Genomic DNA, 144,179 nt, shown 5'->3' with positions numbered 1-144,179 from the left:
TAGGCACAGATGAATAGAAGGTTACAGCTTTTGCCACGTAACCACTGTGACTACAGAGGAGCTGACTGCTGCAACAACAGCCAAGAAGGCTACTGCATCTTGCTTCTGAACAGAAAACCTGCTCTGCCCTTGATGGCAAAGAGGATTAAAAGGATGGCCTGAGATAAATGGTATGTCAGTCAGAACATTGTAATCAGAATCTTTTTTCCTGATTAAGTGGTATACACACCCAGCTGACATGTTATATATATTATGTATGTATGTTATGTATGTTACATATCTATATATACACCCATGGCATGTTTTTAATATTTGCCTTTCATTTAGGAAAGAAATGCAATGATATAGAAAAGCCCAGTTGCAACGGTTTTGAAAAGCTATTTTAAAGTAAAAATTATTATAATCACACTTTTTTGAAAAGGTCAAATTGGAAATGAAATGTTTTGTCTCCCTGAATCAAAGCCAAAAAATCCAGTTGATTTATTAGTTTTTGAAAAGGCTGTTGATCTTCTGTTACTTCAGAGCAAGGGAAAAATCAGAAAACTAGAATTTTGAAAGTAAAATACATTCCCAACTCAGTTATTCATCCTACAATGCAAATCTGACAGCCACTTGAGCTCATGCATACATTAGCATAGGTTTTCATATATTCTGCACATACATCTGGAAATATTTTGATATTGCTAGAGCTGTTTCACCTTCTCATAGACTATTGTAATCTTTCATCATGGAATATCTAGGAAAAGGAAATACTGTCATCTGAAGTTTAGCTATCTCTCCCATGTATTACATACCATATGTGGAATTTTACTATATTTTTCAAAGAAACATTGTACACTTGGACTCTTTATTTTTCCCTAGAAAAGGCACATGAAGTTAATTTATAAAAATAAAGGATAAATGTTCCCTTGGTGGGTTAGCCTTGGCTAACACCCAAGCACCCACCAGATGCTTGCTCACTCCATCCCCTTGGTGATGTGGGGGAGAAAATAAGAAGAAAAGGAGTAAAAAAGCTCATCAGTTAAAAGACAGGGAGTTCACTTTCCTGTTACTGTAAAAACAGACTCGACTTTGGGAAAAGTAACTGAAATGTTCACCAAAAAAAAGCCAAAAAAACCAACACCATCCCCAAAACATAATTACTAATTCTAGTAATGGAGAACAAAAATGCAAATATTTAAAAACACTTTTCCTTTCCCTTTTCTCAGACTTAGGTTCTCTTCACCCTCCTCTCCATTCCTGCAAGCATCACAGGGCTGGGTTATTTTGGTCAGTACACAGCAGTTGCTTTCTCTGTTCCCTCCTTCTCATATTTTTCTTTTGCTGCAGTATGAATCCTCCACGGGCTGCAAGGGATATCTGCTCTGGCACCTGGAGCATCTCCTCCTCCTCCTCCTGCTCATATGATGTTTTGTGTTCTCTCTGCCTTTTCTCAAAATTTTTGTTCCTTCCTCCTCTCCCTGTGGCATTCTGCCCTTTCTTAGAGATGTTTTTTCCAGAGGAACCAACAGCTTGGCCATGTTTTGCCAGAAGGTCGGTTGGAGTCTGCTGGGATGGGCTGTGTAGCCCCTGATCTCAGAGGCCACCTCTCCAGTTCAACCCCCACTTTGACACTTACACCCAATACAGTGACTCATTTCAATCTGAGACATCATATTAATGAGATTCAGCTCACTTAACTTTCACCATTTAGAAGTTTTGCTACAAAAGATGTTTTTCTTTTTGATGAGGATAACTTCTTCACAAAGCTTTGAATTATTTTTAGCAATCAAAAGGCCAGACACATAGTGAAAGCTAGTCATCTGATCTCCTCTACAGCTGATGGAGAGTCAGTACCTTGAAAGGTACTTAAACCCCCATCTTTAGATGGAAGGCATGACCCTTCTCAAGTATGAACTCTTTCCCTTGTCTATAGAGGGTATCTTGGTGACTGAGATGACTAAACACCTCTTCATGATATATGTCATCCTTAAATTTCAAGAAAATTATGCTGAAATTAACATGCAGTTCTCATTCTATATCAGCCTTTGTAGTTTATCTGAATGTTGTTATTAAAAGAAGAGTCTTACAGGTGAGGAAGAAAAGCATTTAGTAGAAACAAAATTTGAAAAGGAAAGTCAGCTAAAGAGCTGGTATTCTTCAAGATGTGGCTCAGAGAAAGCCATCATGTCATCCTGCAAATCTCTGCCATCAGGCCAGAAATATAGGTGAGAGCAGCCCCTCTTCAAACCACAGAGCATAAAAAGCTCATCCTGGAGAAACCCCACCCAGAATATTTTACAAATTGTAGCTCTGTCTTTCCTTAATCACCAGTCTTTACATGTAACAGCTAAATTGATTTGGTACTCTAGAATTTAGATATTCTATCATTCTCTTTTAATCAGTTGAATATGCCTGACTAATGCTAGAATCTCAAAATAGAATTACTAGTGAGTCTTTATGACAAGAGCACCTGGAACACCTTTGCAAGGGATGCACTACTAAAAAAGATACCAAATCTGTGGCTGAGGCTCTTTCTCCCTCTACATAGATATTCTATGATTATATTTAATAACCTACATAGAGTTTTGATGATCAAGTGTGTTAAATACTCCAAAGTTTTCTCATCAGTGAACATTCAGGCCCTCTGTTGTGTTAGCCCAATACCTGATGACACAGCTTTCACACCTTCAGAATAAAGTGTTGAGTTGCCCCAATTTCAATTATAGTTGATAATGATAGCAAAGTACTTGTTTCCAAATGTTCTTTCTGAAGAGACAAATCCACAAAGCCTACCATCCCAATGTTGATGCTCCATTGATTTTCACTCTTTCCTGGATGTCAAGGCAAGTTTCCATGAACTGGTTTTCAACATGTTAACTTACTCTGTATCTTAAACAATATATTACCTTTTAGTAAAGTTTCTGTCATTCTCCCCAGGATTTAATACCACACTTCATGAATTCTCTTATAATTAGCAAGAGCTACAATTTTCACAACTCAAATTTTATTGCATTTCTCTATGCACAAATTCTCTCCTACCTGTAAGATACCAGCAGTGTTTTTTCCCCATTGTTCTATAAATATCTGTCTCACTATACTTGAGGTAATCTAACATGTTTAAACTCTAAGATCATACAGCCCCTCCAGTTAATGAAATTTTGATGTTTCTCCTGTGCTGTTGTACTAATCAAAGGTGAAGAAGAATACTGATCTATTTTAAAAAATAAAAACAAAATGAAACTTCTTCAGCTGGTGTGAATTTTCTAATGGTTTGTGTGATTTATCTCCTTCAATTTATTCTTTAGACTCTCCTGTGGTTATTTCTGGGTATACCCAGTGGTGAAATTAGTGTGCATTCTATCAAAGGTATCTGCTTCTGAAAAAAACATACAGGCTCCACTCCATTTAAAAATACTTTCTATTCCACAGCCATAGAATGTGTCACTTCTCAAAATCTTGGCTTATGCATTTGTTTTTTCAGGTTATGTAAAATACTGCTCCCTACACAGTGCCCAGGATGGTTCCTGTGCCTTAGTGCACTGGGCCTGCCAGTGACCAGCAGGGCTGTACAAATCATGGGCGAAAACACAGTAAATTCTTTTTTCCCCCATCTAATTCTCTATCTACCAGTGATCTGCAGGACTGTACAAACAAGCATTGGAAGACTAGTGACTGCTTTTTTCTTCTTTTCTTAGGATGGTGCTCCTTCTTGACTCACTCCATGGTTTCAGTTAGATGCACAATCTCGTTTTACTTCTTATTACACAGCATTTCTGCAGGCTGATAAACAGCTGTTGGATATTTTCTATGCCAAAGAAGTTCACAGCAGTGATGGGAAGAGTGTAATTCTTAAAAATAAATGAGACATTATGTAAATAAAACATTTTTAAAGCCTCCAGGCTGCAAGGTGCTATCCAAATAAGTATCACCCACACCCTCATGTGCTGCTAAAAAAAATCAGGGTTAAGTGTCAGTTTAGATGTGCATTTCAATGAGGGTTAATAGTTCCACAATAAATGACTCACGCAAAAGCATTTGTTTGGGGGCAAGGCAAGAAACACATGAATTTCGCCTCCAAGAGAGACATGTTTGGGGGGATTATTTTGCACATAAGCCTGATGCTTGAGCAAAAGGACTTAGAAATTCTCTGCATGTTTGAAAAACATATCCAAGCAGCTTAAAGCAATTTTTTCAAATACCTTTTCCAAAATACAATTTAAATAAGATGGCAAAAATTGTAGCTTTTCTTAGAAGATGAGGCATAGGACCCAGTATTTTTCCTTTGAACCCACATGCAGTTATGTGCTCTTCCCTAAATCTTTCAACTTTCCTGTTTTTCTTTCTGGTTCTCACTGAATGGCTTTCTCATTTTTATGTAAGGATTTTACTTCTTTGATGTGTGTAAACAGGATATATTTCAATAAGTGATCAGGCAGGCAGAACAGCGTATCACTGTTGCACAAGGATGGGCAGCAATGATTGCCCCCACTTTGAAAAGAATTTTGTAGTATAGATGCTGTGTAAGAACTTAGAGGCATATCCTTACACAGGCCAAGCTGTAAAATATATTTAAATATGTGGGTGTTGGTCCTGTTTGTTAGATGCCAAGAACACGAACAGGTTTAGACACTGAATGCATAATGAAAAAAACCTGTACTCTGAAGGACTGGTGAGAGGAGATACAGTCAGGAGAAGATTCCAAGTGCTGGGTGTCAGTTGAATAATAACTGCAAAAAGAGGCCCGTGTTTCCTTTCCTTTTGTGACTAATACTAGCAGGTTATCATGATGGTGGAAAGCTTAAATACACCTAATAATTTACAAAAATATGTCCATGGTACCATTAAAGGGCTTTGATAATTACACCATCTTCAAAGGAATCTAAAGCAAAATAGAGCTCATGTCTATGAGTTACACACAGAAGATAACCATGAGGTATAGCAAAAGTGAGATTATGCCAGCTGGTGAGAAAGCATAGGAGTTGTAATAAGGAAGCAGATTATACTTGAAGCCATCATGAGCTAAAAGGAAAAGCAAACCTGTGTTCAGCCTGATGTAAGGGCTCCTACTGAGCAAAGAACAGGCCAGGAGAAACCCTCACTTCAGTAGTAAAAAGTTGTAATAGTTAATCAGCAAGAAAAGTTTATGTTATTGCTATTTTCGTGGGAATGTATTGCACTGAGACCTGAAATAGCTCTTCATGGCACTCTGCCCTGCTGTCACAGACGTCTGCAAGGTTTTCCTTCCAGCAGGGCACTGCCGTTGAGAACAGACAATAGTGGGCTGTTAGCATTTTCCCCTGAAATAATATAAGCCAGCCACATCTTTCTGCTAAGGAAGCATTTAAGTTTCTGCAAAATGTGCTTCTTATCACCCAGGTGGAAAGCAGCTTTGCAGTAAAGGACCTGGGGGTCACAGTGGGCACCAAGTTGAACACAAGCCAGCAACATGCTGTTTCTGAAAAGGTGATTAAGAGTGTCTTGGGCTTCAGTAGCAGCAGTGCTGCTAGCAGGCTGTGGGAGGTGATTGCTCCCTCCTACAAAACACTGGTGAGGCCAAACCTAGAGTGTTTGGTCCTGTTCCTGGCTCCTCAGTACACAAGGAACATGGACCTACTGGAGAGAGCCCAGTAATGAGCTACAAAGACAAGACAACCCTGGAATGACAAACAACTGGCAACTAAGTAGCTTTGCCCAAATCCCATCATATTTCATGACAGCAAGAGAGTTATTTTTTGGAATTAAAAATAACTTTTTCCTTAACATTTTATTAAAAAAAAAAAATAAAAAAAATAAAAAAAAAAAAAAGAGAATTGTCTGACTGAAAAGCCTCTAGACTTCCAGGGAAGAGATGTAGGGGAGGCAGGTATGACTATCTGAAGGAGTAATGATTTTTACAGGGCTATTAAATATTATGGCACAGGTTTGAAATAGAAAGGAGAAATGGGGTCATGGTTTGTAGTATGACTGCAGTTCTAGCTTACTAGTCTGAGCTCTTGTCCTCCAGCTCCCTGGTGCTGTTGCCTCAGCTTGAGGTCTCAAAGAAAAACACCACAGTTTTCCAGGTTGCTTGCAGAAGAACAGGCACATCAAGACAAACTTTTAATCTGTTCTGATATTTGCTACTCCTGGGAGAAGAAAGCACTTAATTCAGAGTTAGAAAGTACAACTGGAACCAAACAGCTTCCCTCTGAAGTTCTTCAGAACAGTTACTATTGCAGCTTGTTAGATGGTGACTTTAATTTCTAGGAGCAGGAGCAACAGTATACAAGTTACATGTAGTGTTGCATTAATCTGCCTTGCAAATCTGAATTTTCCTTCTCATCCTCATTTCTATGGCCCATGTCTGCTGGTGTCATGAGTCCTGATTTAGGATCCTGCTGACTATGACAAATTGTATTGAGTGAGTGATATAGTCACTTAAAGGACCACTTTCAAAGAGACTAGAAAAAGTGGTTTTAAGATCATGTTGCAAAAGCATGATTAGACAAATTCTGATGGCAAGTTGATGGCAAGATGGATGCTTCCATTAGCTGCTACATGGAAGAAACATACAGATGAAAATCAAATTATAATCAAGCTAGAATGATTTACACACAGACCAGAGATGCAAAAGCTTCAATGCTCACTGTGTTACTCCACTTCTTTCTGGGTTTCCTAGAGAGGTTCTTGGTCCAGCTACAGAACATGGCTTTACCTCCTTTGGAGCTTGTACCAAACTACTGCTGGTTTGGTTAAGGGGTTAAGTGCTTCCATCACAGCTGGTGCTTCATTAATACTCAGACACAGTCCTGTCCATCTTTAAGGAAAGATGATACTACAAACTGGATTTAATTCACTCACCAAAGACAGAAAAAAACCGATAAATCCTTCATAACAACCTTCTTCTTACACTTTTAGCTCTGTTCTAATACTGTAAATACTTACTGCATGCACCAGCTAAGGGATTTTTTTTGTATTGGATCATAGTGAGAAACTTGCAAATCAAATAGATTCATGAACATTTAGAAGTGTAGACGTATCACATACACAAATTTAAGTACTTCCTTGGCAATGCAGCTTGGGTTTGTAAACTGGTCCCAACAACCTGCTTCAAACAGTTCAGCAGTACTTGATTGCCTCCTTCCTTTCAATAAAAGTACTAAACCCAAAGTTTTTAATGACATTATCTTCAATGAGACATCACAATTTTTCCCATTGCATTTTATCTATTTAAAAACACTTAAAATTAACCAACCAAAGATTTTTGGCAGTAGAATTGTAATGAGCAATACCAACGACTTCCATGTCGATTATTGTTTAATTTATGGGTTATTTTATATAGTTTTAAAAGGTTGGTTAGCTGGCAAGTTCAATTAAGAGTATTTCAAATCAAAGCATTTTATTTCAGTTAGAATTAATTACATTCAGGGCAACAGATCTAACATGATAGAGGGGAAAAAGCCTAGATCAAGAAATTAAATGACCTTTCTTCATTAAATCAAAATAATTTCATTCCAGTCTCTGTCAAAAGGAAATGTTTTCCCAATTTACTCTAGGATCATGTAGTTTAGTTTAAAAAAAGTGAGTTGCTATCTTGCTAAAGAAATGGAATGCTTAATATGGTCCGCCTGTATAGAAATGATATAATTTTGTTCACTCTTCTCTTTTTGAAAAAGAAAAATATTTATGAACATATTTCAAAATATCAACAGATGCATGCCAAATCTAATTTAATGATATGATTTTTTATTGCCAATGGCCAGGTTGTTGAAGACTAAAGTGAGTTGTCAATGTTGTGCTGAATTGCCTTATTTTACCATGAGGAATGTTTTCTATTTTGGAGTATTTGCTCTCAGCATAGTTAGAATCTGACAACACTGCTGGTGATAGCAAGTACAACTTTCCATCAGTTAGAGCACCTGCAATGTCTGAATCAATGGTTTGGAATTTGTGAGGCTTTACTTTGGTTAAAACATTTTTACTAAGACAGCCATGTAGACTATTTTGGAGGTTCTCCAACCAACACCAGATCCAAGCACCAAACCAGATATGCATTTGAGGACTGGCTGAACACTGATATCCCCTGTTACAAAAGTATTCTTGCTTTGAACGGGGAAAACGGCAAAGATTAAAAAAAAAAAAAAAAAAAAAGAAATTACTCAATCACTTCTATTGCTTATTTAAAAGTTCAGGCACACTTCAGGTCTGTTTTCCTGACCTGTGGATGGTTTGGGAAGGTTCAAGAATTACGGTTGAAAGCTTCAATTCTCAGAGCAAGGGCAAAAGTCTGTCATAACATAGCCCAAGATGAATCCAAATGAAGAGCTCTCTCTGATCTCCTTTCTAAGGACTATACCCCCCTTAAACAGTTTAGGGTTCAATATTCAGAAAAGGATCAGAAAATACAGTTTTCACAACAGAAAAAAAGTTGGGTGATCTGATTAAGTTGCTTCTTCCTCAGTTCTGCTCATCACCTAGGATCCAAAACAAGAATTTGCATTTAGAAGACCTACAGCCTGTGGCTTTACTTTAAGGGCTGCTTTTGCCATTTGTTTCAACACTAGAGAGTATTTTATTCTCTAAAAATGAAGGAGTGTTCATATGTGCTATTTTGCAAGGGTGGCCCGCAGTCAATTTCCATCCATTAAGACAAGTTCTGTCACTCACTGTGGAATGCACATTTCCAGCTTGTCATACAAGTGAGCCAAAGGTGAAAGGAAAATAGGGGAAAAATACAGCACCACAACAGAAAATGATGACTCGTGACCCAATGAGATCAAAATATGTAGACTAAAATTGAAAAATCCTTTCAGAATAGTTGCAATTAACTGAATGATTGCTCTATGTAAACACCAGACATCAGCCTTGTGTTAAGAGTCTTGGCTTTCAGCCACATCAGGAAGGACATGTTAGTTTCTTATTTTCCTCAAATGGATGGATTATACAGACTAACCCTTTAAGTTTGTTTTAGGATATTAAGATTAATATTACAATAATATCTTCAGCCTATTACATGCCTTTGCATTGGGTTTGCATGGCCAAGTTTTGGTCGCATGTGGGCTACAGGGGCAGCTTCTCACAGAAACCACCAGAAGCTCCTTCTGTGTCCAGCAGAGCAAATCCCTGGCAGCTCCAGAGACAGATGTGCCACTGGTCATGGCTGATCCTATTAGAAATGGTGATAACACCTCTGTGATAACAGATTTAAGAAAGAGAAAAGTTATTGTTCAGATGTAACTGTGGCCAGAGAAGAGCAGGGTGAGAACACGTGAGAGGAGCAACCCTGCAGACACCAAGGTCAGTGGAGAAGGAGGGGCAGGAGGTGCTCCAAGCACTGGAGCTGAGATTCCTCTGCAGACTGTGGTGAAGACCACGGTGAGGCAGCTGTGCCCCTGAAGCCCATGGAGATCCACAGGGATGCAGAGATCCACCTGCAGCCCATTGAGAAGGTGGATGCCTGAGAGGAGGTTGTGATCCTGTGGCAGGTCCATGGAGAGAGGATCCTCAGCTGGAGAAGCCTTTTCTTGAAGGACTGCACCCTGTGGAAGAACACCACACTGCTACAGTCTGGGGAGGACTGCTGCCCATGGGAATGACTCATGTTGCAGCCATACATGGAGAAGTGCCCTCTGGGAGGTACCCCACAGTGGAAGAGGGGAACAACTCTCCCTGAGCAGCAGGAAAAACAGGTCATAACCCACATTCCCTTCTCCCTGTGCTGCTGGGGAATGAGGTAGAGCTGGGAAGGAGGGAGGGGTGGGGGGAAGGTGTTTTGAAAGGTTTATTTTACTTCTCATTATCTCATTATTTCATTAGCAATAAATTCAGCTTGTATCTCTAATTCAAGCCTGTTTTGCCTGTGACTGTATTGATGAGTGATCTCTCCTTACTTATCTCAACCCATGTACTCTTCATTATATCTTCTCTTCCTTGTCCAGCTGCAGAGGGGAATGAGAGAGTTGTTTTGGTGGGTGCTTGGCATCCAACCAGGGTCAACCCACTACAGCCATCTATTCCTCTGCTTGAATACTGATAAACCTAAAACACTGTAGGAATTCACTGTACCTCACATTGAGGAAAATCTCATTGGTTCTCAGTTTCATTAGTCCATATGTCATTTGGAAAAAAAAATAAAAATATATAATTTGTGTTAAGCCTGCCCTGCATTTAAAAATTCTGTGCCTACAGCTTGGTCTTTTACACCACTGCCAAGACCTGCCCTATGAAGATGCCTTTGTACCTCTCAGTGAAAATCTTCTCTCATGTTGTGGTACAGCCAGTACAGAAATGTTTTGAGTCAAAGGAGTCAGAAAGGAATTTGTATTTATAAAGAAAGAATATTCAGTTGTTAACATAGAAGAAACATTAACTTAAATATCATGACTCAATACTTTATAAATATATGTGTGAGTTTAAAACAGATTCAGTGATGGATTTTGGAGTAATTCCTCTAGTGACTACTGCTGTGGTTGTCACTCATCTTGTTTCTGACAGATGAGACATATGAGAAACCCCTGATGTTGTTACAAATAATTTTGATGTTGGCTGTGAAGACAGTTCACTTGTTTGAGAGCACTCTGGTTGGATACATGCATTCCAGGAGAGAGAAAAAAGATGGAAGCTGTGCCCTGGGGCACTGACACTCTTGCACTTTGAACAAATACACAGTGTGAGACAAGCTGTTAAATCTCTTTTTGAGAAAGATGGACTTACCAAGAAATCTTCTTCCACAATCTGAAGATTTCAGATCTCCTTGAAGAAAAGACAAATTTCACCAAAGTATCTTTCAGATGCATTTTCGATAAAACACAAGGCAACCAACAAATAAATATTTGCAGATAATGCTGGAACTTAACGAACTTCAGGAAAAATGCCTACATCTCTGCTGAGTTTTCATAACTGAAACATAAAAGCTCTGAGAAATGCTTTATTTCAGGCATCCAAACTCATCTTGTAAGAAAACACACATCAGTTCAGTCTAAAAAAATCTGTTACAATATTAAAAAATATCGTTACATCAGTAACTACTTACTAACTGAAACATATGGATAAATATACAGACCTTCTCTCTTTGTGGCAGTGTAGTACAATGTCTTAATATTTTGGATGTTTTCTGGTAACTTTCTCTTCTGAAATCATAGAACAAACAGATGTCGATTTAATACCTACCCTTCCTAGCTGCATAGAATATCTGGAAAATCCCAGCTGCTTAATAGGGGAAAAATAGCACATTTATTACTTTTAAGTCCTCATTTTTAAGACATTCAAATGGTTTGGATTCTGATCAATGAATTCTGAATATTTAGCTAAGTTAACCCAAGGGCTTAGACATTGTTTCAAGTAGCAATGGGCAACAATGACTTCAGATGACATTATTTGTCTCTACCATGCGTTTTAGTCCAACAGGAGAGTAAGCAGTAGAAAAGATATGTGATGACAATTTTAGCAAAGTCAGACATCTCAGAGGCCAGGTCAGGCCATCAGACTTCACAGAAATGATTGACAAGTGCTCGCATGGCCACAGATGGCACTGCAGGCACAATGAGTGCCATCAGGGGAACTGGAACAAGCAGCTCCAGTGTGCCAGGCTCAGAAAGCACCTCTTCCCCTTGCTGTGTTGATGCAGCTGTAAGCCCAAAGAGAAGCATGAAAGCATGCAAAGAAATAAAAGCAGGATACCAGAATTTGCATAAGGTTTGTTGATCCTGATCCTGACCTCACCGTCATTAGGCTGAGGAAGGATGCAGAAAACAATATTCAGATGGCAGCTCGTTTCAGAAAATAATGTGGTTACATATGATCCTCCAGTTAATGAGATCCCAATTCAATACTCTGTAGTGTACCATCATAACTACATAGTAGTAAACAAGTCCACATTTCTGAGTGCTGATAAGGAAGACAGTGGAAATTTAAGCATCTGAATCTGTGCTGAGCAATGTTCTGTTCCAAGATGCACTTCAGTGCTGGACAGGAAAGCTGACTTTGCTATCACAAAAACATCATTCTCTTCTAGTTCCAAACAGTCATTGACTGAATGATTCAAAAAAACAGTTTATTACAAAACATTTTATATGTCTTTAGGTGTTTCTATTATTTTCAGTCAGCTAAGTAATCAGTAAGACTGATTTCCCAGTACATCAGGGCAAGTGACATTTTATTCTAGTAATACGCTATGTAAAGGTTGAAAATGAGACACTGAAAGGCATGCAGAGCTCACATAGAGACAGATTGACATCCAAACAGTTGCACATAGTGGGCATGAGAAACTCTTCGCCATTACCTGCATGTCTTCAGCACTGCTGCCATAAGCAGTGTCTGACTGTTGTGAGGTGTTTTCCATGAATGTAATTAACTGTAATGATGGTTGATAAGGCTGGATGCCTAGCTGTCACCATCTTAAAGTCAGACATCTGGTCTAAGGTACATATTTCTGTTTTTTAAATTCAGTAACATGACATCTGAAAGCAAGTCATCCCATTTAGCTTCAATTCTTTCCTTAGGGATGGCATGAATTGCCACAGGAGATGCCAATGTCTCTCCATTGAGTCTAAAGAGCATCTTTGTAAGTGGCCATTCTCATTCTAGTATTATTTAATTCATGAGTAAGGAATGTTTTACTTGCTTAGTTTTGAATGTTTAAGCTTGATGACTTGTTTTGGGTTTGATTTTGCTTTGTTCACTTGTTTCTTTTTGGGGTTGTTTTTTTGGTTTTTTTTCCTGAAAGGAACATAAATGATTGCCATTGAAAATTCACATTTAAATTTTGCTAAAATATGCTAAAATATTAATATTTTCCTTCAGCAATGGGAAGCACTTTTGCTAATAGATAACAGTAAAATGTGACTATCGAGGCTGATGAAAGCACATGGACTGAAAAATGGCTGTAGCTATTTGAACATCATTACTGTGAGAACGCTAATATTATCTATGTATTACCAGTATTTTGATTTTAGATCCAGCCTAAATAAAACTTACTAATGGAATGGAGACATGTAAAATGAATTGTTTGCTATAACAACTAGTTTAAGAGTAAGATGAAAAGTAATACAAAAATTAGTGTTATAAATTCAAAATAAGAATTGCAAACTCTCTTATGTCCTGTTCTACAGGAGAACAGGTCTGCAACACTGCCATATTTCAAGAACTTAATCAGGAGAAACTGCCCAAGTTTCTGCCCGGTGTTAAAATACAGAGTCATCATTTTACATCATGACTTGAAATTTGGTAAATCACAGAAATAATCTGTCATATTCCATCTTGTCAGAAATGTTTGTGCTGTGACCTCATATGAATGAGGAATGTTTGAAGAGTAATGAAGGGGAAAATTTACTTTGTAGCCACTCCAATTTAGGCTTAGTACATTCCCCAAACTCATGTATTTCAGGTGGTTGCAAGTATAGGCTCTACAAGAAACACCCCCACCTCCCAACTCCCTTCTCACCTTCTCTTTAGCCCTTGTAAATGCTTCTTTTCACCCTAGCAAACTTGGGATTTCCTCTTCCAGATAAATCGATGCAGCTTATGTATGTGTTCAGCAAACATGGCAAACGGGTGGGCAGCTGGATGAGAAGACTGTCATTAATACATGCTGTGCAAAAGGGGGTGTGAGTACAGAAGTGAAGATCTCTGTCCATGCCACATCTACAGGATGAAGAGGGGTGTGAGAAGGCCCTGCAGATGCCAGGTGGAGACCAGCCCCTCTGGCCAGGGCAGTTGTCCAGCGCAGTCCAGACCACCACAGCGACTGTGGCTGTGGCTCTCCTTGCCTTGAGGCTCTCATGGGTGCTCCATCCTACAAACCTCAGCCCAGACAGGTGGTAGCTTGGCTTCTCTCCATGCTGAAAGAGCTCATGATAATGGTACCTAGCTGAAAACTGGGCACACAGTTGGAGTTTGATGCAAGAGAACAGATTCTCTCAACTGGAATTTCACAGTTTCACTGGACAGATAAGCTTGATAGATAAACAACCTCCTGAAATATTGTTTGCGACCTCTCCAACAGCACCCTCTGTGATGTGTGCTTGCAAACCAATAATTGCTTTTGGCTATAGAATAAAATTTGCTGAATTTTTCAGTTAAGTTAGAAGCTATGCATTTTACTAAGTCTAATTATGCCTACTTTGTTTCTTACTTATGATTCTTTCTTGAAAGGTATAAGATTTGAAAAGTTCAGCTAATTTGTTTACAACCAGATACCACAACTTTTCTTTCAAAACATGCTGGCTTGTTGTGACTTATCAAAGAAATAATGTGTGACACTCCTTCTTCATAACAAAATTTTAGCATGGACTGTTCACCATTACAGTCCATTTTCTGCCTAAAAACACCCAGATGAGTGAGAGATCATTATTTAGACATGAAAAAATTAGGCTTCTCTGTGGCTTTGACTCTTTAAGTGGCCTGAATACTCTCCCTGTAAAATTAGAAACAGTAGATCAAGTAAGAGGCTCAATTTTAAGTCCAACTTTATCCACTTGTAAAGAAATTCAAACAACATTAGTTTGCAGATTCCTAAATCAACTGGCTACAGAAGTTGTTGTCTAAGGTGTCTCCATACTGACATCTGGAAAACAGTGAAGCTGAGGACCCAGTGGTTTCACAAAAGAGTATATGACCAATTTTTTTCTGATTTTCTGTAAGTTTGCATTTGATCTAGACTAACTGCTGTTAGAGCTTTTCTCTCTGAAATTTACATAAAAGTTTTGCTCATGAAACCCTAAAGCAATCTACTAAGAAGATCTGAACCAGTATCTCTGTTTTCACAGATACAGAAAATTAAGGCATAAGTTACTTGGGCTGTGTTATTGAACAGCTCAAGGCAGATACAAGCTTCCTGAGCATTTGAGATCTGGTTAGCCAAACCTGAAAAACAGAGTTAGCAATGTTACAAGTTATGACCCATTGTCTGGAAACCAGGCCTCTCATCTAAGGCACAGCACCTGCCTGTAATCTGCACACAGCCCATTGCCATGCTCAATAAAACAAATTAAGTGGCTGGCACTGAGGATGGCTGGCGCTGGAAGGGTCAATAACACCAGCTTAAGAGGCAGAAGCTCAATTAAAGGCAATAACTTAATGACTTGTGGCTTCTTGGTCTTTCTGTGCTCCAGATGCGCTGTGGGTTCAGCACCTGTCCCCCATGCTCTGCTCCCACCTCTGCCCTGGCATGGATAGCACAGTGCACCTCCAGGTCCCTTTCTTTTTATTAACACTGCGAATTCTGGTGCATATTTTAGGTTGTTGTCAGCCTCCTGGGTAAGGACAAATATCCTCCCTTTCCTAGCCAGGCTTTTCTGGCAAAATTCAGCTCTAGACACATAAATTCAGGTTATTTACAGGGTGCCAATTTATCTTATTTCCCAGTATAGCCAGTGAAGAAAAGACAAACAGTGGTGCCTAGGCTGCAGGATACAATTTCAAATGGATTTAACTGCTTCAACTTAGCCTTCTGGTGCCATCTGAGATGGCCTTGGGTATCTTCTTTGCCTCCAGCAGTCACTACAAGTGACCTGAGGTCCCCTGTAGATCCTGTGACATATCTGACAGCCCAATGGAGATGTCTAGATTTCTCAAAGGCATTGTAAATGACATCTGAATCATGCCTTGTGTTTTCTTTGGAGATAACTGAATCATTCTCTAGGCTCCACTAACTGCTGACTAGTTCTAAATCAACCAGCGTGGGAGCTCCAGCACCCCACTCATATGCAAATGTCACATGAAACCCAGGTTTCTGCTGCCTTGTCTAACTCTCACTGCTCTGTTATCTTTACTGAGACACATACTTGGACTTTGCTTAATTTATTCTGCTGTTCTGCCAATTAACAGTCAAGTATGGCTGCTTTATTTTTAAATAAATTTCAGGGTTCTTACAAACATTTCTTCAAAAAAAATAATAAGGCCATTAGAAGCTATCAGAAGCTGTGCCAATAGCTTGCTAGGACTGCACCTACAAAGTCTCCATATTTTCGTCTCAGAAAAAGGCTCTCTCTAGTTCAAGAGGTCTGTGTGCTCTGCTGAGCTATAAAAGTCTGCTTTTCAACCCCAATACTCTTACCTCCCACCTTTTCTTTTTCAAATTAAAAGATGAAAATCTTGGTAGTGTCTGTAGGAGGCTGGATTTTTTTTTTTCTGTTTCACAACCACTTAAGTTTGTGTGGCTCCTTTCCATCCTCTGCTCCTGGGCCAGGATGCTGCTACCTACACCAGTGCCTAAGTCTTTGAAATACTGAAGGAAATGCAGCCTGGGACTCACATCACCATTTCTGCCCATCCCAGCTCAGACATGAACTGGGACTGTGTCACTGCAGTTGGACATCCAGGGCTGAGGCAGAGCTGAGTTGTTTTATGTTGATGTCTCTCCCACCTCTGTGTGGAGGTTTTTTCCTGAAAAACTCTGCAAAGATTATAATTTCTTCTGCTTTGTCTTTTCATCTAAGTCATTTACTTCCCTTAATTTGGAAGCAGTGTTTTCTTCCCTGGCTGCTCTTACAGTCTGTTAGCAGTAGAAGGCCTGGAAAGGGACGACCATGAAAAGCAGAATATGTTATTGGCATGGGTGTTATTTCTCCATGTACTCAATGCAGAAATCCAAGTGACGGCAAGGTCAGATCAAACTTCCAGCTAAAGAGAGCACCAAAAGGAGAGGGGGAGGCACACCCTGCCTCTTCTCCTGCATCCAGGTCCTGCATAAAGATAGCATCTCTGAAAACAAAAATGGACCCTTATAACTGGGAAAACATTCTCCCTGCCCAACCATTTCTGATCCAAAGTGAAAGCCGAGTGAAAATAGCCAGAAGCTCTAAGGCAGGGAAGAAATGTCCAGAAAGGGGGAATATAATTCTTTTCCTAGCAACAGCAACTGAGGGAGGAAAATATTTAGTTGAACATGGGTGTCTTTTTGAGGCTGGTGATGCTCTCCATGCTCAGTAGATCACAGCAGTCTCTGAGTGATACGGAAGCTGCCATTTTCTTAGCCTTTGTCACTCTCTGACCTAAATTTAGGGAAACAGAAAGGCACTGAATGGTGGGCAGGCATTCCAATCATTTCTAAGGGCCCAAAGCCACCAACATGGCTCAGGCAGGAAGCAGGAAAGGAGTGTCCTGCCAGCATGAAGCATTCACACTTGGCAGAAGGGAGGTTACAAGATCAAACAAAATTCTTGATGGCCCTCAAGCACTGTCTCAACAGAAAGGTCTGTATGTGGAAGGACAGGGACCAGAGTTTGTGCTCAGAACTACAAAGCTGCTCTAGTCTCTCTGCAGGGAGAGGATCTCTACTACACCTCTCCTGGGGGAAGTAGGCACCTTTATCACTCTAAGGGGCAACTCTGTTACCCAGAGCCCCCAGGCACGCTCCTGAGCTGAATTTTGGGGTCTGGGGAGCAGAAAAGATATTTTATACTCAGGAGGAGATTTTTAAAGTTAACTAAGAATTTAGCAGTACTTGACCTCCAGCATAAGCAAATCTCTTTTCCCTCATGAGTACCAGATGTTGCCTGCTACCATCTCTTCTATTTCCAGGGCGCAGGTAGAGCTCATTAAAACCATCTCTATGCTCTGTACAGGTTTGGTGGGTTGATGTGAGCTAAATGTCTGGTGCCCACCAAAGCTGCTCTATCACTGCCCTCCTCAGTTGGACAAGGGAGAGAAAATATAATGAAAGATTCATGAGCTGAGATAAGGACAGGGAAAAATCACTCACTGAATACTGTAATGGGAAAAGCAGACTTGACTTAGGGAAATTAGCTGAATTTATTACTAATTAAAATCAAAGCAGGATAATGAGAAGTAAAACAAATCCTAGAAACACCTTTCCCCTACCTCTCTCCTACCTCCTGGGCTTAAGTTTGTTCTTGATTCTCAATGTCCTCCTCTGCAGCAGCACAGGGACACGGTGAGAATGGGTCAGTTCATCACACATTGTTTCTGCCACTGCTTCTTCCTCGGGGAGGAGAGTCATTCACTGACCTTGGTGTCTGCACAATTGTTTCTCTCATGTATTCTCACTCTGCTCTTCTCTGGCCACTATTACTTCTGAGCAACAGCTTCTGTTGTCTTCCCTTTTTTCCCCCCATAAATATGTAATCACAGAGATATTACAAACACCTCTGATTGGCTTAGCCTTATTCTATGGCAGGTTCAGCTTGGAGCTGGCTGGCGCTGGCTCTGTCAGAGTCAGGGGAAGCTTCTGGCAGCTTTTCACAGAAGCCACTTCTGTAGCCCCACAACTACCAGTACCTTGCCAAACAAGCCTGATACCACAAGAAAAGGGTTATATGGAAGGTTTGGGACAAAGGGAGATATGCAGGCTCTGAGGGAATTGGAGCATGTGCTGTTGTGACTACATCCCTTGTCTACTTTTCCCAGCCTTCTAATGGAGGAGGAAAGATTTGAAGAAATCCCTCTGAATACCACTTGCAACCCATCATCCTTAAGGTTAAGCTCAAAAGTGAGTATCCAGAAAGCTTCCACTACTTCATGTATTTTTAATAAGATGAGTGGACTGGATTCCTGGGGACAATGTTACTTCGGTTAGAGGTCTTTAATTCCAGCATCAACAGTTTTTCCTTTAAAATCATTGGACATATTCCTGGTGATTTTTGGACCTATAAGCCACAGCATATTTTTTTATTCTTCCGTCACCAAAGAGATGATTCTGAGGCTGGAGGTGGAAGTGCAGAGCTTAGCAGTAGGTTGAGTTCCCTATGATATGCCCTGTGTAAGCAGCCCTGTCATTGTTCATAATTTTTTCTCAACACAATTTGCAAGAGAAATGACAGTAATCTAAATTTCTTCTAAAATTATTATCATTCTGCTATGGCACTAAAATTCATCTGCCCTCAAGAAATGTTTCAATAGGAACCTCCATGTATAATACATGTTTTCAATTTATTATTAATGCACTTCAATCTGAATCGCAAATTCAACATGATGTCTGACTTTTTTCAAACCCGTTCTGTTCCATGTCAGCTCTTATAACATGTTCCTCATCATAGCATCTGAACAACAGACCCACAGTGCATTAAGTGATGGACTTAAAAGTCAGTCACACACTGTTTAGCTTTTCAGCTCTGCCCCAGAGGTAGAAGTCTGGACCATGTGGAACATTCAGTTTTGAGGGGATTTTTAGTTTGGTCCGATGCATGTTTTCTTTTAAAATATTTGTATGTGAGCCAATCAAAGCAGTGGCTTTAAACATCAGAGTGATGGTGATGGTGATGGTCAGGTTAGTGACCACAATTATCTTCACAGGCTTAGCCAGGCCTGCGCCCAGGACTGACAACCCTCCCCACTGTGATAAAGCACCAGTCATCCCTTGGCACTTACCAGCTCTGATCTTGACCCCAGCATGTCAGGACATTTTGTAGATGGGCACAAGCTCAAAATTAAGATGAAAGTCTAGCAATTAGCTGCAAATCCTAAGACCTGAGCCTGTCTGCAGGCTGAGCTGTGGCAGTGTAGTGCAGGGCTGGTGCAGCTCTGAGCGTGCAGCTCACAGGTCCGTGTTTATCCTGAGCTTACGCTGCGGCCAGAGATACTGGAGCAAAGCCCCAGGTGAGGGATCCTGCAGTGACAACACAGACCACTCCACACACAACCCCTGGAGAGAGGCAGGGCTTTCTTAGGACATTGCCAGCATCCCTCTTAGGGACAGCAGTGCACACAAAGCCACTGCCAGGCCACAGCAGGCTGTGCCACTAGGCAAAACTGTCCCTAAAGCTTCTTGGGTCCCTTCCCAGCACCGCCCATCTGCTCCCATGGAGAGGAGTTTTAATAGCCCAGTTACCACCTGGAGAGGACAACAACTGTGCCACGGGACATGCAGAGCCAGAGAGACTGTTAAGGGATTTCAACAAACCCCTTTGGGAAGCTGAGAAACAAGGGAAAATGAAGCCAGAAGGAAGCAAAATGCCACATGCTGACATTTCCCTTTGCAGAAATCTAAGGAGGTATAGAGAGCTTTAGATTTTAGGAATGGCTCTTTTCAGAAGCACAGGATATTTTGCTGCTGATGTAAATATTCCACTTATGACTGTAATCTTGATATCCAGCTCCTGTGTGTTGTTCAAAAGGCACCCCTCAGACTACTTCCTCAGGCAGTCAGTAAAATAGTAAAAATCCCACAAGTCATAATTTGCTACAGAAGTACAGACACTATGAGCTATACAGCAGCTGGAAGGAGTCCATAAAATACATCAAAGCATCCCTTTTGAAGTTCTTTGAGAACATGAATGGCAAGCTAGTGCTGAACAACTTGCATCCAACCATGGCAAATGTGAGATTGCTTTACTTGAAAGGAACAATCTAGCCAAATTTTCTTTCAATCCTCTGAAAAGAAAAAAAAATTCATGTGAGTAAGCATTTCAGAAGAATGAGTCTGAGCCAAATAATCATCATTCTGGCATTCATAAAACCCACTTTATTAAAGACATCAGCACATATTACTATACTAATGCAGCTATAATAACTGGAGGATAGACTGAGCCCAACATCTCCCAGCAAGTCAGAAGCAAACCTGGGAAGACCATTCAAGCACTCTAATTTGCAGGCTTCTTGTGTATCAGGCTACATCTCCCCTTTAAAAGAGCCGTGTTGTCATCTTTGCACTATATCCCTGGGTGTCACAAAGCACACTGCAAGCTCCAGAAACCAAGGAGAGGAGAGAAAAGCAGTTTGCACCCTAAGAGTTTGATTGCGTTCTGTAGAGGTGAGCCTGTTGAAGGGCAACCAGGTTATATCTACCTGCAGGACACACACCTTCCAGGACCCAGTCCTCATCAGGTCTGTGCAAACTAAGCCAAGATCTCATCTGAGGCAAGGCATCATGAACAGATAGAAAGTCAAACTAAGAAGGAAAGAAAGAAGGGAAAAAATACTACCAGTAAGGTAACAATACATTTATCACAGTGGACTGTGAAGGGGTATGCGTAAAAGCAGATCTTAGGTAAGAGATATTTGATAAGTGCTAGATAAAAAGTAAATTTTAAGACGCTGTATTCTACTAATAGGGTTAAATTGCACTCTGAACAAGCTAGAGAAAGCACAGCAGCAGCTCTTAGCTGTTGTAAAAATGCTTATAAGGGAAGAGATAGATCAGTGATCACAGCAGCAAGTCTGATACCCTGTGAGTTTCCCTTATGACTGAGGGTTACATGCTTTCCATGCCTGTGAATCCCTCCTGCCCAGCCAGCCAGTCATTCCCCAAAACAGGCCAGCCTGCTGATCACCTCTTTTCTCCAAGCTAAATTTCTGTTCATGAAAGCCAGCTGTCACTCAGATGTTCCTATTAAATTTGCAGTTCAAAATGGTGTGAGTGTTTAAAAAATTTACCAATGTTCTATTTGTGGGAAATAGCTCTGTGATATTCTAAGGAATTGTATTTTAGTTAATAAATATTTGATTAATGCAGCCTCTGAAATATTACCTTATCAGCTTTTTCTCTATAATACACACCCTTAACAAGATTTTAAGATCAAAATATGTAGACAGTGCAATGTCTTTCTTTAGAGAGCATAATGTGGGGTCAAGGAAGCTCAGGGAAGGCTGAAAGGATGGATACTCGAGGACATGGGTAATGCACTCCCATGTGCATAGAGGCAACTATGGTCCTCAAGATCTGACAACCATACCTCCATCCACAAATCTGAGCACATGAAGCCCTCATTGCAAAACTGGGGAAGCTTTGCAGCCTCCCAGCTGCTGCTCTGCCAAAGACAAAGGAAACATCTGGCACACCCAAGGCAGCTGTGCAGGAAGAGGTACAGATTTACTTTAGCTAGCACTGGAAAACTAGACCCCTTTAGGGATTAGGCAATACTAAGTGATGTCTTTGAGATTCTGGGTGTTGGGCGTAAGTGCTGATGGTAGAGGGGGCAATTCAGGTGAGTACCCAAGAAGTCCTTTCATGCCTCTGAGCTACAGGTGAGACCAGAAAAGGTTATGGAACAACACCCTGAGATGGTGGGTTTCATTAACTGTGGATAAAGTTATGAGATTTCCCAAAGAAAAATTTTGTTGGACAAAACCTTACATATAATTATGCTAATGAATAACCCAAAGATGTGCAGTCTCCAGAGCCACTCAATATTTAATGCTGCTATTTCCAGGTTAATTTTTGCTGGTTGTTTGGGACTTTGCTCCTTCTCTCTATCACTAAGAAGAGGTGACAGTCACCCTTGAAAGACAGATTCAGTTTGAAGCTGCCAGAATTTTCCTGAACTGGTTAAAGATTTCCAGCAGATATTTGTGAATGATCAGAAGGAGCTGAGTCACCTTACTGAAGAATTAGGAAAGAAAATAATTTTTTAAACAGTTTCTCACAGAAATACCTTACAAGATCTTAATCTGCTCAAAGGGTGTTACCTTGAAATCTAGATTTTGATCATAAAGGTGATTCACTAAGACACTCAAAGACATGGTTTAACCACATCTGAAGTCAATGGATCTTGCATAAGTGCATGCATTCAAATGTACCTACTTACTCTGCTAGGAAGGGATCATTTCTCAGAATGAAGGTTTAGATATTAGCCCTGACATTCATCTCAGGGGTCTGCAATAATTTTTCTGGCAGAAACATGCACAGTGAAAAGCACTTACACATTCAATCTCAGAAGCAGGTTGCCTTACATTGGAGGGAGTTAAATGATGGACATGCCAAAACTTTACAAAAAGAATGAAGCAGACAACTTCCAGATTCGCTGCAAAAAACTGATAAACAGCATGGGGTCAGGACTGATATGAAGGAAAAAATCCATAGTGGAGGTTAAAAGATCCATGCAGAGGTTAAAAGATTAAAATTCTGGTGCTCTCACTAGAGTGTTTCACCCAAGAGAGGAAGGATGCCAAAGACTCTAAATATTAGAGAAGTGAGGGCTTTGGGGCTGATTTTCCTGCTCATATTGCCAGCATTAAAAGCAATTACAAGGCAGAGGCTTTAAGTGGACTTGAGATGAAAATCTAAGCAAGAGTTCAAGAAGCTGAAGGAGTTCTGAAGTTTTATGACAGCAGAAGACAATGACACAATAAGTGATAGTGAGAGGCTGTTGAAATTCTATCAAGTGCCAGAGAAAATGTAATTGCATTGTGCCAGTCCCTTGACCAGGCTAATCAACCCATGTTGACTTATTTTATTAGATATTGCGAACGCCAGATAGAGCGTTTATCACCAAGATGTGCTTTGTAGATAAACTCTCAGTTTTCCATGGAGAACTGGACAACTTTTACAACACTGTGAGGAAAATTTGAGAGCAGAATGTTTCTGGATACTTAAACATACAGATAATGAAGACCTTTGCAAATAATATTAAAAATACTGGGCTACCTCCTAGGAGTGGAATTATTAGCAGGAAATGAACAAAGCATTCCCATTTCCAAAGGGCAGTACTGATTCCTGCACTTCCAGACAGGTGAGAGTTGAAAGAGCAAGAGGGGCTCAGATGTCACAGATCCTTGTACTTCAAGTCCAGCAAACAAGGACCAGTACAAGATTCTGTACTCTCTGATGAAAACTAAGCCAGAACTCAGATAAAAAGGGTGAGGCTTGGCAGAAGGAAATTGAAGAAATTAGCATCTCCATTAAATGGATTAAAACCATCCAATTAGCATCTCCATTAAAGGATTAAACACCTTGGCTGTGTTCTCAGCCCCTTGCGCCAGTGAGAGACAGAGTTCTCAGTAGTGAAATTTCTAGACACAGAATGGTGCAGCATTCCTAAATGTTTACAGAAAAAAAACAAAAAACAACACATTTAAAAGGCTCTGTGAGGGTCATTCGGGGACTGAAAAATTTTAGAGGGGAACCAGACATATTTTAGATTGACCTCAGATGAACTGTGGCATTATGGAATGTCTAAAGGTTTGTCACATATGGTAAAATATGAGACAAGTGAAATAACCCATATTGGTGGCACAGAGAAGGCAAAAATTTTGCTACCTGAAGCAAGAGAGTAAGAATTAATTTGTTTAATCTGGTGGACAAAAAAAAATATTCTTGCTAATAAATATTTTTCTAAACTTGCAGACACTCCTTTCTAGTCTAAACACATGCTTTCAAATTATTTGCATGAGTCATAACAAAAATTTTAATGCATCTATTAGAGCATTTTTGAATTGACAAACACTTTTTCCATTGAATATTACTGGAACCTCCATTTAATTTGAGTGAAACCCATTCTGCACAGACTATTATGTGAATTCAATTCACTATTTTAATTATCCCAAAAGAACAAGGAAGGTTTAGGATTGTGAATATTTACTGCACTGGCCTTTGACAGAAAAAGTTGTGGATGTACATGACTCTAGAAAAGCAAACGTTTAATTCCCATATAGTAATTTTTATTACAGAAATGCAAGTCCAGTAAGGGATGTGATTGTTATAATCAATGAGAGATGATCATGGAGAGATGAAACATGAATCACTCACAGACCCCATGGACTCTACACTCACAATAAGCCATATTCAGTTGTGACTTCAAATGTTAGATAGTATTCCCAAATGCTATCAATATGAACATTTTTGGAGGAGGAGCAATCTTACAAGAAGAGAAGAAAAATAATTAGGTCCAATAATTAATGCCTAAATTTTCATTCATAGAGTTTAAATACACTAAAAAAATAGATTTTTTTTTTTTCCCTCAGATCCGTTCCCAGAAATCATTTTCTGTGTCTATTTATATCCTCAAAAGCAGTAAAAGACAAAACTTTAGAGTTTAGTCCTGAATTATTACATTGCCATTTATTTTTTTACCATTTTTCGCTTTCAGAGTTGGGCAGATAATCTGGATTTTCTTTCACAGTTAGATTTCTAGGACATTAATATTTTCAGGGGCAGACGTTGGATGAGTGGATTGCAGTAAAACCTTGAGGCTCAGCATGTTATTTTTCTCTTGCATCTTTGCTGTTTTTTCCTGGTCTGCACAAAGGCACCCTCATACTTCAAAAATGCCTGCTCTTGGCACACTGCATATTTACCAGTGGCTTCTGATGTCTTTACATTATGGCATTCACTAAGGCCTTTTTCTATCAATTCTATTATTCTTAATCTTAAGGTTCAATCTTCTGTTATAACTAACAGATAGTTATTTCCTCTTGCATTAGTACTCTTCATATTTGTGCAATTTCAAAAGACAATTTCACAGGGTCACTCTGGTTTGAAAATCTGAAGGCAGATGCCATTTTGATGCTTTTTTGAGAAAAAGAACAAAAATGTGCTTGAGGCCAACCTGCAAGCCAGTGTGCACTTTCATGTGAGTTTTCTGGAAAAGTTGTATTTCTAAACTTATCTTGCTGCTGGTGAGGAATACATGAGATGTGGGAAGAAGCTCAAAGGCTGCCTGTAAAGCAATATGGAGCATTCTCAGCCCATCAGTCTGACTGATTCTATCAAATACCATTTATATCCTTCCTCTGGTGGCCAAGAGAGCTTCATTTGTAAGCATCTTCCATGTTGAGGCAGAGTGAGACATAAAACCACAGAAACCAAAGAAATATTACTGTCCTTTTTTATTTCTTAGTTGCTCCTCCTGCAATTCAACTTTGCTGTGACCATGAGCATGAAGCAACAGTCTGGGTCTTCTCACACCTGCAGTTTGAGGCCAAAGAAAGACCATGGGCATCCCATGTCAAAGGCAGGGATGGACCTTAATCTGATGCATGTTACAACTGGTCTCCAAGTTTTGTAATCAGTGGGATGGTGCCAACTCTCTCCACAGGCCAGGAATCACCAGGTTCCTCACTCATCAAACCGCAAATTTACATGACATAATCTTCATAAAGTTCTGAGAACAAGCTGCACTGAGATTTGGGTAAGGTCAACAGAAAGGCAAATCTTTCTAAACTTTTTCACAGGTCCCCAGGTGGAGGGCTGGGCTTTACCTTTTTTTTTCCCTTTTGACCCCAGACTACATAGATGGGTTTGTTGACGTTGTTCCATGGGAACAACCCCACCTGTGGTTGATTTGGGGATTTTGTTCTGCCCTATCAAGTGCTCCCCTCATCTTTAATCCCTTGGGTCACTGAGCAGTGGGCAAGCACTGTATGCTCTCACGGTTCTCATATGACTTTCATCAACAAATTTCAATTCCTTAGTTTGAAACTGTGCTCCCAATCCTACCTGGCAGGAGGAAATATCTTCCCTAAAATGAGGTTGGCTATGATATGAATAGAAGAACACAGAAGAAAATCTGTATTTATGTTAATTAGGAGTGTTTGAATAGTCTTTGTATCATTCGGGTTAGGTTGAACATTTCAATGACTACTGAGGTATTCTTGTGAACATGTTTGTGTATGTGTCACACATTTGCAGCAGAATAACTCCTCTCTCTGCAGCACTCACTGTCTCTCAGATCCATCCTGCATGGAGGGTCAGTGTGACAAGAGATGTTTTACCTCTGCATGCTGAAACAGGACTTATGTGCTGTTCCTCTTCAGAATGGTGAACATGCTTGCAAAGGCTGCCATGTCAGAAGCAGCTTACCCAGAAACTAAAACAGTTGCAGCAAATGTGTTAAGGACAGGTGAACATGGTCTCAATGAAAAGGACTAATAGATATGAAAGCTGAAAGTAACTTTGTTGAAACAGAAATTGGACAAAGACTTTTTACACAAGGTACTTCTTTCAGCTTTCCATCATAAAAATTTGTTCATGATAATACCACCTCACAATTGCTTTCAGTAAGTTTGATACAAAAGGGGGATAAAGCCAAAAGGTTAGGAACACTTAACTCTGAACAGGACCCACACAACACAACTGCTGCCATAATCTTTTTATTATTGTCCAGTAAAAAGTTATGTTATCACTTCTCCACATGCTAGAAGTACAAAGTTAGTTCTAGAGAAAACTTCATCCCTCCAACATATAGCAGTCTCTGCACTCCACAAGAGAAAATCATATTTTGATAGTGTTAAATATTAAAAAAAGTTTAAAAATTGTTTCTACTTTTTATTGAAGTGGGAAAAAAATTAACCTGGTGTGATCAAGATGACAAAAACACATTATGTCATTTGAGATTATTATTGAAGAGAGTTACTTTTGTTATTACTTTAGTTTTATTGCTTGTAAACAGTAAATGTGAATCTGTTTTGATGAATGACTGAGGAAACAAAAAGCAAGGAAGTACACTAATGGATATCCATTAAACTGCATTAAATTTTCTGAAGTAATTTTTTTTTCTGGGATTTCCTTGTCAACATCATTTTAGGACAACTATTATCTTAAAAAAGTTTTCTAAAGATACACGGTACTGCTTTGTGCAGTACTGCTTTTTCATCTTTGTTCCTTTTTCTCCAGAAAAAAATAAAGAATGCTGGTAAATAAATTTGTAATCCAGGGTGATTCCAGATGAGGGCTTCCAAATGCAGAGTGTGTCTGAATTGAAACTGGTGGAAGGCTGTAAAGTGCCCACCCAAAGTGTAAAGAGGGGAAGGAGCTTGTGGGGATGCTGCCCAAGAAACAGCATGGTGAGAGAGCATGTCCTGACCACTAAACACCTTTCCCCAGAGGTGAAAGCCATCCTGACACAGCTTTGCTAGCTCAAGGCACAGACCCAGATTCAAGTTTCCAGAGTTGTGGCTTCACTGTGCTTTCCAGGTAGCTCTGTATCAATATGATGTGATGGTAACCAGTGGCACAACACACTAGCCCAGATAGGTCTAAAAATTCAGTGCTAAGCTCTGAAGCATGCAGTCCATCTGCACACTGCAATCACACTCACAAGCATTACCTACAGCAGTATCTGATGAGAAAGGTAACATTCCCTTTCTTGCAGGGGGAGGAGAGCATGATGACACAGGTTTGGGTTTTTTCCCTGCTAGTAAGGCATGACTGGGAATTAGTGGTCTCTGGAAGTACCTCAGTGCTCACAGGTCCTCTGCAGATTTCTCACCTGCAGCTCAGTGTGTGGCAGCCTCAGGAAGGTTATCAGCCACCCTTCCTGGTTATCAGACACCATCCCAAGCCACCTGTGACCAAAGAGATGAGCTGCTTCTTCACAGCACATGTGCCTACAAGAAAGGGCCTTTTCCAAGGCTGAGAGAACTGTTTACCCAAGTCCTCCTGCAGAGAACCTTATACACAAAGCACCTTTCAAAAGCTCCCGGGATCCTTCCTTGAATATTTAATAATAAGTCTGCTGTCCAGGAAGCTCCACTATGCCAGTGAAAGGATAGAATTCTCCTTTAGTTTTGCTCAGAATCCTCTGTGGGAGGAAGATGGTCATTTGTATTATTTTGTATTGTAATTTATTTGATGCTATATAAAATTTTTTCAGAAACACTGGTGGCCTTGTAATCCAATGAGACTAAAGACCACATGGAGTTGTGAATGTTGTGAAGCCAGCACTTGCATTTCAATGTCAGCTGCTGTGCTTTTGATGTCTCCTTAAAACTGCCTTAAGTTGGTCTTCAAAGAGAAAATAGAAAAGGAAAAAAAATAATTTCCCACATATACACTAGATTCAATAATTAAGCCTAATTGAACGTAAAAACATCGAAGCAAAATAAAAAAGCCCTCTTATTGCTTTAACACAACCATAAGCATGTTCTGGCAGTTTATGTAAATTTGAAAAACTCATGGTTTGAGATAAAGACAGTTTAATAAGCAAAATAAAAACCAACAGAATAGAAAAACAAAGCCAAGAAAAAACATCATGAAAAAAAAACAAACAAAAATACTGCTCACTACCAGCTGACCAATGCTGACATACTCCAAGCAACAGCAGCCCCGGAGAGTTCCCTCCCTCACAAGCTCTGACTGCTGAGCATCATGTCATATGGTATTCTTGGACATCCCTTTGGTCAGCTGGGGGTCAGCTGTCCCAGCTGTGTCCCCTCACAACTTTTTGTGCACCCTCATCCTGGTCACTGGCAATGTAGTCTGGGATGGCCTTGAATCCTGTGTAAGCACTGTTCAGCAACAGCAAAAACGTGGGTGTGCTATCAACACTGCTTTGTTTGAAGATCCAAAAATTATCCTACATGAGCTGCTGTGAAGAAAATTAACACTGTCCCAATCAAAACCAGCATAATCCCTTAAGCAAAATGCATAATAACAACTGCATCTCTAACAACTGGGCCTCTAGAGTCCACAGTAAGCCCACAGATCCATCTAACAAACCTCGACCACACCATGTTGGGCTGGTTGTGGTGACAAACATATCGGCACCACCTTCCTTGTGACAATGCCTTACACAGAGCTTCAGGAAGAAAACAGCATTAGGACCAGAAATGCAGAGTGGTTTCTCAGTTTCCAGCTGCTGGGGATGCATGGGGTGCAAGATGGGGCAGGAGGGAGCAAAGCTGGTGGGTGTAGCGATGCCTAGGAAAGGAGGATCTCTTAACTAGGGCACCCAAGGAGCAAATGTTTTTCCATGCATGCATCCTGGGGGGTGCTCTGTGAATTCCTTCAGTGTGTAGGAGCCAAGTCAAGCCCAATAAGAGAAAACAAGGGGACTGGGGAGGAGCAAGGCAGAACATCGTGGCAAAGGGGCCAATGTCTCTGGCTGTGAGCAGGAGAGGACATGCAGTGGGTGATGCTGCACCCCACCAAGGTGTCCCATACTTGTGCCCAGGCCCTGTCACAGCTCTCCCCACTGACCTGCCTCTGCAGTGTCTGTGTCCCTGTGCAGCACAGCTCATCCCCTCCAGCCCACTCACTCCCTGAGCCGCAGCATATGAGGACCAGCAGGATTTGGCCACTGAGACTGGTTTGGGGTAGACTGTTTCAAGCCCTCGCAGCATGGTCTCCATCCAACAGATCCCTTGGATCTTAGTTCAGACAGGCCAGTGTGCAGACACCACCCAGTCCACTTCTGTCCTCCCACCGGGAACTGCATAACACTCCAAATCCATCCACCTACTCAGTGGGCAAAAACACGAACTCTTCTATCTCTGAAAATAAAATCACCTACAGCTGAGCTCCCAAAGGCATGCTCCTACAGAGAGATTTGGAGCAGATCCCCTGCCTCCCACTGCCTTGTGCCACGTGGTACAATTTGCAGCTTATACCAAGCACATGATATTGTTAAACACAGAGATGTGGCATTATACAAATATTTCTGTGATGATGTGACTACTCTGAAAAGCCATGGAGGCAAAAGGGAACGCAGAGGGGGCTGTGACATGTTTGGCACTCACTGTACAGCTCTGTTTCCCTGCCATCAGTCCAGTGAGTGATGAACACCACAAAGGGAGAAAGCAGCCTTGTGAAATCCTTGGGAGAAGGGGACATAGACACATGCTGCAGCACAGCAGCCTGGTGGCTGTCACATAATACTGCTTCTTGGACAGGCAGTGCATCCCATCTGACTCCCTAAAACTTTTGTCAGGAATCCCACAGCTTAGTATCAAGGTTTGGATACTACTACACTTAGCCCACACACCACTGCTGGGTCCCAACCAAGGCAGCTGGCTGCAGGGCTGAAATCAGATCCAGAACCCAAAAGGGTGTTGGCAGTGCTGCTGGCAATGCAGCTGTAACACCAGAGCTGTGCCCTGCAGAGGACAACCACACTGCTCAGTGGGCTGGGCTGGGATTTTTAGGAAGGCAGTGAATTAAATCGCAGTGCTGGCCATAGACAGATGCTTGCACCTCTCAGCTCTGTGTGCTGAAACTTTTATGGGGAATCAGACAGCTGCAGTTCCAACCCCTTCCTTTAGCTTAGACATGGTAGTAACAGCCCCACTGAGACAAAGCCAGGCCCACAAATGTCCCCAGGGACCTACTGTGAACTACAGACCATAACCTGGAGCATATATATTGCTAAGCATATGCCTGCCTGCTGTTACAAAACATCTCATCTGAAAACTTGGATGAGCATATAACATAGTTTGTTTAGTATTTTTAAAAAGACACAGGAAATTCAGGAATGATTGAGTAAAATATTACTTGTTATTGCCTAAAGATTTAAATACAGATAAGTGAAACAGACTTCCTAGTAATAAGGACAATAGAAGTCTAGAAATCATGTCCTAGTTGAATGATACTGAGGACTGTGAATAAAATCTATTTCAGAGTGTCATGGGGTGGCTTTACCTTTAAGATAGCTTTGGGAGCTAGGGAAGTCGAAACTGCTGGTGGCTGATGGGAGTCTTTCCTCCTGACCAATTATCAGTCATTTCTAAGAATTGACAGCAGTTTTAACCATTAAAAAGTGAAGTCAACTTGTAAACACCTCCTTAAGATGTAAAGTCAGAGCACTCTTGTTCTCTTTATTTCCTGGCTGTGAAAGGTAACAGAGCTTGGGCTGGCCTCCCGTTCCCTGCCCAGGCCATGCAGCCCAGGCAGGGGCTGGGCTGGGCCCAGCGGCTCCCGGCCGGGAGATGGGGCCTGCGGGGTTTGCCCCGGGCTCTGGCCGGGCCAGGCCGGTCCCTGGCTCGGCTGCAGTTTTTGCTGTGACTGAATTCACCAGAGACTGACGAGTAAAGAGAGAGAAAGCTCTGGACCTGCGGCGTGCTGAGACAGTGACCACACTCTCCAGAGCAGCCATGAAGAATCTTCCATCGCAGACAGCCCCAGCTGCTGCTCTGGCAGAGATCACAGAACCATCTACAAAACCTGGGCAAGATTTTAACCCTTTCATTACCCAGATGAGACTTGCAGATTAATCCTTTTATCCAGAGAGAGAAAGAGAGAGTAATCAACATGTAAAGAGATTTTATAAACTATCTGAGACAGTAAAGAAAAGAAGCTTCAGAAAAGGTAGAGAATAAGGAGATGCTTTATAAGCTGAACTATTTTTCTGTTAAAGCTGTGGAGATGGACAATAAGGTCTTGAAAAAACTCCTTTAATTCATGACAGTATATTGGGAGGAATAGAGTGTTCAAAGTGTAGATTTTGAGTAAAAAGTAGAGTAATTGTGATACAGTGAAGTGCTGGAACAGAGGGAAGCGAAAATTTGAAGCCTTGGGGGGCAATGAGAAAACTGTTTTCCAGTGGAGCTCACAGAGACAGATGAAGAAGACTTTTGCCTTTGAATAACTCATCCTTAAAATGCCATCCCTAGACTCATGGCCCATACACACCTCAGAGTGATGTGAAATGGGAGGAGTGAACTGATAAAAAGATTTCCGGGTAACTGGCATCAGAAAAATAGAAAGCTATAATAGAAATAGATTTCTTGTAGAAAACTCCATAGATTAGCAGAAGAAAACTTCTGTTTCTCTACAAAGACTGATGAAAATACTCTAGAAGGAATTGGGACTGTTTTAAACACCGAAGTTCCAACGTTTTTGTCTCTGTTGTCATGTGAACAAGGGAATGGTGGGTTAGTAGGGGATAAAAAGGGTTTTCTGGAAGTTTATTCTGATGTTCTTATTCTTGTAGTTTTTTAATAAACTTTTCTTTATTCCTTTTTAAGTTCTAAGCCTGTTTTGCTCTTGCTCTAATCCATATCTCACAGCAGGAAATAAGTAATTTTTTAGTTACTGGTTTAAAACCACGACACAGAGCTTCTGTCTAGGACTAGAATATAAAACCTTTCTTGAAGTAAAGTGTTGTTGCTACTTTTGAGGGATGTTTAATTCTGACAGTAATTTACCTAATGCACCTATTTTCATTATATTTATCTTCAGATCTGAAGGAAATTCACTATTATAGTAAGCCTAAAAAAAGGGCAGAAAGAATAATGTCAGTATTTTTCGTTGTTTTTGATAACCTATGATATATTCAGCACTCCAATCATTCTGCTCAGTACTAATATATTGATTGGTAAATGAATAGTTCAGTGAATATGTGGCTGGAAAATCTAATTTCTGAATTTGGTTTCTAAGCAGTCATCTCTATCTGTTATTTTTTGGCATGTCCCTCTGCAATGGTCGAGGCACTGGACATACTCCAGTTGCAAACTGCTTTTCATTGACAGCTGTGATGCTTTTTAGACAGCATTTTGTGGTTCCAGAATTTAATGTTCCCAGCTGTGGCAGCTATACAAAAGATGCTGCAGAGAACTGCAAATTCATTCCAAGCCTGGCTGGACCCAACTGCAAAAGGCAACATCTCCAACAAGTTTTAGTTGGCTTAAAAAGAAGTCTCAGTCCTGTACTCCTCTGTCCTCGCAATTCAGGTCCAAATTCACTTACCTTTTCCCTTCCCAGCAGCTCTCATGAAGGCTACAGCTGCACTGTAATGAGGAGACAGGCAAAGGAGGCATGTAGGTAAGTCCTGAATACAGGATGGGCAGAGTTGAAGCTAGGAGAACTGCAGAAGACAGAGAGCAGTGAAGGCACAAAGAAAACAAGGGAATAATTTACATAGTGGGTTCAGTAGATTGCAGAAGGAAAAAAACCAAAACAAACTGGTAATATAACCTTTGCTTAAAGCTTCTAACATAGCCAAATGCTCTTCCAAGAAGTGTTCTTGAAGTATACCTGGAGCTCACACAGCAGGATGGCTTCACCAGAGAATTCTTGCAACACCAAAAAATGAGAAGCCATGTGCACCTGAGCACAACCCGCCTCCCAGGCAGGCTGTGGTTGCACACTCCTTTCCTCTTTTCAGAAGACCACAACCGCTGAAAAAGAAACTGTTTCAGAGGCAGTGGAGGGGAAATGTCCATGTCTGGCACTGCACATCTGCAAGAGCAAGCAAAAAACAGTGAGAGGCACTGGAGCAGGGCCATGGTACTTCTGTACTGGCCCTCTGTTCCTGTGCCAGGAGAGAGACAGATCTGGATATTTTTCTGTCAACAGGCACTCACAAAGATCCATTTATCAATTTGACCCGTAATGAAAGAGGTATCTATGACAAAGGTAGCATCAGCTTCTAGACATGAACGATCCATCTTCTTCAGCTGTGGGGAGAAAAACCCAAGCAGCTTACTTAGAGTTTGTACCAGGTGTGCACAGGGCAAAGGTGCTGCCAAACACTGCAGTTTTAAAAGATGAGGCACTTAAAGCTAGTCTAGTGCTGGACTTGGACTTGCTGTGTTAACACTTGGATTCAATGATCTTAAGGTCATTTCCAACCTAAACTATTCAACGATTATAAAATGTTGGTGATAAATGTCCTGGAAATGCCCATGCCATAAGCCAGTTACTTCCCAAGACCTAGTCTTGCTTAAGTAAGCCAGGGATAGTTTTTCAATTCATGTTAGTGAGGTCATTTGGAACCTTGTTCAGATAATGTCCTGTATTGATTCATTTCAGTAATTACAGCTGAAACTATTAAATTTGTGCATGTGTTCTTTTCTGAGCACAGTCCTCATGCTCTTGAGGTCTCTAATTGCTCCATTATTCAGAGATTTAAAGCATAGTTCTCAAAGTTTAAGTAGAGGTTTAAACACGAGTAACTAAATAAATTTTGTTGCTGTGATTTCGAAACAAAACTATGAGGAGTTTCAGAAATGTAGAATTACAGTCAATGTTATGACACTGACATAGGGAAAGCTGTGTCTTTTTTATTTTTATGTGGTCACAGCTTCACCTGGCAGATTTCATAAGAGTGCTCCTTCTACCCCCACCCCCTTTCCAGTGTTCCAGTTCAGAAAAAACCCTGATTTTTTCTGCTAGAAAAATGCAAAAAATTGCCTCTAAACAATGACATAATCTGAAGACTTTCAGACTGCCAAACTGCACTGTACCAAAAACATTCAAAGGCATGAAGAAAACAAGATTTTTGTAAAACCTTGGTACTTCATTTAGTCACAAGTAAGGAAATCCCTGCAAGGAACTGAAAATCCATTCTATATTTAGCATCAGCTTAATAGGATAATATGGCTATGGTTTACTGTTCTTCAGATTGATGGAGTTTTGCATTGTTTCATTGAAAAGGCCAGGCTTCTTTAAGAAGTCTGATCTAGCGACTTTTGCAAATAAGCTGTCTTAAGGTCAAGGAGAACAACTTCCACTTTCTTCTTTTGGTAGTTCATTGTCTTTTGCAAGTCTAATACTGCTCTGAGGAGGCAAACACAAAATTATCTGCTTTCTGTGTTTTAGAAAGGTGCCCATACCATTCTGCAAAACAAAGAGTTGTTAAGCTACAGCCATCTTTTACAGCTTCAGTATTTCCCAAGAACTATCTTCTTCTGCATCGTACAATTCATATTTACATTCCTGTAAGAATCACATAATTACTAAGTTTGGAGAAGACCTCTAAGATCATCAAGTCCAACCATGAACCCAGCACAGCCTTGTTCACTATATTCCCTAGTGCCACATGCACTACTTTTAAATAACTCCAGGGATGGTGATCCCACCCCTTCCCTGGGAATCCAGTTCCAATTCCAACTTAAAATAGTACTCTCCAACTTGCTCTAGTATCTTATCTCAAAATCCCATTTGAGGAGAAAACTGAGAGCTTCATGTGATAACAAAATGCAGCTATGCTCTAACCAGATGCAGAACTTGAAAGGAATGAATCCTAAAAGTTTCAGAACAGCCTAGCTATGCCCTAGGTTTAAACTGATCTCCAGTCTTCCACCTGCAAATAATACAGAAGATGTTAAATGAAATGCATAACATTTTTGTGCCAAATTTTCAAAAAGTGTCCACCTCCAACTTCTTTTTTTTAAATATGCTAGAATACTGCCATCTGCAAATGTGAAGCTGTGAAAGCATGAATCTGAAATCTGTCAGCTGTTCATCAACATGCTGGTAATAAAAAAATGCAAGTGACAGAAGGTTGGGTTTTGGGGAGGAGGTTGCAGAGGGCGGGGGAATCGTGCCTACTTTGCCAGAAGGCAATGAGAAGCCGCACCTAGACCAAACTTGGGATGCTTCTGCAGGCTGTGCTGCAGAGCCAGGAGCTCTGCACCACTCACACCTGGCTGGAGACCATGCCAGCCTTGCCATGGAGACAGCAGGTGACAGATCCCTGTCTCTGGGGCTAGAAATTAGACACCTCTGCAGTTTCAACATGTCCCAGGGATAGCCACTGAAGTAGGAGAGAAATGCTTGTAAGGGCACGCCAGCTACATACCCAACACCCGGCACTAACAGCTCAGTATTTGCCCTCAAGCCAACTCTTGACTTTTGAAACCCACCATTTTTAAAGTAACTTTTCTCTTGGTTAATTAATTAAATAAAATTGATTTCCAAGAAGAAAATAATGTATTATAAATATATTTAAAATTCTGATAAATTTGACCTGAAAGAAACCTTTCTGCTTTTTTTGCAATTTCTTCTCACTCACTCACTCTAAGGCTCTATTATGGAATTGTTCAAGCCATTACTTGTAGTACTTGTAGATTTTAATAAATCAATTTTCTCTTTCTAACTGCAGTTTTCTATTCCAATTTCCTTTATCTGACTTCTGCACCATTTTTTCAAATGATAAAATGCTCTCTTTCATACAGTTAATTCCTTCTTGACTTTTAAAATTCATATTTCACATAACTATGCTGGCAAGTTTGCTGATGATAGATTGATCCCTTCCCACAATAGTTTTCAGTTACCCATCTGAACAGATTCCTGAAATTTTCTTCTCCTTTGGCAACTTTAATTTAATTCAGACCTTTTGTAAGAGAACTTTTATGAGTAGTAATTTTTTCACACAGGAGAAAGTCCCTTGATTATACAGGATTATATTATTTACCATTAGCTGCATGCTTCTTAGCAATTCTGGCAACAGTTTGCAGTATAGAGTAAAAACTCATAATGCAATGTCTCAAAATTTGCTGGAACAACATTTTCTCAGTGCTGAATGAGGCCTCATAAGAAAAAAAACTGCCTTCAAAGTCCAAACATCCCATAATCTGCTCATCTCCACAACACATAACAGCTTTTGATCTCTGCACAAACCCCGCTGTTGTATTAGTTCATCTTTCAAAAGGATGCTCATTTTTGATGTCTCCACTTCACAATTTTAGAAGGCAAATGAGTAACAGCATCTCCTAAATTGTCTTAGAAGCTGCATTGCTTGTAAATTCACAGTTTGTTTTTTAGTTTTGACTTCTAACCCTTAAGTAATACTCACAGGAGGATTAAGTAAGTTTTCAGACTCCTAAGTCAAGCCCAGAGGTGGCCACAAGCACCCTTTGGTGAGTATTTGCCAGAATACCCACATAACATCTTTTTGCTTGTACCAAAACTCCTTTCTCCTGGTGCAATTTTGCTTCTGATCATTGCATCTACTTTCCTTTCAAAGGTGGCCAAAAAAGGAAGTGAATGAGAATGTGCAGCCCAGTCTTTGCACTGTATCTGAGACATAGGAACTGCAGCACCCTGAAGAGTGAAGTTTACATTTAAAGCCTTCCTCAGCCTGAGAAAGTTAAACCTTGGCATGTCACCTCTCATAAAAAGAGAGTTTTTCATGTCCCTCTTTCTGGGCCTAGAAACAGGTGAAGAACTGGAGGGGCTGGTGATTAAGCCACCTTTTTCCTCTAAGAATAGTTAGATTTGGATTATAGTTTCAAAACACATTAATAGTAATTAGACTCACCAGCAGCTTGTCCTCCAGATGTGTTTTTAAAGAAAGTGTTTAAACATGGGCTTGCTTCTCTAGCAGAAAGATAATACTGAGTCCAGGATATTCTGGACCCAAAGTCCTGTGTTGGTGGAGGTTCATCCAGGCTCCTTACCATTCAGAGACAGTAGAAGACATCAGACACTATCTGGCCATTAGTACATCTACAATCTTGACCAACAAAATGCACCCCCTTGTCTGCATCCCACCTGGGGATCACCCCTGTCCCTGTGAAGCACTGAGGAAAACCAGACACCCCTCTCTAGGTGCTTGGGCAGGCATAACCCTGGGTGACTGAAGCTGGCTGTGAGCCTTGTGCTGGCTGACCACTACACCTCTTCTTTCCTTGGCTACTGCTCACAATCACAGTACAGGCAACTTTTAACCCTTGGGCAAACTGCACAGCGAGCTTTTTCCTGACATACCGCTGTAACACATTTTCTAAAATTGAACACTTGTTTTCTGATCCTGTTTCCTGGAACCTTTCTTACATTACAGCACATATGCCAAAATACTGTGTTCAGCCTCTCAGATCATTTGTAAAACTGTACTAGCTACCTCCCTGCTCTCAAACAATCTGCTTGTGTATTTGGGGGTTTCTGGTTGCCACAAATACATAAATACAAATATTAGAAGCTCTAAGCAACCATTTATCACCTCCTTTTTAGGTTGACTTCAGACCAGGATGCGACAAAACTCCCATCAGACTTAAAATACCCAGCCTGGCCAAAACTTCCACTTGAGGCATAGGGTCATTAACAAGGTGATAAATTTTCAATTGTTGCAGAAGCCAGCTCATGCTAGCTTTTGAATTAGCTCCTCATGCACTCCAGGAGGCTGGTTTGAGAACTGGGACGGCCAATAGCAGTCAGGGGACAGATACAGCTAAAGAAAGCTCATGAGCCAGTTCAGAAGACATGTTCCAAGTTCCTCCCCAGGTCTTTTGCCTTTTATTCTCCAATTCAGGTATTACATTTCCACTGGTTTCCACCAGGATTGCGCATGCACCTTGACATGTTCACAGAAGTTCCACGATACAGAGTTTCACAACTGGGACAGGTCCCTACAATCGGGACACCAGAGTGACAAAACAGATTCTGGAGAATTTCCCACTGAATAGGATGGAGGGAACATAATTACCACATCGTAGCACTACAATGTCTCATAAACATAGAATAGACTAGATCCATTTACCACAAAAATCACAGAAAATAACTTATCAAAGAATATATATTTTATGTAAAATATACATTTGTAGAATATAATTTTAATACAATTTTTATACTTATTAATGTTGGGTTTGCAACACTTTGAATTAAAAAAAAAAAAAAAAACACAAAATATTCTTGCTGCCAGAATTTTATTTCTGATAATACTTATAGTTTGAGGTAACAATGAAAGAAGACTGTGTGCTGTGAACAAAGTCAGTGATGTTTGTCTGCGGTCACATTTTTGTTATTAAAGTGAAAAGTAAACTTAGGACTTGGCATGTACACTAGAATTCATAACAATTTAGGTCATGGCAAACTGAGAAAGCAAGGACTTATGCAAACCTACTCTGTTCAAATTTGTGACTTTTGCAATATATGCCATTAGTATGACAGAAGTCAAGACAGATGTAGTTTACATCACTATCATTATTAAGCGCGTGTCTTTGTATGATCCACAGCACAGCTTCCTGCAGGAACCAGGAATAATAAACACAGGGGTGTGGGTCTTTGCATGGAGCCTTAGCAATGATGACATGAATTCAGCTTTCCTTGATACAGATAAAAACTGATATTCCATGCACACGTGTTTTATTTACACTGACTCATCAACAGTGACTAGTCACCCCTTCCTCTGGCAGCAGTAATTATCAGCGGTCTTTCATCTTCTTTAACAAGCTCTACTTCTCACGCACAGTCTCAGTGACCTCCTCAAGGTGTGAGTCGTTTATCAGGGTCCATTCAGCAGCAGCAGTCTCTTTCCAGTACAGTCCTTGGTATGGCTAAATTCCATTGTCCCTTTTTCAGCAGTCAAAAATCCATGATAAATTCTGTACAACACTGTAGTTAATATAACAGCAGCACCAGATATTATATTAATTCATTTGCTAAAAGCTGTTTGCAATTATCTTTCTATTGACAATATTTTACCAAAAGTAAATCAATGTACATCTCTAAATATCAGAAATGTATACTTTGATAAATACATTATTGTACAAGAATTCTGACATGCAGGTCATGCTATTGGGCTTGGCTATATACAGAAGAACATGTTACACGGTCAACAAAATATTTAATTTCTTTTCCTAACAAAAAAGTAAAACATGACAGGTATTATTCAACAATTTCAAGGATCACTTAAGATTTCAGTCATTATGATCTTCCCTGTGTAGTTCTAAAACTCTACAGTTTAAGGGTAATTTTTCCTCACCAGCCCAGAACCTCAAATTTGCCATTGCATTTGTCCTGTTGCATAAACAGAGGTTAATATTGAATGAAAAAGCCACTAGAAGAGATACAGGTTCAAAATTGTAACGAATGCTGGTTGCTAGGAGGAAGATTGATGCAATAGGCAACCGGTCAGTGCTGAAAAGCCGCTTGAAAAATCTTAGGAGTGCACACGAGTTAGTCTAGACGATACTAACTGCACTTGAAAAATATGTATATTTCTATCTATACACGGATGTATAGTCCATATGAAAAAAAGAGAGAAGGAGGGAAAGTGCTCTTAGTTCAACTTAAAAAAAGGGGGGCATTTTAACAGTATCTCTGTGCTTTATGGAGACAGATGGAGAATACAAGGAGACAGGTTGCAAAACAGACAGACGAACAACATAGAGGACAAAGCACCTCAACACTGACTGAAGAAATTTTTGAAGCCCATGAGCCAGAGGTATAAGGCTGGTCAAAAACCCGACTTGAGAACTACTACCCTCTTACAATGGTAAAAAAAAAAAAAAAAAAAAAAGCCCCCAATAATTGTTTCAGTTTTACTTGGTACTCAGCTTCTGAAAATGTTGAAGAACCCTGGAGTAGAGAAAATACTACAGTACCAAGCAGCACTTGCTAGCTTAAAATTGCAAGTCTGGATGGCGTTTACCTTTCTTGCATGTTTTGTGCCTTCCCCAAGCCATTAAGAAAGAGATCTGGCTTCTGCTTGCGTGTAACCAGTAATGACAACCTCTTTGCAGTTATCTGTGTGCAAACAACCGGAGACATTCAGAACTCTGATACAGCAATCCAGTACCGAAATAAGTTAATCACAAAATAAAGTCGTTTATAAACAAGTAGATAGTTAAAAAAATAAAGGAAAAGGTTAAACAAAGAAAAACAATCCCACATGCAGACCAGTTTATCAGTGCTTTCATTTCAGCAGGATGGTAACAATGTGAGAACACACATCCAGAGCCCTCTGTGGTCTCCACGATCGGCAACACTGCTTGTCAGGTGATGGAGACAGGATGGTCCATGCAAATGAGCAGACCCTTCAGAGCAGACATCTTCAGAATGGATTAGAGTCACAAGGAATGGAGGTTCAATGGAGTTACTGATAATTACTTGGAAGCACATTGTTTTAAGTAAATCTCCCTGAAAATATGCTTATTTATTGAATATACTGGACAAGAGCATCCACTAACTGTCCTTTTATTGCCACAGGAAAGTAGGACAATGTAGTAGATAAAAGGAGAAATGCTACCTTAAGTAATCTTTAAAAGCCAAGACAAAAATCTTCAGCTACCCAAGTGGCTTTTCTTACTACTGACAGTTGTATCATGCAGGAGTTAGACCGTATTTGTGGAGCCTATGCTTAATGCTACATTTATTTCCAATAAGTGGTAAACAGTATTTGATTTAATACTATGTAGCCGATTGATGCCATCTGGTTTACAAGATGGAAGGGATGGGAGACCGAGAGCGCCTTAGAGGACAAGGTGAGCTGTAGGGTGATGTTACTGGAGACAGTCGCAGAGCATTGCCTGTCAAGCCAGCTATGTTGTTTAAGCTTCGAGATTTTTCATAGCCTTGTATGAGAAAATGCACAGACATCAGTTGAATTCAGCCAAAAAATAGACAAAGACAAACAGTACAATGTAATGTAATCCAAGGAGCTACCGGGGGCTCAGAGGGAATCTGCCTGCAAAAGAACTCAGTGCTGAGACACATTACTACCAAAAGATATTAATAAATAAAATTATTTACAGATTAATGCATCTACTTTCTCCAAAAAGAATTAAACAGACCACCACACAAGAGGTCTGACCTGCTCTTCCACATCCCATCTTGCACTTAATATCCCACTGTGGGCTTCAGCAGGGTTGCACAGAGAGCAAGATAAAGGATCCCACCAGGGTGACTGAGCTATCTGGCTAAGCATAATCAAAAACCCATTAAGACAAACTACAGAAACTGTTAGAATTCAAAAAAACTCTGCTAAATTCAATTCTTAATAAAGTACAATTTTTTTTTCTTTAAAATGAACCAGAAACCAGATCAATTTTATACAGTATGTGTAAATCAGTTTTGCATTGGACTGAATGATAATATAAGAAGCTTTATCTTCAAAAGTATTAACCCTTAGGTTTTGCTTCTAATTTTAAAGACTAAAAAGACAGAAGAGTTGGACATATTTGTAAATGGCTCCTGAATGGCAAACTTAAAATATTGAATTTGTGCTTCTTTTCCAGATGTTTTGAATGAAATCAGTGGTATTAATCCATATAAGCGAGTAGTATAATTAATCATTAAATGAGGCAACCACATAATGCTTCACAATTTGAAGGGAACATTGCACTTCAGAAATTTCTGTTCACATACACTGTGAGCTACCTACTTTTTGCCACTGTGGATTGTTTGCACTTTGTAGAGGCAACAAAAAAACATTGCTATTCACTGCATCACTATCTTCATATTCAAGTATTTTCAGCATCTGCTGAATAATCTAATTTGCTAAGAAAAGTATCTCCTCATTGTCCTGAAGACGTCAGCAATGAAATACAACCAAGATTAAGCCAGGCAGGACCTTGCTCCTGAAGTACATGGGTATGTGCTTCAGTGCAAGCGCTGCTTTCAGTGGCACTACTTTTTCCTTGAAGACAAGTATGCATTTAAGCATTTGTCAGGTTAAGATGTTCAGCTATAAATTGCCTACAGGGGAATAATGAGACTTTTTCCCACATAAACTTTAAAATACCAATGACAATAAAACTAAACACCACATGGAATGTTGCAATTTTTTTTTTATTTTTTTTTTCCTGATGGAAATGGTTACTGGCTCAGATTCCAGATCTCTAGGTTAGAAGAGAGTTAACGGCATCTTTAGGAAAAATCATATCTTAGGCTCTCCCCTTATGACAATTAACATGTTTCTTACTACTGAGACCTGCATACTGTAAAACTATACTTAAAGCAAATGTATAACCTCATGTCTGCTAAAACATTGTGCAATGTTCTCTCCAGATGGCAAGGGCAGACTAGACTGTGATACTACACAGAATTCTGATACATTTCTGAAACAGCCTCCAGTTTCTGAGATTTTATCAGTATTTACACAGACTAGAAATAATTATGTTTGAAAAGGGAATTAAAGAGAAGCACAATGCTCGTGTATATATTTAAACTCCCTGTAAACATAAAGCTTATTAAAAAAAAAAATCAAAATAATCAGGTAGCTTTTTTACACAGAAACTAGGAAAGCAGTTTTTAAGATTCTTTTTCTTGCTACTCTTCTAATGATAAAAGGAAAGAACTGATAGAGGAAGATGGTAAAGATTACAAATAAAGTAGAAACTCCTAAAAAATGAAAACCAGATACACAAGATGAATAGTGAGAAATGCATGATCCAAAATCAGTACTTTTCAGGTATTTTAGTGGATCAGCTCTGAATCAGTATCATTTTGGAGACGGAGATGCAAAAAAAGCTCAGAATAAATTATAATGAACACAACCAAGAATCAACCAAGGAAAAAAACAAACAAGAATGTACCAAAAGAAAGAAAGAAAAAAAGGGAAAAAATAAAATGTCAAAGTAGTAGACTTGATGTGTGAATGACATTCAAGCATTCAAACCCATTTGTATATTACTTGAAGATATTTTCTGCTTACATGCTAACTTCCCTACTCTGTATAAAATACACTCCAAAGCCAGTGGCTAAAACATTTCAGCCTCAATGAAGATTATCATCAGAGCCAGAAAAAAGAGCACATTTCTCATCATAAAACTGTCCATTCTGAACTGAAGCCCCAGTTTTCTAGTAAAAACTACAAAACCATTTTCTTTTAAATCTAGATTTACAAATTAAAATGTTCTAGGATAAAATAGGTCTCACTGTTAAATAAATGTCTTTAGTAGCTGATGGGTAACTTCTTTTATTATTTCTGATCTGCTCTAGTCATGGTTACTGCCATAACTTGCTGAGTGAAGTCAAAAACCCGATTATGCAAGATGCCATGGCAATCTGCCTTATCCAGGTGTTCTTGACCTCCTCAAGGACTCTCACCATAAGAATTATTTTAAATTTAGTTGTTGAGAAGACAGTGAAACATACGCTCAGTGGAAAATGTAGTAAATCTGTGCAAAAAACATGCTTGCAATGCTTTTTCATTTAAGATAAACATTATATATAGGAGTACACAGAATGTCCGAGAAGAGAGTCATACTCTTTGCAAATACTGTATCATGGTTGCCTATCTGCCTTCACAGGTTTAACCTACTGAGCTCATGCTTTGAGGTGTAAAAAGAGCACTTGCAGAACAACCCAAGAGAATTCCTTTGAGAAAAAATAAAAAATAAAAAAAATGTCAGGCAAAAATGTTTGTCCAGTGGCATGGCTATTTCACATGAACTCTGAGGTAAACAACCGCACTTTAGCATTCAGGAATGCAAAATCTGTCAGAATGACACAGATAATAGAATATAATTTGCCAAGAAACAAAAGCAGTTCCTGTCTAAGGAAATGGCAAGACTACCGCTGGCATGCTGATCTTTGGGCGATGTCCTGACGTTAGGTTTTCAGCCACAGCCAGGTGTGGCCTGCTGGGGTAGAAACAATCAGTCTTGTGGGAGATGCAAGTACCAAACAGTTTTGCAAACCCCACCTGGGTGCTCCCATCCTACTGAGCAGCAAGCAGTCAGAGTTGAAGAGGCTAAATAACTAGAAAGGCATTTTTAACACCTTGCAAGCTCAAGCATTGTTTTACTACATAGCTGATTTATGGCTGGGGTACATAGTCATCCTCTAGTTTCAGTGGTGCATTGCCAGGAAAAAAAAAATATCTTTTGGCATTTTAAGCTCAGAATTTTATTTGAAAGAAATCTAAATAGCATCTCAGGATATGCTTTTTTGTGTTCAGAAAAAAATGTTCCTTACTTCTGACATGTCAACCTTTAAGGAGTATTCAGTTGTAAATTTTATCAGGTTATTAAGAGCAGACCACAGTTATAATATGATTAATATATCTTTTAGAATGACAAGTTATATTGAGTGATGAGTGGTTGAATGAGCAAGGTCTGAATTGGAGGCTTTCCCGTAAGAGATTACAGACAAATGAAGAGACAAGTGAAATGAGGGTCCAACATCAAGCACATTTTTTGAAGACTAAAAGGGATGAGTGTTTCTGAAAGGAAAAGAATGACTAGGAGTAAAGAAAAAAAGATACATTGTGAGTACAGTCTTTCCTCTTAGAGCATTGTGCACATCATTTTACGCTAAGATTGTTTTTCACAAGCACATTGCTGAGTAACCTTTTATGATCTAATGAAAGAAGTCCATACCTTTCCTGATCCCTCCATCAGTAGCACACGTGTAATCACCTGTTGTCAGTAGGAAACATGTTCCCCCTCTTCTGTTTTTGTCTCTTGTACTAGAACGTCTGATGGGAGGGAGCCTTTCACCAGGTGAGAGTGGCTGCTCACTTCCTGCACTGTCTTCACCTGATAACACTGGTTAAAGCACCATGCCCATTTACAGACAATAATGAATGAGGAAATGAGACATCACAAAGAGCTTACGCTGAATGCCAGATATTCCCATCACTCAAAAAGTAGATATAAAGTAAATCATTAGAAGAAAACAAGATTGCAATTCATCATTAATCAGTACAAAATGGCAAAAGATACACATTTTGTTCAAGAGCAAATGATCTTCCGACTTTCCTGTTCTTCTTCTAAAATTTGTATAAAATTAGATTAAACTATTATGAATTAAGAAATAATCAAACCAAGGCTGAGTTAGTCACCTACTCTGGACTGTAACTTGTCAGCATACAGTCAGCCTTGGATATTTCAAACACTTATTTACTATTTTGGCTATTATTTTTGCTAAACGAGAGGTCATGTTAGGCATTTTTGTTTAGAATATATTGTTTAATTTTTTAAAGACAAGCCCTCATCCAAGGGCTGTATTTTCAACATTTGGCACTATACAATGTTTAATAACACACTTAACTTTCATTTGCATATTTATTACACTTGCACTGCTTGTCATCGTAAGTACCCAATATTAAATGCTGTCTCGGTCTCTGTACTTTTTTTTGTCAAATGGCAAAACTTCTGCCTCTCCTGATTTGTCACTCCCAAAGGACTCTCTTTTAAAATTATCTACCATTTCAAATTCAGGCCACACTTTAAAAATCCCTTCTCAGTACAGCACAACTTCAGCTTTACCTTTGCATGTTAAACTGAGGATGTTTTGGTTTTTCTCTGAACTGGGAATGCAAAGGGCAGAATTCAGCCTTGAAGTTTTGCACATAATTCATAGTGACTCTAATAACATTCTCTATCAGAAATAAAGCTACAGTGCATGATGTGAGCGGTGGCATTACTGAAAATAAAGATAACACTTTAAAATGGCTCCTTCTTGCATGTCTGCTTTCTCTCTGACTTCAAGGATTATAACCCCTTGTAAATAAAGCTGTAGACACAAAAAAAAAGTGTCTCTTAGTGAGAGACATAGTGATCACACTGAGCCTTCTCCATTCAGAATACCTTTGGTAGGACCTGATGGCATGAAAAAGCTGTTACCATTAACACTTTAAAGATGTTATCTCTAAGTGGGTATCAGTCAAAACACTGAAAAACTAACTATATTTTACTGTCAGTCTGAGTCTTTTCAAGCATTTCTATCCTTTTAAATATATTTAGGATTTCAAAAAGCTGCGTTAACTTTGTGAACAGTAACTCAGAGAGTGAAACAGCTTCTTTGAACGTAAATGTTATTTAGTAACAGAGCAACAGACCGAAGAAGGATATTGTTCAGAGACCGATTTTCCAGACTCTTCTTTTTAAAAACTATATTTCAATTACTGAATTACACCAGTCATGAGTGGTTTTGCTCTTATTATTCTTTAGCAGCTTTACAGCTGCAGTCTCATGACCAGTATGTGAGCTTTTTAAACAGATTGTGTTTGGCTTAAGAATAAATATGCTTAAGAAACAAAAAAAAAAAAAAAGTCTTGCTGCTAAACTATTTAATTATGCTAAGAGGTAAAATTTACTCTTTAATTGCAACAGGTTTGGAATATGGAGCAGTGGCTTGGAGGGACTGAGGCTGTCATTTGATATGCAATTTCACTGAGTAAAGCACAAAATACTCCTTATTCATCATTTGGAACTCTAACAAATAAGGTAATAGAAATCACAAAAATCAACTGTAATAGCGATGATGATGCTAAGGGCTGCCATTTTCTTTTTTCTTGACAAGATTTACATCAGCTATGCTACTGTAATTTAATGAATAGTAAATATCATGCAACGTCTCATCTAACACAGATGAAGGAGATTCTTTTAGCCAGGGAAGCAGAATGCCAAATGGAAAGAAAACTAGAAAGAAAATTTCTTCCTATTTCCTTTGAGTGCTGGGCTTTGGATGTAAAGCACCTGCTCCTTTTAAATGACTGCTTCTTTGTAGGATCTTGCTTAACAGGCCACGATGTGGCACAGGCAAAGCTGACACAAGAGACAGACACTGAGGCAAAACACCATGGAGTCCAACAGGGTGGGACACGGTGGCTGCTCAAATAGTCACAGTCATGCAGAAAAACAAGAAACATCCATACAACGCAACAAACAACAGGCAAAAGAAAAGGTTGATATCATCAGCAGGAAAGCATTCTCAACAGAGCAAGCAAAACTGTATAGACCAGCTACATAGAGGTTTGGGAACATCACTATACCTATTTTGTCCTCTATGAGACTGACACACGCAAATGTTGGAGGGGAGAAGGGTGGGAGCTACATCTTCTCCTGGCAGAAAGACTGGCTGCTTTCTGACCCCTACCAAACATACTGGTCTATAAAGTGTTTTCAGAGGACATGCATTTCCAGTGGGGTCCTACCTGATGATCTGTTGTGTTCCATCAGCTGGTTGTCCTTGCCCAGGCAGATGTCACCCTGCGTGCTATTGCAGGCCATGTTCAAGTCTGTCTTGCAGAAGGTGGGTGAGCTGGCTTGAGGAGCAGGAGGGATATGCTTCTTTCTCTTCCTTGGCAGTTTCTGCTTTGCCATGGCCAGGGAGTAGTACATCCCAAAATTGTTAACTATCACAGGCACGGGCATGGCTATGGTGAGCACTCCTGCCAGTGCACACAGGGCTCCCACCAGCATGCCTGACCAAGTCCGTGGATACATATCCCCATATCCCAGGGTGGTCATGGTGACTACAGCCCACCAGAAGCCGATAGGGATGTTTTTGAACTGTGTGTGTTCACTCGCTGACGGGTCATTAGGCTGGGCTCCCACCCGCTCTGCGTAGTAGATCATAGTGGCAAATATCAAAACACCGAGGGCCAGGAATATTATCAGCAGCAGAAATTCATTGGTGCTGGCTCGCAGAGTGTGGCCCAGCACCCTGAGGCCCACAAAGTGCCGGGTGAGCTTGAAAATCCGGAGGATCCTGACGAACCTTACCACCCTGAGGAAACCGAGCACGTCCTTAGCAGCTTTGGAGGAGAGCCCACTCAGGCCCACTTCTAGGTAAAAGGGCAGGATGGCCACAAAGTCAATGATATTCAAGAGGTTTTTGACGAATTCAAGTTTGTTGGGAGAAAAAATAACACGTACTAAAAATTCAAATGTAAACCATACCACGCAGACTCCTTCCACATATGTCAGTGCAGGATCTGTCTCAATCTCATACTGTAACACAGCTTCTGTCCCATTGATGACCTGCTCAGTTTTGTTTATAATAGTATTGAAAGCCTCATGTGTTTCCAGGCAGAAGGTTGTGATTGAAACTAAGATGAAGAACAAAGAGGCAAAAGCGATGAACTGAAACACAAAGAGATAAGAGACATCAGAACCACAAAGCTCTTCACATTAATACAAATGATGTCTGCATTTATAGTAAAATTTTTATTCATTCTTCCCCAAATGGCTAGCTAATTCATACACATAAAAATTACCATCTAGGCCAGAGGAGAACAGCAGACATCTCTCACATGCAGGTGAGGAGTCCAGGAGCAGGAAAAGTCTTGGCAATGGATGTCATGACAAAATGCAACTCATTAGGAAAGTGGCAACAAATCCTTTCAGCTGTGCAAAATTGTTTAAATTTGATTCAGTTGTCAACATTCTTTACAAGCAGTCCCTGTACACAACAACCACAGCAATACTTAAAGATGTCCAGCTCTCGCACAGTGGAAAATAAAGTTTTGAGATTATGGCTCAGAATTCAGACTTGTCTTGAAGAGCACCTCAGTGTTCTTGGATCTAGGAGCAGATCCAAACACTGAGCTTCCTTTAGCTTTTCAATGATTTACAAATACAGGATATTTACTGATAGAAAATGCCTTCTGTTACAGACTGCAGGTTGCATAGCCTATTATGTATGTAGTCATCCATCACTGATTATCTTGGGCAGCACTATAAGTAAACCTTACAGAACCTCACACACTGTGGTGGCAGAGCTTTGCCACAGTCTTAGGATCCACAATCCTGCTAATTAGCTTACAAATTCAGGGCAATCCAAACAAAAAGAGAAATACAAATTCAGTTCTAGTAGAGGCACATGAATTGATAAAATACAGGTAAATAACCTGGAAACAGCCATCACAAAAGATTGGTTAGGACTTAAAAAGCATATACTGTCTCTTCTTCTATTCAGCCATCACAGTCAAGCATTGAATAACAGAGAACATCCAGGACAGGATCTCAAAAATTAACACTGAGCCAAACAGCTAGAGCAGGAGACAGAATTTCTTACACTGAGGAATATACACCAAATGAAAAGGTGTTTTGAGGTCAGTTGTTCCTTTGCTATAATGGTTAACTTCTTTTCAATGACATTAAAGCCGTATTAGCTAGCACTCAAACAACAGTGGTGTGGTACATAAATTACAATATATTTATTTTGAATTTTCATCTTAATAAACATTTTATAGCCAATAAATTTATAGCTGGGGAGAAAAAAAAAGCCTTCTGGAAACATGAAGATTTTTGAAAGCATTAGGTGCCCAAGGAGGCAAAAAGATGCTTGAACAGGTTAAAAATATCTAGTATTGAGTTACCACACTGAAATCATGAATGTCATTGGGAAAAATGTACTTGCAAGGCAGACAAAATAACAGCCATAAGCAGGAATGCCTCTGTTCTGCCACTTTAATCCAGGATACAGCATTGTGGCAAAACTGATTCTATGTACTTTGGTTATCAATGACTGAATTTAGTATTAGCATTTAGATTTAGTATTATGTGCCACAGGAACCCATTTGGGCTCATACAATACTGAATGCTTGTATTTTTCTAACACAGAACACTGGTTAGACAACAAAATATTGTCTCTACAACAGTTAGAAAGAATTCCTTTTTTTTTTCTGGAAACAAGCCTAAATTTGCAGTGCAGGTCTAGCAAATTTATTACATTCAGATTCACGAGATGGATCTATGAAAAATCCCATATAACTACCTATATCAGATATTTGAAGGTTAGTTATGGCTTCCTTTCCTCAGCCAAGGGAAAAAAACTTATTACACCATACTCTACAATTGCAAATACTCTAAATCTGTTGCCTTTCAAAAAGTACTGACTCAGACTGAACGAAACACTTATCATCCAGTCTGGACCTCTAGCCACAAGCTAAGCAAACAATCTCACACTGTCTGATTTTTACTGAATAGGCTTTTCTGCCTTTGCCTTAACTACAAAATTGCTGCATGTTCATAGCTCACAGCACCTGACATCAACATACACAAAAGAGCCTCAATCTTGTGTGAGACAACTAGAGTCAGCAAATACAACCAGATTTATACAATCTAAGTGAATTAATCTCAGCAGATATTCATAAAACTTCTAGAGAGATAGAGGATTTATCAGACTCTAAGCCACTGGTGGGCTAACAATGACCCTTGGGTGTCTCCTATAGCATTCTCCAGAATCCTTCTACACAGTCAAGGAAGGAAAAAGCAAGCAAATCTTTGCAGGCTGAGTCACTGAAGCTGTCAGCACTGTAGTTTGTAATTTGGGAGGGAACTTTTGACAGAAAAAAATATTAGGAAACCCCCTCAACAGCAACACTGGTGATTTCAGACAACTGTGATTTTTTTTTTATTATTTTTTTTTTTTTGGTCTGAAAATAAAACAAAACTACATTCAGGCTAACCAAAGTAAAATTTACCAACAACTAAATAATTTACCAACAACTCAGATATAATAAGGATTAACTGTGCATTCAACAGTGCAGTAAACCTAACAGTATGTAAATAATTACACTGCTTTCTGGAATGTATTTCAGAGGCCATTCAGGTTCAGAATCTTTCTAAAAAAATGCCAAATACCAAGAGAGTAACTAAAGGTAGAACTGCCTGACAAGTTATTTATTACCGCTTTTCTAAACATTGACACTGCATTGACATTGCACTTGGCAAGGCAGATTGAAATTTTTAGCTATGCACCTACATTCAGTGTTTTATTATCCCTAAAGGTAAAAGACATTCAGTCATGTCCAAAATCTATCCTAAAGACAGTCATCTTCCAGTGGTTAGAACAAAGACAAGAAAACACCATGAATCTGGCAACAGATTTCTGGGTAAGCCTGCAATAAGCATTCCCAGAAATGTAAAACACATGTAATGTACACACTTTGCTATGCATACACATGCCATCACTGGTTTTGAGCAGACACACATTCCTTTTATCTCTCATTGTGCTTGGTTTTAAACTTCTTAGATCAGGACAGAGCTTGAACAGCACCTAGCCAGAGGAAGCCTCATACACAAGAGACCTACAAGGTTATTGCAATAATCAGAGGATTCAGAGAACCTGCAAGAAGCAAATGCAAAGACCAATGCAAGCACGAACATTTTATCAGTCAAACAAAAAAAATGCTTAGGGATTAACCTTATATTAACAAAGATGATTCCTTAGTATTATGTTACATAATACCAGGCAACATGTTGAAAAGTCTCTAGCATGTTTTTCATATACATCTGATAGAAACTAAATGAAGTCATGTGCTATCTCCATTTTATGCTTTCCCTCTCCTTCATCCTAATTCCAGCTTCTCCAAAGTAATTAGTGACTAAAAATACATCCATTTTTGTCATGTGGGCAAGCACCACACTTCAGAAAAACACAGTACAGATCTGAACTCACAAATTCTCTGGTGGATGTAACCAACCAAGTTCTAATCCTCAGCCGTGCAATAGTTCTTCACAATAACCAGGGTAGCACACACAACTTTTTTTGTTTCCTTTCTTCTTTTATGAAGCAGAAAAATCTAAAAGGAGTTAGCTTGATCACTAGTTCAGAAAGGTTACAGCAAGAGACAATTTTCTGTTTGAATCATTACCAACCTTTCACTGTGAAAACTTCTGAAAACTTTGTTTTTGACTAGCTGCAAGACAAGTTCAGCTTTGGTATAGAGCAAAATAGCTTGTTCACCCCCTTTTTTAAACCAAAGATTGCAGCCCTAACACAATTTTTGAGTCTTCAAAAAAAAAAAGCTGAAGAAAAATTTTCCAATAATATCCAAGTAATCATGATCTTTTTCTTATTTTTTAAAAAGGGTTTTTAAAGTAAGTGCTTCTTGTTTGCTTTAATGGATGTAATAGAATTAACTTTCGTCGTTTAGGTTTTTTTTCCCTCCTGAAGGAACTATTTTCCTAAGTGACAGAATGGCTGTAGAAACACTCTGGGGCCACCGTTTTCAAAACTGAAATTAACACAAATTGAATTAATAAAAAATTCCGTCCATTTTTGTCAGAAGAGAGCAGTTAAAAGTTGCAAAAATATTCAGTATGCAATACACAGCATGTAGAGCATCCCTCCTTAAGCAGTTAAAGCTCTCAGTAGGCTGCTGATTCCCTCTGCTCGCAGTGTGAAGACACTGTGCACCCAATTTTGGTCTTGTGTGTCAGCATCACACTTTCAGACAGTAGAGATTCCATCTCCTAGCTTGTCTAGTTGACAGGATCACCAGCCAAGCTCTGTTGCTAAGTCCTACTAATGTTCACAGTAAGTGGATTAATCATCTATAACTTGATCTTCAATGAAGCACATAAATCTAGAGTGTGAGGTGCCTGCAGATAACTGGTCGGAAGTAGAAAACTTTATGATTCGTACTTTGAATTCAGTGTCTCATGGGGGACTGAGTATTTAAACTGAGAGCTTAAAGCAATTTCAAAATTGACAACCAATTCTAGAACACCAAATTGAGCAGTCTGTGGATTAGCAGAACTTGTATGAGTCCGACGTCACATTTTACCTTGCACAAAGCTCCTTAAGTGCATTGAAAAATGAAGTTCACTAGAAATTGTGGCTGCAAATGACCTGGCAGCAGTCGTATCTCATAGGCCAGGTCTGGATTTCACAGTCGGAAAAGGCAGAAGGCCAGAGGATGCTGTGGCTCACATCTGACACACACACACACACACATTTTCATTTCCAAGTAAACCCAGACATGTGACTGGTCGTTGTCCTGGGATGGAGCCAGGGCCTTACTGCAGTCATTCCAGGGATCAACAGCTTAGAGTCCGAACAAAGCAACGAGGCTGGACATTGACCTTTGCACCCAAGTGTACTATACATATCCATAAGATCAGACTGATCCTACTCCATATTTAAAATAAGTTTCTTCTTTCCATCCCACACCCTTAAATAGGCCATTTCTACACAATTATTTAGTTCTCCAAGATGGACAGGTCAAAGTCAGTGAAGAGGTTAATGCACAGCGAAGTGTTAATAGTCACAGTCATCCTCACTTCTTGCTTCACATTTAAGTTTTGAATAAAATCTCTCACCATATTTCAGTGTTTTCCCATAAAAATTTTGCATCTGGTCTGGATACTTGTTCTGGGGTTGGACCACAACCACAACCCCCTCCTCTTTCAACTCCCCTCATTGTGTAATGTATATTTTCTAACGTGACCATTTAATAGCAGCTCTTAAGATTCATTTAGTTTGAGTTACATCCCAGGACACAGAAGGTTTGCCCTTGACACACTTGACAGTGGAAAAAGAAAATGACTGAATATTTAATAAGACCTTGAAAATACAACACTTAATATTCTCTAATGCAGGTACCGAATTGCCTTTAAAAAAATAAGATTAAAACATTGCTTTAAATAAATTTCCTCACAGGCACATTATGAGACTTAATACATGTATGTTGCTAAAACTTAAAATGATTTTTAAAAATCAATATTCCTTCCCACCACACTCATAGACTAAAAATACAACTATAGAGCATCCAAGAAAAGAGACTGTGATAGTTTTTTCCTAAAGAAACTAACTTTGATGGCTTGCTCACTATTGTAACCAAAATCCTGCTCTCATTACAAAAGGTTTACTGAACAACTTCATTTTTCCTGACCAAAACAAGAGTAGAGGAGTTTCCACTCCTGGGTTCTTTGCTTTCCCAGATCATTCGTGTTAATCAGAACCCTCAAAACAGGGTAACTTCTTTAGGATAACAGAATACTTAAAAGGAAAGCAGTCATTTTTTTTAACACCGTACTCATTTTGATAAATAAAAAAATTCCAAACTTTGGAGATTTAAAAATTATTCACAGTGATGTCTGTTCACATCTGTTAGTTTAAGCCTTGTCTTTTCATATTTCAGAATATAATATAAATTTTTTTTAAAAATTAACTGATTCAGTTTCTTCCTCTTACTAACCCTCTGACTACAAAAAGTAAGCTGATCTATGCATTACATGCATCCACTCTCATTGACTGCAAGAATTTAGTCATATATATATGCATCACAAAATTGTATTTTAAAAATTTTCTTCACATGTATTTTAAGACTCATTGATCTATTTCTTAAGCTAAAACAGTTAATAATGGTTATACCAAAATTATATACCCCCACCATAAACATTATAAGCTGATATTGATTTTTTTGTCTCTCTCAAGGTTCAGAAAAAAACCTTATTTTATCCTGTAAAACTTCCATAATTTTTTCCTGTAATATTCTCCAAAAGCCTTTTATATTCTCCCAGGAATTCAAACTGTCAGCTTCTGAAATCCCCTTAGTTCTGTAGGGGGATTGAATGGGACCCAGTTAAAAAGGGAACAAAGCCAAAATCATGTACTGTTTCTAATCAGTCCCAACTAACTAGCAATGCTGATTTTTTAATCTTGTTTTATAGCTGCTTAGTCACATAAAACCAAAGTCTTAAAAAAAAATCCCATAAAAAATCCAATAAATTTGAAGGATTTGGGCATTCAATGAGAATATGACTCAACTGTGAATGTTACTTATGCAGAAAAAGAAACTGCATTTGTAAAGTACATGGCATGCTTCACTCAAAGTAGCAACTAACCTTGGCAATGCAATCACAGAATTAGATACCACTTCCAGCTTTAAAGAGTTCTTTTTGTTTAGATTTGACAGATTGTCCTCATTTCTGATTTCAACATGATAGATTTTTTTTCCCTCTGTTTAATTCCATCTAGCTATCAGGAGACTGTTAAAATCATAATGTGATTTCAGAATGAGCTCTTGTGATGAATTTACTTCTCTATATAGTTTAATGTTCTGTGTGGCAGAACTTGAACATTAATGCAATTTTACATAAACCCAAATACCTCACCAAACATACCATCAGTCTCTTCACAACTCTGTTTCTCAAAGCTGCTATTCTTCCTTAGCTGTGAGTTGCCTTTGGAAAATTATCATTTCATGAAAAAGAAAAAAAAGGAGGCAAAGTCACAAGTTTTTATGGTGTGATGCATTTTCAGTGCACTGTATCTGGATATACTTAGTAAGAAAACAAACACCATCAGAAGCTACTAACCAAACTACTGGCATTTAAACTATAAACTCAAGACAAACATACTATCGATTTACTTCACCACTCATAAATCATAATCTCTCACATTATTTCTCCCCAAAGATTAAGGAATTGATACAGACATAGCATTTTAAATTAACCACCAAAGGACAAACAAAAACATGATATATAAAATATCAGGCACTAAGACCAATTTTATGTCTCTAAAAATCTGTAAGTCATCCTCCATCTGGGGAATAATGTGGAATGTCAGCATTAAAGTGGTTTGTTTTTTTTTTAATGTCTAAATTAAGATTTAACAGAGCTAGCAGCCAAACAGCCTTAGCATCCCAATTGGGAAACTCTGGCCATTATAATAACAAGCCACAGTTAGAAGAGGTTCTGCCAATATTTTTGTTTTCATCCTACAAAATATAAGTCTACTCTTTTCAAATCCCCAGTCAAGTTCTAACTCATTTTTACCCTCTCCTGCTAACAACATTTGGCATTCAATTTAGCAGTTAAAGAGCTGCTGTTAGAGCTCTACACATAGTCATAAATGAATGAAAAAATATCTTCATGTCAATACACTTGTACTGATACACTGTCAAAGAACAGCCTATAGCTAATGTCCAATGTGTAGATTTATAGTGCAGCAGTATTTACAGCTGAGAGTGGCTACTATCTGTATGCAGTAGTGAAAACACAAATGTTCTCTTGCTTGCTCATTCGTTCCTCATTTGTTATAGTTTTAAAAAAACTGCTGTCTTTCATTACCAGCTGGAGCACAAACAAAAAGGTTAATAATTCATCTTCCCATATTCAGAAATCCAGGCAAAAAATTAAGTCACTCTAACTAAGCTGTTAGGTAAATCAGCAGTTCTAACACCAGTTTGACCCAGATACATGTCTGACTCAACAAATCTTAGTCACATCCACATTTTAAAGCAGATCATAACGAAAACGAGTTGCAATTGTTCTGCATTTTAATTGCATGTAATTCACATATATCTTTCTAAAGAATTTGAATTGAAAACTTTTGTAAATCAGTCAAAACTTATTTACAAAGCTACCCTGATTTAGATGTGTTCTCCTGCTCAAAATGGAAAACTTTTTCCTCTGCCAAGTAACTGCAAAGAAGACTTGAGAACGAATTTCAGTGGCAAGACCACACCTCCTGCAGTGGAATTCCCAGGGACAGGACTGATCTGCTGCCCAGGACATTTCCTTGTACTCCATCCCTCACTGCCTACCATTCAAGAAGATTACTAATTTCCTAAATGACCAGTGTTGTTTCCCACCAGGCAAATCAAAATCATCTGACTTTGCTGCCCCATGGAGCAGCTAAGTAAAACATGTCATACCAACACACAACATACATTCCACTGCATGCTATTGCCTCTTGAACACTCAGCAGAAGTCCTTGAACAGAAATTTCGTTGCCTCCAGAAGCTTCTGTTTCCATTCACCTGAATTTATGAAGCTTGCTTCACTTGTGATTTTTCTGAGCTGTGACAATGGCAGCTATGTTTTTGGTTTAACAGCTAGCTGTGCGCATTATTTTAACTAGACTTGGCATTTATAATCTAGCAATCATTTTTTAAAAAGGCATCAGCAAGGCTCACTTTGCCCTTGTCTTACTGAAAAGGTCTGCATGGGTATGTGGCTTGATAAGCAAGCCACTGCCACTCATTCATTAAACATTGCTATAAATCAAACAGGCAAAATATTTATAGCAGCTGCAAAAATGCAATGGATGTTCTTCCCAGAGTGAAAGCAAAGGTGAGAAAAAGAGAAATTCACAGCTTGTATTTTGGTCTCGAATAAGACACTCAGAGGTTTCTTATTACCGAAAGAGCATATTCCAAAATGAAGCTAAAATTTTCTGAAGGGAAGAAGAATGCAGATTTTGAAGCCTGCATTTCAGCCAATCCCAAATTTACATAATGTGCCAAATTAGCCTCTCTGTTTGCTTTGTTGCCCTTCTCTAGACTACCTGCTGTTCACATTATTACAGGAAAGATTAGGCTCTGGGACCTGGCAACTTGAAATGCTACACAGGCAATATCTTTCTGCATTTGATTTATCATGAGAAGTTCTCATTTGGCTCAATGGGTCAAAACTGGAAAAAAAATCTTCAGTATAATACTATTTATTATTAATAGACTTTTACACCCAGGCAGACAAATGGAGAAAAGAAAGACATTCTTAATATAAATTAATGAAAATTCTATTATAATGTAGTTTGCCTAGTACATAAATCTCACATCCATTAAAATTACAGAAACATTTTCATCTGTATCATCTCCATCTCACTTAAGCACTCAGGCTCATTTATGTCTATGTTTCCTCTCACTGAAAACAAGTCTGATGGCCTAATTTAAAATTGTACTTGGGTGAATTTAGAAGAGATTTTGAGGCTTGACGTCCATTAAGATTTGTCATAGAGCCCATCTCAGCTTTCATCAGAGAAGCCTTTTAACCAACTCATGTAACCTCTTTTTGTTGTCTCAAAGCTAATCAAAACATTCTGGAATTATTTACTAGCTTTCCAGGCCTGTGTCTTTCCTGAGCACCATAACAAGACTTCTACTGCAAGTGCTGGAATGAAAACTACCAAACTACTTCTTAAAAATTGAAGGGACGGAGCCTTCCAAATAGCATTTCCAAGCTACTCAAAAGTGTATGTAAAGTCCTCAAACCACTGATTAACAGGTCCCCTTTGACTGGAAGCTTTTCCTTCCACACACTATTTAAGTAGCACTGGGTTAATTTTTCATACCTGCACCACAGTAGTAAAATAGATTTGATAGTAACTGGTACCTTTGCTTCATTATTGCAACTTAGTTATTATGGGAAAGCAAAACCATAAGGAATAGGATACCCAGACTGTGGTATTGCCTAACCCTTAGGTGCTTGGTAAGATAGTCCTAGTGAGGAGCTTCCAATGGAGCAGGCTCTGTGGAGTAATCTAGACTTAATAAAAGCAAATCATGAACACAGAAACTTCAGCCTGTGGCTTCTGACAGGAACTGTTGCAATCCCGTAGAGAAAACCTCTCTGTCATTTGCACTAGCAGGGAAGCCAACAGCAGGAGTAGTTTGACTGACTCATGGCACAGCACAAAGTTCCAAGACTCAGCAGTCTCCAACTCCCTGGTTCTGTCTTGAAAATCCTCTATGAAGTACAGATTTATTTATTTTTTTCCCCCCTTTAGATGTCCAGAGTTTTATCCTTTCTGCATTTCCAACTCCAGGGTGTCCCTGCCCTGGTACTTTCTGTCTCTCCTTCCCTCCCTTTCTCAGCCCCAGCTCTGTTCCTCAGGTTCACTGCTGGATCCCAGAATTTCTTCCTCTCTTCTTCTGAGCAACCTGTTCTTACCTTATCTGTATATCCATGTCCTATACATCTAAACATTCTTTATTTTCATGTGCAGCTCTCTTTCCAGAGCTGATTTGCCTCCATTCTTCCAGGCTCTCCAGGCCCCAGACTCGGCCCTCACTTCACATGCTACCTGCCTGTTTAACCCAGGCCATTTGCTCAGTCACTCAGTTTGCCCAGCTTGCTCAATCTCTGTATCTTTCTGCCTCACTCCACATTTCTGGACCTTCAAGCCCTTGTCCTTTGACATAAATCAAAACCACCTTCCTGTTTTCCATCTCCAAAAGTAAGAGATCTTCCTTCTGCTCCAGTGCTGATACCACTCCATGGTCCCCTGGTCCAGCCACTCACTGTCATGTATCTTTTCATCTCGCAACCTCATCAGGATTTTTATGCTAGCCTACGCTCCCTGTGCAGTTTCTGTGACTTTTATATTTGTATCTGAAGAGCACACGTGCATGGAAACTAATCTGATTTTTCCAATCAAATTACTGGTTACAAATTACCAATGAAAGATATTTTTTTCTTTCAAACCTGGTTTCACTTTGAGGTGAAAGCTTCCTCTCCTGCATCAACTAGATTCTGAGAAAATGGAAGGGAACATATATGCTGACCCTAATTTAAAAAATATATCTTCTAATAAAATTAGAATAACTCCTCTTCAGAGAAATATTTACATCTTTCTATAGTTTAATCACTGGACAGTCTATAAAATAGAAACAGTATCTCATCTTTACCCTTTTCCTAGGCCAGACAGGACAGTATCCTTGCAACTCCTTCATGATCTCACATGACCCTCTGAAAAGTCTTAATGTTTTTTTAAAAATAGATCTTCTAGATACCTAAATCAATGCACCTTAACACTCTGGTACAGCTGAAGGACTTGGAGAAGAATTTCAGGCCAGAAGGGTGTTTACATGAGAGAGGGAATAGTAAGACTTTTAAAATTCCTATACTTGATATATGTGAGTATGTTTCAAGTTCACAACACAATCACATAGATCAAAGCTAAATTTAGAGACAGTGAATTATTCATTGCAACTCCAGTCAGCTAGGCTTATCTGGACCCTGAAGAACCAAGCATATCACCCCAGACAACAGTAGTTCACACAGACATGTTTTTTCAGACCTTTCTTTTGGCTTCACAGTGCAAAAAAATAGCATTGGTCAACTAGAATCTTGTTGAAGGTTTTCTGAAAGATAGGTAAATAACTACATGTAGCTTACTTCCATTTTTTAATACATTAAAATTCCATTTACCCTTGTCTCCAGGAATGTAGAAGTGACAGTTCAATTGAACTGAAAAAGAGAATGTAAGAAAGAGAAAAGCCACTAGTGCAACAGTTATTAGGGTACTCACACAACTGTGACATTCAGATTTCATTCTCTGTTCGAAGCAGACACTTGAACTGAGATGAAAGATAATTCAAGACCCTCCTCTAGAACCTGGGAGAAGCATATGAAAAAGATTACACAAGTTTATGAGAAGGATTATATGACACTGGGCCTGTGATAAAAGAGGATTGGACACTGAGACTCAAGAGACTCCCCAAACCCCTTGTCTCCATGAATATTTTCAAGTATTTCCAAATCAAATTTACACATTTATTTAATACATAAAGTCCTAATCTATTGCCATTGCAAGCATTAGCATCAACTCTGTGAATAGCATCATTACAAATGTATTCCTATTTAATTTAAACATTCTCTTACAGCTTCATCACCTGTTTGCCCTAGGGACTGACACTAATACTTACACTCAGGGCTGGACTAATCAGCACAAGGACAAATACCAACAACATTTTGTGTCATCCTGCTGAAGATACCTTTAGTCAAAGCTTGTTATTGATGAGCAAAAGCTTGCTAGCAGCAGAGGGAAACCGTACAGGACTTGCTTTGTGACCTCAGGAAAACCCAGGAATGAATTCCTGTGTCAGACCTGTCAAGCCACTGTGGCATATATATTTCTTCACAACCAGGTGCTGATATGGACAAGAGCATTCATCCCAATCCAGTAGGCTTCAGAAGAAGTCTTGGGATGCCAGGGAAAGCTACTGTCTGTCTACTGCTTATGACAACTCATCTCTTTGAGAGGTATAACAGTTATTTAGAAAATAAATATCTTTATCCTTTTCCTTGTGATTCCAAACACCACTTATTTTTTAACTTACATTATTAGCTTACTTATGAAAAAATCAATACTGGAATACACACAGTGGACCCATTCCAGAATCTTTTAATTACATTCTCCACACAAAGGAGTATGGGAAGGCATATAAACTTAATGTAATAAAAACCTGGATGTTCTGGATGTCCAAAATTCACCCACAGTAAAGCAGCCAGCAGTAAGAAGTACTCTGATTATCATGCATGTGTCAGAGTGAACACACCACTGAGTTGGCTGGGGGAGATGTTTTCCTGTGCAGCTAGGGTTTTGGGCCAGCTAAAGGCAAAGAACTCTGCACTGATTATCTTCACAATGGGCTGGTATTTTTATTTATTCATTCTATTTAGTTATTATTTGGGCTGGTGTCTTTCCAATGATTCTCACAGCAATGAAGAGCAACATTTGCAGCATTCTGTGGAAACTTTGCATTGAGGGAATTCTCTAGAGAGCATTTCTGTGGTGAAACCAGAGTTAGGAAATCCAGAAGTAAAGGAGATATTTGACATGTCTGGAGATCTTGTTGATGATTATGCACAAAGGGGACTATGGGAGAATGAACTGCTGCCACAGCCAGGCAGATTATGCTCACTAGAGACCTTTTGTGAATGTAATCTGCAAAAGGAGTGGCACGCAATGCTGCGCTGAGGCACATTTTGCAGTTTCTATTTCCAGTTTAAGGTCTACATGGGATATTTACTGCTGGCACTTTCCTTTCAAGACTGGTTACATCTGCCTGCATACTTCTCTTTAAAAAAAGAGCAGGTTACATGTACATGGAATCGAAAGTGCTGTCGCTGATGAAATATGCATGTGACATACCAGCAGAAGTTGGCCACTGGTGGTGTTTATGAGGCAAACCAAAAGAATTAGCAGGATGGCAGTGTTCTAACCAGCCTCCTAAATCCTAAATCCACTTCTTGACCATTAAGACTCTTTGTTCCTTAAGATGTCCCTTCAGAACCATAACAAAACTGCATTGAAACATCAGCTGTGGGGTTTGTCTGGGGGGAGCGGTTCTTTTTGGACTGAAACTACTTGGACAGATGGTGACGATGATTAAAATAGTTTAATAAAAGCTTATCATTTTCAGTGTTCAGGATTACTTTGCCAAGGAAGAGCAGAGACACATTAATAGACTGTATGTAACAAACCAGAAAGACTGTGGGAAACAGAATAAAACTTAAATGCATGGCAGGATCCTTTCTAATTTACATCACATAGCAGAGAGTATTCCATTTTAGGAATAAAAGGCTGATTCTTCCTTTACTAAAGGAGATGCTATCATATAAATGTTATCCCAGCCAGACAGGTATTTCCCCTACCCTCAACAGATGAACAGCTCAGAACAATTTATGATTTTGTGAGCGAGATTTACCAAGTATTCTATGTTTATATTTGCAGTACAGGTTACTTATACATTACTGTGTTTGACCCACAGCTTTACATCAGGCTGCTCTGGTGCATTTCTCTCAGTGCAAATATCAATTTGGCCCCTGGGGAGAGACAGAGGGTGACTGATGTCAGGTGAACAAGGTACCAAGGTTGAGAGTAGCATCCCCACCCAACAAATGGAAGAATCTTGAGACTCAAGAATCTTTCCCCATAAAAAAGGGAATTTTTAGCACTGCAATAAATACATTCATCTGATTTCACAGCAGCACTAGTGACTCCCATCTGTGAACACAGTCCTCCTCTTCTCTAGAGGAAAACAATGAAAAGAGAAGGTACTCTCTAAATTAGTAAATAAATAGAGTAAAATGAAATTAAATAAAGAGAGGCACCTATACAGAATAATTTTCATTCTCCCCAGCTCAAGTACTCCAGAAAGATCCATGATACCACTAGTACTATGTGGGCTTGGATTTTGAATCTCATGTGCTTCCTGATCCTGAGCTCAATTCCATCCCACCATAGCAAGAGCAGGCTGTTCTCAGGCCACAACACCATTACAGATTGTCACAGTACCAAAAAAGGACTATTTCTAGCTTCCTCATATAGAACAGAGATGAAAACCATCAAAGTTCAGATAAAAATAACCTGTCTCCCACATCTTCAGTCTTCCCAGACCTTCAGGCCTCTCACTTCTCTGTCATTGCATTCATTTCATCTAGAAATGAAAAACTCCTAAACTGTGAATGACATCCAGTTATAAGTGAGAGTGTTTGGATAAGTCATTGTGCTTGGGTTTAATTTTTTTCTCTTGGTCCTTCACCTTCATTCATGTGAAGCTGAGCCCTCGATTTCTGCTCCAGTACCACATAGAGTGGACACAAGAGCAGTGCCCAGTCAGAGCCATTAGCAATTCCAGTACATTTCCAGCTCACAGTGACCATCTGGAAGGACAGCACACTGCATGGCATCCAGGGTCTTTCACTGCCAAGTTCTTGTGCAGACACAAAGCTTCTGTCTCAGGCAATACAATAAATGCCCTCCATACCTACAGACATGAATAACGCTCTTCTAGTAATATCTTTCTTTATGTTGAATGTGAACGTTGATGAAGTCTTAGTGCATGAATAAGGCACTTAAATATTTTAAAACTTTCTGTGGCAGTGGATCTTCCAAGAATGCTGAAAACTGTCAAACTTCTTCCTCCCATAAGTCTCAATATATTTCTGGGTGGGAGGACATAAAGAAGTGTTATACAATATCTGGCAATATTCCAGTTTGAAAAATCATAATGCCTGGTCAACTCCCTTAGTTCTAGCACATCATTTGCACACTGCTACTTCAATTTCTAGAATAATGTCACCTGAGAGCTGAAAAGTTGTTATTAAGACAAGAACTGCTCGTGAAATTTTCACTGGGGATCCCAGTCTTTTCAGGAGAGAATTTAATTTCTTCTCTCCCCTGTCTCAGCCCCCACAAAAGAGATTTCCTACCAAAAAAAACCAGTATCCATGGGTCTAGATGCTCATGGGGGAGATGAAAGACCATGTTGAAGTCTCTAAAGGGTCAATGTGTGCCCAAACTACAGCCTTGGACTGATGAGAAGTCCCCCTTCCCTGCCTGCCAAAGGGCCAAACAAACTTCAAATCCCAAAATTTATTAAAAAAAAACTTTTTTTTTTCAGTCAGCCATAGCCATTATTTTATCCCAGTTCCCAGTGAGTAAGATTTTCTAACTGCAACACCCCAACATACTCTCTCTCATTCTTTCCATCTCTTCTTTTTGCATCAAGCACCATCTGAAGTGACAGACAGGCAGACAATGCACCAGCCTTTTCAAATCCTACTGGGAAACACATGTGAAAGAGAAGTATCAAAACCATCCAAAACCACACACAAAATATAATAGCACACAATTAATTAACCTGTCAAGAGAGAAGCAGCCATTATTGTTCTGATGAGCTTTTTTAGATTGTGGGTTGTTTCCTCTTGCCAGGTGCAGCTGCAGTGATAGCAGGGGGGAACTCACAAAAATACTATACTGCCAGTCGAGAACAAAAACTGGCCTTCAGACAAATGAACGAGGCCAGGCACTCACTTAATAGAAGAGCATCGCTCCAGAAGAAATCAGACTAAGCAAGGGTGAGCTCTTTGTGTGGGCTTAGGGTTTTTGTTTTCTGTTTTGCACAGCTGGCACCAATACTATTTCTATTAAAAAAAAAAAAAAAAAAAAAGCTATCTGGAGCTCAAATGGAACCAAATATATGTAGCTATTCAGGCTCAACCCTATGAAATACCGAGCACCTCCTGCAGTGGAAATGGGATACTCACTAGTGGGAGAGATGAGCAGAACACAGGACTGGTCTGGTGAGGGCTGTTTCTCCAGGCTGCCTGTAGCAAGCATATGAACGTAGGAATCCAACAAAGCATCTTTAGCTTTATGGAAAATAAACCAAATAGAACTATCAGTTTCTTCACTTTGTTTCAACCAACACTCTTGGGCTTCCATCTTCATTTCTGCATGGGATTTATAGCAAACTTTCTGTTCCTTGTTCTAAAGCTCATGCCTTGCTGTCACAGCTTCTGTAAATTTTTTTCTCTTGATTAGCATTTCATCTGTTTCTTTGATTATATAATGTCCTAATGTGGCTCTCACCATTACTCACGTTACCAGATACAGCTTTCTCTTTTAGCCCAGTCTGTAAAAATCTTCTGGGATTCAGAAAATTCTCTATGTTACATGAGGTTAAATCACTACCAAGATTAAGAGGGTTTGTTGAACGTGGCCATTACACAATAACAAAATACCTTAGTACAACACAATGAAGTTTCATGCTGTTGGAATGGAGAACAGAAACAAGCCAAATCTCATAGAACTGGGGAAATGAGAGAGTAAGCAAAAAAAAAAAAAAAAAAAGTAACCTATCTTGACAATGTCAGACCACCTGAGACAATGACTGTGCAATTCAGAGTATTCAATGAGGCACATGCTTAAGAATCTTGCTAAGATAGCAATAGGCACATTGATTTTGGTAATGTGATGCTGACTCCATAAGCTCACTCAATGTGCACAGACTGCTGCTGTACTGGTCTGCACCTACAAGGTGCAATAAAGTTATAGAGAACCCATAAACCAAAACAACCATTGCTCAGAACAGGGACTTTAAGATCTTTCTTTCAATCCAAATAAATATGGAAAAATTAATGTCATTTCAAAGTACCCAACAAATACATGCAGTACAGGCTTGTAAGATATGCAGACACACAGCAAGATGCTGATCTATGAGTCATTAATTATTATTCTCATACACCTTTACCTCAGAGGTAAACTTGGAATGAAGTTCAAAATGGTGACAGGGCATGGGAGAAAGCTCCAGTTCTCCCAAGTCCCATTAAATACCTCCACTAAGCTAATGGTATGGTAAAAGTGTTTATTGAACTAAATCTGGATGATATGTATGCATCAAGCCATTGGAATCTACATACCAAACCAGCCAAATTTAAAGTACTCAGTTGTCACTGTAAACCAAGCATGAGTGGATAGGTTGGTGTAACAGAAAACTTACCCATCCCCAGGGCACTTTTAAGACTATAACACTGCCTTTTTAAAGATTACTAGCTGGAATGACTTACAGGAAACAAACCGTTGATGCTATTTCTAAACATTAGTTTCATAAAGTGAGTCCTAATTTCTAAGAATAGTGCTAATAATTATGGCACATAATGTAGCTCAGTGCAAATGAAAAAATAAACACAGCCTTATTCAACCTCTGGTGATATTCTTATCTTAGATACAACAGAAGCTGATGAAATGCCAGCAGAAATGTTTTGAATTAAAGGCTTATTAGAAGACTCATTTTGATCTTCAGCGTGAATTTACTCTAAACCTCAGGCTAGACTTGAGAACTCCTATTATATGTGGGCTAACTAGATCATGGAGGAGACAGGAGGAATTCCCAAGTTAGGAGTGAAAGGAAGGTTCACATACTTGATACATAAAAATAAAACATTTTTTCAGTTCAAAGTGCTCTTATTTATTTTTTAGTAAGTTATGTCAAATAGGGTGATTTATTTCAGAGGCTTGCTGCCACCATGCAGCACTGAAGGAGCACTTCTCCAGAATTTCCTGTTTCTCAGACACATGTAATTTGGACAGTTGGTCTAAACCACAGATAAAAACACAGCATGGCATAGATTTAATTTTTCTGAAAGTCTTCCTGTTCTGGGTGGTTTTGTGTGTGTTTCAATATTCTATGCAATTCCAACCTATTTAGATTTTCAGCCTACATTCTGACTAAGGAGAAAATTCTCAGAAACTAAGAAAATTTAAAAACCAAGAAAAGTTAATAACCCATTTCATGTTTTGACTACTTTAACAGATATTTTCTTATAATCACAGAAAGACAAAATAAATCCCAGGCTTCAAAAGTTCATTTTCTTAACCTGGTAGACTCAGGAAGGAGTAAAGAAGAAGGAAGAACCCACCAGGATCTCCAAACACTAGATATTGGAATGAAACATTAAAATAGGAGCCAGTCTACCAGAGTCAACATGTCAACAAGTGTGAGCTGGAGGCTGCCTTTAAATGAGCTGTTCTTAGCCCAGCAGTGTAGATGTGCACCACAAATAACTGTAATTCATTGTCTTCAAACTGACCTTCAGTCAGATGATTATTTACAGTTTATGACAGAACATATACTCTGATCACTAGTACCTATTTAACATAATTAGCCCTTCACACGTTTTGGCAGTCACTTGTGCCACAATCAAAACCAAGCTTTCCTAAACATCAACCACCTCCCACAGAAAGACTGGGTTTAGATACGTAGTTTAGACTCAGACCACTAACTGTGTGTAGCTGAGATGAGATGTTTTTAGTATTGCACAGGCATGTCTGCAGGTGGTGAATTAACACTGAAAATCCATGAGGAAGGAACTGATCACAATTACTATAACTGGAAAACACTGAATGAAAGAAGTTTTTCCATCTGTTGGTGTAACACTTCTGGGAATTGCTCTTGTACACTTGGTAACAAAGGACAGAGAGAAAGAGCTGCTCTTTAGAAGACAGGATCTCTCCCTGGCAAACATACATAACTGAAAATATGCCATTGCTGTGGGCTCCTCTGTAACTTCCACAGCATGCTAGATCCTCTATTCAGGATGGTTTTAGAGTACTCCTAAAAAGAGATCACATTTTCACCAGGAACATTAAAAAATCAAATTATCTTTAACACGACCATGCAATTGGCAATTAATTTGTTTGCCTTCCTAATGAAAAGGTAAATAAACATGCCATAAACATTCAATCTGCAATCTTTCTCTCTTGCCAGTATGTAGTTGGTTTCTCATAGCAACAACAGCCGTGCCATTGTCAACAACAGGCCACTTGAGTTACTGCAAGCCTGGACTAATTCCAGACTGCAGTCCCTCATTATAGCCGTGCCGCTGGTGCCAGCTGGAAAGGCTTGCTCATGGTGGTTCAGCAAGCCAAAGGGCAGCAGAGAGCCCCGGGCATAAAGTCCTAGTCCCTAGTGAGAGGTCCCAGTCCCTCTCAGCTTCCCTGGCTCACCTCCCTGGGATGCTTCTCCTACAGGGATGCAGGAACAAGTGGAGATAAACTACATGTGCTCCAGAAACCACTGAGCAGAAATAGCTGTGCAATAGTGAAAAACAAGGGCAACAGAAACCCAAGTCAGTTCAGCAATTTTAGAAGTCCAGATTCAAAGTGCTGTGTCAGGAACAGCACCTGACCCACTACCATGATGGTATTAAATCTTTTATCTTGTAGCCCCTACTATATTCTTCCTTTTGGCCATCAGTCATGCAAAGTACCTGATTTAATTCTGCAGATTATCAGGCCATTTATTGGTGAAACAATAATCTGCCCATGACATTCTCCTTAATATCTAATTGACCTTGGTCAAACTTCCAATTAAAGATTCTTCCTTCATCAGTAAACTGTTTATATATAATGTTTTCAGCATAACAGCATGTCAGTGAATATGCCAGCAGTCACTAAATGCAGGTTTCATGCTCCACACTAGGTAGCTGTTTGTTTCTCTGCCTATAAATTTCATAGCAACTAATAATGCATGAAAGCAGCTAAATAGGAGGAAAATTGTAACAATATGAACTATAATGAACATTTTATTGCATCTTACATTGCCAGTGTCTGGAATTCTGGAAATATTACTGATCAAAACACTATTATTTCAAATAATTGCACATAACACACCAAATTATTCCCTCTTAATATTTGACTATAAAAGAAACTGTCCAGATAAACTACACACAGCATTCTGGAAGACACGGATTTAATCAGAAATCAATCACCATATGTGCCCTCTGAATTTAATAACGAAGAACTGTCAGTGCAAGTTGCAAATTTCCCAAGTTAGATTTCACCATAGTTACTAGCCTGTTAGAAAAATACAAAATATGATCTTAAAAATCCCTGTAACCAATTGACTACATGTGTCAACTTGCCTTGAAAGATTAACTTAATTATGTAGAAAGGGAGAAACAGAGCTTGTAGGATTGGTGGGATTTAAAACTCTTTGATGTATGTTTCTTAAGTGCTGAGATAGGGCAGTTGAAACCACATATAATTCTATGAAAATGTGCTTTGAAATTCTTTGAAAATATAAAGTGCTACACAGCTGCTATTACAATTACTGTATCTAAAATGTCCCTGCACAAATCATCTTTGAATGGCGAATGTTACAAAATCCTTAACCAGGCTGGAAGTTATCTCAAAGAGGTGTTTTTAAAGGATGTTTTCTAACATCTTTTAAGTTCCTGCTATTGTAGAAATAATAAATCTCATCAAAGTTAGTGGAAAATAAGCTTGCATTGAATATCTAGCATATGCCTATTTTTCTAATCTGGCATCTATGTGCCAATTCCTTCCTAGCTAAAAACCTCTACCCTTCTCACGTTCCCAGGCTAATAAGGCCAAATTCAGAGGTAATAGTCACATAAGACCATGTGACTTACAGTCCTCAAAATCATCAAAGCTATGATATAAAAGAATCCCCTTATCTGTCCTCTGAACTTGGAGGTGTACAAAATTACCAGCTGACTCTTTGTTGTATCTTCATAATTTTCTAGGAAACATATGTTCTCCTCATTCAGAGCTGCCTCACTTGGGGAATTTTAAGGTCTAGGTTCTCCTTAAGCTCACTGGGGCTCCAGAAAATAGATATATATCTATAATAGATACAGAAATATGATTATGGAAGATCAGTCTGAACAACTCTGTGCACATCAACTTTTGAAAGAATCCCTCCCATCTTCACCTGTAATGTACCTGGGATACAAATAGCATTGAAACAAACTGATGATACTTCATATTTGGAGAGCAGATTTAAGACAATAGACTGACAGTGACAGAAATTGTGCTTAGAACTATTAGGCTTCAGTTACCCTAGTTTTGAAGAGTGGGAGAATACAGATGTAAAATTTACATAATGTGAGGAGAATCTGAAACACAGAATTACAGGATTACAACACAGGATTTTATATTGGAGAGAAAATTCAAAATGCTTACAGACTTGTAAAATTTCATTTAAAAAAAAAAATCAGTGAGATTATTTTACCTCTGAAATAATTTTGCTATGACCAGAATGCATCACATTCTTCAGATATCTTTGATAGTCCATTAATTTTTTTTTAAATTTCAAATCAAAATGTTTGCCTCAGATCTTGAAACACAACAGAATTATTTCTGCTTCTTGTATTTCAGACTATAGCTATACAGTAGCTATAAAATTACATCCCAAGAAATTTCTGCTAAGTTAGGCCATTAAAGGGAACTGTAATATAAGAGCAGGTTTTAAAATACTTTTTCCCAATGTATTGTTAAAGCCAGATCAGAAGAAATTTTCAGCAAGAGAATGACATTGCAATTTCATCAAGAAACAAAGTGTGACGCCTTCATTTGATCTTGAGATACACCCTGTTTGGTTGAATGACTGGCCAATTCTTTCTGTTTAAAAGCAGGTACACAACCTAGAGCAGAGAAAAAATCAGATATCAGTAAGTCTAAAAATGAACCTCTATCTTAGAGCAACAATGCACTGCAATGAGCAAAACTTCTTATTTCAAATAAAAATTGAGAAATATTTTGCTCTAGAGAAACAGTGTGCAGGAAAGTTTAAGAGAAAAGTATCTTTGATACAGTATGATTTAAAGAGTGCTTATAACTCCAGGGAACAGTGACATTTCCTGTTACACTAGTAAAATTCTATTTAACAGGGGCAAACCTGGATTTCCTGGCTATTGTTCAAGCTAGACATCATGACTCAGAGAACATGAGTTCTGAAGGTCTCCCTAGAGACCTACCAACCAGACTGGATTTTCAGAGATCATTGGAAATTCAAGGGTGTCTTAACACACACACTCAAGTGAAACCTTTCTGAAGACTTCAGGGCTGAAAGTGGGCTCATCAGAGTCACTGAGAGCTGCCGAGAGCAAGAGTGACTCCAACACAACAAATCTTCTCCACTAACATTAGCAAACCATCACAGCACACCTCTTCTGCATTTTTGTTTTAAAAACTAAGTAACTGACACTAAATAAGGTGAAATGATTTTACTAACAGGAGGTTGGGGTGACAGTTTCCCTCCCACCCTGTGCTACACAGCCAGGTGTAGTATCCTTGCTAGTCACATATATCAATTTTCAGAAGAATGTCTCTAAATCACTAAAACTGCCATCACATTTTCTGCTTTACCCAAATCTTGTCTAATCTGGCTACTTCCCACTCTGGCTACAGAACTACTAACAAAGCCTAATTCTCCCTCATATTCCCAAGGTAAAAGTGGCACTGAATTCAAAGATAAGAAAAGTAATTATAGACCACACAATTTCTTCTGTGAGAATAAACCAAAAAAAAAAAAAGAAAAAAAAACCTTTCTTTTTTTAAAAAGATTCTTCACATTTTCTCCACTGTTTCAATGTTTAGAAAATGTACAATGCTACATGGCTGCTATTACAATTACTGTATCTAAAAATAAGCTATTAAGGTATCATAGAAAAACTAATTTAGGAAAAAACCCCATATGCCACAATACTCTAGCTCTATAAAAAATGCACTCTTGAATTTTTTTATGAACTTGCTTCACAAAATACATATACACACCCAGGATACACAGAGGCCAAAGTTAGTATTCCCTTTCAAAATATCTGATAAATGAGTCAATAATATTCACAACCAATTTCCTGTTTCCTAAATGTGCTATCATTACTACATTTTCCCAAATTAGATATATTTTACAGTAACATATTTTGCATTTCTTGTTTCAGGACTTTATATGCATGTAACAACAGAAAAATAAACAAATGAATAGAAAAGAGTAACCACTTTAATATACCCACAACAGGTGGATGATTATTTTGTTGCTTAGTGAACTTCTCCTGTATAAGAAATATCAACAGGTATAAACGAATATAAGCAGATTTATAACCATTCAGTGCAAGCATTAATTGAAATGACATCTCTATAGATTGAAAACTTAATTTTTCAAATTTCTGATCTTAAGAATCACTGATAAATGCATCTATTTATACCCCTAAGTTTTCAACATATGAAGAGAAAACTTTGACTTGTTCCCTGGCAAATGTACCTTTAGCCTCTATGTTCTCTTTTTTTGTCCTAGAACATATAAGAAAAATAATAATAATGAAAGCTCAAAAGAAGCAAAAATTGCACTGCAGATTGCTCTTTAAATCTTCAAAGCTTAGAAATTATTAGCAATTAGGAATTAGAAGCATTTAAGTTAATGATATTCAAGTAAAAATCAAATATTTTTGACAGCCTTTGAAGGTATTATTTAACTTCATTCTCTAACAAATAAATATTCTTTTGTATAATTTAAAAATATCTTTGATACTTTCTTTTGGTGTTTTCACATCCTTGGCCTACACGTATAAAGACTGCATCTTCCTATGGAATTATGAATGCAAGACAAAGCAAGGCAAAACAAAAATCTAATAAATGCTCCTTGGTTAAAGGAGAAAATCAAAGCACAAATTCAGTACCTTTCCCTCTTGCTTCAGAAGTAAGAGTACAAAAGAAAGCAAGCACTCTGTTTTCTCATTTGATTCCACCAGTAAGCCTCCCAAGGGGAAAGGATGTCTGAGTCATGAACTAATGCCTTGGGAGTTCTCAGAATTCTTAAAGTATTTAGTTGCCTTACTTTCCTCATCCTTCCTCCCCAGACATCACATAATGTTAAAAAACTGCCTGAGTCCTAACAGGCAGCTTTACATGTGAGTTGAACTGCTACAGCTTTCATTTTTTGCCTTTATACCTACCAAATTTTTGCCCTTATAAATACCAAATAGGGATTAATTATCAATACACTGTAGAGACCTAGAAATAACTTCCATTTAGGGAAGTATTTTCCTACAGCAGTGGTGCAACACTGTTTGGTTTGACTTTTAAATTTGCTTTCAGATAATGACAAGTTCTTCAGTGGCATTAATTTTCAACTCTAAAGTTAAGCTCTCATACATTTATAATTCCATTAAATTTTTTTCTCTGTCCAGGAAGGCTTATCTTTATCTCCCTTGTATGGATTGTGTCCACCTCCTTACAAATATTTAACAGTAACTAATTAGACATAAGAAAACCAGGTGCCTTCCTTTTGCAGATCAAAAAATAATCAAATTGTGCTTGCCCTTGAGACTTTATACACCAAAAAGGCTCTTCGAACATGCTAAATGAACAAAGATCAGAAAGTTCAGCTCAAACTTCACATGAAGAGCTAAGATATTTGCAGCATGCTTCGTTGGCCTACTTATTATTACTTTTCTCAGGGTTGGTGGGGTTGAAGGAGGCATTTCTGACTGACCACCAAAACCAGCAGGAAGCCAATGGAAAGGAAGAATTCCATCAAACTTATTATCATATAATGTGAAACGGCATTCCTCCCTTTGTTTCATCTGCCATCACTCACTAAGAGGGCAGAGAATTCTCTGTATTTCACTGTTCAAAGCTCACAAGATGATCATGACAATGCTCACCCTCAACCTTCTCAGTATTTTCCACCTCTGCAAGTCAATTTCTCCTCATCTTCAGGCACCTCCCTCTTAAAATATGGTGGGGGAAGAGTAGAGGAGAGGGAAACAATAACTATTTTCCTAACATTGAACAAAACCCTGTTTTTTATACAGCCCTCTCCAGAAGTGTATTCACCTTGCAGGTCTTCTCAATGAAACATTGGGATTGTTGACAGTCAAGGAGCTGTGAAGAATTAAAAGAGGGTCAGAGAAGCCAGTAACAAGAAAAATTGCAGCAAAAGGGGCACTGAGTCATGAAGCTGGAGGGTGTAACTATCAGTACAAGTCCAGTACTGTCATTTTGAAAGCTCGTACAATGAGCAGTCAGCAGCTTGGGTAGTGAAAAGCACGTCCCATGAGACAAGCACATGGGAGGTGAGGCACACTTCAGCCCACAGAACACCTACATGATTGCCCATGACGTGTCAGCATCTGGCCCTCAGAGCTCATTACTGTGGCTGAGTAAGATAATTTAGCAGTAAGGTTTACACTTCACAGCATAGGAACAACATGGGCATGACACCAACTGGAATTCCTTACACAAGAGACCACGGAAGTCAGGACATTGCCACTCTGAGAACATCCATTTGACTAAGGAGCTGAAACTGAAGATGTTAGATGGGCAAAAGTGAAAGAAAAAATTAAAAGGAGGCAGAGAAACATTTTTGCCACTGACTATAAAGGTTACATATAATATACCATTAAGAAAGAGTTTCAAAAGACAACAGATGGTTTTTGCACAATTTAATTTCTGCTAGACTCTATTGTGGATACATCATTCAACTATTGTTCCATTAGACGTGCAAACAAGGAACAAAGGAAGGCATTCCAATACTTGCTTTGATAGCATTTCCTTTTTGGTACTGAAATGGTTTTTTACATAATTTCATACTCCAGTTGACTCACTATGATACTCATTATGAAATAAACTATGAAATAATGAGTTATAGAAAACACACATTTCTGCAATGGTCTCAAGACATGTTTGGGGCTAGCCTGTTTAGAAGGCTTTGGCCTTGAATACTTTCTTCTAAATTACTGGTGAAGGTATTGACATACACACAACCACAAGGATTAGAAAGTTCTGTCTCCATTCTTTCCCCATACCCTCTACGTGTAAAAATTTATAACATGTATTTGAAGTGACAGGATGTATACCATCTCAAAGTAAATCATTTCAAATTACCATCTCTGTACAGCCATGCATACAGGCATATTTCTCACTTCCAAATAAACTTCTCTATCTTCCAAAATAATACTTGCAATCCTAAAATAGTATCCCTTTCTATAGGAAACAATTTTCTCTCTATGCCTCTACTGTATTAAGACAGATCCCACAGTTAAAAAAGTAGAAAGCAAAGAAGAAATGCTGCTGGCTGATCTGAAGTTACCAAAGAATATTGACCAGGATGGACCCGTAATTTCACCTATTAGGTACTTCCCAAGTATACTCTGCAACCTATACAGGCAAAAGCAGTCTTCCTTCTTAGCAACAGATACCATAACATGCAAAAAAGTCTGCTATTGAATATGGGGAAGAAAAGAGACAGGAAGCTGCATAGTTTTCTTCACCTCCTTCTGACTATGTGGGAAGAGCTGAATCTGTTGTGCTCTCAGCTGTGCTTCCAGCAGGGAAGGGCGCAGTGACCATCCCCTCACCTTGGACAGCGGCTGAAAGCCACAGTTTATTTTTAAACACTTTAATAATAGAAGGCTGAAATAACCTTCTGAGGTCTGAGCCGGATCCAGCATGCACATTTGATGGCACGATAACTCACACTGCCTGCACAGCTAGTCAGAGATACTTTGAAATAAACTTGATTGAAGTCACCAGCCAAGTGCTAGGTGTGTTTTGAAGGCAAACCCCTCAGGCAGTGGCTTCTCACTTCTCCTCTGCCCAAAGCACTGGCTCAGTGAACAGGCTCTGAAGCAGTGGCAGCCAAAGCACAGTGACTATTAATTGCAAACAGCAAAAGCCAGGGGATGGGGAAAATCTCAGAAGTCTCCAGCATGCGGAGCTGCTAAAGGAGAAACATGAAATAGCTTTAGGTTACATTATTTCTTCTCAAAAAGCACAGAGAGAGCAGGTACCACTGAACCACTGAAGGAAAAATGAATAAACGCAAGAAAAAGGTCCCGTTTGTACTCAGGTCATTGGTAGCAACTTGGTTTGCACAAGATATATGACACTACATATTTTGTGAGCAGAGGAAGGCTTGTTAAAAAAAAATAAATCCATATTTACAACCACAAAGCAGGGCAATTCATACTTCGGGCTCGTCTGCTGTTTTATAAAACATGTGGATACCAGTTAACTTTCAGCCCCTTCCCTCTCTACAGAAAAGAGAATTATCAAGGAATCACTCATTCTCTTTGCATACAACATAAGGCTCCTCAGAAGAAGATCCTCTGAATTTGCCTGTGTTTTCACCAGAAACACTGTTTTTCTGACTTAAACTTTCCCAGCTCGGGAACTTCTTAAGTCATTCATTTCCAAAACCAATTCACAGCACAGCTGCACAAAGCTTTGTGGCAAAACTGTAAAGGGAGAAAAGTCAGGGGGAGAATGATGAGTCCACCTCAAAGCAGAAGTGCCACAGGCCAGTATCACATATGTCTTCATCTGATCAACTCTTAGCTGTGGTTGGCTATTGAAATGCCTGTGTTTGGGTGATGAAATCTCCTCTCTTCCCTCACAACTTCATGATTAGAAGTGGAAAATAGGTTAGCAACCAAAGGGTGAACAAGAGTTTCTGCATTAAGAAGCTGCTCCTCTCTCACTGTAACCAACCTGTGCAATTTCTATGCCTTTCCACAGAAACACACATCCTGAAACATCCAGTGATTGACAAAAAAATTATCTATTTTCAGCAATAAAACTTCCAGCAATGTTTACTAGAATAATCAATCTTTCACGGCACGGAATGATCCGTACTAGTTTTGCAAAATACAGAGTTTGTTATATTCCTTTTATTGACAAGGGAATGCTGAACACTGTGTCTCCCCCTACAACAAGCACCTAAAGCCAGTGAAAAAATTATAATTGTCAAAAGGAATATGACAGAACAGCATTCATGAACAAACAAATGTAACCAGACTTTTCTCCCCTCCAGGATAAACCAAATATGATTGTGACCAGGAGTCACAGAGGCCTTAGTCCTGATTTAATGCAGTGAAAACATCATTATCTTACCAGGCGCTAAGCAGAAGAGATGGAAGGACAGAAAGCCACAAACGAAATCACCCTGAAAACTGCACAGGGCAGGGCAATCATGTAGCGATTTTTAAAAGACAATTATCCTTTCCTCTTCTTCATGCAAAGGTATCTTTCCTTAGGTCTGCATGTGGGGAGATAATCCATACTCACACAGCTCCTTTGGGTTTCAGTGCTAGCTGTTAACACATTCAGGCCTTCAAGTGGGAGATGGACAGCTAAATCTGCACCTTTTTTATTTTACTTCACACCACTTCCAGCATCTAAGGCAACACCTTAAAGGTTGTTGACTTGCCTTAGCTGTGCAACTGGAGATAGGACAGAGGAGAGAAAGACCTTTTTCGTGATAATGAAATTCAGTAAAGCCTTCATTTGCATCAAACTGACTTTTCATTGATTGAATAAAGAGGGAATATTTAAAAAATCCAGCTAAACAGCTTATTCCAGCAATGGAAAGTGACAGCATATGCACACATATAATCACATGGGAAATAATAATAGTACGTCCCAGTGCACTGCATAGCATAAGAAAGCCAACTGCCTAAGGGATATGTCAAGAATGATTTATTTGTATACAGGGCTCTCTTTCCATGCGTCACCTCCTGATTTCTTCAACAGAATCGCCAAACCTTGGTGGAAAATAGCGATAGCTTTTTCCCTTATCTAATAATTTGAAAATAACTTAAATAGTACTTTAAGAGAAATACAGGATCTTCCTCAGTAGCTGAAAATTTGGAGGGAACTGTTTAAACTACTTTGTTTCTAACTTATATTCACAAATGTAATATGATAAAATGTTTACATTCTACTAAAAATACCAGTACTTTTATTTGAAAAACACATTGCTAATTCAGAAATTGATGGAGGGCTTTGCCTTTCTCTTCCTGTAGATGTTATCTCATGTGACTTTCTGTCTTGATATTTTCCAGCTTTCATAATGTGATTGCTTTGCTTCTGTATATCCATTATATTATTTCAAACCAATCAGATGTATGGGTAATGTATCCATGCATAATAGTCAAAAAGTTATTATCTTCTCAAAAGACTACTCTCTCCTAACTATCTTTTTCTTTGTTTCCCTCATCCTTCATTGCAACTTCCCTGAAAAGTTTAAAGGAACCAGAATCTATGGGACAAAGAACTGAAAAACAGACAACGTGAGGAGTGGTAACATCTGGCTTTCCCTGTAATAATTTCTTCTGGAAGAGAGTGGTTAGTCAGAACTTTGACAAGGATTTAGCAACACTGTCTGCAGTATGAATTTTTATCCAGTGCACAGAAGCAAGGTGCTTATGAAACAATGGTACCTCATTCAGTCATGTGACAGATGAGTGAATACTGTGCTTTCAAATGTCCAGTAGCATTAATTCAAGTAGCACTTGAAATGGTCAGAATTCTTCCAAAGGTAAAGGCACTGATGCTGAAAAGGGTCCTAAGTGTTCCCATTACATCCTCCTGTGTTCTACCAGCCACCAAAGCCCTTAATAACACAATTTCTAGACTTACTGAAATTTTGAAAAACATACGAGTCCTAATCAGATTTTCAGGCGACTTTTGAAGATCAGTGAGCTTTAATTTTGGCCTGGCAAAGTCTGAGAAAAATTAAGAAAAGCGCTATGAAGCAAGATCACCTATTACATAAAAGCAATGAGATAATGCATCATTATGGTGAAACAGAACAGCCTGCAAGAATACCAAGTCAATCTTACCACATTCAAAAGACGGCCTGTATGAAACACATCTGTTGGTAGCATTGAATGGAATAGATGACAAATGCATTGAACAGCTTTGTTTTCACTGATTTTCTTGTTACTTTTGGGGAAATAAGGACAGAAATTATACACAGACTCATAAAATGACATAACATTGATCACATCTTGATCTAGTCAATATAGATGAATAGAAATGTTCAATTCTTAATTCCACACAGGATTTTTAAACAGACTGCATTTGGTATTCTTGTTGATGATCTACCTACATTGTGCCAGAGACACAAGCAAACTATTGCTATTGTTTCCTTGACAGCATCCAAATTGTCATCAAAGGAGTTTGTGGTCAGTAGGAAAGAAAAAAATTATGAGGTGAGATGCACATGTGTCCTAGTCAAAGGGAAGGAGCACTAGTGCTCGTCTGTGAAGTGAGACAGGTAACCCCACAAGGAGTTACAGTCCAAGTGCACACAGTGAGCACACAAGGCATGTGCTGCAGCACAGAGCATAGCTTATCCACGGGGGAGCTGCAGAGTCTCCCGATTCCCAGAACAGAACATAAAGGCTTGCTCAGCAAGGGAGGAGGTGTGACTTACCAGAAAACTAAAGGCAGAAGAAGCACAGCAAACAGAGGAGGATATCATCAAGTCATTCTTCAGAGAGGCAGTGCTGGAACATTGCTCCTTGGAAGTGAAATGTATTGAAAGGTAGAAGTGGGAATCTCTACATAAGCACCCACATCCAAAGTACTTCTAACATTACCTTAACATATATGACGCCGTGTGATTAGGTAGTGACATACTTATTAAGGCATTAACTATTAGTGCCATTCTCCATGCTATACCACAGAAAAGAAACCAAAGATTTAAACAGTCATTCAGGTTTACTGATGAGCTAGAGTTGTGCAAGGTAAAGGATTTCGCTTTCCCTACAGAAAAAAATACTGTATTCGTTTTTCATCAGCCAATTTGCATAAAGAACAACAAAAGCATAAACAATAATCATGCATTTTATTTTCAAAATGTTATGGCCACAAGCTTTTCTTGCAAATTTCATAACCTGAGTTATTTTATACCCATATTAGATGAACGAGACAGGGATGACTATGCATTACATAAATTACTCTAGATAAACCTCTAGAACAAACTATATGTTCTGAGCTAATGCTTTTTAATCACAGGCCTGCATCAGCAACTAGAAGAAGTCAGCCAACTGGAGATAATGACTGGGATAGGTGTCAGAAGACAGTGCCCAAAAGTCACCTTGCTTCTTGGACTGCAGAGGCTGAGCTGAAAACAGTGAGAAAACCTTCCCCAATCCCCTTTAAAATGTGTGACATGCTGAGACCAGCAGCAATTTATTTCTGTAGGGTTCCTGATACTCTTTAGTCTCACAACAATCAGGCTGGGGTATGTTTTGCCTTCTTTCCATACACCCAAATAACCTGAAAAGGTTAGCTGAAAGCTTGAAAATAAAATAGATGCATACAGCTCTCCTAAACATACAAACATCACAGAGATTATGCCAAGGGCTAGCACTATAAATGCACCACAGTCAGGATGCAATCAGGCACAGGTTTGCTTTATTCAAAACTGAAATGTCACCACACCATGCAAATGTGAATTTATCATGAAGAGAGAGGTAGTCTGAGCAGCATTAGTTATGCTTAATAAGTCATATCTCACTCTCTTAAGCTTCTTTTAAGAGCTTGGGAGAGACATCTGTTCATCTTGTTATTTGACCGCTACTAAGCAGACATTAAGGATTTGTAAATACTCAAACATACTGCAGTTAACAGTTTCTCTAAATATTTTCATGAACTGCCACCAATTCAGAAGGGTTCAGAACCTACAATTCAACTAAGTTGTTTATCTCTGTAACTACCAGGAGTCATCAAAAGTAAGGATGTGCCCACCCAGATCATTACCTAAATGATTTCTAGGCTTTACATTCAGTTTCTTTGTTCTTAAATTTATATTGTCCTTGTACTTTAAAGGGCTTTTTTATTTCCCTGATAAGGATGAAATATTTCACATAAGGAAGAAAATAAGCCTGTATAAAAGAGACATTTCTTAGCAGACAAGCAAATGTACAAATCTTACAACTCCTATTACACAGGAAGATGCAAATTAACATGTCATATTCGTAAACTACTTGTGAAAATAAAAAGAGGAAATGGCCAATTTTTAAGAAAGACCTTTTAATATTTGCCTTACTCAGAAATACCAAAGTGAAAACCTCAATAAATTACTTAATACACATCCTAAATATATGAAATCCAAGGACCTTCTGCAATCATTTGTGGTAGTACTGAGTCTTCAATTGCAATGACAGCAGAATTTCACTAACTCCAAAGTGACAAGTCCCTGCCCCAAGAGTTTTTCACATAAATCAAATCCAAGAAATTAGTAATGGCTTAATTGCTTCAAAATTTTTGATTAATATATCTATCTGATGGAAGCATATGACAAATTTCTGAAAAAGCTTAGAGAAAATACTATGTAGTTAAGTCATTATAAAAATACAGTTTTGTGTACAGTTATTTCTACTTGCATCCGTATGAATAGCCAACAAGCCTTAATTAGTTGCAATTTTCACAGAGCATGATCTGCAGGGACATTGGAGTCATTTTACATTACAGCAATTAATCTGTTAAGCCCTGTAGCTTTATGCTTCAAAGGTACATCGTATCTCCTACTCAAGCAGAAGGGAAGGAGGTTGCATGGATTATGTGAAATTAAAACAATTACACAGTAGTTGATTCTTTCTCTCTCTTTAAAATCACCAAAATTACATAGAAGTATATACACATTACAGTTTGTGTGTTATAAATAAATATGTGTTAGAAATAAATATATGCATTACATAGAATTTATACACACATAGCCACTCACTCATTGATAAAGCCAACATTCCTTGCACTTTCAATGAGCTAACATATTCAAAAACAAGAATGTGGGCTCTCCATGCTCATTCTGAAAACATATTCCTGGAACTTGTTTATATTAAGGTTGGCACTATGAAAATTTGCCTTCCTCCCAGCTACTTAAAAGTAGGCTTTCTCTGCAGTTAGGTAGAGCAAGGCTTTTAGAGTGCTCTAACACAGCATTTAACCAACAGGTCCTGCCAAACTTTCTTCCTTTCCATCCTTAGACATCATCAGTGAGGTGACACTAGAAGAGTATCTGGAAGGATTACTCTCCCCTTTATTCCTATAACTAATTTTATGTGGAATCCAAAGGGAGGACAATTAGCATACACAGAATATGGCAGGTATTAATCATTAAATGCAGATGCCTGAACCATAGATATCTAAATCTAGGATATCTTAATAAACAGCAGAGACAAATAAGCACTCTTAGAAGACACAGTATCTTAGCCCAAAGGTTTTTGTTCTGCCATTGCAGAATGGTCCCAGAACATGTAAACTGTTTGACATACTCAGTTCTATGGAGAAAAGCTGGGAGAAGGGGGAAGTTTGCTGGAGATGTCCTTTCTCTGTATGTGAAAGAAGAAACTGATATGAAGGAACAAACTAAAGCAGTGCCAGGAAAAATTTTACATCCATAGAAACCCCACAAAGGGCAAAGCACAATCTAAGTCCAGGGTGGTTTAACTTCAGCAGCTGCAGAGGTTCTTCTCTGTCTCCTCAAAGGAAAATTCAATACAAACACCAGCAACCACCAGGCAATGTATCTGCTAGAAGGAACTGAGGATTAGAGATGATAAAGAAATTGGAGCCATTACCATTTCCTTCCATTTCTTAGCAGATGGACATTCTGGGCCTTATTGTGCTCCAGACAGGACCAGAAGAGCCAAATAAGGACGGTGATTCCATAACACTCCTCTCACCAAGTAATAAAGCCATGAACTATTTTGCCTTTTCATCCTGCCTCACAACTACCCTATACAGCCACAAGACCTGAGTGATAGGCACTTTGGGTGCTGATAAAAACCTTAGCTTTCTTATTTTTATGAATTGTGTTGTTAAGAGATGCTCTTGTGCAATTTGTATGCTAAAGTTACAACTGCTGTTCTTTAATTGTTTCATGAATTCTGTGAGTTCTCACTTGCCTTTGGACCCATGCCATAAACCTCAGTGCTGGCCTTGAACCTCTCCCAAGGCACTGAGCTATCTGGAAACTTCTCTGTGACTTAAAAGAAAAAAAATTCAATAGACATTTTAATAAATTACTAGTCTTAAGAATTCATTTACTGAAACTTTTATCTTTATTCTTTTAGCAAGACCAATGCAGGTAAGAACATAGCCAAACATTGTGCATCACAATTCAGGATGAAATGCTCAAATTCAGTAAGTAACCATGCAATGGTTTCCACACTGATTCCTTTTAGCCTGCAAACAAATGACTGAAGGTCAGTCTTTTCTTATGCCATTAAGAAGAGAGGAAGTACACATGGAAGCTCAGCAACCCAGTTTAGTTTTTGACTGGATGCACCACACGGCTATTTTAAAAAGAAATAGAAAACACTTCTTGTTAAAACATGGAAGTGCTCACAGTCCTATTTTTTTCCACAGCACTTGAGCAAGGAGAGGAAATTATTTCTTAATACCTGCAGTATTTTGCCTACAGAGTAAAATGTTGTCACTAAGCTCAGCTGAGATTACTCAGAATATGTGTACTTTCTTAATGTTTTTTCTCCCTGGACAATGAAACAGCTGGACCCATACAAGCTCACAATCCTAATGATTCTTACCAAAAATATCAGCAGAGCCAAAACAGACATTTTCATGGGCTACAAATTATCATTGAACCATTTTTTCCAAATTGATTGTATATATTTTTGCTGCATCAACTCCTAAATCTCTTTAGGCTGTCTGACTGGTATGTGGCTTTGCACTAGCACTTCACTCCAAAATACCACTGATTTTTCAAAAGGCTTGAGTCTGTATGAGCCTGCAGAGAGATGGACAAATATGCTAATAAATACTCATTGAAATAATACTTAGAAATTTGTCTTTAAAGTGTTTTCTTAGGAAAACAAGCAGCTGAAATGAAAATTGTAAAGTCTTCATTCATTTAACAGGTCTTTTCAATTCAGTTTCATTGTTTAGATATTTAGATGTGAAATCTGTCATGGAATCTGCATAGTCTGTAGGCTTATCTGAGGGTGAACTAAGTAGCTGGCATGGCAGAGCCTCAGAAATATTAAGATGGTTCTTCACACGTAACATTTACAGCTCATTAAATAAAACTTACAGAAGAGACAGAAAGTCACAGCTTCCATGCATAGCCCAAGTCTGAGCCTTGAAGCAGAATTTCTGCTAAAAGTAGCACTACCCTGCCTGTCCTTCTTTTCTTATTAGAAAGATTTTCTAGCTAGCAGAAATCCCCAACAATCATGTGTTTTGCTTTAAGCTCAAATTCTCACGGACAACATCTCACTTTGAGTCTAACTTTAGCCAAGGGTTACCTTCCTTGTGTTCTAGTCAATCTTTGATTATTTACCACAAGGTTGCAGGCAGCATCTTTCCTCCAGCACTTACTGTCCTTACGAAGTGTAGACAATTAACATTTGCTTAGGGGACTTCAAGAGAGCACTCAGTTGTCCCCTTTTGCAGTAGACTACAGTTCAACTAAATACCAGCCCTCAGGAAAGCTTCATAAAAGTAAATCCTAACTAAAACTTTTTTCCAAAAGAAAAGAAATTTTCTAGTTTGGTTTATAGGCTTAACAGTGTTTCAAAGAAGTCTTTCCCATCTGAATAAAAGGCTCTTTCACACCCTCTGGCTGAAGGTGGAGCTGGGAACTTTTCTGGAAATGGGTCCAGAAATTTGCTTTGACTTTTCCTGAAACTGTGGTCAAGACCCAGACACAAAATGGTTCTCCCTTTTTCCTCCTCTGAAAGATTTCCCCAAGAAGGAAAGCCAGTGCTAAACAAAGAAGGGAAGTGGCTGCAGAGAGGGCTAGCAGCAGCTAGAATGACTGAAAAGCCATGGGAAAAAGCCCAATTGCTGCAAATGGGCTTAATTTTGAATGAACAGGGTCTAAATCTCAGATGTCAAGTTTTTCCAGCTAAGTCATGCACACACCCAAGTGACTGATCTTCCAGCCAGGAGAGGTGTGCAGGTAGGGTTGCACTAGGGAACAGGATGGATTTGGGTTAAAGAACCTGAAGTACCACAACAGCCAATCTCACATCAGGAGTAGAAAAGTAGATACTGAAGGTTGCATTTTTCACAGTATAAATCCAGGTAAGGCTAAAATACACCCTTGGCTGTTTGAATATAAATCTGGTTGCACATAATACAAGGGGGAAAAAAATCAGTACTTTAGGAGAAACACAAATACTTTTGTCAAATGTCATTCTGAACTAGGGATGCCTTCAGGAAAGCAATATGCTGGATGAGGAATCCTGGATGAGGAATTCTAGATCTAAATTACCAAGAGCAGATTACTCTTTAGCAGTCTTTGGAGAGTGGTGGAATTTCAGGAAGGAGATTTATCTTATCCTTTGGAAACACTTTATATGGACTGTGGTGAGAGTGCAGACACTAGCCAAACACAGACAAATGATGTTTAGATGGATGATGGATTAGGCCAGGTGAAGAGAGTGGTTTATTCATTGACCATTTCCACCACCAGTAGGAAGAGTAACACATCAGTGACCCACATGCTCAGCACTGGACAACTTACACACACTGCAGGAAGAAACTGTGCATGGTCCCCAGCTACAAGCCATGTAATATGAGACATTAGGAATTCAATATCTACAAGACAAATTTCCACTTAGTTTTATTTCTAACCTGTGTGTATGTGCATCATCATTACATCATCATCATCACGACTATCCCAAAATGATTTACAACATGTTTATGCATATCACATTCCTATGAACATACCTGCTTCTGCTACATAAAGAAATGTGGAGCTTCAGGAATAGCTCCCAGAAGTCGTAATGAGGGTGGAATGATGAATTATCAGAAGGTCTAAAAGACAAAAGTCAGCTTTTTTTTTTTTTTTTTTTTTTTTTTTTTTTTTTCTGGGAAGCACAATTAAAATAAGGGAGCAGAGGATCTTCTCAAGGAAGTTCTTTCTGAAAGGTTTCATGGGTTTCAGAGATACCATAAACAATTCAGTTTGTTTCTGAATATGAAACTTCACCCTGGAGAATCCAGGAGAGCTGGTAACTCCCTTCAGAAGCCAAGCTGCTGGAACTTCAAATAAGCCAGACACATCCTGTCTGCCCATGAGGCTAACAGAAACATGGTGAAATCACTGGCTCTCCAGCATAGGTAACAACCTTCTTTACTGAAATAGCACCAAATGTTGTTCAACCCACTAGGAACAAAAAGGAGGAAGATAATTGGAAGCCCAGATGTCTTTCAAGCTCAGTGTCAATCTGTTACTGTAGTTCTGAAAGAATAGGCAAAAGGTTTTTTACTAGCCTGACATAAATTGCTAAGAATAATCCTACTCCCATTCATAAAAAACATTCTTGCATTCTATTTCCAATAGCTGTCACCCAAATATCTGCCTCTTAATTTTTGCTTTTAAATAGTGGGGGGAAGAGAGCTTCATGAGAAAGCTGAAAATCTTCCCCTGATGGATCTCTTCTAAATTTCTCTAGAGATGCATCAAAAAATGTAACTACAGGCAACTGCCTAGGAGTTTAGATTATCATTCAGTTAATTTTCCATGAATATTCATACTGGATGATGCATATGGTGTTTCAGATCTTTCTGCCTGGATAGCCTTCTAAAGTTTTATGTAATACAGTATAAAATCAGCGTGGTTTAACCCACACTTCATAACAACCTTTTTTAGGACAGGGTCTCTAGAAAGTATTTTTAACTTGCGTTATTTCCATTTAAGTAATTGCTTTCAAATAAAATCCATATAAGAAACCACATATGACTAATTAATAAAAACTGTTCTAGTCAGACAAAGACCTTTCTGTAAAAATAAAGATTTTTATGTGCAAATAGTCATTCTTTTTTTTTTTTTTTTTTTTTTTTTTTTTTCAGGAACGACAGCTTTTCAAATTCCCATTTTGAAAAGCCAACTTGAAGTTCACTTGTTATGGTTCTTTTCCAAAGTCACTAATAAATGGGACAGAAATAAAAATTTTTAAAGCCAAAGTTTGAAGAATTTAATTTTTTCTTGTCTCAATTTTTAAGAAATTTCTGTCTTCTGCACATTAAATATAAGTAAGAGGAAAGCAAATAATTTATTTCAACTAATTTTTTCATAAATGAAACAAATGTCCACAGTTCTAAGAGTAGAAGGAGCAGAGACAATTAAATATTACAATATTTGTTAAGTCATAGAGCTTCATAACACCATCTTTAACCTATTACTTAGACTGTGATTCTTTACTTGATTCTGATTTAGTTGCAGTGAGCAACTTAGCTCTGGTAAGACAGCTTTTTGCATCTCTGAAGCAACCACTTTTATCTGGGCAGGACTGTGAAATAGCTTTTGAAGTTGCATGCAAAAAGTCTAAGAACTAACAAGCGAAGTAGGTGAGACATTAATAAAACAAGTAGCTAGAGAAAAGCCCCAGATACACTTGATCAATTTTGTCTTTAAGAGTTGACAATGTGGAAATATACAAAACTGCAAGATGTGTAGGGATGCCTTGTGAAGGACTGAGATTAGTGTCTCAACAGATCGAATAATCAAAATCACATCTTCTTTCTTAAAAAAAAAAAAAAAAAAAAAAAGACTGGCACATTCACTCTGATTACCACCATGAGGCTGGGCCAGTTCACTGGACTAATTCATTCCTATCATTCCTGTTCTATACATTGTAAGAAATGCAGACTGTATAACCTAAAACTCATTCAAAATTACAGCCAGCCATGAGGGAGGCATCATTTTTTGTATAGAACCATTAAGGTTGGAAAACACCTCTACAAACATTGAGTCCAACCATTAACCCAGTACGGCCAAGTCCACCAACAAACCATTTCCTCAAGTGCCACATCCATGCCTCTTTTAAATGCCTCCAGGGATGGTGAGTCACTCACCTCACTGGGAGACCTGTTCTGGTACCTGACAACCCATTCACTGAAAAACATTTTTCCTAATATCCAATCTAAACCTCCTCTGGCCCAACTTGAGGCCATTTCCTCTTGTTCTATCACTGGCTGCCTGGAGAAGAGACTGACTCCCCCTTGGCTACACCCTCCTTTCAGGTAATTGCAGAGAGCTATAAGGTCTCCCCTGATCCTCCCTTTCTCCAGCTTTCTCAGCCACTCCTCATCACACTTGTGCTCCAGATCCTTCACCAGCCACACTTCTACGGACTTGCCCCATCACCTCAGTGTCTTTCTTGTGCTGAGGGGCCCGAAACTGAACACAGGACTCGAGATGGAGCCCCACCAGTGCTGAGTACAGGAGGAAAAGGTGGAATGAATTTGGTTATTACTTGGTTTTGAAATCTACACTGATTTTGTATTCAGAAGGCCTGCATTTTGAAAGGTTGCTCATTCCTCTCTCTTATGTAATACCTTGCAAACAAGTCCCCTGAGTTCTTGCAAACTTGAAAAGAAATGCTAGAAGAGTTTCCTTTCTGGATCTCAAATAACTTTCTCCTTTCACAAGTTTTATGTATTCATATTTCTTAGCACAGCAAAATTAGTAACAACAATAATACGTTATGGATAAAATTTTCAAATATACAGTGCTTGTCTACCTTGATAAAAGCTTATCATTTAATTAAAAGAAGGTTAATCCTGGTACTTTCAGTATATTTTCCTAGATGAAGAACTAATTTGGTTTCAAATTTTTCTTCTCTGCATTTTTTCCCAGAGAGGATACTCATGGCAAAGACAGTATCTTCCTGATGACTGATTTTCCACCAGAAAAATACACACAGTATTTAATTTTCTTTTCACTAAGGCTATAAATCTTTAGAGACACTTTAGTAAGTAACATGCATCTGATTAATTCATTATTCACTTTTTTTTAGCTGTTTGTTTCATTAGCATATTGGCTCTTAAATATTTTACCATGGGACAATAAATGTTCTATCCAGAATAAATAAAAAACAATGGTATGCTCAATCCTAATGGGATAGTTATTTTATAAAATATAAAGTTGCTTTGCAGTGGAAAAGTATGACTAGTTGAAGACAACTATACTGAAGGATATTTACTTCTCACCATCCCCTCTAATGTGAAATTAAACCAGATCCACATTTCAAAGCCAAACACTTTTTTTCAATCATCTCAACCAAAGTATTTCCAAAGAACATCAGCTCCCTATTAACCCAAACAAATGATCTCTAGAGAACTCTAAAAGCATTTCCAAAATTAAACAGGTAGGATAGCCAGGAAGAAAAGACCATCCATTAAAAATCTGTGAAAGTTAGTTAATTCAAGGGTGTCTAAATGAGCTTTTTAAGTCCAAGCTATCAGCATTTCTAAGTTTGACTTTATCTGAAAATCTAAAATAGTTTATATTTTTAGATAATGCCTGAAAATTATTGCTGTTGCACATCTCTGATACATATTCCACAAACTTTCAGAGTTGGAATGAACTAAATATAGACTTTCAAAGTCGTCTCTCTTGTGTGATATGAAAATTACGTTAATTTCTAGTTTTTTCACTATTTTTTATGACTTATAAAAGTTATAACTTACAAAAATGAGCCATTCAATAGCTTTATGCTCTAGATAAAAAAGTAAGTAGCATGGTAATCAAGTCAATTTAAATAAGGTAAATTCTCATGTTGAAAGGAATTTCAGTTCATTTCATCTGACACAACCGCTAGCCTCTAAAAACTCTTCAGCCTTGAATTAGCTAAGTTTTCCTGTACACCTTCATCATGCCATTTTACAGACCTGGAAAGAAAACCATGCAAAAATATTAAATCACTTCTTAAATCTTCTGCTAGAGCTACAAATAAAGATCATTCCTGATTCTTATTTCTTTGTTTTAATTATAAGCCATTTCCTTTTACTTCTAAAATGATTTTTCATTAATATAAATACCAGCATTTTCAAAAGTTCTGCCTTATTTCTCTTTCACTGTTAACATCCCAGTTCACCACCAGCTTCACCATTTCTCTGTTTAGGGAGACAGGAGTAAAAAACAACACAACTATTTGATTTTAGAAAATGAGTCTGAAGTGCAGTGATTAGAAGTAAATTGTCTCAGTGTGCAAGGGAATAGACTATCTTAAGGACATAAATCCAAATATTTTAATATAGCTTTCTATATTATTTATATAATTATATTATTTATAATATATTTCTATATTTCTAATCTGCAGATTTGACATGACTGTATATATTTACTAACTAGTAAGTCAGCAACAGCTACATCAAGAGGCAATTAGTACATGTCAAATCTACCAAATTTCACCTACCACTTCTGTCTAAAGTATAATCAGTCAATATAAACTTATTTAGACTATTTTGCCTTATCATAAAAATCCTTTACAGTAATATTCGTAACCCATTTATTGCCTTTATCTTTATGGAAAGTGCTCTGCAAGAAATGCAAATGTCAAAAAGCACTTATCTGAAGCCATTACATTGAATCCTTGCCTGCCTCTATAGGGATAAAGACAGTGCAGTGCAGTCATGGGTTTTTGTGAGGTCACATTTAAGAATGGATTAATTTTATTTTGCTAGAGACCTCAGTCTTCAGATCCAGAATACTTCTACATGTGGCCTGACACCACTGAAACTAAAGGCAAAGATGGGTCTGTCTATTAAAGCAGGCTGGGTGTTCCCACTGAAAACACAAAAGCGATAGTAGTAGAAGTAGAGGGTAGTATCATCATCATTATTATAATTTTTGCTGTTGTTTTTACTGTTATTTACACTATAAACCTGTAATACTGATCAGTATATTTTGACCTCCTTTATATGCTCCAGAGAGGGCTTAAACTATGCCAGGTTTAAACTTTTATGTGACTGCATCACATTAAGAGTCATTTTTCTGGACACATGAAGTTAAGACTCTAGCTCTACACAGTAGTCTTATGTTTTTTAAAGAAATATGTTTGTTTTCTGTAAGGAAATAAAAATATTTTTCATAGATGAGATTAAATATTGGCACACAGGGTACTGTTCATGTGTAATTTTTCTTTCAGCTATAGGAGCATATAAAAATTCTACCCACAGACAAAAAAAAAACCAGTAAATTATGCACCACATAGATGTTTGAAAGCAGCATATTGCTTTGATACACAGGAGAGACCTTTAATATACCAGATCACAGTCAAAAAAAAAAAAAAAAATTTGATTGTAAAGGCAAAGCAGCAGTAATGAAACAAAAACTCTGCATTTCTACTTGGCCAAAAACCTCAATACCAAAAAATATAATTTAAGAACTCCATTCATACTTAGATCATCAAATCTCTTAACTGCTAAAGGAGATGCTCCAGAGAAATGAAACTGATTGAGCAATTATATGCACTAAAATGAGCAAGCAGAAGGGAGGAGGAGAATTTGCTTGGGCTGCCTCAACTTTTGCATGCCCTGACTTTTGAAGTGCGCAGGCCTCATGACTTTCTTCTGCAATCACACTCAGCAGTAACTCTCAGCGTGCCTCTGGGGCTTGTGCATCCCTTTGAAGCATCACAGACCTTTTTGGTGCATGGCATTATTAATAATTATTTCTGAACAATCATATAAATTGCAGTGTATCTCCAAAAGTGACAACTGAAAATAAGTTATCTGCTGCTATGCACAGACTTTTTTACAACAACTCAACAAATTTCATCTTACAGATCAAGATGACAGGAGCTTACCCTTTTACTAATCTGATCTTATTAAAAGTTGCTGGTCAGGTCTTCCCCTCCAGCTCAGCGCCTGTACTGGGGAGGCTCTCCTCAAAAAGCACCTGTGAAAATATTCTCACAAAAGATAATTAAAGCTGAAGCACAAGTAGATTTTTTGATAAAAATATAAGCAACTGAAAAAAATGGAATTGCAATGAAAAAATTACAGACAACCTAACTGCAGGCTACAGCTATGAGTTGTTTTGGTTCTCATTGTGTTCAAAGAAACTGAAATGATTCTTTGTACTCTGAAAAACTACAGTGTTTGCTGTTAAATGAAAAGAAGGCATTAAAAAAAATGCAATAAGAAAACACTGAAAAAAGAACATGAGGCATTTTAGACCAGATCAAGGAAGAGCTTCTTATCTTCTAAACATGTCTGAGTCAGTCATAAATTCTTCAATATTTTGTCTATCTATTCTATATATTTTTTTCCTAAATGGAAAAAATATATATTACTGGTTTTAAAAGAGGGATAGAAAAGCTGTGAAAATGAGAACTGACATCTAATTGACTTACTGGAACTGAAAACTACTGTAAAAGAAAAACAGAAGAGAGCAACTCTTCTTTCCAAGTAAACAAAAGGTCTGCTCTCACGGCTTTTTCAGCTCAATAGCAAATATGGCTGAGATGGGAGCAAATGAGAGCAAGTATGCTAGTACCTACTCATATTTTTATTTTTTTTTATTCTTTTCCCCCCAAAATCCCAAATGGAAAGTTTCCACATGGCACAGTAACAGGTGCAATGCAAGAACGAGTCAACAGTTTCTATTTTGGGGTGGGTTTTTTTCCTTTGTTTGTTTCCTTTCCACTTTTACTCTGGCAAAAGCAAATCATTCATCATTAGAAAATATCCTATGCACCAATGTCATAACCCAAACGCCAATTTTATGGCTCTTGAGGGACGATAGAATTCCACTCTATAGGAACATCCATGGAAACAGTATATATATAAAGTTTGGGACAAAGCAGGAAGTTAAAGCCAGCTTCCAAGGTACTTTCTACAAAAGTTCACCCAAGTCTAAATATACACAGAAATATTCTATTTTCTGTCTCAGAATTAAGTACAAATTCTCTCCACAAACTGTCCATTGAAGAGCATCAACATGATAAATTATCACAACATTATTTTCAACATGCTATGCACAGCTGAAGAGAAGGGATTTGAATAAAATATCTGTCTCAGCTTTAATTACAGTGTCATTTCCTCAAAACTGTAATAAGGTTAATTTCCGCAAAGCAGTTTTCCATTTTTTCCCTTGCTTATTTTATCTCAACAGCAAATGCAAAATTAAAAATTTCTTAAATCAGACTAAATGTGCCATGTTTCAAAAAGATTTAACAAATCCTATTAATCATTTCTCAGGTGAAAATTAAGAAGGAAAAGAATAAGAAGAAAACAAACTCAATACAAAAGAAGAAGTTGTTCTACTGTAAGTGTTGGAACAGAACAGGCTTATTTTAAACACTGTAAAAGTACTGGAAATGTAATTTTTTCCTAACTATAAATATCACAAAATTGCTTGGAATGAAGGTACCTCTGTATCTGGCACATTAGGACAGCTAATTCTGCTAACCACATTAGCAGAATGGTTCACACATCTATTTTGGATGTTTCATCCACCTTTTTATCCTAAATCCCTTGCAAACAGCAAGTGAAAAGGGCTCTGAACAGGCTAGAAATACTCTGCTCACTTTAGGAAGATTTAAGTCTGAATCATCAAGCCTATGTTTTGGTTGAAGGTCCTCCTTCAACCAGTACCAACCAGGGAAAACCACTCGAAGTTTGGCTCTTTCCTCATGTAAAGATTAGAGGGCTACATCCCTTGAAACAAACTGAATAAACAAAGACAATTCAGAATTTGAGGCTGAGCATGAACTTAAGCCCCAAGCTAACATGCCTAAAGGGACTTCAAAGCTTAGGCATTACAGTATAGACTGCCACAGACTACTGAAAAATGTATCACACCCAATAAGATGGTGTGGATATAATTAGTATTAAAGTCAAGTCACCAACAGAAGAATGCAGGTGGTCTTGGTGCCTGAAGCTGACTTCTTGAGTTAAGTTACTGAGGAAAGCAGTAAAAGAGGTTTGCATTAAATACAGAAAAAGAAAACATAGCTGACTTGTAGCTTTCTGCCTCCTAGCAAAGCCAAAAGATGAGGAAAAGAAATAGATTTTTCAAGGTGAAATTCTTCAGGAAAATTTCAGGAGAAAGGCTTTGCAGCAAAACCTAAATAATGCAAGTGTGAACAAGGCAGACTTTGTGCCACGGTTAGAAACAGAGAGGAGGTTAAGGAGGAGTCCAGGTTTGGGGGGAAACCTGTAGCTGCTTGCTGGAGTGAGTACAGAACTGTTTATAGTGTACAGACTGGACGTACTGTGTGCTGATACCAGATGTTACCTGACTGTGGTCCATAGCTCTGATCCAGAGGGCCAACTCTGCAGACCCTGAACTGGTGTCCTTGTACTTCCAAACTCCTTAATGCAAAATCTGCTCTCTCTGATAAGGGAGATCGAGTGTAAACTGTAATGAAAAACATTTTTATTTCTGATGCATTGAGCATTTCATGAAGCAAAGTTAAACTAAAATTTAAATTTACTGTTCCCTGCACCCATCATCTGGGACATGTAGTCACAAACTGTTCAAATAAAGGTTCTTCTACTGCTTCATCAAATTGAATAGAGGTGTTGGGTTTTTTTTTTTTCCTGAAGTAAAATGTGGCACAGTAACTAATAAACATCACAAAACCTCTTACTGGCTAATTTATTGCTCCTGGGGAAAATCTACACACAACAAACATTTTTATACACATGGTTATTTTCTATTTATATTTAGGTTTTGACTAAATGCACTAATCACATTCTAAATGGCCTGTTATGAAGAGAAGGATTTTTATTGTGTCACTGTCAACATAGAGCAGTAAACTTCTCAAATACACAAAATTCAGCCCTTGCTTGTCTCCTGCCCTGTTTAAGCACTGTGCTGCAGCATGTTGAGGCAGGCATCATTGGCCTCTGATGACTCTTACGCACGTGATGTGAGGAAAATTGAAGTTTCAATATTATTTTTTAATCAAGACTCACAGTCAATCAGTAATTTTGACTGAAAATTTTGAACATTACAGCAACCTAATGCTTGTGAACAAAACAAAATCCTCTTGCTGCAGGAAATGTCTCAGCTGTTGATCACTCCGGTATTACTGTATAATGGCCAATGTGGAATATTACCCTGCTGGGTTTAGATTACTGCTAACGTAGCTGCAACTTAAAAATAAGGATATAAACTTGCAAAAAAGCACTTATACAGCACAGAGGTTAGAATCATAGAACCATTTAGGTTGGAAAAGATCTCTAAGATCACTGAGTCCAACCGTTAGCCTAACACTGGAGTTCACCACTAAACCACGTCCTTAAATGCCACTTCTACACCTGTTTTAAATGCCTCCAGGGATGGTGACTCAACCACTTCCTCAGGCTGCTGTTTCCAATGCTTAACAACCCTTCTGGTAAAGGAATTTCTCCTAACATCCAATCTAAATCTCCCCTGGCACAACCTGAGGCCATTTCCTCTCATTCTATCATTGGTTGCCTAGAGGAGAGACTGACTTCCACCTGGCTACAACCTCCTTTCAGGTAGCTGCAGAGGGCAGTAAGATCTCTCCTGAACATCCTTTTCTGCAGGCCTCAGCTTTCTCAGCTGCTCCTCATCAGATCTGTGCTCCAGACCCTTCCCCAGCTCTGCTGCCCTTCTCTGGATTTGCTCCAGCAGCTCAGTGTCTTTCTTACAGTGAGCAGCCCAAAATTGGACACAGGCTCAAGGTGTAGCTTCAACACTGCCAAGTACAAGGGGACAACCACTGCCATGATCCTGCTGGCCACACTATTTCTAACGCAAGGCCCAGTACCATGGAACTTCTTGCTTACCTGGGCAGACATCAGCTCATGTTCAGCTGCTGTTGACCAACACCCCCAAGTCCTTTTCCACCAGGCTGGTTTCCAGTCACTTTGCCCCAGGCCTCTTTGCTGCATGGGGTTGTTGTGACCCAAGAGCAAGACTTGACACTTCCCACACTTCCCCTGCTCAAGCCTCGTGCAACTGGCCTTAACCCATCTGCAAAACCTACCCTGCAGCAGATCAACACTCCCACCCAACTTGCTATCATCTGCAAAGTGACTGAGAGTGCACTTGATCCATCCCCTCATTCAGATCATTAGTAAAGGTATTAAACAGGTCTGGCCCCAACACTGAGCCCTGGGAAACTCCATGAGTGACTGGTTACCAGCTGGATTTATCTCCATTCACCACCACTCCCTGAGCTTGGCCATCCAGCCAGTTTTTTACCCAGAAAACTGTGCACCTGTCCAAGCCATGAGCAGCCAGTTTCTCCAGGAAAACACTGTGGGAAATGCTGTCAAAGCCTTTAGTAAAGTCCAAATTGACAACATCCACATCCTGCCCCTCATCCATTCAGTGGTCACTTTGTCATGGAAGGAGATCAGGTTGGCCAAGCAGGACCTGCCTGTCATTCACCCGTGCTGGCTGGAACCCCCGTTTGCTCTGCACATGCTGGTTGATGGCATTCAAGATGACCTGCTCCATGACACTGAGGTCAGGCTGAGAGGCCTGTCATTCCACAGATCATCCTTCCAGCCATTCTTGTAGATGGGCATCACAGCTGCTGACTTGTGCTGATCCTACAACAATCTGTAACTGTCATTGGGATTTTTTAAAATACATTTAACTGGAGTTTTCTCATGCATAATCTCTTACTAACTGGATAAAAATTGCTCTATCTTGTTTCCAAGCTACACAATATTGCAAAACAAAAGATGATTCTATTGTCCTGTTTCAGATTAGTCATTACTTTTCCTTCTATTCTGGCCATAGGATGCTCTCATTACTTATTTGCAGAGTTTCAGAGCTGTATTGTGGGAAAAGCAATAACCAGGTCATCCAGCATATCTCCCAAATATAGCACTGACGTACACAGTGAACATGATATAAAGGCCACCCTGGTCAGTGGCAATGTTGGAAACAATTTAGATCATCAGCTTTGTTCTTCACTGCTGAATGTTCATTTGGGAGCACAGCACCAGAAGCAAGGTATGCAAATGGCCCAAACAAGGTGCACCAATTTTGTCTGAACGCCATTCAGAGTAAGAAGAAGCTGCATCTATGACGAGATGATCTTTCATGCTCAGTAGAAGTCAGCCCAGCCTAGTGGTTGATATTCAGCTGAGCTCTTCTGCTTTTTATTCGGACAGTGCCCATTTCTGGCAGATGGCAGTTTACATAATGATGACAAATGTGAGTGAGCAGCTGTCATCAGTGCTCATCATTTATGCATCCTGCAGTATCAGCAGAAATATATTCCCCTTTTGAAGGGGGGGAAATATTTCAAATCCCCAAAATCAACACCTAAAATCACTCTCTCTGGCATAAAAATAGCAACGGGAAATAGTAATCACCAAAAAGTAGTGACTGGAGAACTAGGAACAATATATCCTTGACTATTTTGGGAGCTACCAGAGTGGCTCAGTTTTACAAGCTGCCTGTTACTTGTCCTCTCCTGTGGCTTATCAGTCCCATTAAAAAAAAAAAAAAAAAAAAAAAAAAAAAAAAAAAAGCCTGTGTAAGTATCTTCATTTCATTTCAAAGCAAAGCTTTTTATCTTAGCTCTAAATACCTTCCTAAAGCATTTTGTAAGATGTGGATGACAAATAGATAAATTATTCTTCCTTTCAACTATTATTCTTCAGACATAATAACCTCTATCCTGGTGGTAATACACAGGTAACTGTTAACATTGTCTTTGATGCCTGCAGGAAAGGGCATCTGCCTTTGCCCTTAGCAGTGGAGGAAATGGTTTATCATTCAGGCTCCCTCCTAACAGCCACATTTCAGCTTTTGCTACAGCTCTGCAATCATACAAGGTCAATGAACTGGCACTAGTGTATATAAAAGCTTACCTTATCTCATCTTTTTAGTTTCTGACTCTCCTGCACCATGAAGAGGAGGATCTATAAAACTAACTAACTAACTAATTTGCTAATAGCTACTATTCACATTTTTCTTTATGTGCTGGTTTTTTTCGTTAAGTTCTCATGGCTGTTAACTCTTCATGTTTACAAGAAAACTCACAGTAATTTAACAGATTCATTCTGCCATCTTAATTATTACCTTTTACTACATTACCAGAGACTCTTTAAATAGTTCCTTGTACTTTGGGGTTACTACTTTGAAATTGGGTTGGTGCAGTGTCTTTCAAAACCAAAACCGAAGACGATTTTTAAAAGAATCTTGCATCAAACTTTGTCCAGATACAAAAAAAGATGCCCATCTCCTGTCTGTATGTAAAGTAAATAAAGTTAGGTGACAGCCAAATGACACACCTGTCATCTGCTGCCTCCTATCTTTTCCAGTTCATTCCCTTTAAATCAAAAAAAGCCATTGGAGCTTCATATTCTGTCTCCCAGAGCATTAAAAAAATGAAATTTCCACTGCCATTTCAAAGTGAAATGGGTTCTGACTCAATACAATATGCAAAATTTAAATTGGTGACAATACACTTCACATATTTCTCTAATTTTCTTCTTTAATCATCCATTAGCAGGCAATATGAAACTCTGCTTTCTAATTATATTTCTCAACAAGCAGTTGTTTCTGTTATCAAGTTCCATGGAAATGTGCTTTCTTTCAGCTGAGAAAAAACTGTTTTGACCTAAATTTATGGCCTTTCTGGTATTGTTTTTTGTTTGTTTGTTTGTTCCAAACCTAGTCTGATTCTAGATGGCAGGTTTTCCACCTGAGAGCCACAATGAAGAACAGGTGTACTTGAAAGCATAGTTATCAAATTGAAGCAGCTGTAGTCCATTTATGTGTAGGACCCATCTCACCCACATAAGACATTGGTTCATTTGCCCATTAAAATGCAGGAACTTTATAAGCTATAAGTTTGCATAATTCATAAGCAAACAAATTCCATCTGTCTCACCTTCAGAGACAGTGTTGATTAGGGGGCACGGAGTAATACTCAGTGGTGCTCAGTTTATACTCTGCTGGTATAAACATATCCTGAGGAAAAAGCCTAAAGGCTTTGAAGATTTGTGAAGATTCAAGCTTATGTGCAAAAAGAAAAGCAATCAGGATTTGAAAAACTGCAGAAGGACTCAAGGAGTTCCTGCCTAGCTTGCAATACTATGACAGAGCATTTAATCCTCATAACCACCCTTGCATGAAAGGTAGGCACACACACAGAGGGGAAAAAAAGCCAGAAAAAGCAGGAGTGCAAATGGGAAAATGTAGTCACTTTGTGTCTTTCTAATTGCAATGCTCTTCTTTCCTGATGGATCTGCAAAGATCCCGTCAAGGGAAGCAGTGCAGGCCCATTTGTACAGCCTTCTTTTTAGACTATGCAAACTGGAAGAGACATAGTAGGTTCAGTGAGTTTCCTGTTCCAAATACAGTTCAACAACACAGTACCTCTTCAACAAAACCTTCTCTCCTCCAACTGCTCTCTGTGTAAAAAACCACATTTTATTACACACAAGGCACAGGCACAAACTATCCTGAACTGTTCTTAAGCATGCACTAAACAGTGACTCAAATCCTCCATTTCAAATGAGGAGCTATGGATATTGCACATACTTTCTGCGTGTTTTGGCTTACTCCTTTTAAGTTTTAGAATACTACTGTACATTTTAAGACTTACAGAAGGAGGACACCAACTGATGACAAATCTTCAGGTGGTATAAACCACCTCATAAGTCTCATCCATTGACTTCTGACACCTTCAACAGCTGTGAATTGCACAGGTGCTCTTGGCTGTCCCACTCCGTGTGCTCTGCTCCAAGGGACCACTCTGCAATTTGATACCAGCTACTAGCTCTTCCATTCTCTTTAAAAGACTGTTGTTAGTGCCCCTTACAGAAGATCTCCTGGCCACCTCAGAATTACAGCTGCAGATTGATTGCCTGGTTTCAGCATCTGTACTAAATAAATGTTGGCAGCTGCTGAAGGGTTTCCTTTTCTCTGCCTCCAACAAGAGTGCATATAGATAATTTCTTTATTATTTCTGAGCAATCATTCCATTCTAGATACCATGCATGTGACTTGACATCTGGGGAACTTTCACAGGCATGTTCAGTTACCTTCCCTGGTATCTTGCCACAGAAATGAGAACTCTGATTAACAAAGAGAAATGAGAGGGAAATATAAGGTAAGCAAATTCATGGGGGGAGGAGGGAGGGAGGGACAGAGGGAAGAAAGAAAACTTTTTTTAAAAAATGAGGGCATAGTGCAAAAGAATCAATGAATCAATAGTCCTTTGGAAGAGAAAAAAAAACCAAACACAGTATTTTAAAACTGCATTACAGTAATTTGAATGGATGTCTCTCAACAAGCAGTAAAATAAATTCTAGCATAGTGACGAAGTAATTTCCCAGACAAAAATGATCATGCATTCCCCCTAACATACCTATAGACTTGAAAGAAAATCTGTATGTCAGCAAATTTTTCCAGCCTAAGGCTTTCCTCCTCCAGATCAAACAATATGATCCATCACAGCAGCACTCTACACCACAGGTAGGAAGAATTCTTTTCTCTGACCTGCTTAGATGATCTACATAATTAAATTCATAGCAATTGTTATCAACCTATTGTCTCTGCTTTTACTGTTTCTCATCTGACAAGGGCTTACACAGCCAAAGTCTTTTCTATATCTTCCCCCTATGCCTTCTGATTCACAAAAGATATTATTTCTACCTGTAAATCATGTTTCTCTTCGATCTGTGTTCTAGCAGAACTACAACAGCCTGAACACCAAAACTAGGACAAACAACTCATATAGGACAGCTTACTTCTCTCCAGCTAGTTGCTGTCAAAAAAACCATTTGCCAACATCCCAGGTTTCTGTTTCTCCTGTCAACTCAAGAAGGTTACTGAATGTTACAGTTCCCAGCAGGAAAAAAGGTTCAAACTGTATTTAAATATTGAAATTCGGTATTATTGTTTCAGAACTCCCTTTGTCACAAACTGCCCCAAGACTAAAGAAACAGTCATGCTCTGCATCTTAGCTCACATCTCTTCCCTTCACAATGGGAAACTCCACCTGATGAGGTCTGCCTCAGCAATGACTGAGTTGATGGGAATAATTTTAGAAGGTTTTTGGGAGATTAAATGCTGATTCATCCATATGAAAGCAAAGTACACACAAATAAAAGCAGTAAACAACAACACCCAGCAAAAAGTCTTATATGTCTGATACATAGTTACTTTTCATCTCATAGAATTAAATATTCATGAACTTTCCAAAGCTAGCTGCCTACTACTCAGGAAAAACTGTTAAATATGTAGTAGGATGATACGCTGTGTGAGCTTCACACACTTAGAAGATGGCTTTAGGATTTTCATGTATTTCACAGTTTTCTGCACCTCGGTTCTTTGCCAATGCCTGTCACAAAAGGCATTATATCTCATGGAAAACAGACAAAGAAGGCTGGTGAACTTCCTCTCTCTTTCCAACTCAGGCAGAAACACTGCTAAAAGCATCAGAATCTATGTCAGACAGCAGGGCAAAATGCAACTAATTAAAGCATTTCTTTAGAAGATAATACATACTGTAAAGCAAAAAATAATAACCATATTAGGAAATATAAGCTGGGAAGAAAATTTTAGCAACCCTTTAGTTTGAAAAACTTACAGAATTAAGTATCTTCATCCTAATTCTGATGAGAGTTTCAATTGGACGAAGAATGCAGGAGAAATCTGTACTTCTCCCATTACAATCTATTATCTAGCCATACATGAAGGCCCACGATAAATACTTTAAATAAACTGGTCATCCTATCAACGTCCAGAATGATCTCTGGCCCCAGGGAAAGCCCCAGGAAGGCCTGGCTCCCCCTCAGACCCAGTGAAGGACCAGCCTTGAGAAGACCCTTCCCAAGGCATCAGCATGTCCAGCTCTGCTAATTCACATCAGCTCACAGCACACTTCTTTTTCAGCCCAAGAGCTACTGTGATGCTGCCTCCCATATCCCAAAAAGTGAGAGAGCTTCCAAGAGTTCTATAGTCAGGAGTTAGATGGTACTGTGGTATATTGCAAACCTTCTGAAGGCAGCAGCTTTGTTTCCAAACACAGCCTGGACACAGCCTCCATTCAGAAGGTTTTGAAGCAGTGTTTTATTTGTTTAAACAAAAGAAAATGTGTTTCTATAATAAACACTCCCATAGCTCACAGACAGGTGATCAATACCATTTAGGTAAACAATTCCTTCACTGATGTACATAAAAGAGCAATCATCAGTCAACTCTTTTAACAGCTGCAGCCTATGTAATAGCAACATAAGTTTAAAATAACTCATTAAACATGGAAATCTGTTTAAACGTCTGAAACCTACTGAATGAAAAGGTACAATATTTGTGGACTACATCAACACAAAGTAAATTAGCAAATGTTTAAAAGCATTAAAAATTTTAATTTATAGAAATTTATCTTTTTTGAGAGAGATCCACGCAGGACTAAAAGCACATTTTTAAAGATACATTTCATGAGTGACTGGACTGTAGCTATAGGAACAAAAGATGAAGCATATGCCTGTTCATTTTAAATTTTGGGTTTTTTAAGTGCAAAATGTAAGAAAAGTACTTCAAATTGCTGCCCAATAAATACATTGATGTAAAAAGTGAAAAAAAAAAAATACTCCACACTGATGAACAAAGTATCTTGTATCACCTTTGTAAGTATTTCCTACACATGAAAGTTGAGGCCTTTTAGAACTGAAAAGAATGAGATATTTTTCTATTTGTATTTTTCCAAAAATAAAGTTTTGCACAAAGCAGTGTTCTGTATTATATTCTCCACTCACAAAAAAAGACGTCTAAAATATTAATGAGATCATAAAAATCAAATACTCAGGAGACAGAAGTACCAGACTCGCTCCATCTCCATTCACAGGAACAGAACATATTGCCACCACCATCAATCCTAAGCCCACAGGTCAAGTAGCCAAGTGTTACTATTGCAGGCAAGTAAACAGTAGGTATCTATTTTATTTTGGTTTTTTTTAAGATGTGACCCTGTGTTGCTGCTAACAAACATTTTACAATACCATTTAAAACAAAACAATCAAAAAAAACCTCACAGTTCTGTTCTAGAAGAGACCTAAAAATCAAAGTGACCCAGACCCCATTTTACAATGGAATTAAGATGATAACAAACCAACCAACCAACCCACCCGTGCTTGACTTTAATGCCTGGGTGAGAATGCTCCCCCACTTTTAACAATGCTGACATGTGAACATGACAAAATGTTCAGTGATCAGTGACATACTGGTACTTCTCATAGCATCAACAGATACCACCACTTTTCCCTATCTACCTTCTTTCTGACACTTTTGTATGCTTAAAAAAAAGTAAAGAAAAAGGAAAAAAAGAGAAAAAAGAGAAAAAAACAACAAGAAAACACAAACAAAAAAGAAAACCCCTAGAAAAAGAAAAAGTAAAAAAAAAAAAAGAAAAAAGAAAAAGGAAAAAAAGGGTAAAAAACCTGAAAAAAAAAAAAACAGAAAAAAGAGAAAAATGAAAAAAATGAAAAAAGAAAAATGAATAAAGAAAAAAAATTATAGAAAATAGAAAAAGTAAAAAAGAGAAGATATACAACAGAAGGCCTAGGGACAACTCCAGTAAGCTGTGGGAAGTGACTCAAACACAAAGGATAGAAATAAACAGTCAATACCAATCATATCTCTTTTGGGGATATCATAAAGCTGGACACCCAAGGACTCAGACTAGTTGGTTCAATTTCTAGCAACTTCATCACCCAAATGCATCCATAAATTTACCAAGTTCTACCTTCAATAATTTATGTTTTTGGTTGGATGGAATGAGTTCTCTTAGCTTCAGCAAAGCCCAAGGTAGCCTAAATCAACACTGATTTTGCCATTAGATTCCACAAAAAAAGCCATAGTGCATAAAAACAGTGATCAAAAAAGAAAGATAAGGATATATAGTTTTTCCTGGCATCTGAGCATTTATCTCTTTTAAGCACTGGTACCCATGGATGTACTCTTCATGAAAGATCCCCAGCTATCCCCAGATGAGCAGATATTCAAGGAATGCCTGCTTTTGCTGACTTCCTTACCAACAGAAAGTTTTCACTCTCAATATTTACACACATGCATGTAGAGTCCTGGCCTGCCACAAGGGACTGTGTTGAAGTGTAAGGGCTGTTTTCAATATACTTCTGGTACCTCTGCTCTTTGTAGCCATTTACTGTAATCCCAAATCCTGACACAGAGTTATAATCACACAGCAGGCAGTTTAAAGGACCAGATTTTCAGGCTCAGCAATGAGACTGGTTATAATCCAAGGCAATGCTTCATGATACCTAATCATATACTCTGCAGCTGCCGAAGAGAGGGGATTTTTATTTCCCAAAAGAACTGTAATTATCCTTCACAAAGCCTGCAGACTTCTTACGGTACAACAGCCGCAATGTCCTGTTGCCTTAACTCTCAGACAGTCTGAGTGTATATGTTCTTTTTAGGAAAGAATCATCTCAAAGCACATATGTCCAACTAGAGCACCAAAAAATTATTTATATGAAGGCTCATGCCCCTACACAAATCTGCAGGCTTAAAACAAGCAGACCATGATATTTCTACCTAATTCTGCTATTTCCTCTTTAAGTAATTACCAAGCCATGATTTCTATTTATCTGAAAAGAGAGTACATAAACTTTGTTCATAATGTTGTTGGAGATGCAGAAGGATTCCACAAATAAATATTTTTCTTTTAGCGAAGAACATGAACTAGTTAAATCAGCAAACCATGTGTTTAAATGTCTTAATAACAGAACTATTTGTTTTCCACTGAACTGGCCTCAAATTTGACATTTAGTTGAAATGAAACTGAAGCTGTTTCTCTTAACCTAAGCACTTAGAGGAGACAAGCCCTCACAGCAGCGTTTAATTCTTCCACCATAATGCAAAGCCTTCCAGAGGAAAGACAATGTATGGAAGGCTGGGGCTGTGTGCTGGGGTGAGGCAACACAGCAATCCACAGGATTCACACAAGCTTTGAACCCAAGCCAAAGTCATCAAGAGCTTTCTGTCAAAGCAAATCAATTAAAACCAAATCTTTTTATTAATACACCTTGTCCATGATATTTCTGAGCAGAAAAAATGTAGTGACATCCTGAAAAACATGACTTAAAACGAAGCACTGACATATCCTAAATTGTTTGAGGACACAAGTAGCACTGTGATAGCTAAATGAGTTTGAAGAACTGTTGTAGTAGCTTAGGAACAAAGAGTAGAGAGTAGTGCTAATAATAAGAGTAATAATGCCACACAAAAATTTATCAAGACAATAAAATTTTTCCAAAGATCACAGATGGCCCCAAATACAAGAGATCAAAAGGCCTGAGCTTTGGAAACAAACACTTGCAGTCTCTGAGTCTAGTCTGCTTTAAATTGTTAAAATTTTTGACATAACAGGGAAATAGCTCAGCACTGAAGAAACTGTAAACAAAAAACATTTCTCATTAATCCAAGATGGGTTTCTATTGCTAGTGTGCTGTGCTCATAGTTCAAGCAGATTTATTGAAATGCTGCAAAACAGGAGATTTCACATGCGTTGCTCAGAGTAGGCAATTATAAACTCATGAAGGCTATACAGGATTTAACAGAGAAAAATGCTCTCACCCTTTGGTATGGCAGGCAAGATTAATAATATTCTTCCCCATGTTGTGAAGTAAACATCTCGACTTTTTCTCTTCCATGCTGTATTTCTTCCTTGCTGGAAATAAAATACCCCACTATCCCACCAGCTGAAAACTATAACCAGCTGCTTGTGCAGTAAGAAGGTGCTGCTTCCTCTGAAAAAGGAATTCACCTTTCTTCCAATAGAGCCAGTGTTTGTTTATTTTTAATGAGTGATAATTTATTTTAAACACTGAAAAATCACACCAAATGGAACATTAAGAATACTAATTTCCCATATCGTCTTAGAAAAAAACTAGATCTTTATCTTAGTGCTTTAAGCCTCTCCGTACAAAAAGTTTGATGCAGGTAATCACAATGATTCAAGCCAAGTTTAGGGCAGTCCCAGATCAGCCATGCATCAGTGAAAATGAACAATGTCAAAAGCCTGACTCTTTTCATATGTGCCCAGAGACAGGACAAAAGGAACTGGCACAAATTGGAATATAGGAAATTATGTTCAATGCAAAAAAAATGCATTTTACTGCAAGAATGGTCAAGCACTGGCACAGGTTGCCCAGAGAGGTTGTGGAGTCCTCATCCTTCAATATACCCAGACATTACTGAGCAACCAATTTTATATTTAAAATAATCATTTTTAAATTACATATTTAAAATAACCATATCTAAAACAATAATTTCATCACACTTCACAAAATTAAAATATTCTCCCAAGACGATTTTCCACTGAATAGTCAAAAGAATAAATATTTTTCAACATCAGACCCACAAGCAAAAACCTAAGAATATGAATGTCTATCAAAAGTTTAGCCTTGGAATTCTTGCATACAAAACTGAGACTTTTTTCCTACTTAATAAAGGATAATGATACTGAGGGGAAAAAATCCTGAAATAAATTAATAAATAGTCATAAGAGCTTTCTGGTGCATTCAGTAAACAGACAGTTTCTATTGTTGTGTAAACAGTTTCTCCACTAAACTAACAACTATCCATTAGATCCAGTTTACAGCAATTTACAAGATGAATGATAAATGACTATTGACCTCTGTCAAGCAGAAATCACAGAGCAGTTTAATAAGATGAAACATTATTGGCATTCAATACAAATTGGCACAATTTCTGGGTTTTCTCCTTTGAAAACCACAACTCTGAGCCATGGAGAACATCAGCAAAAAGAACCCAGAGTATCATTTAATTCTTCCTTTGGAATAAAAGAAGTCACATGTGACAGCAGTTTTATTTATTGCATATAGGATAAAGACAATCAGGTGATATTCCTCTTAACTCCAGAAGTGTGGATGCAATAGATCCACAATTTCCCTTCCCAAATATTTCATTCTCAGACACTTCAGTGCTGAAAAATTCCAGTCTATCCCAAATATTTACATCTGATCCAGACAAAAAAAAAAAAAAAATACAACAACCACAAATCAGAAACTCATTCTGCATTCAGAACACAAGCATATAAAACATGTGAATTATAATGTGATCCCTCCTGCAATTTCACTGGAGGTAGTACTCTTTTGACATGTTTCACAGGCCTAAAAATAATTTTTAAAATGGGCTAAGAGGAATCTCATGCAGTTCAACAAGACCAAGCTGTAGATGATGCACTTGGGATGGAGCACCTCTCCTATTAGGAAAGGCTAAGAGAATTGGGTTTGTTCAGCCTAAAAAGCAAAGACTTCAAAGTAGCCTAAATGCAGCCTTCCAGTACTTGAAGGGAGCCCACATGACAGATAGAGTGAGATTATTTACAAGAGCAGGGAGTGGCAGGACAAGGTGCAATGGTTTGAAACAGAAAGAGGGGTGTAGGCTGGAAATCAGGTAACAATTCTTGACTGTGAGCATGGTGAGGCCCCAGAACAAGTTGCCCAGAGAAGTTGTGAATGCCCCATCCCTGCAAGTGTTTCAGCTGGATGAAGCTCTGAGCAACCTGGTCTAGTAAAAGTTGTCCCTGTCCATGGCAGGAGCACTGGTACTAGATTAAGATCCCTCCCAACACAAACCATGCTACCATTCTGTGACACTGGGAAGACCAGACCATTTGCCTCTGTATCAACAGAGGGCATTCAGTACTCCCTGTGCTTGGACCTAACCTCACTATTTGTCTGCAAATGGAAACCTAACAGGCCCTAGGCTTGAAGACAGTGAGTAATAACATTAATTTACAAAAAAAGGATTCTCCAAGACTTTCACCCATTCCAATAATCCCATCAGCTCCAACACATCCAATAGTCTTACTTTGCCTCATAAAGCTCTGTGGCATCCCAACTGACATTCAAATGTGACAGTTTTAATTTTCTGTTGTGTCTTGACACACTTGGCACTTTGCATGTAACATTTCCACCTCATGGGGAAAAGACTCTGGCATGGTTGATCAAATATATCATGTCACAGCAACTTGCCTTTCTCTCTCTCTCTGTTCCATTGGCACTTCATCTGCTATTAAAAAAAGAAGATAATTTAGAAAACCCCAAATACCTGATCTGATATAGTGGAAGTTTAATTAGACTTAAAACTAATTTGAAAGTGTCAGCAATATCTTTTCTGAAGAGCGTTTAGGTATACTCCATTTAATAATAACATGACATGAAGTAAGTAATGAAATTATGGCCGTGGGAGTAAAAATTGTTTTAAAAGAAAGACTATTACTCATACTAAATACCACATGTTTAAGTGACTGGCATTGCATTAATAATTATAGTAGTTATCACTCTTCATTGAAGAGAAAAGATATTCAGATTACTAGCTCTATTTAACAGAGCAAAAAGAAAGACAGATTTAACAAATGTTATTGTAGAGTTGGGGTAGGCATCTGCTAGCCTCTATTTCCATCATCAGTAGCCAACTTGTCGTGAAGTCACTAAAAATATGGCTAAATATTGTTATTCATACTAATGCACTTTACTGATAAAAGCCCAGATAGATATAAATAGAGAAAATTTAAGAAAAATGCATTTTTCATCTCATTTTGTTCTTCTCACCTTATTCTATCTATTCTAAATATCACAGACATTAAGAAAAATTAAATGTTTATTCTAGTTTCCATTGTTTTATGGCAAGTAGAGTTTCCATGTAGAAGAGATGGACATAAAAAACTCTGCTGTTTTAAGTTCTATTTACTATCAGTAATAGATAAGCTAGAAGTGCTTTTACCTTGGCAGACTCCTTCAAATAATCATTTACCATGATTAACCTGGTTTCCTCAGGCTTGAACGATCTCTCTAGTGCTTTTCCCACTTGCCCATTAGACTGCTTGGTACTCCTTAATCCAGAAACTCATGATCAAACGAATCACTGCCTTGGATATATCCTGTAACTATACAAAGAGCAAAACACCCATTTCTACTAAGAAAATTAATACAAATCTATTGTATAAAAAAAGCTATTGATTGCAGGCAATGCAATCTTGAATTCACTGGTGAAAGATCAGGTTCTTCTAAAAAGAGTGGTAGTTTATAATCATACTAGAAATGCTATGAAGCAGATTCTATCTAGCACTCCTAGAAAATTGGCCTGGAGCTGCTTGCTACTCTTGTTACTCCTGGGACGGCCAGAAGGAAGAGCAGAGGCGCCGCATTTGGCCCTTTCAACCACACATACACGCTTTTCAACCAGCCTTTATGCTCCTTCCTTACCACAGCAACTACTGCTTCTCCTTCTCTGAAGAAGCCTCCTCAATGCAGAAAACAACCATGAGGTTCATTTTGCTCCAAAAAGTGCTCCCATGATGGATATTCTGGCAAGTCAGTTCAAAAAGTTCCTTATGAGGGCCGCTGCTCCCTCTCTACTGTAGGTCCAATTGGATTCAATATTTACCAGGCCAATTATTAATCTCTAAGGCAGCCAAATCAGCCAATAAAACAGGACATAAAGATCATGTTTCAAACCCCTAGGCAGAAGACCACAAGCTGAATTATCACACTTCCCATTTCTGCATGGCTGTCAAAATAACCCTGGCACTGCTCAAACTCTGGGCTCATTTGAGAAATCCATATATCTGGTCATATAGCTATCAGGGGTGCTTGATACTTTCAGGGCTTCTTTCCTCCTGCTCCTCTTCTGATTGACTCATTTGCAGCTTTGATCATTCAAAGACCTCATTAACCTTAAATATTCAAAACAAATGCTTTCATTAGTTTAGCATTTCTTTCTACCTTTAGCAGAATTGCTCTGTAAGGAATTTTTCTACAACCCTGTGACTACCAGGGAAACATGCTGTTGTATCTCCCCAGTCAAAACCTTTCAGCAACATCAAGAATGTAGCACTCTTGGTAAAACATCTGCTGGAGACAGTTAACCTTGACAGTGCTGTGAGCAAAAATATTAGTAATAAAATGAGCCTACACGGTGGGCATAAGTGTCTGCTGGTGTTCCTCTACAAGAGGCCTTCACCTCAGACTCTGTCCATCTTCATTACTCTGTCAAACAGATCACTGATATTGATCAGTGATCAATATAGTCATCACTAACTCATATTACAACTCATACTACAGTGACTGAGAAACAGCACTCAGTACAGCCAACATAAGGACTGGGAAAAACTGAGTTAATAATAATAAAAAAAATTAAAATACTTAAGCATTAGGATTTCTTTTAGTAGCTACTCCTTCCCACAACACAGCTTTCATGTCATACTTTTATAAAAGGCTCCTTCCACGGGGAACACAGCATTACATTCCTCTTGTATGAAACCGCCAGCAAGTTGTACAAAACCTTTCTCCTCAAAAGCTTATTTACCCACAACCATTAACAACTCTTGCAAATAACAGTTTCAATCTAAATTTCTGACTTAATCAGAATGTTTTCACCTTGGTGAAAAATTACTATTTAGTTGAAATAGCATTTCTCCTGCTTTGAGCTTTAAAGTGAAACAGTCATTCAGCCTTTGGTAATGGGATTGAGACTGGTGAGCTTCACTAATGAAGCCAAGTCAAAACTGAGTGCTGTGCGAAAGACTTCGTAACACTTGCAAAGAGAGAGCACATAGGCTGGAGCTCCTAGTTTTCCCACGTACAGGAAAGGAAAATCCTTCACTGTAGGTCCACAAAGTTCTCTAGAAGAGGAGAAAGACTGACACAGATCTGCAAGCTGCCAACACACCAGCCAGGTGGGACTAGGCAGCGGAATGTCACACCCCTGGCACTGAGCAACAGCCCCTGCAGGACAGCTGCCATTCACAGGGCAGGGACAAGCCTACACCCTTGGACAGCAGCTCAGTGACACCTGCACAACCACACTAACCAAACTCCTCAGTGTAAAGAACATTCACCATGGCACAAATTACAGGAGCATGTACGAATAAATGTTGAGTAGGCATTCCAAACGGCAGAGATGCCCTCTAAAGTGGTATTTTCTGGTTTCTGGTAGAGTGTTTTCCCAGTGGTGTCTGTAAGGTTAACACTTCCTTCTTTAAGAGGAAAAGCCCTTCCCTTGTCTGCACGCAGTCAGAATAGCCGTTGTAACAGTGATAGTAATTTGTGATTTCTCATATTGAAACTTCTGTCATTCTCCTCCACTGAGAAGACTCTAAATTGCTAACATGTATTTTCATCTTATTTATACAAAGAAATTCCATTCCCTTTCTGTTGGCAATTGGGCTATTTTTGTTAAAATTCATTTATTAATTCAGAAGAACAAAGCTCACCTTAGTAAGTTATGCACATTAACAGCAGTCTATTATCCATGTCGCCTTCTTATTAATCAATTAAGTTTAATGTCCAAACTTCAAAATGAGCAGGAGACATATTTCTGCATAATGAACTCTGAGAAAAAAACCAACAGATGTTCATAAAGTCTCACTACATTTATCTACACAGGCTTTTAATCAATTATATTCATGTTTATACAAGAAATCTCATCTATATTTTTCTAAAATTTGCCTCTACTTGAGCCTGAGATTTAATGAGCTCATCAAGACCACCAACCATACCAGGTTTGGGGTTCTTTTTTAAATGCTTTGCACATCTCTTACTTCTATTGGAATTCTTAGCCCAGATTACCACTTTTCCTTCCCTAGGACAACTATTATTCTGAAATTAATGAACCTCCTCCTCACAGCCACGCAGAAGTTGTCTGAAACGTGCATGTCTCGGGCACTCCGGTACATGTTTCAGGCAGCCTGAATCCACACCACCTTCTTCTCTGACCCAAGCAATCTGTCGGTTTTGCTTTGGGTGTTTGACATCCAAGTGTGGTTTGCCATTTAATGCTGCTACTGTAAAAGTCCTCCAGAGAGCTCTAAATTCTGCCTGTTTTCTTCTTGGTTCCCCAGAAAGCCTTCATGCCAAACCAGAGACAGTCACTTCAACAATAAAAATAATGGACTTCTCAATGTGAGGAACACACAGAAAAACTAAACGTTAAAAGAGATCAGTTCCTAATAGACATTCTTCTGGTTTTATTTGCAGTTTAGTTTTTTGGTTGTTGTTTTTCTTTTTCTCTCAATATCAAAATATTAAAATCTATCTTATAATTTTTTATGATTTTTAGTGAAATTTCTACTGATTATGACATTTCAGAATTAGTAGCTGATTCAAAAAAATTAAAAATGCTGTTCTGTCCCATTATTTCTCCTTCCCCAGATCTAAATTATCAAATAATAACAAGACTAAATTTATGAATACATTCTATCTCCCCTAAGCTGCAGTTTGTACAAATTTATTACTAGCCAAGTAATAAATATTACCCAACATTTCAGCCACCTATCATGCATTTGAATGTACTTCCAAACATAAAAGACACTCACTACTGGAAAACATTACAGCCCCAATTCAGAAAAGCATGTAAGAGCATTAAGAAGGCATTTTTCTGCATAAGCACTAACAACAAAAGGCACAACATCAGAAGGCATGACAAATTTGGAAGAAGGAACAGTTGAACAAATATAAAATATGTAGAAGATAAACTGGCTGGTGTCAAGGTTTTGGAGGGTATTTTAGAAGGCTTCTGTGCTTATTTTCAAGTTTTTCAGAACTTACTTTCAGATCTTTCTTCAGGTAAAAATCTTGCTACCATTTTCCATGAGAAGATAGATCTCCCAATAAAGATGAAGTATTTTTGGCACAGGCACAGACTATAAATGTTTCTATTTTCCCTCCACTTATTTAGATCCCTCACCGGATTATTTATATACTAGTGCAAGTCTTTCATATGGATTCCAGATACAGAGGTAAAAATTGGCTGGCATCTTCTCTTATGCTAAACAGGCTTGTAAATCTTTATTTGTGTGACAGAAATCGTAAGTGATGACTCTGAATTTGATATGGCCAAAACAATAGGATGCTGCACCTCCTTAGTCACCTTTCAGACTTGTGAAAAAGCCTAAAGCTTGCTTTGTGACTAGAAACCCTGGAGCAGGGAATTCATGACTGCACAGACTGCAGAGCAAAAATGTTCCAACCTCCCAGCCAACTCTTCCTGGTGAACTACTGCTCTCTTCGACATCCCTATTTTTACACAGTTATTTAAATATGAACACAACTTCAGTCTCCATTGCCTGACTCCATAATTCTCTTAGCTCACAACACTTCTCTCATACGAGTCATAGGGAACTACTTTTGTCACTTTGCTTTTAGCAGCTACACACATCGACAACATGGAGTAAGAATGCTTTTAAAAATAATTAATCAAGACAACACAAAACCCTAGCCTATAATTTGAGACCACTCTTATTCTACAATCCACGGGCAAATACACATTTCTCAAATTTATGTGACTAGAAACATATAATCTCTTAATTATTAACAATTTCTACCATTTTCAAAACTCCAACAAAGTACTATTGCAATTAAGAACAAAACATAAAACAAACATGAATGGGAGGAATGAAGCATGGCTTTTCTCATCCAAGACAATTATTTGTTGTTCTATAACTGTCCGGCTACAGAATTGCAATTTGAACTTCAAATCCTGAAGCGTTTTGGCAACTCCACAGAATTTGGAAAGATGCAAGTAGACAGAAGCAAAGTAAGTCTTGGTGTTTTATGATCAGCTCAGTATCATCACAATCTGTTCTGGCTAAACTAAAGCACTGAACTAAAATTAAACTAAACCTATACTAAATCCTCCCACCTCCGATTTAATCCTGCTATATTTTGCTCTCCTTGGTATGGGCACTGGAAAAGCTTACCCTTTTTTTGTGGCAGCCTGTTTGAAGTTCCCTATGTCTTTCTATGTTATCCTGTTCCACGTCTTTCCATCTTGGTTCCATAACAACAGACATGCTTAAAGAACAGGGGTTATGAAGAAAAGGTATACTTGCATTCCTAGATGACTTGATCACAGTAAGTCATTACATTCTTCTCTGGTTTCCATCTTTCCCCAAACACTGTTATCGATCATCAGTTCAGAGCAGTTTAGGCACACTTGAGAACTTGACCAAGCTATTCAATGAAAAGATAATACTCAACAGGAATTTAGGCAATGATAAATGATTTATGCAGCAGATGGAATGAGCCTGGCCCATCCACTGACACAAAGGCCCTGGGGACGAAAAGCATCATCACTAAACTACTCCTGTTCCTGGATGTCACCACCAAGTCCTTGAGAGGTGGAACTTTGCTGTTGGCCCTGAAGAGCCTCTCAGAAGGGGTTCACCAGGAGGAGGGCACTAACAGCAAAGCTCAAGGGAGAGAGCTTTCTGTAATCTCAAGAGGGAGGAATACTGTGGTGTGCTTACAGCCCAGGGTAATATAAACAGGGGTTTTTTTATTCTTCTCTGGTTTTTGTTGGCTTTTCTTTTTTTGTCTGTCAGCTATTGTTGAAAGGGAGTAATCAGGAAATATTTATATAGATGTTCAACTTCAATTCAAGACAGTTTTTGTGCCTACCAAGAGTATTCTATTTTGCAGAAATACAATAAAAATCTTGTAAACCACAAAACAGAAGTCACAAAGGTTCTATAGTGATGTCTTCATAAGACTAGAATTTTATAATTTAATTAATGAAAGCATTATCTCTTATGATATCAGTCTACCTGAATATTTAGTTTTAATCTTAGTCCTTAAACTGCAATCTTTGAAATTAATGGACTTACATTTTTTATAAGATTACATTACAAAATAAGATTTTTTTTATTTTAATGTGTTTATCAGTTAAAGGGTTGATCATATTGATGCTTCTTTGGTTAAATCAGGGCTTTAGCATCCATTGAAGCAAATGAGATAGTTCATGACTCTTCACATTAATGTTTACCTTGCCTGACTCCTGACTAAACAAAATATTACTTTGGACCCAGAATTAAACATGAGCTCTGCAAGAGCCAAGCCTTGGACGTTTGTATGTCCTCAGGTCAAAATCATGAAACAGGAATTTCTCTGTCAGATCTTGCAGTGAGCATAAACATTTTAAAATGTAATAATTCTTACTTTACTTGGGAGCAAACTTAATTAAAGAAATACATCAGTATGAGGTTAATGTACCATATAAACATCCACCAGCCAGTAAAGCAGCAAACCAGCTCTCATAACCCATCTCATTTGCTAGAAACTATAATAAAAACAGGAAACAAAAGATGTTGAGGTGATGCTGAGCAGCTACACATTGCATAAACAGGTGAGGGTCCCACTGGCAAAAACTGTTGCTCTGAAATTTAAATCAAGAAATCTTTTTCATATTTATGACATTTACAATGACATGTAGACAAGCAGTCTCCTAGTGAACTAGGAGAGTTTTCTCTGAAATGGTTCAAGTCATTAACTGAAGTTAAGGAAATAAGTGTTGGCTTCCAGCTTCTGGAAAAACAAAATTGCAATAGGGAGCTGTTCTTCAGAAGCAGTTTTTCCATGATAATTTATTTATTCTGGCAGTATTTGGAGGGCAGTTCTTGGTCTTTGACAGAAAGTCTGCATTTGTACTCTACTGCTGAACACTACTGAGTAAACTACCAGTGTACACATTAGTAAACCTCAATAAAAAGTCAGCCTGGACGGATAACAAATCATTCTGATGCCCACAGCAGTGTTGAGAAGGCAGCTTAATATATAATGAGAAAACCAGGGTCATCTTTACAGCTCCACCTTGTTATTCTTCATTTAATCACTGAATCTGTCCCTTTCATCTACTCAATGACTTTGAAAGTTACAAGAATCATCCCACACTTCCCACAGAGGTAGATCAGATATAATCCAAGGAAAGGGAAACCCTTTATCACAAAATAATACACAGTATTCCCAAATGGAAGCAGTTCCCAGCCCACAATGGGATCCTTGCTTTTGGTATCACCAGTAACACCAGTTACTGAATCTATTGCAAAATTTTCAAGGACATGTAAGGACATCAAAAACTAGTAACTACCTATATGTCTGTATGTCTATGCCATGCAATGGAGTTCGGTGAACAAATTGTGGAGGCAGCAACAGCCCTCATATTCTAAGTGAATAGTATCACCCAGCACTACAATCTCATGTCTTAAATATACACACAGGATGGTGTTACTGCTGAACACGGAATTTTAGTATTCCCTAATTCACTGTGCTAACTGTACAATTTTAATAGGTGCTTTTTACTGTAACTTCCACATTTAAGGGCTATATATTGTGATTATACACAATATACAACAGATCCACAAGAAAGTATGCGTCCATTACCTACAACAACAAAAAGATCTTCTGAAGATCTTGATGTTTCTGTTCCCCAGGGATACAAGAGAGAGGAAATTATATAAAAGCTGCAATTGTATAACCTACCAGCCCACTCAACACAGAGGGCCACATTCATTTCCTCAAAATGAACAGGGATACACAGTAATGCAAAGGAGACATTTAATGAAGAAGAGGGCAATAGGCAAAGCAGTTCCAATAGTTTCTTTTATCAAAAATTAAAACAGCAGAACTAGAATTTACAGTTAGGGAATTTTTCCAGCTTCATAAAATAAAAAGTAACTAAATTGAGCTACCACAATGCTGCATAAGCACATTGTGCCTTCCACTTGAACATCACTTCAGCACTGCTGAGCAGGTGTGTGTCTACTGCAGCTCCTCTCAGGCTTCCTGCTGAGCCCCTGCTTTACTTTCCCTTTCAACAGAGGCTATGTAACTCCTTCCATGTGATGCAGCCATCCCAGCCTCTGCTCCCTGACTTGGAAATGTGGAAAGTGGGGCGTGCCGAGGGGAATGGAAATCACCAAGATTAAGTAAGAGATTTAGAGGTCTGCCTCAACAGGGTTCATGCAGCCACAGCACACCCAAAATAATTCAATGGCTCCGTTGTACATTTGAGGGGCACAGCAAACGAGGAGGGAATTCAGCACGAATGTGAGGAGTAAAAAAACATCACTTGGTGGTTACATGATGTTATAAATTGCAATAAAGTATGCTGGCAGCTGTCGCAGTTCTTCCACACTAACATTAAGAAGACAGGCTAGAATGGAATAAAGATGATTTTACTGACTTGATGAAAAAAGAACATCCAAGCTCCCTAAAATACGCTAGACTTTGATGAGGTGGCAAACTTGACAGTGAGTTGCGTTAGGAACTCATTACTCTCCCTACCAGGGCTCATGCTGTGCAATCCAAAGCACAAAAGCCAAATACATGCAGACATGTGGCAACAACAGCCTGCACATATATGGAATCTACAGCTGGAAGAGGCTACGGCAAGGACTGGAGAAACAAAAGTACTAAACACAAGCAATGAGTGTCTCAGAAGTAGATAAGAGTCAGTTCAACCTGATTTCACTCAAATACTTCAATTTCAAGAAAACCATTGCATACTGAAAGCAAGTGTGCCTCAGACATCTCAGGCAGTCAGAACCAGAACTGATAGCTCAAGGCATGCAACACTGGTTTCCTAAGATATCTTACGAGGGTCAGAACACCTTCATATCACAAGTGACCTTTACAGAAATCACAGAGAAATTTCTCCAATTTAGCTAAACTGATTTGCAAATTAACTTATTTACATCAGAGATAGCCTCTAGTACATTCTGTTAAGTGGAAGAAAATTGGTTTGGAAGCCAAACTAAGCTAAATGAGTACTGGGCACTCTTTAACTGATTGAAGCACAGTCCTAGGGCTTGCTACATGGATTTAGGCAAATCAGCTTTAGCAAACAATTTAGTTAGTACAGTGCCAATTCTACATTTAGACCACAAATACAATTTTAACTTTGCACAATGCTTACTTCACACTAGTAGAGCTCATAGGAAAACAAATGCAGTCCAATGAAGTAGAGAGCACAATTGCCCATTTCAGTCACACATAGCAGGATTATATTTGAAACGCTCAAAAGAGAATTTATTGTGCCAAATGAATGCATCTCTCTCAGCTATTTTTAATATTTTATTATATTTCTTAATTCAAGGCCTGTACCTCAAATTATTAAGAAGATGGGGCACTTTGATCCCTAATATTAGGTGCACTGAATTGCACCTCCAGGAGAAATTATATAAGGAGAAACTATATACCAGAACATCTGAGACCTTTTCAGGCTGATTTTGTGTAGAGGATTCTGTAATAGGGACACAACGGATCTGCGGATAGGATTAAAAACTAGATGCAGTTTTAAGATGGTTAAGTCTAACTGTGTTTGAAAAGAATAATATTGTTCATTATCTTTAACAGTTCTGAGCTGTGAACCTATAGAGATTTATAGGGTTTTTTTTAACATTAATAAAATGGAAAAAGAAGGGGGTATGGGCTTTGCCCATTTTTTCTGCATTACAGGATCAGATATCTGAACTCATGAGATGCACTACTGGCTCTACAGATATAAAGACCCACACTTACTGGAAGAAGCCTTGCTGATGGATCTTTCTACAGAGGAGCAATGGTTTACCTAAATTTAGAGTCCTCAAATAATAAGGAAAAGAAAAAAAACAAGCAGAAAAATAAGTGAATTAGAAAAAGTAGAAAATAGCCTGAAGAAAATTAGTTTCTTCCAAAATGTATCAAATTCATGAAATAAGGGTGATGATGGCAATTCATATGCTTGAATTAAAAAAAAATTTAAGAAAAATCTAAATTTAGTGGGGAAGTAGAACTGTCTGACTGTGCATATCTAGGCAGAGTTTTCCTTTCCACACAATTATCAATAAGGCATTCTAAAGTGAACTTCTGATGAAGGGTGTCATAAAATCATCATTTACATATACTAGTTTTCAGATGGTTGATTGTTCCATTTCTTCCTGTTTTTTCCAAAAAAATTCAAATTTTCCTGAAGTAGGCTGATTATGAACACAAAGCAGTTTATCAAGACTGTCTGACATTTTAATTGCCGTCACTTATAATTCAGGAAAAGGGCTATTACAAATCTCCAAGCTTTGTTTTTCATTTTTACTGTTCTTCCTCTCCCTGGGTCTTCATCTTAATTGAATGGCTATGTAAGTCTCCTAAACCTAGTAATAAAAATGATAAAAATATATCCTAGAAGTAGAGTCCTTTTTTTTTTTTTTTCCTTTTTTTTGGTGGGGGGTAAACTTACAATGTGGCAATAAGAAATGGTTTTATTTTATATACGGTATTTATGATTTATAATGGCTTTTCATATTCACAGCAACACAGAAAAGGTGGTTTGTTTCATCATTCAGTTGGCATGCCTCTCTAATTCTGATACTGTGTAAAGAAGTCATGCTTTTAAGTAATCTAGAGCTGGAAGTCCTTTGCTTGGCCGTAGGAGTCTTACTTTATTTTCAAGGGGAATTTCAGAGTGAACTGTTTCTGCTGTGGATTAGTGCCACAAAAAGTGGAAACATCATCCTTACTATCAATGTCCTTTCAACAACAGCCCTAAAATAGGTTGTGAGATGGAGAAAAAGCCTTCATTTGAGTATATCAGCTCACAATGTATACGACAGTCCCTTTAGGATAATTTTATTCAAGGCCGTTTTGTAAAAGCTAATGAGTTTGAAATTAAAAATAAAATTCTATGCCACTTAGTGGTTTTCCTGAATTTCAAATATTAAAGATTTATCTTAGACTCTCTTCTTCCTACATGACCTATTTTTTTGCTTTCCTGTGAACCGAAATAAAAAACAACTCAGTGTTCAGTTTTCTTGAAATTCACCATTTAAATAATATTCTTAATATTGCTACATACAGGTATACACACAACTCAGATAGTTTGCCTAACACCTGAATGCCACATACGTTATATATTTTCAGGCATTTAACTTCAAAATCTCTTATCTAAAAAGCTACAGATACTGCACAACAAGCACCATGTTTAATAGACAGTGATTAAGAACAGCAGCAGAATTGTGAGCTATGGACTCTCCAGAAATTAAAAAAGCAAATGCATGTACAGGACCCCATTCTAAAGCTCACAGAGGTACACAGAAGTTTTTCCATTCAGATAAATCTTCAGAGAGATTCAAAGTAAACTCAAAGATTTAATATATTGCTTTCCAAAAGTAAAAAAAAAAACAACTGTATAATTAAACCTAAGAAGAGTGTGACTTTGTACAAATGGGCATTGAGGCTTCTCCCTGCCCTTCTCCTTTCTCTTCACCTACCAATACTTTATTCTAATCAGCTGAAGAATTTCCAAGGACTGTAATAAATGCAAATATTTCAACCTACAAAATTGTTAACATGTATTATTTCTTCCCTAGGCAGCAGAATAAAACAAATCCAGATGCAACTATAACCAACACAACCTACATTTCAGGGCATCACCAGCTCCTAATTTCTAATTTATTTAATTTACAGTCTTCAAACAAAACACCCCTGCCCAACAGGCCTTTTCTCACTCTTGACCTTTCTTTTTAGTGAAAGAATGGCACCTAAGTGCCATTTCAAATGCATCACTTTTCTTCAGTATCCCCCATTAGATTTCTCCTCCAAGATCCTCTCTCCTCAAGATCTTAATGCATTTTCTACAGATTGGTTTCCTATTTATAGGTGCACTTCCATCCCTTAGCACACTTAACTTACCAGCCTGACAGTGCTCACTTTGCCCAGTATTCCCTGCATGTTCTAGGAAATCCTTTCCTGACTCAGAGATTGCCAGACTAATGCAGGAAGCAGTGTACTTCTTTTAAGCACAAATAGCCTTGACTCAACGGAACACTATGAACTCCAATCTTTATGAAAAGCAAGGTATTTATCTAAGTAAGCCTTGAAAATACTTCCATTTATTAGGGTTTTCACTCTGATAATTATCACAGGAGTCAAGGAGAGTCTTTTTAATAACTAATGCCAAACTCAGTGTAAAATGCACTGCAAATCATTCTCATGGCTACCAGCTTGTAGCTTTTTAAGGGCCAAGAACTATTTTTTTCATGTTAAACTCCTGTAATGGAAGGTTTGGGTTTTCTTCAGATATGCAGTGAACATGAAACCAGATCTGTCCTTACATTCCTGGTTCAGAACCAGCTTTGCCAAATTCAGAACACAAAACATCACCACAGTACGTGAACAAAAGAGTATGTGTGACGGACATGAAGTTATAGTGCTATAAATTTTCTCTTGACAAATACTTTACAGTTGGTTTACGGACTGGGAATGTGCACTGAATTCTAAGGAAAATGTTGCATGTCAGTTTAAGTTTTGACATTACTCTGTATTAGGCATCAATGCTGAAATCCAGGCCTATATTACACAGCTATTAACAACAGACAAGAAAAGCCTCAGAAGAAATCCCAAAAACATAGCCATTCTCTGTCAAAGAGAGAGCAGGCAGCCATCATTTCAGGTAGAAAAACAAACTGAGCTCACTTGTTTATCCTGCATCTTGTTTGTTCCAAAGCAATTAACTGAATGAAGAAATCACTTGCCTGTCCACGATCGGAGCAGACTTAAGGCTTGCCAACTGCCGTCTTCTGGAATTAATTCAGTCGATACTGTCACATGCTTTAAGCACATCCTAAAATCTTGGCCAGGCATAACTAAATGTTAGGTTTGTTTTGTTTTTCCCCAACAGGAAACACTGCAGTTAAACTATTAATGTATTTCCTGTAATAATTCAGTATAGTTTCCCTAATATATATTTCCTGATATAGTGACTCAGTACAGATTCCCTTTGTGAGGAAAAAGGAAAAACAAAGAAAATCAAAATAGCATCATTAGTGGCCCCAGGAATCTCCAAAACACTTCAACACTTCAATTTTTGATGGCAATGCTCTTCCTCTCCATGGCTTTCACATTAGGAAACAATTCACATTTCTGATCAATAAGCAAAATGTTTGGCTTTGTTTCACAATAAACTGTTAAACAACACATTACACATCTTGTTCATGAAAATGCATTCACCATATATAGGACAAATTCACCCATCTCTACAGGGAGAACTTACAGCTACAGCTCTTGTACATGAAAAGCAGGACACAAAGATGAGTGTTATTTCAGAATTAAGGATTAATTTCTGTTGAAAAAATGTCATACCAAAATTTACAGTAACTCAATTACAACACCGCTGTATGCTTAGCCAATACCAATCTATATAATTAAGTACAAATTATTAACCTATTAAAAAGCAGCAAGGAATAGCAACTAGCTTTCAGTAACTAATGCAAACGCTCCTGAAATATAAAATTAGGTGCTACCATAAGTATTGATGACATTGGCCATGCCCTTGGAATCTTATCCTCTTTTTTTTTAAAGCCTGATAAAATGCATCCCCTAGAAAGCAGCTCATTCAATATACTTATCATTCTAATATACTGCAGATCAAATTGATAGATCAACTGTAAAAACTGAAAAACATTTTTCACTTTGAGACTTTACATTCTGTTGTGCTGGAATTTAACTGCAAAAGGCCAAATAGTGAAGGTCTTTGCAGATATTCAGTGAACAGTACCAAATTCTACAAACTTTTTACTTAAAGAAATTTTGGAAGAAAAACTATAGCAGACCAATATGTGCCAACTCCCACCTTAATCCATTATTTTAAAGGTCTTTTCTACTGTTCTATGATTTTAATTCTATCACCTTGGGTTTACATCCAACAAAGCAACTATTACTAACACGACTGAAGAGTTTTCTTCCGTGTAGACTTTGCCTCAGTTTGCAAAATCGTCATGTTTTCTTACTGAAGTCAAAATTTTATTTTTTTTCTGTAGCCTTCAGGTGTAGGATATAAGCCTTCTTCTCTGAAAACACTCTTCCAAGTCTGCTCTGCAAACACTATTATCAATATATTGAGGATTTCCTCTCGTACTCATTACTGCAAACATTCAAATTACTACACAGTCGCACTTCTACCATAGATCCACTGAGTGGAAAAAAAAAAAAATCCAACAGAAAAGAGAAGGAAAAAGGGACCATTAAATGATTATGTATGCTTAAATTTTCAGCCATACAAACCACAAAAACAATCCTCAAGCTTCATTAAAAATTACCTAAGCTCTCCTTTGCACTATATGTTGCAGTCACAAACAAAAATACAATTCCCTCTTTTCTAGAAACTCTGTTATTTGAGCACTAATTGTTCTTTAATTTACTTCTTTTTATTTTCTAAGGTAAGAGAGCATTTGTATCTTCACAGTTTACAGTCAAGGGTGAGCCACAGAAGACATAAACTTGGATTTCCAGAACTTCCTGCTAGCACTATAGGCTCCTGATCCCTCTTCACTCTCAGTGTCCCTCCAAGCCTGACCAAATGAGTTCATCATGGCATAATCCCTACACCATTCCTAGCTCTCACTGCATAATGGCATTCTGCATCTTCTGCTTAAATGCTGGTTTCATGGCTTTATGCTTCCCATTAGTCAATAATCCTCACAAGAAGCAGAGATGTATGAACTTTACTTGAACTGATCCACTACTCCTTTCAAAAAATAAGATAAACAAAAAACCAAGTCAGATTAATAATAAAACAGGCTGTAATGCTTCAAAGATGAAAAATCACTGTGTGTGTTATCAACATGACCTGATGTAAATGATTGCCAAATCTTGTCTTATTTAATATATCCCCTTACTACAGCTAAAGAAGGGAAAACTGCATCCCTGTAAGACATGACTTTCTTAAAATGTCTTATAAAATATTATAAAGAATTAATGTTTTGACAAACAGGGATAACTTTATTCAGCCCTGAAGTCACCGATGAGAAAGTAGTTCACAGAAAATAACGTCTTAAGTTATGTAACTCCTTCAGGTTTCCCCCATATTTAGTGAGATAAAATTTATAAAGAATGGAACACTACTCCTGTTATCAAACATGATTAATTACTGTACACCAATTTTGTAACATAAACGCAGATCTAGTAAGATTGATCCTAAAAAAGCAAAATATTCATACAGTTCACAAAACTCTACTTACAGCCAGAAGCTGAATTAACATGTAAAAGCAAGAGCACTGAATTAAGTAATGAAATCTAGGATGCAGCCTTCTTCATTAAAATCTTCAAGGACAAATTGGGAAATCAAACTAAAAAAAAAGAAACTAAAATCTTATTGACTATCATGACTACAGATTACAACCACCTGTGAATTAGTTTATAAATGTATGTGTGTTTGTGCATGTACATACATCTATATACACACACAAAATATTTGCATCCACATTTGTATATATATATGGATAAGAACACCTGAAGTCTGAAAGCACTAGGATCCCAAACATCCTCCCTCCTGTCTCACACTCACATTTCACCCCATTTTGGCATTTCTTCAGTGCACACAGTTGTCATACTGTACTTGTCTGAACAGTAGAACTGCAATGAAAAATTTAGGTCACACATTTTCCTTTAGCATCCACTTTTTCAAAGGCTTTCCCAACCACAGACAAGTCTTGGGTTTCTGGAGGCAACATATTACTCACAGTGTGATTAGGAAACTGTAACAATTACCTTGTTATTTTAAAATTGCTTTGCCAGTAAACAAGCAAAATAGGAGTTGCAAAGATTGTTCATTATACTTACCAACACACACCTCCTGATCCCTATTTGCAAGGAGCACACAAACAGCGGCAGTACAAAACAGGATTTTAATATTTCTTCACATTTTAGAAAATTAGCACTTCATATTTGAAGAAAGCAGGTATAATTTCAAAGAGGAATGCCTTCATCTCACAAATCTGTCAGGACTGCATTGCCAGAGAGGTTGCTCTAATGAAATACAAACCCAATATAAACTACATCTGCACTTCTCTAGAGACTAATGGGTACATTTCTGCTACCAAACACTAAATTTAAACGTCTTTCAATTGTTGAGAATATAAAGTCATTGAAATTTTGCAGAGTTTTCATTTCAGTAAGTGAGGCAAGCTATCACACTTTCAAAGAAAAACTGCTAACACAGCTACTAAAGTAGTATTCACAGTAGATAGGTACCTATAACTATCACTGCATTTCAAGCCATAGCAAAATGGTAAATTTTAATACAAAAGCATTGGAAAGGGCAGTCAGTGACAGTGCAAGATGCCGAATGCAACTCAATGCAGCTGAAGAGTGAAGAAACAAGAACCAATTCTGAGCTTTTAATGATAGTTTTAAGAGACACTCATTGCTGTCACAGCTCCTGGATGGAGGTGCAGATTGTACCTACTTGCAGTAGCTCTTTCAAGAATGTCATAACCTAGTCATTAGGGAAGTAATTTTGAAAAGATCAAAAGATCAAAGCTCCCATCTCACAAAAAGATTAAGGAAATGGCAATTGGAGCAAGAAGTTTAAGTAGATAAACTTGCAGTTCATAAAAACCCAGCATCTTCCATCCTTAAAACAATCAATGTCAGTCAAAAGAAACACACATGCAACCCGAAATATCTTTGCCAGTTTTAAAGTTTGGCTGGTTATATTGTGACAAACCAAGAGAATGAAAATATATTCTTTGCTTCAGTTCGTAATGGCTAATCTTTTCCCACAATGTAACTTTCCCTGTTATTAAATATCTATTTTCATATTTAATTCTCCCAGTTCATTTTTTTCTGCTATCAAAGCACCAACTTAAAAAATACAATGACTAACCAAGGAGACCTTGTACCTACCTGCAATGCATCAAACCAGTTCTGTTGACCATTCACAGGTCACTGCACTATTAGTTTCACATGCCTGTTTTGGAGACAAGTGACAACCCCAGCCATTTGTTTTCCAAGCTGCACAGGCATATCACCTAGGCAATCAGGAAAATAAATATGTCCTGCTATCAAGAGTCTCAATTCTCAAATTTGAAACTATATGCAAAGTCTCTAATACAGACAACAATAAAATTCACTGGCCAAAGGATTAAGATGCCTAAGGTGCTTAAATCAATTTAACATAGACTATTAAATGAAGAGATAATGAGTTATACAGCAAAGCTGATGTTCAATACCTACACTGAAATCCTACCCTGTTTGATTTCTACCCTAGGAAAAAAAAAAGTTTATGTCATTTATTATATGTCTTTTACTATATACACTTTTGGTTTTAAACCATGAAAATATGAAGCAACATCATTGTTAAATAAAATTACTTGATTTTCCATTGTAAGGGGAAGAAGGTAAGGCTGGAAAACCAGAACTTACCTCTTTAGAACCAGGATAGATTCTTTCAGTAGGAAGGGTACTACAACAATCATCTAGTCCAACTGCTTGACCACAGCTCAACCAACAGTTAAGTCATGGTTTTAAGGGCATTGCCCAAATTCCTCTTAAACACTGACAGGCTTGGGACATTGACCACTTCCCTAGGAAGTCTGCTCCTATGAGTATGAGTATGTGACCACCCTCTCAGTAAAGAAATGTTTCCTAGTGTCCAGCCTAAACCTCAACACAGCTTTGAACCCTTCCCACATCCTGTTACTGGATACCAGGACATCAGCACCTCCCTCTCCACTTTTCCTCCTCAGGAAGCTGTAGAAAGACAAAACTCCATCCCAACTGAGTTATTTATAATTTTTTTAATAATTTTGCAGATCAAGGGAAGAATGTTCAAGGTGCAATTCAGATGTGTTTTGCATCAATTACATCCTAAAATTCAAATGAAAATCTCACAGTAGGTATCAGATCCAGAATTGCAAATGCAAGGAAATTTATTTCCCAAATGGGATCAGAAACCAGGAAAACAAATAAGGTTCTTCTCCAAACCATATCTGGATTAAACTTAGAAGACTGAAAAATTCCTGTCACAAAAAAGACCTCTGTAAACACTTTTGATGACACTGATAAAAAATATCAAAGCTATCTCTTTCAACTTTTAACAATTATCCTGTGAAAACAGAGATACTCCTGAAACCAATTATTAAACATAATTGCCATTCATATTAGTAAGATTACCAACTGCCAATAAAGACTATTGCTCACTTGAAAAGTTCAGAGGATTTTTAAATACTATGTAAAAATAAGGACTATTGAAGACATCTCCTTTGATATTGTCTAACTAAAGAAAATTCATACCCAGACATTTGTATACTTCAAAAACATTTTTACATTTTCCTGTAAAAAACTTTTAAATCTACTTTAACAAAAACATTAAAGGTCTGCTATTGCACAGGCCTTATATAAAATATTAATTACTACATATTTGACTGTCCTCAATCTTACAGCACACAGCATATAAAAGCCTAATATATTTTGTGGAGGTTCAGGGTGCTGCTGGGGATGGTTAACCTCTCGCTCAGCGCTGCAGCAGGCACCAACACGTTCTCCTCGCAGAATTGTTGGGAGCTCAGCCTGTGCTCGGCTTAATGGCAACAACACGTACCCAGCGCTTCACAGCACCGTGCCACAGCACCGTGCCACAGCCCCCTCTTTCAGCTCCACTAAATTTCATCTTCTCCAATGCAATTCTCTCTGCCATTAACTGAGTTTCAGCATTTGATTTCTGCTGCACTAAAATCCCAGGTACTATCAGATCCCTAATACTGGAATAGCCTTGAGCTTTTGTCACAGCATGCATTTTACTGGGGTGAAAGACATTGCCAAAGTAGAATTATTTCTCTCAGGATAAGGATTAAACAGCTAAAAATAAGTTTACTGTTATGTATCTACTATATCTTTAGTACTGTAAAAATTATCCAACCCAAATGCACAATCTTCAGGGATACCCTTTTATGAAGACTAGGCAAAGTAGAAAAACGTAATTCTTTATGCTATACATTAATGAAAATGTAAGCACTTTAAACTATACTTATTTAAAACTACACTTATTTCAGAAACAAGCCTAGATCATACTGCATGTCACATTTCATGCATATTAATGAACTCCACCACATTATTCTGCAGTGGGCTAAGAGACTGTTCTCTGTTTACAGCGTTTTGCTGGAATATATCAAAGACCCAATACCTAAGTTTCACCTAGAAACACTAAGAAACTACAAAAGGCTGTCTGTAACAAGAAAGAACTGAATTATCACACTACTGTAATAATTAACCTACTGGTAAGAGGACCAAAACCACAGCAACATCACAGATTTTTCAACTTAAAAGCAGCAGGGGGAATAACAACTCACCAGTATAATACATAATTAGATAATTTGATTTTTTAAGCTTCAAGCCACCACTTCAGCCAGGAAATCTGTGAAGCAAATCACAAATCACAAGAAATTGTATTTCATGTGATTAGATGGCATTCTATTTTTAACACTTCTGATTAACAGATGGAAGTGGCGTTTTTCCTTCAAAACTGCTTCAGTCATCATGAAGTACCAACAAAGATGTTAATTAAACAAATTAGTAGAACAAGAAAAACCCAAAAAATGTGTGAATTCATGTTGATTCTCTACAGCTATTTCTACAGCATCTCACAAAGTTACCATTTAGTTATATCAACATATACACATGTATACCACTATAGGGGAAAAAAAATGTACCAGGTCATCACTACAACTTGACTCCTTTTGATCATGTTGATGATCATGTTCACCAATCTGAATTTATCCTACTAAGTCCTTGCCCATTACCCCAACTGAATATTTTGTTCACCAGAATAAATTATTTCTGACGTGTGAAATATTCTCATGTGTCAGTCCTTGCATCAGGGAAGACTCTTCGCAAGTAAGACCACACACAAGCAAGATTGGACATAGTTCCCCTGTTACCTCTGCATATAAAATTACTGAATAGTCTTGCTTAGCATTTCTTTAAAATAAAATATTCCTTTGCAATTACTGATTATTCCTTTGCAATTACTGATTTATACTGGTAAAGTGTGTGCTTGTGTGTCGCCCTGAAAACTCAGCTTTTGAGCTTACTAACATAGTTTTCTAAGGACTTTCCCAGGACAGTAACTGTAAACATAGATATGTGTACATTCTTTCTGTTACACGTCTTGTGATGGACATCTCTCATGGCCAGTGCAGTGAGAAAGTGTTATCCTGACCATCCAATCCCTGGCTGTGGTCAGGAGCCTATAAATCCTGGGGAGAAAAATAAACTCCCTCTTCCTTTCACCACACCTCGAGCTGTGTCCATGTGATCTATTCATCTTCAGTGGTAACACTTGTGAAAGAACAAGAGTGTGTAAAGGAATTGTATAACTATAAGAAATACACTAAGTAGACTGACAGCTGATAACTTGATATTCTGACTATTACTATATCCATATTTTATTTGCTTAACTAATTTACTCACAATTACAAAAAAAAAAAATCAAACAGCCAAAACCCTGCAAAAATCCCCACGAGTTTTTTATACTGAATCAGTATGTTTATGTAAACCATGCTGACAGAAGTGAGGTCTAAAGAAAGACCTCTCTTCACTAAACCTGAAAGAAAGGTTTAGTAAAGAGAATTAAAAGGTAACACACTACCCCCATTGGGTGCTAAATACAGAGAGCATAAACCTTCTCTTTCCCGTTCTGGCTGAAGGAAACTGTCCTTCCCTAAGATGAGACACAAATGTGAATCACAGGATGAGCAGGAACCACCTCTGGAGAAATGAACAGTGCTGAAATAGCACTTGATAATGCGAAGAACTTGTTTCTTCCATCTTAAAGCTACTGGACATCACTTTTATAAGAGATTATTAAAATACTAAAAATGCGTAGAAGAAGCCTTTCCTCTTCTCTTACTCTTCTACCCCAATTGCAAGGCACTTTCATAGGAAGAGAACAATCACGTTCTGCCAATGATCACTGAGGCAGAGAAGGACAGGAAAATTTTACACAAACTTCTCTTACAGTATATTAAAGTCTCTACAGTGAAGAATATTAATCAAGGATATAGAATTTGTCTGAGTTCTGAACTTTTTTTGATTATAACTTAACATAAATTCACCAAATGAAGCAAAAATGCTGATTTACTCACAGGGTATTGATTGATATATTTACTTTGGACTAGGTACCAAACACCTTAAGAATAAAAGGACCTTGAAGATAACAGTTTTCTTGCATCGCTTATTTCGCATTCTGACTGCATCACATGATGTGCATGATAACATGATTCCTCATCTGACAGCAGTGCTGAAACCTATACAATATTCTACCCAAGTTGTGAGCTATTCCTCCCACCACCATCTTAATCAGTTTGAGGATAGATTTTCATCCTCAAAGCAAACCATTTAAGTGTTTTATCACTGTAAACAAACATGACAAATACTACATTCCATATGAACTACATAAAAAAAGAGAACATTGTCTGCCAGATTTCTCAATTAAAAATAGTTCTCACACTGTTACTATATTGGGCTGTGTCTAATTAGCTGATTTCCACTTCCAGTTACACCAAAGGAAATTCAACCTAAGTCCATTAACCAAATTATTTTAGTCACTGAAAGACAATCTGGCTGTATGCATGGGCACATACCTAATAGCATCTATTTCTGAAATGATAGGACAGATCATCTCTGTTTCATTTATGTCAGAGCCATGACAAAATCCTTTTCCCAGATGAATAAGTGACAGTGAGAAGGCTGTTTTCAATGGGAAGAGGAAGCGAAGAGCTGGCTTGTTTCCATGGAAACACTAGCAGCATCAGGCAGAACAGCTGTAGAGGAAGAGGCAGAAGTTAGGAAGGCAGAAATCTTGCTGATTTTACCTCACTGATATGTCAGTACCATCAGAGACCATCTACACTTAGGGTAGATCAAGCTAGTTGATTATACATCATGTGTCAAACTAGAATTTTCAATTAGGAAGGACTTTTAAAAGCCAGCATGCCAGAGTAAATTAATAAGAATTATAATGTGATTCAGTCAGCTCTTGTATACATGAAGCTACAGAGTCTATGAATATCTTTAATGGCAATGCATTATGACTTTTGTCATTAAGAACACATCTTGATGTGTCTTTTCTAGACTAGCTCCCATAGTATAAATGCTTCAAGCAGAATGACTGTTTTTCACCAGTTTAATGTAACTGACTATTTCTCCACATGTAAATAAATTCAGTGCTTTGATTACCAACAAAAGGAATACCCTCTTTGAAGCATCAACCTTAACCATTTTCTTTGTGCCATTTTCAGACAGATGACTGCCTAACTAATAATTGAATGGTAAAATCTAAAATATACCTGCTTTCCTCGTTGAATAAAAGACAGAGTAAAGATTTCCATTTATGTATTAAAGGGCTTCCTATCAGTTAAGAAAGCAAACCTTTGCTATTCACTATTAATCTACAAACATACATTCTGAGATTAATGTACCTCACCACTCCATTCACAGTATTTCAGATGACTGCAGCAGTGTTGTTTCCACCAAAAATAAAACCTGTCTTGCATCAGAACAGGCAAAGCCCTAAAAATATAACTCACTTCAGTCATTCACCATAGTACATGACAGGCTTCCTAAATCAAGGCTTTCTTGACAGGTATCAAAACAGGTATCTAGGCACCTGGAGAAAACATAAGCAAATCACCAAATAAAGACATAAGTTATCTTTGATAAGAAGGTTCTTCAACATAAATTTCTGTATCTTTAGCCTCTCGAGGGAATCTGTAAAATCATATTTTTCCCCTCTCTCATCCCACTCATTTCAGCTGATTCTTCACATCACCTAATGTTCAAAGCTGGTGCAGATGCAATGGGTCACTGAAAGGAATCTCTGACAATTTAACATCATATAAAAGCAGTAAAGGGGAACTTTATTACCCTTCAAAAATACTACCCACTGCTCAAATACAGCTCCCCATGTCATTATGAAGCACCACCAGTATTTTTAAGAATACTTGCAAGATGTATCTTGATGCTTAGACTGCAAGGCTTTTGTGGGTCTATTTGCACTGCAGTGAATATATACTTACACCAAACTTGACAAATACTTGCTAATTAGGATTTCTATTTCCCTGTAAATCAAGTAATTATGATATTTCCTAGAGATAAAAACCATAGCAAGGGGGCTGTGTAAATTGCCTTCAGCTGCTGCAAACAGCAGTGAGGGCTCAAGTGCCCTGGGCCATGCTGACCCCTGCACTGCTTAACTACCTCACATGGCAGATGCTGTCCCCTTACCCATGAACAGATTTACAGTCTTCTCAAAACATTAACGATATATAGCTATGGATCTGGTGAATTTCAGGGCTGTTTTTGCATTCCTGCACTCAGTACAGGAGTAATCCATAATCCCTAGGAAAAATCAATTACAAATACTAATTACTTCTTTAAACAGCATCATTTTTCAACTATTATTCAAAAGTAAAAATGCTTTAGAGGTAATTACTTTGAAATATGATATCTGAGATGAGCACTGGCATTCCAGTTCCTGCTGGACATCTGCAGACACTTTTTGAACTCAGCACTTAATATTGCCTCTTGCGCTTTCTTACGAACCGCTTAGGTGGTTTTTTTTTACTAAATTTCACTTAGATGTTGCTTTTTGGTTTTTTTTTTTCCACTGAAGCAAACAAGTACCTGGCACTTAGAAGCCACTGGACACCAAAATAACTTACAGATATTAACCAACGAAACAGTGCACACATTTCAGTCAGGTAAGAATTAGGTGTCTGTTTCAGAGACATTTAAACCAACGCACAAAGATTCAGTCACCCAGCACTCCTCCTCCTATGACAGCACCTTATGCCAGTAGATTTCCATATCTACATAACAGCATTGTGTCAAACAGCCTTTTGTGAATGATCATTCTATTACGAGTGGAGTGAAAGGAGTACGGCTGCACTCTTTAATTTCATTTCACGGTCTATGAAATCCAAAACGATCATATGAAGACAGAAATAACATTCAGACCTAACTCCTGAACTTGAGAAGCAAAGGAAAGTGTTGCAGGTTTCAAAGCAATCATATATACATGGATTACATTTCATATTTACAAGCCCCGTGTTTAGTAGATGTCGCTATCTGACTCCCAGATTGCACGCACTAAAAGTTGAATTTTTTTAGAATCTCAACTAAAGTAAACCTTCTTGTCAACAAACTAGTTCCACTATTTATATAACATCACTGGATGGTCTTGCTAGAATAATCTTGTGCGTGCACTATCCCCGAAGAGGTTACCATGGCAACTTATATTTGAATTTCTATAAATTTCTATTTTTAGAGATCACACTTTTGAATAAAGAAAATCACAAATATTAAGTACCATTTCATTAACAGAAAATATCCCATTTTTATCAACATCACAATTCTCAAAAAAGACACTAGTGAACCTAAATCAGTAATGCTAAAAGAAAATAATTACCACAGTTCTTAGGGAAGTTTGCCACTGAGCAGCCCCACCATAATCTAAGTGATGTATGAGTCAGTAACTAACACTGTGAGGCAAAGATTGATGTTCACAGAATTTTGTCTTGATTTCCGTAAGCCCAGGACTTCACTCAAATGTTTTTAGAGTTAGTCATCATCTCAGCTGACATAAAACAAGAGTGTATTTGCCAGAATACTCAGAAAATAAGGGCTCTTGTTTCAGGTGTGGAAAAACATAATGTCTCAGTTCCAAATGAAGGTTACCATCACCTTAAATTACTGTGTTTGAGAGTGCTTACTAAGTGCATGCGAGTCCTTAAATACAAATTCACTTTAATGCTTTAAAACTCACCAGAAATTCTCAAAATTGTCTCCCTACCTGCAAGATCAAGTACAGATCTTCAGAAATTGAAAATACAGATTTAGACGCGGTTGTTACGGTTCTGACACTGCCTTACTCTGGCTGCCCGGGTTTGAAATCAGAATAAAATTTTTAAAAGCAGTTAAGAAAGGTAAATATCTTCTAAGAGATTTATATTGCTGTGTTGCAATTTCCTACTATAGTGTTAATTACAGTATTCATTTTGCAAACTTGAAATATCTTCACACAAGTCACTAATGGTTCAGGATGACCTAGAACAGATGGAAAATTTGGAAATCAAGTACCTACAGGTTCTGTCAAAGACGGGGCTAAAAACCCAACTGCAACTCCAGGGCACAACGGCACGCCTACCTTCCTATTTCTCCTGGTATCTTCCATTTAACATTTACTCCATACTTCTCTCAGTTCTCCAGCAAAGTTGAGCAGGAAGATTCTCTGTCATAAAAGCTGCAGTTTTGACACTGTCAGCGACTTTCCTCAAGACAGTAGGTGAAAGAAAACCTGCAGGGCAATCACCACATACAGCAGAGTCTGTCAGGTAACTGACAGAGAAATTTTCTTTGGGATTCAGACAGCTGAGGTGCGAGATGTGGATGTGTCACTGATGAGCAAAGAGACACTTCTGGTAGCTTTTCTTCAGAACCCATTCTTTATTAAAAACATATATTAAGAATCAACTGGAGCCAGCTGTCGAGGGAAGACATACTGGTAGGCAACCTTCAAAAACATAAACAATGTTGGCACTCTGCAAGTGACAGTAATAACTGTGAGGACCTTTACTTTCTGTTTAACTTACCTCAGTAAGCTCATAGGGTGAGTGGGCAGAAACTGCAGCATGACATGGGGTACAATTCCATGAACTTCCTGAAGTCACTAAACCACACACTTATGTGCACATCTATGAGACTGCCAGCGGAGTAAGTGGAACTGATTAAGAGATTATACCCACCATAACCACACTTTCTGCAGAATGAGGTTTAGCTCTGAATGCTTTGTGGAAATCCTGATAAATACACTACAAAATACTTTTTGCCATTTTGTAATCAAAAATTTCCTCTTACGAGTCCTTTGTCCTGTATTGCAGGGAGGATTTGCTGGTGGTTGCTTTTCTGGTTAAATGAGAGACACCACTGCATGTTTCTCCCAAAGGAATTACAACCATTTGTTCACCCCAAAGCCCTGAGTTAGAGAGCGAACCCGCATCACCATTGACAACTGCAATGAAAAGACAGAACTAAAATCCAGTCATCAAAGTGTAAAGTAGTGAGAATAAAAATCTAAAATCCCTAAAAATCCCTATCTAAGTCAGAGAAAGTCAGTATGATCACTTACTGTCCTGTCCCCAGACCCTCAGTCACTGAGGCAGTCAGGGTCACCCTGAGAAATCAATGGAGGAAGAGCCAGGGTGACCCCCTGTCACATTTACTTTGTGGAACCAGGATTACCACCAGCACAGACAGAGCAAAGCTCAGAAAGGACTGAGGTCACTCTCCTGTATCACTGTCACCACCTGAGCCTAAGCCCAAGACCCCAGACCAGCTGCCCCGGCCCCAAACGCACCTTCAGGCAGGCGCTCAGGGAGGATGAGGGTGCCTTGGGGCTGTTCCTGCTCACACCCACACACAAACAGGTCCACCCGTGAGTCACCCCCTCCACACCCCCACACGGGCCAGGGGTGACTATGGCTTCCTCGCAGGCTTCTCGGGGCACAGCTTCCACCTCACCCCCGGACACTCCCACGGGAAGGATGCCGGCACGGCGGGACCCCCGTGCTGCCTGACATTGCCTGCAAATGTGGAGGGGACAAGCATCGCCACCCCACGTGGACCGATGTCCCCCCTTGCAGTGGCCCACCACAGCATCGCTCCTGCAGGCACACCCCAAGCGGGGCGAGCTTCCCCGCGATGCCGGCTCCCGCTCGGGGGACCCCAGCAGCCCCTCGGCCTCCCCAGCCCCCGCTGGGAGCGCCGGCCGGCGGCGCTTACCCTGGCGGCACGGGAGGAGTAAGGGTCCTCGAAGAGCGCCCAGACCCGGGGCTGCAGCCGCCGCCAGCGCCCGCCCTTGCCCTCGGCGGCCGCCCCCACGTCCTCGATGCCCAGTCTCTTGGCGGCCAAGTCGTCGTCGTCGCCGTCGGGGGGCGGCTCGCCCGTCAGCAGGTCGGGTGCCTCGAAGATGTCGAGGGCCTCCTCGGCGTCGCGGTGCTGGCGGTAGGTCATCCAGCAGCAGGGCTCCACGTCGGTCTCGTCGATGCCCCAAAAGGCCAGCTCCTCCTCGAAGAGCGGCCCGCAGACGTCGGCGGGGCAGTGCAGCTTGCCGGTGCGGTAGTAGTTGAGTACATAGGCGAAGACCCCTGGGTGCCGGTCGAAGAAGAACTCGCTGGCGCCGCCGCTGCCCCGGGGGCTGCAGCCGCTGCCGGGCTCCGGGCAGCCGCCCGCCGGAGGCGGCGGCGGGTTGGGGGGCGGCGGCGGGTCCTCGCCGCCCGGGGACTCGCTCTGGGACTCGCAGGCGAGCAGAGCCAGGCGGGTCCCCGGCAGGGTCTTCAGGGTGCTGCGGTAGGTCTCGTGCCGCGTGCCCCCCACGTTGAGGATCACCCTCTCGTTGTCCTCGAGCTTCCCCATCGCTCCGGGTGGGACATGACTGGGGACAGCGCGGGAGGCGGCGGCGGGGATTGGGAGGGGGGCGCGCCGGTCGCTGGGCGGGGGGCAGCCGGTCTCCGGCAGGTCCGGGGGGGGACGAGCTTCTGCCTTAAACGCAAACAGAAGAAATCGAGGAGAAGCCCCACAGGCACCACCGTGGGAGGACCGTACCCCGCGGTCACGGCCTGTCCCAGACCCCTCCCAGGATCTCCGGCGGACCCGCGCTCCGGGGAGAGCCCTCCCGGCCCGGCCCACCACCCACCGCCGGCCTGCTCCGCACGCTCCTCCGCGGAGGGCTGCGCCGCCTGCCCGCTCCGGGCACAGCTCCGGGCTGCCTCCCGCTTCCCCTGGAAGCAGGCGACCGAAATGGCACTGCTGCTGCTTCGACCGCGTATGGATCCGCCACCGTCCCCACCCCCTTCTCCCTCGCGGGGCTGTGTGAACCGAGCTGATGGAACAGAAAGTGTACGGTTAATTATTTAATGGGCATCTATCTTTTATTATCCTAACAGCTTAACGAGGGGGAAAAAAGAAGGCTTAAATATTTTTCCTCCCCACCCCCACTGTGGGAGGGAGGAAAGGGTTGCTTTTTGAGAAGAAATACCGTGCACCCCATAAGCGCAGGCAGCAGGCATACTCTGGGAAAAGCTGTCTGCGTGGAGCTCGGCTCGCTACTTTCTCAGGCAAATCGCGAAGGCGAGCGCGCATCTCGGGGAAGGGCAGGTGGTATCAGCGCCGCCGCGGGTCCCCCCGCTCCCCTCCAGCCCCGCGCTCCCTGCCGCCGCCCCGCCGCTACCTTTGCCGGAGCAGCGACAGCGGCTTCTGTTCCCGGGCGGGCTCCGGCCCCGGCCGCTCTCCGCGCCGCCCTGCCAGGCGAGACTACTTGTTGTCGGTTCGGGTGTTTCTCCGCGTTCAGGTGGCTGTTTCGCCTCCCTCTGTGCTCAACTCCGACAGGCGGAACAGCGGCTCCCGCCGCCCGCGCGGGGATCCCGCTCCCCTCATTCCACAGGGGGGACGCGGCCGTTCCACGCCGGGGCTGGGAGCGGGGAGCGGGCGGAGCGCAGAGCCATCAGCGAGACCGGGCACCGGGACGGCCGTGATTCCAGTGGCGCTCCGCGAAGACGAGCCCAAAGGTGAAATCGTACCTCATTTGGGGCCGCAGCTCCGCCCCGGGGCGGGGGCAGGGGCAGCCGAGGCGGCCCTACACACCCCTCCGGTCCCGCGCTACCAGCCCGGCGACAGCGAAAACAAACACTGCATCTTTCCGAAAAAGACACCACCTCCGCTCCTGATACATGGACATTTGGTTGTCTTAAGTAAAACACGCGGGAAGGGTGGGGGGCTGAGAATTGCTGTTTTTTCGGAGAAGTGCCGGAAAATCAGCCGTAGCTACAGGTGGCTGCGGAGAGGAGCTGGCCAGCCCCCGGGAGAGGGTGGCGGAGCGCCGCACAGCCCCGGCGGGCGCGGCGCGGAGTGCGCGGGGTGCCGGGGCACCGCGGCGGTGGGGAGGGAGGGCCCCGGCTCGGGGAGCCCCAGAGCCAGCTCTGGGAGCCGGCTTAAGGAGAGGCCACCCGGTTTCCATGTCGGCTAAGAAAAATAAAGAGCAGTGGGTGCACTTCAGACTTGGTGCACTGCATAGGTGTGAGGTTGGGTGTGGCAGAGGGGATGGAAGTTGAGAGTCCCTCAGTATGAGGGAAACCAATGCCTGTGCACTATAATATATGAGAGAATCCCATGTCTCTGCCTCCAAGCCAGCTGAGTTATTTTCTACAGCCTACACTGCTGCCTGGTCCAGCCCCAAAGAGAAGATATACATGAGAGGTGATCCCTCTTCCCCTTCCTCAAAAGAAAAAAAGTCTTCCTCCACGCAAAGGGTATTCCCTGGCCTGAAGAAGGGCAATGAGTGGAATAATGGTATCTGAAACGTACTCTTTCCACATCAGAGCCTTCGGCTGGGCACTTGCTGGCATCTGGAGGGCAAAGCTCTGCTGGAAGCAATGCTCTGAGGACACTCTGCTTAGACCAGATTGCTTTAACCCAGATCTGTCTATATGTGGCATCCATGATGTAAACACAGGCTCCCAAAGCAGCAGCAACTTTAAGAAATGGGTTCTGGAGACTTTCTCCAGATATTCATTTTGAAGTTCCTTAAAAAAAAAGCAAAATCTATCCTGCCAAAGCAGATATAATCAGTTAGTGAAAACCCTTGGAACCAAAATTAATATTCAATGACATAGTTGTAAATGCAGTGGAAAAGATTCTACCATCCTAATGCCACCTATGGCTTCTCACACCATACTTGATTTTCTTTGCAGATGGGATTTTTCTGAAAAGGGGACATAGAGAAGGAGTAAGACGAAAGGCATATTCATTGTCTTCTCTCTGACCTACAAGAGGTTTCTGGAGAAATGCAACACATTAAAGCTCTGCAGTGTTCATCCATTATGGAAAACCATAGGGTGGCAGTAGCTGCCAAAACACTACACAAACTGAATCATCACAGAGTAGCAGGACTTCCTTCTGAACTGTCACCATCTGCTCAAGTCCCACATCTGTGCCCAAGTTAACAAGCCGACCCCTCCAGAAAAAAAAACAACAAACAAAACAAAAAACAAAAGCCCCAACAATAACAAAATCAACAAACCCCCCCTGAACCCTGCTAAGCACCCCCCTAAGAAACCCCTTACAACCCACCCAAAATCCTAAGAAACCTGAGACTAACAAGGATGGCATCTCATAAATGAAAGCTTTACAGTCATACCTGTAATGCCATCGCCATGAAAAAGGCATTTATTATGAGCAACTGGTTGACACTTCAGACTTGTGAAGCACGTGGGGGGTTTTATTGCATGGCGAGAATAAGCAACAGAATTTTTCTAAATGGTAAGAAAAGGAATGGTCTCTTTCAGAATATAATAGTCCTTCAGTCATATAAAAATTTTCACATTTTATAACTTCTCTGTTACTAAATATAATGCTGTTAATTTCTCTGTGTGTCATTCTTCCTTGTAGTTTCATCATGTGGCGGACTTCTCAATGAAGGATGAAATTATGTTAGATGCTGACTTTCCAGAGCTGAAATTTTCTTGAATCACAATATTCTACATAGACATAGTGACAGTTATGAATTAATTTCCTCCCTACAAGAGTTTGACCTGAATTTTTGCACTCCTCAGTGCTTCCAGTAAGAGCGAGAGCATATGTAAGAGAGAGAAATGTGTATGCTGAGTGAGCTTTACCATGAAATATGTCTGCAAAGGGGACAAAACCCCAGCAAACCCAAAACCTATTTACACATGTGCTCAAATATATTAATTTAAAAGGTAAGTGGAAAGATTTTTGTAGCTCAGAATTTGGGGCTTTATTTGAGGATCTGTGTTGAGCAATACACAACTGATTTTCCCTGCTGGCTAATAATTCCTTTACAAAGGGAAAGATCCTATGTCATGGTTTTAACCAGCAAAGCAATAAAATTAGATATAAGGATCACTATGAGAAACCCAAGGCAAATTAGCATTTTACTTATTAGGAGCAATCATTTGTGCAAGCTTGAGTACTGTAATGCAAAGTCAATGGGTTAACTGTCTAACAACAAGAGTAAATGCAAGAAGGGATTTGTGCAAAAGAAAAATAAATTTGAGGACAAATACCATGTCCCTCAGCTAAAGTCATGCCCTGAATCACCTTCTACAGGAGATCTGTCCCTGTTAACTAGTGGGTCCCCAGGAAGGTTACCCTGCCCAGATAACATCTGCCATCCTGTGGAGGACATGAGAGGTTGAAGCCACCAAGTTTTTCTAGTCTATTTTATATTATTCATATATGCTGTAATTGGGAAACAAAAAATAATCAATTTTATAATCAAAAATTATAGCTGAAGACAGTGCAACAGATAAAATATGATCTATTTATATCAATTTAGTTGATTATTAAGTAAATTAATTATTTTAAATATCCACTGTTATTAACATTTTATTAAACTTCTACTTGCTGCTTTCATGTATTTTGCTATTTTCCCTTATTATTTATAATCATCTCTACTATTTACAATTACATGTACTAATTCATTACATATCTTGCAGAACATGGCAGCCATGTGATACTGAAGTACACTGATGATCTATCAGAATCTTACTCTAAAACTGAAAAAAACCCTGAATTAATAGATTAAGTAAACATCTCTTAAATAGAACTGTAAGGCACCATGGTGTAGTTAAATTGGGTGAAGCTCAAAACAAAGCTAGCAGAAAGTTGTCATTAGTTTTAAAGTCCAGTGCAGGATTGCATTTTTAGTTAATACAGTTGAGATATAAGCTTGGTTTGATCAATAACACAGAATTACTGAAAAAAAGTTTTATTGTAGAGAAATATAAATAAAATCAAGACAGACCAAATGTGAAGGCTATGATGAAGTCAGCCTACTCTAAGTCCCACACTAGCAGGCAGGAGCCCTCCATATGAGAGGCTTTAAACAGACAGGTATGCTTCATATGCTTTCCCCTAGATTTCAACTCCTTGTGAAATGCTGGGGAATGCAGTGTCTCTCATTAAAAAATGAAACCCTCGAAAAGATCCTTGTATATTACATTTATGAAGGAAATTAAAAATAGTGAACACAAGACTGGGGTCTCCTGAGAAGAGATGACACAGTAGAAAAAATAAAAACAGGTGAGCACTAATTGCATTGCCTAATTAGGAATCCCCAGTATGACCCAGGCTACATGGTTAAATCCTTGCCTTCCCTAGTGGTGGGGATGGAATTCTAAAGTGTATGTACATTAAAACTGGTTTTGGGTTTCTCTATTCAAAAGAAGGGGAGAGTTTGGTCTGGTAAGGGTGAAAATCCCGCACCTCAGGATTGTTTTGCCTGGGGACTACAAGAACACACATAGGCAAGTGCAGCCTTTCCAATAGATCACCTCCTCCAGGCTCATAAACATTCTGATCCAAAGTACCTGTTCTCACCTGCTTCTCCCTTAGACACTCACCGTTCAATTTTGATTCCACTGTTCCTTTAGATCAGGGGTAAATTGTACATGGGCTTTACCCGAATGCCAATAGCACCAGAATCTTCAAGTCACTATCTTTTTCCTTCAGGACCCTGGGGTGTCCTTTGCCTCCCCCAGAACTAATGCCAGAGGTATTAGCAATGCAAAATGGTGGAAAGCAAGATTACTCACCTGTTTCTGCTGTGATTCAAGTATCTTTGTCAGTGCTGATTCACGTTTGTGGGATGCAGATTTTCTCAAGAGGTCTAGGATATTACATTCTGCTTATAAAAGGAGGTATTGCCTCAGGCTCTGTCCACATTTACATGTTTTAGTGTCCAGTGGTAAAGTAATTGAAATGAAGTTTTGACCTATCCTGAAAATTTCCTTTGTTTTCAGGTAAGGGTCAGTGATGTGTTTTCCTGCTTCATAACTAGCCAGCACATGATGCCACTTCTGAGGGTCTGGCACCTCTCAGCAAGACAGTGCCTTTGTAAAGAAAGACTCATTGGGCAGTGAGAACAGTACTGAGCTCCTCAACAGGCACTTACTCCTTAGTTCAAGTGTAAATACATGGACTGAGCTTCTTCCAGGTGCTCTTAGTACTTACAGAGACTGGAAGAAACAAGTCTTGGAATGTCAAGCACACAGAGTCCCAAGAGACAGGAAAATGAATGCAGTAGCTCCAAAGAGCTCTCAGCTCAGGTACAAGCTTTCCTCATTCAAAAGGAATAAAGCTTTCTGCTTCTATTTGGGAAGCACGGAGAGATGGAAAATGGGGAAATGCCAAAGCCATGTATCTTACAGCATGGCCAGCAGAGCCAAGGTAGCCTCCACCAGCTTTGAGGAGCTTCTGTTTCCTGACAGTCTCATGAAAATTTTGGGAAATTCTACTTCTAAAATTTCTGTGATTTTATATTTTTTATCCATCTCATTAATTTTAACTGAAGTTTTTGGGCAACACATCAATAATAAAACTTTGTGTCAGTATAATGAGGACCTCATCTGGTTGCAAGTCTTAAGCATTTACATCATATAAATAATAAACAATCACCTAGATTGCAGGACAATTAGGTTTCTTCAGCTACAGAAGAGCGTGCTCTGAAAGAACTAAACGCGTCTAAACATAAGAGCCTTATTATCTAATTTTAGCAGTCTCCTCAGAACAGAGACCAAAAAAACCCAAACCAACCACAACAAGAACCCTAAACAAAACAAAAACATCTGAAACACACTTTGCTCTGAAACATCTGTCATTTTCATTTCGTTGGCAAAGACTGTATTAAGAAACAGCCAATTTATAGGGGACTGTATATGTACCACTGAACAACCTTGCAAAGAAATTTAAAGTGATATTTAGTTTCTAAGTCTTAGAAGTGCTCAAACTGACTAGGACATATTTTGACTCATAGGGGGAAAAAATGGAAAAGAGACCTTTACACTTTTTTTTGGTAAATTAAATAATCTATCATCCAGCATACACTCTATCTACAGCCTAATTGATATTCAAACTCTTATTGAACAGCTAGTCTGTGTTTTTAAAAGATTAGGTCCATTCAATAAAATATTCTGGAAGCAGTCTTATGTTTCAATAAATGCTAATTTTTACTAATCTTCTAAAATCACTTCAAATCTGATGCACAATCTACGTACGACAGTGATTTATTTGAGGAAGTCAGCACACCCTCCCTCACATGCTACCAAAATCAATGGAAACACACTATAAGAACTAGAGGTTTTCAGGTGACTGGCATTGTTATGCCTAGTTTCTGTGTTTCACCAAAGCTCAACTGGAAACCTCATCTATCATCTCCTTCCTTCCCATGACTAGAAATCTCTATTCCTTTCACTAATCTTTGGGAAGAGACCATAATACACGTGCCTCAAGAATCAGGGATATGCTTTAAGAGATCATTTTCTGAAGATGTTTGCACTGATGGTCATTGAGGCAACCCTGAAGCAGCAGCAATTTAATTGATTATCAGTGTATAGAGGATACCTCGTAATAATCATTTTCTGCTATTGAGTCAAAGTTTAACAATTTTGTTTTGTAACACTTTTGTCTTCCCACTGTGGATAGCCATAGTTTTCCTATTAAAAAGGCAACTCCAAGAGTTCAAGGCACAGAAGTCTCCCAGAGATCTTCACTAACTGAGGCAGGCAGATTTGAAATCAGATGCCTGAGCAATGCGGAAAGCAAAGAGGTTTCTTCTTAGTTTCTGCAGTCTCATATGGCAGACCCAATCTCAGTGTATGCAAGCCTGATTAATTTTGACTGCCTCCATTCAGCTGCAGTTAAGTTTTTCCTCTCCTAATTTTTTTCGTGCTACTTTGCAGACAAGATTGCCCAAATCTGGACTGAGCTGTCTACTGCCATGGAAACAGAACAGCATTCTCAAGAGATAAACACTGCATCTCCTCTGCTTGTGTTTCAGTCTTGCTTGCCAAAGTTAGAGGTGCTGCTACAGATTTCTGCCATGACCCATAAACCAGAACCATTACCCTACCAGACAGGGGAGAGCCAGTTAGGAATCACCAGATCCACTGCAGGTAGCATCATCAGCATCATTTCCCCCTCAGAGACAAGGTGCCAATGGGCCTTAAACAGCTGTGCAAGGTCATGCTGAGCTGAGAAGTCTTGAGAGAAACAGCCTAAATAACTGTGAGTTAGTAGCTCTTCCTAGTATTAGTCAAATAATACAAGGTTGTAAAACTGCAGGTTTCTCCGTGTCTTTGAACAAGTTAGGTTACATACTTATTCAAAGAGTAAAACCACATTGGTTACATCAACTATTACACTTAGCTATCAGAGAATATGCCATGTTTGTGCTGATCTTGTAAAACTTTCAGCAACATTTGATACCCTTGAGGTCTTTTTCCAATTTGTTTTGAACTGCAATGCTCCAGAAGATGTATGTCTTCCTTAAAAGAAAAAAAAAAAAAAAAAAGAGCTGGTTTGGACCAAGGTGGGATAGGTGCAGGCTCAGGGGCTGATGTTGCAGCAAATACTGTTGAGCACACCGCCTGGGTCGGGAACAGGAGGTACAACACAGCAAATAAAACACCAGCCCCTGGCACCTACCTGTACTGTGCACGTGGTGTAAGTGGAGATGTGCAGAGATGTGCCTGGGCTGGAGGAATGGGGCCATCAGGGCAGCAGAAGTCTTGTCTGAGGCCTTGTACACCTCCTGAAGTAGGAACTCAGAGCAGAGACAGGTGTTAGGTCCTGGGCTGATCTGATCTGTCCAACCATAGAAACAGGGAAATGGGCATCAACCTCTAACATTTGTGTCCTACAGGAAGAGTGAATACCTGCTTCACTTCTACTAGTCACTATGGTGATTTCCATAAACTTTTACATATTCAGAAAGAGAATGATATGTGCCTTAAAGTTCTGGAAGGCTCTGCTTTTCCTTTGGAATAAGCAGGCAGCCTAAAGAGCGTGACAGCACAACAGAGGTACCCTAAAGCAGCTGCCTAAAGCAGCATGCTCCTACCAGGGACTAACCAAGACTAACACAACACTCGTGACACCTTTTCTTGAGAATGGGTTGCTGTAACACCTCCCCCTCCCTCCAACTTGAAAGCACAGAGGCTAAAATGTCCTGAGAGTTTAATACCCCTTTTTAAGAAGACATTTTCACTTCAAGATCACAGCGCATATGCAGCAGCATGGGTAAATATTTCCTATCAGCCTCGTGGGAATTCAAGGTGCCAGTTTTGTAACTTTCACCCTTCTACTTAGCTTGCAATTCAGCCTTTAAGAGGTCTGG

The 144,179-nt window shown here is 38.9% G+C and overlaps 1 protein-coding gene across 2 annotated transcripts; it reads right to left on the bottom strand.

Moving 5' to 3' along the window:
• Positions 1 to 38,392: 38,392 nt before the first annotated feature.
• Positions 38,393 to 135,486, bottom strand: LOC131591759 (potassium voltage-gated channel subfamily C member 2). Of its 2 annotated transcripts, none has more exons than XM_058862794.1 (4): positions 134,768 to 135,486; positions 47,676 to 48,606; positions 45,115 to 45,282; positions 38,393 to 41,364 (listed from the first exon to the last, which is right to left on the bottom strand). In XM_058862794.1, exons 1-4 carry the CDS (start codon positions 135,398 to 135,400, stop codon positions 41,228 to 41,230), a joined length of 1,869 nt encoding a protein of 622 aa, XP_058718777.1. In that variant the 5' UTR covers positions 135,401 to 135,486; the 3' UTR covers positions 38,393 to 41,227. The 2 variants fall into 2 exon arrangements, with proteins under 2 accessions (XP_058718777.1, XP_058718776.1); XM_058862793.1 differs by having other exon boundaries at positions 38,393 to 40,537.
• Between the last annotated feature and the right edge of the window lie 8,693 nt (positions 135,487 to 144,179).

This window comes from Poecile atricapillus, chromosome W (genome assembly GCF_030490865.1).
Source record: "Poecile atricapillus isolate bPoeAtr1 chromosome W, bPoeAtr1.hap1, whole genome shotgun sequence".
Lineage (NCBI taxonomy): Eukaryota > Metazoa > Chordata > Aves > Passeriformes > Paridae > Poecile > Poecile atricapillus.
Note: the sequence above shows the minus strand (reverse complement) of the source record. Positions and strands in the feature narration are given on the sequence as shown.

Excerpts from the sequence above, each read along its gene's own strand:
- LOC131591759 (XM_058862794.1), bottom strand. The coding sequence starts at position 135,400 with ATGGGGAAGCTCGAGGACAACGAGAGGGTGATCCTCAACGTGGGGGGC. Across the intron at positions 45,283-47,675 it reads GGAACACAACAGATCATCAG|TGTTATCAGGTGAAGACAGT; the intron begins GTAGGACCCCAC and ends TGCTTTAACCAG. Across the intron at positions 41,365-45,114 it reads TGATGGAGGGATCAGGAAAG|GCTATGAAAAATCTCGAAGC; the intron begins GTATGGACTTCT and ends TTCTCATACAAG.